Source organism: Hylobates moloch, unplaced genomic scaffold (assembly GCF_009828535.3).
Source record: "Hylobates moloch isolate HMO894 unplaced genomic scaffold, HMol_V3 SCAFFOLD_18, whole genome shotgun sequence".
Classification (NCBI taxonomy): Eukaryota; Metazoa; Chordata; class Mammalia; order Primates; family Hylobatidae; genus Hylobates; species Hylobates moloch.
Genome location: NW_026652293.1, coordinates 59,174,865 through 59,297,683, shown reverse-complemented (window position 1 = coordinate 59,297,683; position 122,819 = coordinate 59,174,865). Strand labels below are relative to the sequence as shown.

The 122,819-nt window shown below is 41.6% G+C and overlaps 2 protein-coding genes, 1 long non-coding RNA gene and 1 other non-coding gene across 5 annotated transcripts; 1 reads left to right on the top strand and 3 right to left on the bottom strand.

The window, feature by feature from the left end:
* The first annotated feature begins 4,679 nt into the window (after window positions 1–4,679).
* LIN9 (lin-9 DREAM MuvB core complex component) lies at window positions 4,680–97,476 on the top strand. The gene is made up of 15 exons (XM_032137023.2): window positions 4,680–5,196; window positions 13,418–13,450; window positions 16,834–16,928; window positions 18,697–18,801; window positions 27,162–27,295; window positions 28,504–28,629; window positions 36,820–36,977; window positions 46,442–46,575; window positions 48,168–48,287; window positions 63,699–63,779; window positions 87,856–87,981; window positions 93,419–93,598; window positions 93,749–93,846; window positions 94,329–95,980; window positions 96,437–97,476. The coding sequence occupies exons 1-14, from the start codon at window positions 4,716–4,718 to the stop codon at window positions 94,432–94,434; spliced, it is 1,977 nt and encodes a 658-aa protein (XP_031992914.1). The 5' UTR covers window positions 4,680–4,715; the 3' UTR covers window positions 94,435–95,980; window positions 96,437–97,476.
* On the bottom strand, window positions 9,942–10,043 carry LOC116458175 (small nucleolar RNA U13). Its single transcript, XR_004245239.1, has one exon. It is a non-coding gene; the product is annotated as a small nucleolar RNA U13 (small nucleolar RNA).
* Window positions 97,477–99,663: 2,187 nt separating the features above from the next.
* MIXL1 (Mix paired-like homeobox) lies at window positions 99,664–103,305 on the bottom strand. 2 transcript variants are annotated; one of them, XM_032136770.2, is made up of 2 exons: window positions 102,895–103,305; window positions 99,664–101,487 (listed from the first exon to the last, which is right to left on the bottom strand). In XM_032136770.2, the coding sequence occupies exons 1-2, from the start codon at window positions 103,285–103,287 to the stop codon at window positions 101,182–101,184; spliced, it is 699 nt and encodes a 232-aa protein (XP_031992661.1). In that variant the 5' UTR covers window positions 103,288–103,305; the 3' UTR covers window positions 99,664–101,181. The 2 variants fall into 2 exon arrangements, with proteins under 2 accessions (XP_031992661.1, XP_031992660.1); XM_032136769.2 differs by having other exon boundaries at window positions 99,664–101,511; window positions 102,895–103,287.
* Window positions 103,306–104,479: 1,174 nt separating this feature from the next.
* LOC131381810 (uncharacterized) lies at window positions 104,480–108,135 on the bottom strand. The gene is made up of 2 exons (XR_009210755.1): window positions 108,041–108,135; window positions 104,480–105,462 (listed from the first exon to the last, which is right to left on the bottom strand). It is a non-coding gene; the product is annotated as an uncharacterized LOC131381810 (long non-coding RNA).
* Between the last annotated feature and the right edge of the window lie 14,684 nt (window positions 108,136–122,819).

Below are 122,819 nucleotides of genomic sequence, written 5' to 3'. Positions count from 1 at the left end.
GTCTTTTTAAACATAGCTAACCCAGTGGGTGTGAATTGGTATCTCATTGTGGTTTTGATTTGTAGCTCCCTAATAATAATGATCTTGAACAGCCTTTTGTGTGCTTATTGACTTATCTACTGTGGAGAAATGTCTATTCAGATCCTTTGCACATGTTTGAATTGGGTTGTCTTTTTATTATCAAGTTATAAGAGTTTTAAATGTGTTTAAATGTTTTGGATACAAGTACTTTATCAGATATAAGATTTGCAAATATTTTCTCCCATTCTAAGGGTTGTCTTTTCACTTTGATAGTGCCCTTTGAAACACACACATTTTTAATTTTGATGAGGTCCAATTTATACTTTCTTTGGTTGATTGTGCTTTTGTGTCATAGCTGAGAAACTGTTGCTTAATCTAAGGTCATGAAGATTTACACCTATGTTTTCTTTTAGGAATTTTTATGGTTTAGCTTTTACATTTAGATCTTTGGTTCATTATGAGTTTCACGTTTGTATTGTATATGATTTTTTAAAAAGCTTTGTCATAGTTTTCATTAGAGTAGTGTAACATACTAAACTCCACTAAACTTGGATGTTATCCATAATATCTAGCACATGTAGATAATTTTATCTTTTATTATCTCAATTTTATGGACATGCATCCTCACATTGTGATCTAGGTAGGGCAGTGTAGTTGTATTCATTCCCCAAATGGGAAAGATGAAGGCAGAAAGGTTCAATGACTTGTCCAAGATCATGGTGCTCACAAGAGGTAAAGCAAGGCTTAGAACCCATGTCTTCTGCTCTCACTCCTCATGCCTGTTTCCACTGCTCTGAACATGTTCAGGGAGAGGATTCTGAAGGGAATTACCAGGATGGCTATTGGGCACATTTTTGAGAATATTTATGTTGTAAAAGAGGGATTCTCATCAAGGAAGGATACCAACAGTCACTGGAGATCTTGATAGGCACTTAATTTATAATAGTAATTTAATCTTCATAATAACCCTTCAAGAAAGGCAGAAGAAAACTAAAAACTACTACTGAGAGTAATTTGTTCAAGAATACACACAAGGGAAGTAGGTGAACTGCAATTTGAACCTAGATCCTGGGGCCATCAGTACTCCTGGTGTACTTGGATGCTGGAAGAGGAAATGCTGAGTGTGGAGTCCTACCAGCAACATAACTTAAAAATATATATACGTATAGGCTGGAGAGTCTTTTTACCTCATTATGGCTGAGATACTCAAGCAAGGCAAGCTGAATTGTCTTTGTTTTTTCATTGCTAACTCAAATTCCCAACTTTATCAAAAGTATTTATAAAAACATTCACACACATACTATACACACACACACTTTTTTTTTTTTTTTTTTTTGAGACGGAGTCTCACTCTGTTACCCAGGCGGGAGTGCAGTGGTGTGATCTCAGCTCACTGCAATCTCCACCTCCGGGGTTCAAGCAATTCTCCGGCCTCAGCCTTCCAAGTAGCTTGAATTACAGGCGCAAGCCACCACGCCTGGCTAATTTTGTATTTTAGTAGAGACTGGGTTTCACCATGTTGGTCAGGCTGGTCTCAAACCCCTGATCTCAGGTGCTCAGGCGATCCACCTGCCTCAGCCTCCCAAAGTGCTGGGATTACAGCAGTAATGTACAGTGTGAGCCACTGCACCAGGCCCCCAACACACACATTTTATCTTTAGTCATTGCAACTGTTTTCACAAAAATAATCCAACCCAATAATTGATAAATAGGCCACAGGACTAGAAATGGTCAAACCTGATATTTCTGAAATGTGGCCATGTTTATTTTTCTTATGGTATTTTAAAAATTTTTTAGAATTTTTGTGGGTACGTAGTAAGTGGATATATTTATGAGGTACATGAGATGTTTCTTATAGTGTATTTTTATTTAGGTTTTTCATTACTTAATGACCTTATCCATACTGTGGTTTGTATTTTTAAAAAAGCAAACACCACACACAGTCATGTCATTTTAAATTGGAATAAGTGATTGCAGGAAATTTAATATGCCTGTGTTGCATGTTGCTATGGTTTGAATGATGGTATTCCCTCCAAAATTCAGTTGTAACATAATCCCCAATGCAACAGTATTAAGCAATGTAGCCTCTGGGAGGTGATTAAGTCATGAGGGTTCTGCTCTCGTGAATGGGGTTAGTAGCCTTATGAAAGGGCTCAAGGCTGAAGGAGGTGTTCTCTTGCCTTTCTGTCCCTTCTACCATGTAAGGACACAGTATGCATCCCCTCCAGAGGATGGAGCAATGAGCCACCATCTTGGAAACAGAGAGCTGCCGTCACCAGACAACAACGTTGGCACCTTGATCTTGGACTTCCCAGCGTTTGAAACTGTGAGAAATAAATTCTTGTTGTCGGCTGGGCACGGTGGCTCATGCCTGTAATCCCAACACTTTGGGAGGCTGAGGCCAGTAGATCACTTAAGATCAGGAGTTCAAGACTAGCCTGGCCAACCTAGTAAAACCTGTCTCTACTAAGAATACAAAAATTAGCCAGGAGTGGTGGCAGGCACCTGTAATCCCAGCTACTCTGGAGGCAGAGGCAGGAGAATCACTTGAACCCAGGAGGCAGAGGTTGCAGTGAGCCGAGATCACACCCTTGTACTCCAGTGTGGGTGACAAGAGCAAAACTCCGTCTCAAAAAAAAAAAAAAATTCTTGTTGTCTGTAAATTACCCAGTCTCAGATGTTTTGTTATGGCAGCACAAATGGACAAAGACATACGTGTAATCCTCCCATCACAGAGGGAGTCACTGAGGCACCAAAAAGTGGGCTAGATTCCTGATTCTAGCACTTGCTTTCCATTGTCTTTGGACAAATTACCAGGTTGTTGGGAGAATCAAGTAAGCCAATCATTGTAAAATCTGTCATAAATATTCAATAACGAAACTTATTGAAGAGGTAGGTGTGCCTTGGCTTCGATCACACAGCTAAGCGCTAGATCTGGGGCTAGGATACAGCTTCAGGCTTTGGATTTATGAGAAGAGTCACTTAGAGTTTTTGTTTAAAATGCAGATTATCACGGAAGGGCCTAAAAACATTGATTTAAACAGTAGTTGTGTTGTTGAGTGTACATGAAAACTGCCTCAGAAAAAAACCAGGTTTGCCTTGGTCTAATGACACCTTGACCATCATGACATTCACAAAGCTTTTGCTTCTCCCACTCTGATAACCTCTCATGCTTCTTTAATTTCTATTCTTTCATTCTTAAAGGGCTGACCTTTCCTTGATCTCATCTCCAAATTGATACTGAAGTGCAAGCTGCTGAAGCCCCCCCCCAGGTGCTGACAACAAGGACCAGTGTTTTAATCTTCTTAGGGAGCAGATCAGAGTGTGTTTAGAAGGCAAAGGAGAGGTTAAGCTAGCTCTGAAGGAAGGATTACTTTGTAAAATTGAACTTTCACCCTCCCTGCTCTCCCTCCTACCTTAGCATGGCAGCACCCAGCTACCCAAGGCACAAAGCTGGCATCAACAATGAGACTTCCTTCTCCTCACACCCAGTGACTCACCCAATCCTTTATTTTCCACCTCTTGAAAGGTGGAGTGCATGCTGCCACCTCTCTCTAATACCGCCTATGCTGTGGTGATGGTGGTGGTAGTGGCTAATTGATGGGTGCTAGCAGCTAGCATAAGGTCCTTACATCTATCAAATCATTTAGCCCTCAAAACAACCCTGTTATTTGCATTTTACAGATAAGAAACTGAGGCACAGAGAATTCGGTTAAGAAACCAACGTGCCTGAGATTATACAACTAGCAGCCCATCTGGATTCTTCTCATCGAGGCCCTGGGGCTCCAGAGCCCACCCTCTGCACCTCTCTAGCTACCAGTGCAGGCATCTCTCTTCTGTCCTTTGCATGCCCCAAGTAAGCTTCTTCCTGACTGGTTTCTAGGCTCTCATCTTGTCCCCCACTAATCCATTTCCCATATTTTTGTTCTAAAACAAAAACAGAAACATGCCCCTCTTACACCCGACTTTTCCACTGCTCCAGTGGACTAAGCAAGTTCAACTCCTTAGCTTGGGCAGGCCTCTGTGTACCACTCTGTCATCTTAGTCTACCGCCTTTTAATTTTGTAGTTCCTGGAATTCACCCATGTTGTCTTTTGACTGCTTAACGGTCTCATTCCTTCAACTCCCATAAATTCCTGGAGAAAAGGATTGGAGCTCAATGACATTTGTTAAATGAATTTTTGAAAAGCAACAGTGTTTTATTACTGGAAAGTGTTACAGACAGATATTGTGAAATTTTTCCCTGGGCTTCTTTCAATTTCGTTGAATTCTCGTCCAGTATTCTCGTAACATTTGGATCAGGTACTTTATCACCTTGTAGTGTCACTGTTCCTTTCTGTATCCTCTCGAAGCCCCCTGTTACTCGTTTTCTAATTCTCTTCCAGCCCACTGCACGATCTAGTGTCGAATGGATGAAACAGCTAAGCAGAACAGTTCTTTAGCTGTCGGCCTAAATGACCAACTTCATGACCTCTCAAGGTCTCGCTCCCCGGCTGCACGCAGCTCAGCTTCCAACATTCAGGAAAGGCGTGCCCGGATCGCCAGGGGCCGCTGGGACCGAGTCCCGGACGTGGCGACGCGCAGGGGGCTGCTGCGGTTGGCGCTCTCGGGAAAAGTGAGGGGACGGAGGCGCCCGAGCAACGTGGGTTTCGGGAACTGTGAATATTTCACTTTGCGTAGAGCCCCCTCGGTCAATGAGGCCCAGAATCGAGGGCTTCTTTCCCCCTGCCGGGGCCTCCCTCCCGTTCTCCACTCGGAACAAACAGCCTGCAGTTCCCGCAGCTGCAGCGCGGGCCGCGGAACATGCGCCGGGAGCGGGGCCCGGGCGGGACTCCGGGGCTGGTGCTGCTCCCCCCGCGCTCTGGCGCCGGGCCTCGCCGCGCGGCCTCCTTCCTCCTTTCCTCCCGCCCGGCTCGGCCGGAGGCGACGGCAGAGGGGCGAGGCGCGGCCCCCCCTCGGCGGCACCTCCTCCTCGGGCAGGCGCGGGCGGAGCCGGGCCCGCCTCAACCAGCCGCGGCGGGAGCAGCGCAGCGCGGCGCCGCGGGCAGCGAGCTCCGCATTCGAACCTCCCTCGCAAAGACAGTCTCCGCCCCACAATGCACCGCGGCGGGCAGCCTTTGAAAAAGCGGCGCGGCTCGTTCAAGATGGCGGAGCTCGACCAGTTGCCTGACGAGAGTGAGTAGCACCTCAAAGCACCCCCCCTTTTCCCGCCTGCCGCCTGCCCAGCGGCTGCACCGGCCGGGACGGACGGCCGTGCCCTCCGCTGGGCAGGTGGGCTGACTGCCAGCCCCACCGTGGTCCCTTAGTCTTCCCACTCCTGTGTTGCCGCCGCGTCGCCGCCTTTGTTATGGTGTCTGTGTGTTGGTTTCTGGGGTTGTGTGAGCGCCAGGGCCGGAAACCGAGAGCCCGGGAGTCCAGCCTGTGCCAGGCGGAGGCGGTGGCTGCTCCCCTGGCCCGACTCCGGCCCCCAGCCGAGGTTGGGGGAAGAGCGGCCCCCGGGCGCGGGGGCTGTCCTCGCCGCCTGCACCACTCGCCCGGCGCCGAGAGACGCCCGCCGGGGTTATGTAACTCGCCTGTCCCGGGGCCGGGGGAGGGCTCGGGCTGGGCACAGGGTGGTCCACCGCCCCTTCTTCTTGCCCCAGCCTCTGATCTTGTCCTGTCACAGCTCCTGCCTCTACGGGCACTTGTGATCTTCACTGTCCTCCCCACCCCCCCACCGGTGTGTCCACCCCTGGAAGTGTTTCCGTGTCAGAGGGTTGGCCCCTTCCCCTGGGACCACAGGTGGCTGTGGACCTTTCCTGAGATCATCCAGCCCGGATACTCAGTGTTCAGGTAGACCCCGTCCCGCAGACTTTATTCTGTATGTGTCTTAAGAGCCATAAAGGCACCTTTATGCATGGATGTGACCAACACAGCGTACATGTGCAGTACCCTGCCTGACACCCACCCTAGGGCATTGCCTCACCTAACCATGTTTACTCACCCTGACATCTAAGACATGTATGCTCACTTGTGTTGAGTAAGTAAAAGCACCAATTCCGTAGTTTAAGGGCAGTGGAACTTAATTTTGTAATTTACAATATTGCATAAATTATATGAAAAGGCAAATATGTTCGTTAATTACAAAAAAGTCCTGAATCCACATTCACTATTCAGTTTATACATATCTGTGAAAGGCTCGATTACTATTGAATCTATCTATGCACAAGGCAAATGGACTTAAAAATGAGAACTCAACATACTACTGATTCCATTTTCTTTGTGAGGTCATGTATTCTTAATAAGTTATAAAGTTAAAATAAAAATTCAAGTTGCCAAGCTGGTGAAAAGTCGTATTAAGAGGGTCTGCGTTTTAAATTTGATAGAGAGCAGCACTAAGTCCCCAAGGAACTTTGTCCATGACGGAACTGTTCTCTTTTGTGATGTCCAGTAGGGTAGCCAAGCTACTAGCCATGTGTGGCCATGGAACATTTCAAATGTGGCTAGAGTGATGGAGGAACTGAATTTTGAATTTTATTTAATTTTAATTTACATAGTCACATGTAGCTAGTAGTCACTGTATTGGGTAGGGCACAGCTATTGACCAGTCATGAGTTGTATTGTTTATTTGTAGAATACAACTGATTGTGATTTATTTATTTATTTATTTATTTATTTTGAGACGGAGTTTCACTCTTATTGCCCAGGCTGGGGTGCAATGGTACTATCTCAGCTCACTGCAACCTCTGCCTCCCGGGTTCAAGTGATTTCTCCTACCTCAGCCTCCGGAGTAGCTGGGGTTACAGGCATGTGCCACCACGCCTGCCTAATTTTTTTGTATTTTTAGTAGAGACGGGGTTTCTCCATGTTGGTCAGGCTGGTCTCGAACTCCCGACCTCAGGTGATCCACTCACCTCGGCCTCCCAAAGTGCTGGGATTACAGGCGTGAGCCACCGCAGCTGGCCTTGATTGTGACTTAGAATGCTCCCAAATGAGTGTGGACCTACGAAGCACAGTGTACTTGTCATCCGAAAATGTTTTTCATTATCCTTGGCATCTTTATCATAAACATGCCTTATCACCTCTTGGATGTCACAATCACTAGATCTACTGTTTTGGTTACTGTAGTCATTCTGTTGTAATGAGAGGCGTTTTAAGTGGCTTTCTTACAACTGCCGTTAGGAATATTTGCTTCATATCATCCAACATTTATTGAGAATTTACTGTGGTTCTTTGTAGGGACTCGGCATTTATATTAGGGTTCAAATTCCAGCTCCACTTTCAAATTATATAACCTTATCATTTATATTACTTTGTGACATCTCTTGTACATTGGTGTGTATTTGTGAAGCATATGTCTTGTTTAGCCAGACTTCAGCTTTGTTGAAACCAGGGATTTTCTTTCTTTCTTTGTCATACAGTGCCACAAATCAAGTATACATAAATACTTAATTTATATGGAATTAATGCAAAGTAACAGGTATTATTAATGAAACTAGAGCAGGGTCTTGAAAAGGAAAAGCGATTTCAATTTGATACTGGAAATAATAGGATGTTTTTTGGCCACATTTAGTCAAGGAGGCTAGCTAATATATTATTCAGGAGTCGATATAACATCAATAATGAAAGCTACCATTTATTGAGTATTTACTATGAAACAGATGCCATGCAAAGGATATTATATGTATTTGCTCATTTAATCTTCATTTCAGTTGATGTAAGTACTCACTTTTTATATAAGGAAACTAAGGCTATCTTCAGCCCAGATCTTTCCTGAGCTCCCTTTCTTGATATCTCTTGCCTGTTTCACATTTCTTCTTAGATGCTTCAAAGGCCCCTCAAACTGCACGGGTTTAAAATCCACCTCAGTCCTACCCCAGGACAGATACTTCTAGTGATTCTGTGGATTCAGCTGGCAGGGCAGAAACCTAGAGATTTTCTTTGGCACTTCCCTCTCTTTCTTTTCTTTTCTTTTCTTTTTTTTGAGACAGAGTCTTGCTGTGTCACCTAGGCTGGAGTGCAGTGTGTGATCTCAGCTCACTGCAGCCTCCGCCTCCCGGGTTCAAGCGATTCTCTTGCCTCAGCCTCCTGAGTAGCTGGGTTTACAGGCGCCTGCCACCACACCTGGCTAATTTTTGTATTTTTAGTAGAGGCGGGGTTTCACCATGTTGGCTAGGCTGGTCTCAAACTCCTGACCTCAGGTGATCCACCCGCCTCAGCCTCCCAAAGTGCTGGGATTGCAGGCATGAGCCACCGCACACCCAGCCACTTTCCTCTCTTTCACTTCCCATATTTAAGCCTTTACTAAGTCTGTAAATTTTACCTTCTAAATATCTATCAATTCTACCCATTTCTTACCATCACCGTAGCCCAAACTGTCGCCATTTCTTCTCTTTACCAATTACCTCGGCCTCTCATTAATTCAGCCCGCTTCCCACAAACACACAGCGAGAGGGATCCTTTCAAAATGAATGTATGTCATCCTCCTGTTACAAACCCTTTAGTAGCTATAAGACCCTTTGTGGTCTGGCTGCTCCCTACCTCTCAGCTTTATGTTGTACCACTTGTCCCCTCATTCTATCCCTTGGGGTAAATTGGACCTTTTTCATTCGCTATACTCACCAGTCTCCCCTTTTCTCCAGGGTCTTTGCACATGCTGTTCTGTCAACCTGGAATGCTACCCCCCCCACACCCCCCTTACTTTCAGTTAACTTCTAATTATCTTTTAGATCCCAATTTATGCTTCTTCAGAGAGCCATTTCCCATCCTCCCTGACTAAATTATGTCTTCTTTAAATCTGTTTTTTGTTTTTTAAATAGTCTGTTGTGTAGACTGGAGTGCAGAGGCATGATCATGGCTCACTGCAGCCTTGATCTTCTGGGCTAAGGAGATCCTCCGGCATCAGTCTCCCCAGTAGCTGGGACCACAGGCATGTACCACCATGCTCAACTAAGGTTTTTTTTTTTTTTTTTTTTCCTATTTTTTGTAGAGACGAGGTCTCCCTATGTAGCTCAGGCTGATCTCAAACTCCTGGCCTCAAGCGATCCTCCTGCCTTAGCCTTCCAAAGTGCTGGGATTACAGGCTTCAGCCACCATGCAGGGCCTATCTTCTTTATTTTTTTTAAAGATGGAGTCTTGCTCTGTCACCCAGGCTGGAGTGCAGCGGTGCAATCTTGGCTCACTGCAACCTCTGCCTCTAGAGTTCAAGCAATTCTCCTGCCTCAGCCTCCTGAGTAGCTGTGATTACAGGTGTGTGCCAACAAGCCCGGCTAATTTTTGTATTTTTAGTAGAACCCGGCTGGTCTCGAACTCCTGACCTCAAGTCATTTAGCCCCCTCAAAGTGCTGGGATTACAGGTGTGAGCCACTGTGCCAGGCCAGGGCCCATATTCTTTAAATCTTTTTGTATTACTATGTAACTTCCTAGTGGTAGCTATTACAGTTGCAGTTTTGTATTTGTTTATGTGATTGGTTAGTAGCCCCATCAGAGTAGGTACTGTTTCTGTCTTCCTAATTGCATTCCCAGTTCCATGCATAACACCTGGCTTACCTCTGCCCTTTCATACCATTCTTCCCTATGCAAGCACAGTCACCCCTCCTCCCTTCTTAGGACTTCACCTGTTTCTTCTGCCCAGACTCATTGCTTTGATTTCCTGCTCTCTCACAGCTAGTTTTTTAGATGTTACCTCCTCAGAGAAACCGTCTGTACTCAAAAGTAAGGTAGCTAGTACTTAAGAGTAATTCCCCCATCCCCACTATTATCACCCTGTTTATTTCCTTTATCATGAGCTATAATTATTATGTACATGATATATATATATATATCTCTTTCCACTAGAGTTTAAGCTTCCTGAGAGCAGAGGCTTTGTTTGTCTTGTTCTTTGGGGTAACCCTCGCCCCTAACAGTGCTTATGGTAGGCATTCAATAAAATTTTTTTTCCACATCAGATGGGTCATGTGCTGACTTTTCACAAAGTTTGAGAGAGACACATCTCGCATATGAATATGAAAACCCAATCATCATGCCTATGAACTACGAAGGGTAGAATCTTTGGATTAATGAACACCTCATTAGAGCAAGATTCTACTTTAATCAGATTTGCCTGACTGAAAAATCCATGTTCTTAACCTATTATTTTTTGATTGCTCAAAATAATACTAACAGCATTATATCAAAATTAACTGTGTAATATATGCATTGTTCTATGCACTTTTACATGTATTAACTCATTTAATCCTCATTTTACACATGAAGAAACAATAGCACAGAGAGGCAAAGTAACTTGCTTAAGGTAACATGCAAGAAAGTGTCAGGACCAAGATTCAAACATAGCTAATCTCAATCTAGAACCTATTTTCTTGACCACTATGCCATCCTGCATCTAGAAAAAGGAAAAAAGGACCGGTTGCGGTGGCTCACGCCTGTAATCCCAGCACTTTGGGAGGCCGAGCCGGGTGGATCACCTGAGGTCAGGAGTTCGAGACCAGCCTGGCCAACATGGTGAAATCCTGTCTCTACTAAAAATACAAAAATTAGCTGTGTATGGTGGCATGCACCTGTAATCCTAGCTACCTGGAAGGCTGATGCGGGGAGAATTGCTTGAACCCGGGAGGTGGAGGTTGCAGTGAGCTGAGATTGTACCACCGTACTCCAACCTGGGTGACAGAGTGAGACTCCATCTCAAAAAAAAAAAAAAAAGAAAAGAGAAAGAAAACGAAAAAGAAAAAAAGAAAAAAAAGGTTGAAGGTGATTGGTCAGAATCCCCAAGATACGGTTCCTGCATTCATGGAGCAGGAGTGGATATTCTTATGGCCTATACCTCTTCCTTCAGATCTCTTCTTAAGCATCACCTTTCATAGAAGCTCATCATGAACACCTTATATACAAATAGTTTTCCTTCCCCCCATCCCCACCGTGCATATTCTTCTTATTCTGCTTTATTTTTTCCAGTGTGCTTATCATGACTCGATAGCTGTTTTTGTTTGTCTCCCATCACTAGAATGTACATTCCATGAGAGCAGGGACTTTGACAATTTTGCTTGCTGTTGTATTCTCATTGCCTAGAGCAGGTAGGGACTGCCATGCCGTCAGCACTCTACATATTCAGTGAGTGGTTACTACTTTTTCTCAAATGCACTACATATCTCTTGGTACACAGATGTGTGTATTGTCTACTATTGCTGCTTTACAGTTGTGTTGCATTGTTTGAGACTTTTTAGCAAGATTTTTTGTCATTCACCTCCATGACTTTACTGCCTTTTGTCATTAAGCTTCATTTGCCATGCAGAAGCTTTTATGGTGTCCTGTTAACTATTCTTCACATCTAGGCAAGAGAGTAGAGTGAAAGTAAGTGTCTTTTTTTTTTTTTTTTTTTTTTTGAGACAGAGTCTCGCTGTCGCCCAGGCTGGAGTGCAGTGGCGCTATCTTGGCTCATTGTAGGCTCCGCCCCCCCGGGGTTCACGCCATTCTCCTGCCTCAGCCTCCCGAGTAGCTGGGACTACAGGCACCCGCCATCTCTTCCAGCTAATTTTTTTTTTTTTTTGTATTTTTAGTAGAGACGGGGTTTCACTGTTTAGCCAGGATGGTCTCGATCTCCTGACCTTGTGATCCGCCCACCTCGGCCTCCCAAAGTGCTGGGATTACAGGTGTGAGCCACCGCGCCCGGCCGAAAGTAAGTGTCTTTAATGCTGATAGGTGTCTGTTTCACAAGTCTCTTATACAGGCCTGTGGAGGAAAAAGTCAGTTGAGGTTTAGTGATCAGAGATGCGTAGTGTTTAAGGATCTGAGATGAAGTGTTTCATAACTGCCATACTTTATCTGTTGCTTCTCATTTTAAGTCTGTTATCCATTTATATGAGATGTAAATCATGGCTGCTTTTGTTAAATAGCAAGGAGGATTAATCTGTCCTCTCTGATTTTTGTTCCTAGTTCATGTTCTTTTTTATTTAATCCCCTGAGATCATCCTTAATTATTATTTTTCAGATGACTTGGACTTTGCAATGTATACATCCAATTCTGAGATTTTTAAATTTAGTGCTTTCTCACTCTCAAAAAGCTTCTTTCTCTATTGATTTTTTTTTGACATGGAGTCTCACTCTGTCGCCCAGGCTGGATGGAGTGCAGTGGCGTGATCTCTGCTCACTGCAAGCTCCGCCTCGCGAGTTCACACCATTCTCCCACCTCAGCCTCCCGAGTAGCTGGGACTACAGGTGTTCGCCACCACACCCAGTTAATTTTTTGTATTTTTAGTAGAGATGGGTTTTCACCATGTTAGCCAGGTGGTCTTGATCTCCTGACCTTGTGATCTACCCACCTTGGCCTCTCAAAGTGCTGGGATTACAGGCGTGAGCCACCGCGCCCGGCCTCTCTATTGATTTTTCTACTTTCCCTACCCATAGATCCTATCATTCATTCACACCAGAACCTGTAGCCTGATGTTTCTCAACGTGGGTTACCTGCAACAGAATCCCCTGTTGTTTATTAATAATATAGATTCAGTCTAGATTCTGCATGTATGAGGAGCTTCCTTGTTATTCTAATGTCTTTTTTATGTTTTTGAGGCAGAGTCTTACTCTGTCTGTCAGGCTGAAGTGCAGTGGCATGGTCACAGCTCACTGCTGCCTCAACCTCCCAGGCTCCAGCAGGCCTCTCACATCAGCCCCCTGAGTAGCTGAGACTGGAGGCACGTGCCCCCATACCCAGTGAATTAAAAAAAATTTTTGAGAGACAGGATCTCCCTATGTTGCCCAGGCTGGTCTCAGACTCCTGGCCTCAAGCTATCCTTCCCACCTTGGCCTTCCAAAGCACTGGGATTACAGGTGTCAGCCATCACACCTGGCCTCTAATGTACACTGGAGTTTGTTTTATCCAGTGGACCCCTCCAACTTTATTCTAGCCCCTCTTGGACGTTCTGTATTCCCTTTTCCAGCTTAGATCTTGAAGTATTGCATATACCTGCATTCTAGACTTTCAAGGGACTTATTGCTTGCTCTGACAGTCCCTGAATCATTTCCATTGTTTGTTTTTTCCACTCCATTACTACATCAGTCTTTGCCTCAATAGATGTCGGTTCCCTTTCTCTTTTCTTCCAGCACCACAGCACGCCTGGATGAGGATCCAAAATTACGTCTGTCCCCACTCTTCCTCTTTCTTCTCTTTCTTCACTTTCTTCTCCTGGAATGGTCTCCAGTTCTCACAACGTCAGCAAGACTCTCATATGTCTCTCTCCAGTTCTTTCTTTATCTGAGTTCTGGTTTATAGTTTGAATTGTTGCTAGATATTTCTAATTGCACATTCTACCGTCTCTTCAAACTCAACATTACTAAAACTAAATGGATCACTTTTACCCCCAAACCAAGGTCTTTTTCTCTCTTTGGTTATGAAATAATTATTGATTTGTTTTATTTTTAATTGCAGGCTCTTCAGCAAAAGCCCTTGTCAGTTTAAAAGGTAAGAAGTATAGCATTTTTAGGTATACCATAGCTAAAAGTCTAATTCATTAAATTAATTTGGATATAGTATTTACCTTTTCCTTCTAAGTTATGATGCATTATAGCTTTTCAGTATTGGTTTTTACTGATAACCTTAAATTAATATGCTTTTATAGGAGAATTGATCCTCAGTTGTTAGAAATTATTTTTAAAATTTTCTAAAATTATTGATTAAAAACCTTTCTAATTAAACATTCCATAAATATTTAGATTAAAAGCATTTGTTAAACAACTGTGCTGAGCTATATGTTAGCATAATTATTTGTTTGTTTGTTTTTGAGACAGTCTGTCTCTGTTGCCCAGGCTGGAGTACAGCGGTGCAATCTTGGCTCACTGCAACCTCTGCCTCCCAGGCTCAAGCGATTCTCCTGCCTCAGCCCCCTGAGTAGCTGGGATTACAGGCATGTGCCACCATGCCTGGCTAATTTTTGTATTTTTAGTAGAGAGGGGATTTCACCATGTTGGCCAAGCTGGCCTCAAACTCCTGGGCTCAAGTGATCTGCCCACCTTGGCCTCCCAAAGTGCTGGGATTACAGGCGTGAGCCACTGTGCCCAGCAGATTTTTTGTTTATTTATTTTTTGAGACAGGGTCTTGCTCTGTCGCACAGGCTAGAGTGTGGTGACGTGATTACAGTTCACTGCAGCCTCGACCTCCTGGGCTTAAGTGATCCTCTTGCCTCAGTCTCCCATGTAGCTGGGACCACAGGCACATGCCACCATGCCCAGCTAATTTCTTTGTTTTTTGTAGAGAGGAGGCCTCACTTTGTTGCCCAGGCTGGTCTCGAACTCCTGGGCTCAAGGGATCCTGCTGCCTCATCTTTGCAAAGTGCTGAGATTACAGGCATGAGCCGCCACACCTGGCCCGTAATAGCTTATTTTTAAGAGTCTTGCTTTCACTGGGCACGGTGGCTCACGCCTGTAATCCGGGCACTTTGGGAGGCTGAGGCAAGAGGACCACTTGAGCTCAGGAGTTTGAGATCAGCCTGGCTAACATGGTGAAACCCCATCTCTACTAAAAATACAAAATTAGCCAGGAGTGGTGGTGGGCACCTATAATCCTAGCTGCTTGAGAGGCTGAGGCAGGAGAATTGTTTGAACCTGGGAGGCAGAGATTGCCGTAAGCCGAGATCGGGCCACCACACTCCAGTCTGGGAGTCTGGGTGACAGAGTAAGACTCTGTCTCAAATTTAAAAAAAAAAAGAACTTGCTTTCTAAGTAATAATGCCCTGCAATAAAAATAAAAGAATGATAGTACTTTTCTCATTCTAAGAAAAAGTTTGACATGTTCCTTGGTCTCACTATTTCTTTAGACTATTTCATTAGACTAACCTTTTTAACATAGTTTCTTTAAAATTTTACCCCTTGATTAAGATTCTGGTAGGTCAATAAATTTGGAACCAAGCTAAATATTCTTAAAGGTTCATTAGTACTTTTAGTCTTTAAAGCTACTATATTGTGCTTTGGATTGGTGATTTACCAAATTAAATCCTTCTAGCTTGAGAAGACCATTTGTCTTCCAGAACACCCCAGTTTGTTTGCCTAGCAGGATCAACTCCATCCCATCTCTGTTCTTTTGTGATTCTTAAAAATTATTCCATTATTCTTTTTCTCCCAATATTAAGCTCATTTCTCTCCCCCACCCCCCCCTTTTTTTTTTTTGAGACTGAGTCTCGCTTTGCCGCCCAGGCTGGAGTGCAGTGGCACAATATCTTGGCTCACTGCAACCTCTGCCTCCTGGGTCAAGTGATTCTTGTGCCTCAGCCTCCTGAGTAGCTGGGACTGCAGGCATGCATCACCACACCTGGCTCATTTTTGTATTTTTAATAGAGATGGGTTTTCATCATGTTGGCCAGGCTGGTCTTGAACTCCTGACCTCAGGTGATCCTCCCACTTTGGCCTCCCAGTGTGCTGGGATTACAAGTGTGAGCCACTGCACCCGGCACTCATTCGTCTTGATAAATCATTTATATAAGTAATGTACATTTCTTATGGAAGAAATGAGAAAATGCTGATGAGCCACTAGAAGAAAATAAAAATAACCAGCTTGTATATTCATCCCAGTTCTCTATGCCTCTATATAAACATCTTTTTTACAAAAATTAAACTTACCCCTCTTTATTTTCACAATATGTCTAATCATTATAATATGTGTAATCATAGTATGTCTATTCGATAGAATTTTTTTCTGGTTGTGTACAACTCTGAAGACAATTCTCTGAATTAAGGAAAACAGAAATAACCACGCTGATTTACTTTTTCTTTTTTTGTGAGGGGACAGAGACTCGCTATGTTTCCCAGACTGAAGTGCAGTGGTGCTATCTCGGCTTGCTTCAACCCTGGCTCACTTCGACCCTGGCTCACTTCAACCTTCGCCTCCCAGGTTCCAGCGATTCTCTGCCTCAGCCTCCTGAATAGCTGGGACCACAGGTGCGCGCCACCATGCCCGGCTAATTTTTGTATTTTTTGTAGAGGTGGCATTTCACCATGTTGGGCAGGTTGGTCTCGAACTCATGGCCTGAAATGATCCACCCGCCTCGGCCTCCCAAAGTCCTGGAATTATAGGCATGAGCCATTGCACCTGGCCTAATTTCCTTTTTATATGTCAAGTGATTCACGTATTAAAGCAGAAAACATTTAGAAATGTGCTCTAAATACAGGCTGGCGTGGTGGCTCATGCCTGTAATCTCAACACTTCGAGACGCTGAGGCAGGTAGGTCACCTGAAGTTTGAGACCAGCCTGGCCAACATGGAGAAACCTTGTCTCTACTAAAAATACAAAAATTAGCTAGGCATGTTGGCACACACCTGTAATCCCACTACTGGGGAGGCTGAGGCAGGAGAACCACTTTAACCTGGGAGGCAGAGGTTGCAGTGAGCCAAGATTGTGCCACTGCACTCCAGCCTGGGCGATGGAGCAAGTACTCTGTCTCACACACAAAGAAAAAGTAAAAAAAGAAATGTGCTCTAAATTCAAGGTTAGAAAAGGCTTTTTCCATTTTTGATTCCCCTGCTTTCAGAATTGTACCAAAAGTTATGAGATAGTTCTTGGCAAGTTGGAATGGAGAAATTATTAAAAATCCAAAAAGAAAGAAAAAGAAGCACATGTTTCAGTATGGACATTTAATACTTTCAAGATGCATTGCCTTATCAAATTATTTAGAGTTTGACAGAAAAATACAGAAGAGCTTTTTCATTTATAATAACCTAAAATTATATAGTCAGTATATTTTTCCATATTGGTAAATATTTTAGATATATGGCTGTTATGAAAAAGGCAGTATTCGTGGTATGAAATCCTTTGAACTAAGCCAAAATTTTATTAGTATTAATTATTTATTACAGAGGGAAGCTTATCTAACACGTGGAATGAAAAGTACAGTTCTTTACAGAAAACACCTGTTTGGAAAGGCAGGAATACAAGCCCTGCTGTGGAAATGGTAAGGAGTGAGTTTTTCTTACATTTTAGAATAATTCTATCTAAGTTGTCTGTATTATTGTCATGTGTAAATTCTTGCAGCACAGTAAAAAATTTACAAATTTTTTTCCCAACCTCAAGTGTCATTAAGCACTGTTTGATCTTATTTAGGTAAATTAATCTGTACCCAGTGATAATCTGGTCATCAGTAAGCATTTGTTCAGTAATTGTGTAATAGTTTCTTTAAATAGGAAAAACAAGCTACAACTTATACTTTTATTAGATATGCAAAAAATTTTACATGGCTTTGGTACCTGCAAAAATATATATGTGTGGTAAGGTATTAAAATCTTTTATAGCCAAAAAGAAAAAAAAAGAAATTGTGTAGCTCAAAGGTAAGTGCATTTAGAGGTGGGAAGTAGAGATGAGCATATAATTGACATGACTAACAATTTTAGGAATCCTCTTTCTCTCCTGCCCTACCAGGTAGCCAGGAGGTTTTAAGGGTCTGTCATGTAACAATCCTGGAGTTGGGATAGACAGCAGCAGTCACAGTAGCCTGGGCAGCTGACCACAGTGAATGTGAGGGGCTTTCCTCACTGTCAATTCCATCATCTTCATTCCCTTCCTCTTCTCTGCTTGTGGTCATGGAAGGGGGGCAGTGTAGAATGGAATTCCTGTCAGGGCTATAGAGTATCAAGACTCTGAGTGGGTTTAATTTCTTTTTGTTTTTCTTTTTTTGAGATGAGGTCTCGCTCTCGCCCAGGCTGGTCAGGAACTCCCAGGCTCAAGCGATCCTCACTGCTCAGCCTCTCGAGTAGCTGGGACTACAGGTGTGTGCCACCATGTCCAGCTAATTAAAAAAATTTTTTTTTTGTAGAGATGGGGTCTCCTTGTGTTGCCCAGGCTGGTTTCCAGCTCCTGGGCTCAAGTGATCCTCCTGCCTCGGCCTTCCAAAGTGCTGGGATTATAGGCATGAGCCACTGTGCCCAGCCAGAGTGGGTTTAATTTCAAGGGTTCATAGACCCGAGTGGATGTTGCCCATATGTTGTTAGCCCTCTGCACCTGTTTCTCTTCCAAATAGCCATGAGGGGTGGGAGAAGGCTTTGAAAAGGATGTAGGTCTTATTGGGATATTATTTCTTTTTCTCTCTATTAATGAAACCTCTGAACCTAGGGTGAACTGTAAAGTCTTTCCTATTACAGACCCTTAAGTGTATGATGTACTTTTGGTACTGAAACAATTTTAGTTCTATGGGTAATTATCAGATATCTATCATATGTATCTTGTATTCTTATTTACAAATGAAAATTCGGTTAACAATTTTTGACAGCAGATCTAGTATAATAGTATACACATTTAGGCTTACTCTTCTAGAGTGATTTAGAATCTTTGGCCCAGCCCAGCCCTGTGCAGCAGACATATCATGTCACACACCCAATTGGTATTAACCCAAGCACCAACATAATTGGAACTGGAATTTCCGGAACTTATTTTCCTATCATCACTGTCCAAGGCTGCCAGTGTACTAAGGAGACTTGGGGTTCAAGTTTTACTTTATTCATCAGCTAGGTATTTCATTCATAAGCAACTTGCGTAAATACATCTTACTGCTTTCTAAATCTGAGATTATTTATATTTGGCTTTGTGTGCTTTGTGTTGCCCATACTTTATCCTTCCATACTGCTGATAATCCAGAGTTAGCTCAGTTTTCCAAGTATAGAATTGTATTTTGGAACAAAAATGGGAGGGTTCAGCTTTTTCATTAAATGAAAACATTTCTATCATAGCCTTTCAGAAATTCAAAACGAAGTCGACTTTTTTCTGATGAAGATGATAGGCAAATAAATACAAGGTCACCTAAAAGAAACCAGAGGGTTGCAATGGTTCCACAGGTATGTGTGTGCTAAAATTTTGTTTCATTGGAAAGGAAGTAAGCAAATGCTCAACCTAATAAAGTTTATATTTCTGTTACATTTTGAGTAACAAATTCTTTTCTTTAAATTCGTACTGCTACTCTGGTCCTGTTTTAGTTACCTGGAAAACGTTATTTTTTTTTTATCAACTTTAAAACAGGATAGAAAGCCAGTCATTAGTCCTAAAAATGCACACTTTTCTTTTAAGCATGGAAAATAGTGGAAGAATTTGGCAACATGGAATCAATTTCTAGGTTTGCACAGAAATAAGAGGGAAGAAATGTTTTACTTGATCACCAAAAGTACATTGAAGACTTCCTTTATCCAAGAGAGGAAAAAAAAAATATATATATATATATATATACATATATATATAGATATAGATATAGATATGTATATATATATATATGTTGAGATGGAGTCTCACTCTGTCACCGAGGCTGGAGTACAGTGGCATGATCTCTGCTTACTGCTACCTTTGCCTCCCGGGTTCAAGCGATTCTCCTGCCTCAGCCTCCCGAGTAGCTGGGATTACAGGCTCACACCACCACGCCCAGCTGATTTTTATATTTTAGTAGAGACAGGGTTTCACCATGTTGGCCAGGCTGGTCTTGAACTCCTGACCTCAAGTGATCTGCCCACTTCGGCCTTCCAAAGTGCTGGGATTACAGTCGTGAGCCACTGCACCCTGCTGAGAGGAAGATATTTAGCATGAAATCATATCTCCTTATTTAATTTTGGCATTTAAAAACTCATAGTGGGCTGGGAACGGTGGCTCATGAGTATAATTACAGCACTTTGGGAAGCCAAAGTGAGTGCATCCTTTGAGGCCAGGAGTTCGAAACCAGCCTGGCCAACATGGCGAAACGCTGTCTGTACTAAACATACAAAAAAACTAACTAGCGTGGTGGCACACGCCTGTAATCTCAGCTACTTGAGAGGCTGAGGCATGAGAATCGTTTGAAACCAGGAGGCTGAGGTTGCAGTGAGCCAAGATCATGCCACTGCACTCCAGCCTGGGCAACAGAGCAAGACTCTGTCTCAAAAAAAAAAAAAAAAATGACATGTAAAAATCAAAGGAATGAAAATTGGATAGGGAAATATTAACTTTAAGGGTAATATAGGCCGGGCACGGTGGCTCACGCTTGTAATCCCAGCACTTTGGGAGGCCGAGGCGGGCGGATCACGAGGTCAGGAGGTCGAGACCACGGTGAAACCCCATCTCTACTAAAAATACAAAGAAATTAGCCGGGCGTGGTGGCGGGCGCCTGTAGTCCCAGCTACTCGGAGAGGCTGAGGCAGGAGAATGGCGTGAACCCGGGAGGCGGAGCTAGCAGTGAGCCGAGATTGCGCCACTGCACTCCAGCCTGGGCGACATAGCGAGACTCCGTCTCAAAAAAAAAAAAAAGGGTAATGTAATTTTTGTCTTATCCAATTTATAACTTCTGATATAATCATTCCCTATTTCTCTTTCATTATTTTCCAAAGTCTTATAAAACAAGATTTTCTAGTATAATGGATGGTAGAGGTGATATTCTCAACCAAGAATTTAGCATTAGGTTTTTTTTTTTTTTGAGACAGAATTTTGCTTTTGTTGCCCAGTTGGAGTGCAGTGGTGTGATCTCAGCTCACTGCACCCTCCACCTCCTGGGTTCAAGCGATTCTCCTGCCTTAAGCCTCCCGAGTAGCTGGGATTACAGGCATGTGCCACCACGCCTGGCTAATTTTGTATTTTTAGTAGAGACGAGGTTTCTCCATGTTGATCAGGCTGATCTTGAACTCCCGACCTCAGGTGATCCGCCCACCTCGGCCTCCCAAAGTGCTGGGATTACAGGCGTGAGCCACTGCTCCCAGCCAGGTTTTTTTTTTTTTTTTTTTGGACTGCATTGGCATGATCTCGGCTCACTGCAATCTCTGCCTCCCATAACTGAAGTGATTCTTGTCCCTCAGCCTCTTGAGTAGCTGGGAGACTATAGGCATGCACCACCACACCTGGCTAATTTTTGTATTTTCAGTAGAGACAGGGTTTTGCCACATTGGCCAGGCTGGTCTCAAACTCCTGACCTCAAGCGATCCACTCACCTCAGCCTCCTAAACTGCTAGGATTACAGGCGTGAGCCACCACACCCGACCCAAGGATTTAGCATTAAAGAAATTAAAAGCATGACCAGCAATCTACCCTACCAATAAAAACTCTTAAATGCCTTATGATAATTTTAAACAGGAAAATATATTCATGTTCTGTAGAATGAACAAAAATGTATCTTGAACTTCAAAAAAAAGTTGTCAAGGACAGGTGCACATAAGCATCTAATAATTTGATCTTGTAATCCCAGCACTTTGGGAGGCCAAGGCAGGCAGATCGCTTGATGTCAAGAGTTTGAGACCGGTCTGGCCAACATGGCAAAATGCCATCTCTACAGTAAATACAAAAATTAGTTGGGCGTGGTGGCACACACCTGTCATCCCAGCTACTCACTTGAACCTGGGGGGCAGAGGTTGCAGTGAGCCGAGATCACAGCTGTACACTCCAGCAAGGGTGACAGAACAACAGTCTGTCTCAAAAAATAAATTAACTAAAATTTAAAAATAATAATAATTTGATCTTGTTGAAACTAAAATGCAATGTGCATTTCTTAGCTAAGTTAGCTGTTGTATACAAGGTTGAATGAACAAGAAATAGTTAAATAACAATTTTGTTAGCTAGACTTTGGAATAGTTATGTTACTAGGATAATCTAGATGATTCACAAACATACATAAAACTGATTTTTATGACTGTGACGCTGTCCTGTCGCAACTCTATCCACTGCCTTCCTTCCTGAGCACATCACTCCTTCTGGGACTATTTTACAGAGCCCTTTTTAGCAATACAGGTAATTCTGAGCAATACAGAACAAATATAATGTAGGATAAACATGATATGAGACTTCTTCAAATATGTGAAAAGTTTTTATATCCTCTAAGTTTTCTCTTTAGTAGTTGTAGCATCTCTAGTTCTTTCCATCTTCATTTACCTGACATGGCTTGTTCCCTTACCCTCCTTAGTCGTATCTTCTAAATCTCTTGCATTTTGTCTATATGTTTATTTAAAGAACATCACCCAGAGCTGAAAAATTATGAAAACTAACTTTTACTAATTACTTATGTGTTGAGTCCTGTTCTAAGCACTTCATAGATATTACTTTGATTTAATCTTCAACAACTCCTATGAGATAGGTTACTGTTACATTATTTCCCACTTTGTAGATAAGAAAACAGACACAGATAAGTATCTTGCCCAAGAACTCAAAGCTAGGAAGTAAAGGCTAGTAACAGTCAGGCAGCCTGTCGCCAGAGTCCTACTTTAAAAAGAAAAAAAACGAGCTTTGTTGAGATAGACTTTACATATACAAATCATATATTTAAAGCATGCAGTTTGGCTGGGCAGTGGCTCATTTTGAGAGGCCAAAGTGGGAGGATCACTTGAGCTCAGGAGTTTGAGACCAGCTTGGGCAACAGAGTGAGACCCTGTCTCTACAAAAAAATTTTTTTAAAAAATTAGCCAGGCATGGTGGTGGGCACCTGTGGTACCAGCTGCTTGGGAGGTCAAAGTGGGAGGATCACTTCAGCCCAGGAGATTGAGGCTGTAGTGAGCTATGATCAGACCACTGCAGTCCAGCCTGGGCAATAGAACAGAGACCCTGTCAGTTTTAATAATTTATGTTTCTGGTCTGGTGCAGTGGTGCCCGCCTGTGGCACTTTGGGAGGCTAAGGCAGGTGGATGGCTTAAGCTCAGGAGTTCCAGACTGGCCTGGGCAACATGGCGAAACCCCATCTCTACCAAAAATACAAAAATTAGCTGGGTGTGGTGGCACACGCCTGTAGTCCCAGCTACTCAGGAGGCTGAGACAGGAGAATCACTTGAATCTGGGAGGTGGAAGCTGCAGTGAGCCAAAATTGCGCCACTACACTCCAGCCTGGGTGACAGAGTGAGACCCTGTTTCAATCAATCAATAAAAGATTCCCTCTAAAAATTTGAATCTATTTTCCCATACCCAACAGGCGAGTCCTTAATATAGTTTTATATTCGATGAGCTGCTAATATCCTATATACCCTATTTAAAAATCTGGGTCAATAATGTAGTAGAAAGAACACTTTTTGTGATAAGAATATTTTATAGTAATTTGGTTATTTATGCTAAACATCTCCTCACTTATAAATTTTTTCTTTTTTCTTCTTTTTACATTTAAATTTTTTTTTTCTCCTGAGAATGGTCACTGAGGGAAAACAAAGAAAAGCAAAGTTATTTTTCTAAATGCAGTGTGATATCCTGAATTGGTTTCTGGAACAGAAAAAGGACGTTAGTGAAAAAACTGGTAAAATCCAAATAAAGCCTGTAGTTTAGTTAATAGTATTGCACTAGTTTTGACAAATATACCAAAATTACTATAAGATATTAAGGTTAGGGAAAGCTAGGTGGAGGGCATGTGGGAGTATGTACTATCTTTGCAACTTGCCTGTAAATCTACAACTTTTCCAGAATACAACGTTTATAATAAAAATTTTAAAATTTTGACCCTAACTCACCATCCCAATATGTACTTCCCTCACACAGTGGTAGCCACTATAGTTTGATTATCCTTTTGAGACCTTTTAAATATACTTTTAATGTATTCATAGAAAATATATAATGTTGTTAAACGTATGTATATTTTTTCTTTTTCTAAATGTATGTATTCTAAAAATTACGTTTGTAGTATCATTTTCATGGTATTGTGCCATGTGTCATTCTGTAATTTTTTCACTGTCTTTTTTTGAGATCTGGCCATGTTGATTGATTGAGATAGATAGATCGGATTCAATGTTTCATTTCTTTTTACTGTTGAATAGTATTCAATTTTATATCGTTATTTATAAATTCTCCCATTTGGGAGCATTTAAATTGTTTGTAAATTTTTACTTTGACAAATAGTGCTGCAGTGAACATCCTGAGCATGTTTATATAAATTTGCAAGTTTTCTTCTAGGACAGATGCCTAAGATGTGGAATTCCTGGATCGTAGAATATGTGCATTTAAAGTTTTTAAAGCAGTACCAAGTACTCTCCAAATAAATTGAATTGGGACTGTGCACAGTGACTCACACCTGTAATAGCAGCACTTCGGGAGCCCGAGGTGGGCGGATCACCTGAGGTCAGGAGTTCAAGACCAGCCTGGCCAACATGGCGAAACCCCATCTCTACTAAAAATAGAAAAATTAGCCAGGTGTGGTGGCATGTGCCTGTAGTCCCAGCTACTCGGGAGGCTGAGGCACGAGAATAGGTGGAACGTGGGAGGCGAAGGCTGCAGTGAGCCGCGATCGTGTCAGTATGTTGCAGCCTAGGTGACAGAGCAAGAAAAAAATAAAAAAAAAAAGGAAAGAAATTGTACTGGTTTATATATATTAGAGTTCCTATTTTCCAAATGCCTCCAACTCAGTACAGAACCAAGCATCTACATTTTTGCTAATCTGATACATAGAAATAGCCTCGGCTGGGCACGGTGGCTCACGCCTGTGATCCCAGCACTTTGGGAGGCCGAGGTGGACGGATCATGAGGTCAGGAGATCAAGACCATCCTGGCTAACAGGATGAAACCCCGTCTCTATGAAAAATACAAAAAATTAGCCGGGCATGGTGGCGGGCGCCTGTAGTCCCAGCTACTCGGGAGGCTGAGACAGGAGAATGGCATGAACCCGGGAAGCAGAGCTTGCAGTGAGCCAAGATCATGCCACTGCGCTCCAGCCTGGGCAACAGAGCAAGACTCTGTCTCAAAAAAAAGAAATAGCCTCTCACTTGTTTTAGTTGGCATTTTATATAAGAGCAAAGTTGAGACACTTCATATGTTTAAAAATGATTTCTTTCCTTTTCTGTAAACTGTTTATGCCTTTTTCCCATTTTTCTATTGGATTGTGGGTCATTTTGTTACTAGTTTATAAGAATTTTGTATATATTAAAAATATTGGCCCTTTGTTTATAATGGCTGTAATTTTTTTTAGAGTTTATAGTTTGTCTTTTGACTTTGTTTCTGTATTTTTTAACATAGGGGATTTTAAAATATTTTAAGGGTCAAATGTAACTTTCTTACCTTTTAATGACTTCTTGAGTTTGTCATGCTCAGAAAGACCTTTTCTACACTAAAATGTATCGTTTTAGAATTCTCTCATATTTCTCATTTCATTTTTTTGGTTTAAATCTTCAGTACATCTGGAATTTATGTTGCAGTAAGGGATGAAGTAAGATTGCAACCTAGCTTTCCCCCCCCCCCCCCCCACCCCGGAGGGCTACTTAGTTATCCTAGTAACATTTATTGGGTAATCCATCTTTTTAAACATTGATTTAAAATGCTGCCTTCATCAAAGCGAAATTCGTATAAGTATTTGGGATTACTTCTAGGCTTTCTATTTCTGCGTCTAGCATATCTCTATATGTGCTAGTATCAAATTATTTTGGCTGGGCATGGCAGCTTATACTTGTAATCCTAGTTCTTTGGGAGGCTGAGGCAGGAAGATCGCTTGAGCCCAGGAGTTTGGGACCAACCTGGTAACATAGTGAGAGCCCGTCTCCACAAAAAATACATAAATTAGCCCAGTGTGGTAGCACATGCCTGCGGTCCCAGCTACTTGGGAGGTTCAGGTGGGAGGATGGCTTGAGCCCAGGAGGTCAAGGCTGTAGTGAGCAATGTTTGCACCACTGCACTTCAGCCTAAGTGACAGAGAGAGACCCTTTCTCAAAAGAACAAACAAAACCAAAACACACACACACACACACACACAATTGGTTTAACATGACTTTATACTGTGTTTTAATGCCTGGTAAGATATTATCACATATTCTTTTTTTAAGATTTTTTTCCTTTTCTTTTTTTTTTGACACGGAGTCTCACTCTGTCGCCCAGGCTGGAGTGCAGTGGTGCGATCTCTGCTCTCTGCAACCTCCGCCTCCCAGGTTCAAGCTATTCTTCTGCCTCAGCCTCCCGAGTAGCTGGGATTAGAGGCACAGCCACCACGCCCGGCTAATTTTTGTATTTTTAGTAGAGATGGGGTTTCACTATATTGGCCAGGCTGTCTCAAACTCCTGACCTTGTGATCCGCCCGCCTTGGCCTCCCAAAGTACTGAGATCACAGGCATGAGCCACTGTGCCCAGCCTAAGATTTTTTCCTAAATATTTTTGTGCATTTATTTTTCCATGTAGACTTTAGAATCAACTTGACTAGGAAAAAAAAATCCTGTTGGCATTTTGACTGGGATTGGACTAATATTATAAATTAATTTATGGGAAATGATATCTATAGGTAACATTGAGACTACCTAAGAACTGATTGTAGTTCCACTTAGTTAAGTTCTTAGTATTCCACAGTAGACTTAAACATTTTTTTCCATATCAGTCTTGCATGTTTCTTAAGTATATTCCTACGTATTTAATAGTTTCTTGTTTATGTCCATTTTTTTGCTGTTATAAACGGGATATAAACTCTTATGGCCTGTCCAGTTATTATTTACATATAGTGATTTTTTTGAATTGTGGTTTTTGTATATCAACTTTGTATTTACCCGTTTCATTAAATTTTCTTATTGTTTTTAATTGTTACAGTTGATTTTCTTGAGTTTTCACCTACAAGGAAATGGTAGTTTTATCTTCTTTCTAAATTTTATTTTTCTTACCTGATTGGCCAACTCCTTCAAAACAGTGTTATGAAATAGCGGTGATAGTTGAAATCTTTGTCATACTAGGTTAGTGGTGGTAGTTGACATATTTGTCGTTCTCATCGTCTTTTAATATTATGATACTGGTTTTTGGGTTGGAGTGGGGAGAAATGTTTTATTAGGTTAAAAAAGTATACATCTAAGCTGGGCGCTGTGGCTCACACCTGTATTCCCAGCACTTTGGGAAGCTGAGGCAGGCGGATTACCTGAGGTCAGGAGTTCGAGACCAGCCTGGCCAACATGGTGAAACCCCGTCTCTACTAAAAATACAAAAATTAGCTGGGTGTGGTGGCACGCACCTATAGTCCCAGCTACTTGGGAGGCTGAGGCAAGAGAATAGCTTGAACCCAGGAGGCAGACGTTGCAGTGAGCCGAGATTGTGCCACTGCATTCCAGCCTGGGCAACAGAGCAAGACTGCCAAAAAAAAAAAAAAAAAGCAATAATCAAAAATAATCAGAGTGTTTAAAACAGCAACAAAATTCCACATTGAATATCGGTGAATCTTTTTGAGTACTTAAACATAATTTACCTTTTGCAAATTTATTCAGGGTTATAAATGTTCATTTTTACTTAATGGAGCCATAAATTAATCTCTCTTTTTTTTATCATATAGAAATTTACAGCAACAATGTCAACACCAGATAAGAAAGCTTCACAGAAGATTGGTTTTCGATTACGTAATCTGCTCAAGCTTCCTAAAGCACATAAATGGTGTATATACGAGTGGTTCTATTCGAATATAGATAAGTATGTATCATGGCTTATATTATGAATATTACTTGAATCAGAAATTTAAGTTTTTCAAGTGTTTTAAGCTACAACATTTTCTATAGGTCTATTTTGATCTTATTTTTCCCTGAATTCATTTTTCTATTCCACATTCCAGTTGGATCTATTCTATTTGTCATAGTTTTCTTCCCCGTTATCCTTTTTGGGGAAGAAAACTGTACATCTTTGTGAAGAATTGTTTAGAGTATAATTTCTGTGTTATAATTCTTAAAGACTATGGAGTAGAGATACCTTAAAACACCATTATTTGCAATGAATGAGATTCATTTTACAATTGAAATGTTAAGTGCTGGTATAATCATAGAGAAACCATTACCAATGGTAAAAATGACTTCAGATTTTTAGGAGGGTAGTCTTTCTAGTTTGGATATGGTACTTTAAGCACGTTAGGTATACACATATGCTTAAGTATGACATAGTATGAGATTTGGCTGAAATACAATTATTCAACAATGGAATTTACTGAAGAAAAGTCCTTACTTATAATCCTTCCTCATATGCCAGTCATTGCTGCTTGCTCTGCTGGATATTTATATTTACTTCCCTTCTCTGTTTTCTATACCAATTGCCTACTCTGGAGCTTGTGAATCTCATGAGTGTTCATATTTGAGCCCAAGGTATTTATGTATCATTGCCAACACTGGTTCCTGGTTTCCCAGACCCATGAATAGAATTGTTTTATTTTTGTCCATAGGCCTAAGAGAGTTTTCAGGGTGTCTCAGTGTGATCTGAGTTCTTCTGGGATCCCCCAAGCTAATCTAACCCTCTGGAGTCCTCCAGTGTCCCAAGACTGGTTTAATTCCAAAGAGGACTCCTTGGTGATGGTATTCCTTTGGGACAAAGATACCTTGTATCTAACTTGGTTTATCTTCACCTGATATAAGGCCAGGGCCAGGATAGCCTCCCAAAGGATATACCTGTATAAGAGATTGAATAAAAATCAGTGTCTCTTGGAATCACAACACAAATAATATTTCCTGAGCAATTTTTACACGACATTAGATGTTTCACAAATGCCAAGGATTTAGTTTTAGCACTTTGAATTTGTGCCAGTTTATATATATATATATGGGGTAGAAGTGAAAGTTTAGCATTTTATGATTTTATGTGTTTTAAGAAAGTAACACATTGTATGTAACCATTAAAATACTATTTCTGTTTTACAGACCGCTTTTTGAAGGTGATAATGACTTCTGTGTATGTCTAAAGGAATCTTTTCCTAATTTGAAAACAAGAAAGTTAACAAGAGTAGAATGGGGAAAAATTAGGCGGCTTATGGGAAAACCACGGAGGTAAAAATAATGTTTTTGTTTTTGTTTAAAATAAAATCAAGCCAGGAGCAGTGCATGTACTTATAATCCCAGTTACTTGGAAGGCTAAGATGGGGTATTTGCTTAAGGCCAGGGGTTCAGGGCTGTAGTATGCTGTGATTACACCTGTGAATAGTCACTGCACTCTAGCCTGGGCAACACAGTGAGACCATTCCTCTAAAAAAGAATTAAAAAATAAAATCAATAAATAATAGTTGTTAGTATCATTACTACATTGATTTTTTTAATCTTTAAAATGACTAGTACCAAAACATAACTTTTCAGAATAATTGATTATATGTTAAATATATCCTGCTAACCAACTTTAATGTAGGTGCTGTTTATACATTTGCATCTTTTAATTAAATGCACAATTTCATTTTTGTTGGAATCACAGGATTTGAACATAATTTTTTAGTTTTACATTACCTATGTCCCTCTGTGTTCCAAAAAATATTTAAGACTGTCCTAAAAAGTATTTAAGGATGCCATAAAGTTCTGTGTACATTTTTGTTCTCTTTTGTGAAATCCTTTACGATCTCAGGAGCCTTCCCAGAAGTGCCTATTTTACTTTATATAAAAGTAGAAAACAAATTAATCTATCTAATATGTTACTTCCTGAGAATTGCTCTTCATGTGAAATGATTTTTTCTTTTCCAGTGTTATCCTGGTAACACATTAGAAAACCTTAGCCGGGCGCGGTGGCTCACGCCTGTAATCCCAGCACTTTGGGAGGCCGAGGCGGGCGGATCATGAGGTCAGGAGATCGAGACCATCCTGGCTAACTCGGTGAAACCCCGTCTCTACTAAAAATACAAAAAATTAGCCGGGCGTGATGGCGGCGCCTGTAGTCCCAGCTACTCGGGAGGCTGAGGCAGGAGAATGGCGTGAACCCGGGAGGCAGAGCTTGCAGTGAGCCGAGATCGCGCCACTGCACTCCAGCCTGGGTGACAGAGCGAGACTCCGTCTCAAAAAAAAAAAAAAAAAAGAAAACCTTATATTACTTTTGAGTGAAAATTGGAAATCCGTTCGAAGAAGAATTAGATCATTAGTTCAGACATTATGTCTGTCTGCCTGGTAAAAAGTATGTGCAAGACTTTTTCATTTTAAATGGTGGGAAAGTTCAAGGAAGGTCTGTAAATATAAAGTGATTTGGACAAATAGAAATGGAATTTAGATTTGATGATTTCTTTAGATGGTGATGAAATACAAAGAGAACTTTTAATTAAACTGCCAATTTTTTTTGTATTAAAAGATGACCTTGATGATGTTTTTAATATTTCTTATAATAACAAAATTAAAATTTGGTATGTTATTTAGTGTGTTTCATACTCATAATTTATGGCCTTTGGTAATTATAGTAGCCATTTGGTGACTTTTTGCTATCATTTTGCGTGTTTGAGCAAATTGAGTTACACTATTTCTAATTATTGTCCATCAGAGTGGGATATTGGTCACTATTTACTGTTTTGTCATAATTCTGTAGTTTGAGTGTTGTAATATTTCTCTTGTTAATTATCTTCTATTCTCTTAACATTATTTAACCTTATAGTCCTTTAATTCATCAAGGTTAATTAATAGTTGAAGTCTTTTTTCAATAAAATATGTAGTTTTTCTTTCTTTGAGGAAGTCCAGGTATAATACAAATCATTGATACAATAAACCTTAAAATATCTTAATTTTAAAAATCAATTGGTGAAACTCCATCCAGTTGGAAGACAAAAAGGAAGAAACAAAGAAAGATAAACTACCAGGAAGGAACTTAAGAGGAAATATGCAAGATACATATGAACAAATGTTAAGACATACAGGATCTTGGAAAAGAAGACTCAACATCTTAAATTAGTCTATAAGTTAAAATCAGTCCCAATAAAAATATTAACAGGCCTTTTTTGTTGTTGTTGTTGAGACAGAGTCTTGCTCTTTCACCCAGGCTGGAGTGCAGTGGCGTGATCTCAGCTCACTGCAGCCTCCGCCTTCTGGGTTCAAGTGATTCTCCTGCCTCAGCCTCCTGAGTAGCTGGGGTTATAGGTGCTCGCCACCTCGCCCAGCTAACTTTTGTATTTTTAGTAGAGACAAGGTTTTGCCATGTTGGCCAGGCTGGTTTTGAACTCCTGACCTCAGGTGATCCACCCGCCTCAGCCTCCCAAAGTGCTAGGATTACAGGTGTGAGCCACTACACCTGGCCTCTTTTTTTAATTAGATGAATTAATTCTAAAATTCACATTTAAGAGGGGAGAAATCAAGCAGGAAAATTCTGAAAAAGCAAGGTAATGAAGAGAGACTCCATTTTAAAGAGCACTTTAAAATAGATTATAAAGGCCGGGCGTGGTGGCTCACGCCTGTAATCCCAGCTCTCAGGGAGGCAAGAGGCGGGAGGATAGCTTGAGCCCAGGAGTTTGAGACCTGTCTGGGCAATATAGCGAGACCCCGTTCTCCCGAAAAAGAAAAAAAATAAAATAAAATAAAATAAAATAGATTATAAAGTGATCATAATTAAAGCAGAGTGGTAGTGGTGCATAAATAGAAAAATGAATGAAAAGAGAAAATCCAGATACAGTCACAGATGTCTATGGGAATTTAGTATAATAGTTGGAATGGTTGACTCTCAAGTACATGGTGAAGAAGAGGATGGATTGTTTAATGGAAACCGAGACTACTGTTTAGTAGTCTATAGAAAAAAACAAGTTGTTCTCATGCCTTACAACTAGGAAATACTTCAAAAGGATTGAAGATTTAAATATTTTTTTAAATGAAAGAATAAAACCACAAGAGGAAAACAGGAGAGTTTTACTTAATCTTGAATTGGAAAAAGCCTTTTTCTCTCTCTCTCTTTTTTTTTTTTTTTTTTGAGATGGGAGTCTTGCTGTGTCACCCAGGCTGGCGTATGGTTGTGCAATCTCGGCTCACTGCAACCTCTGCCTCCTAAACTCCTACCTCAGCCTCCTGAGTAGAGTAGCTGGGACTACAGGTGCCCGCCACCACACCTGGCTAACTTTTATATTTTTAGTAGAGACGGGGTTTTGCCATGTTGGTCAGGCTGGTCTCAAACATCTGACCTCAGGCAATCTGCCTGCCCCGGCCTCCCAGAGTGCTGGGATTATGGGTATGAGCTACCACGCCTGGCCTGGAAAAGCAGGCTTTAAACTTAGGAGCCATAAAAGAAAACATTAATAAATTTGACTATACAAAAATAAGAACATTTTACATGGCCAAAAACAAAAGCCTGTAAACAGAGTTGAAAAATAGTACAGAAGTATCCATCACATCTTATTACAGAGAACTAATTCCCTACTATATAAAGAACTCCTATCAATAAGAAAATGTCAGGTAACGCATAATAAAAATGATTATAAATAGATGATTCAGGCTAGGTGTGGTGGCTCACACCTGTAATCCCAGCATTTTGGAAGGCTGAGGCAGGAGGATCGCTTGAGCTCAGGAACTTAAGACCAGCCTGGGCACCGTGGTGAGACCCCATCTCCACCAAAAAATAAAAATAAAAAATAAAAAATTCAAAAATTACCCAGGCATGGTGGCATCCACCTGTAGTCCCAGCTACTCGGGAGGCTGAGGTGGAAGGATCGCTTGAGCTCTGGATGTTGAGGCTGCAGTAAGCCATGATCACGCCACTGCACTCCAGCCTGGGCAACAGAACAAGACCCTGCCTCAAAAATAATAAAATAAAATTAGCCAGTTGGGTGACACATGACTGTGATCCTAGCTACTCACTAGGCCAAGGTGGGAGGATCACTTGAACCCAGGACTTTGAGACTGCAGTGAGCTGTGATTGCCCCATTGCACTCCAGCCTGGGCAACAAAGGGAGACCCTGTCCGTTTAAAAGCAAGAACAACAACAGGTAATTGATAGGAAAGGAAAAAGAAATGGCTCTTGTAAACATGAAAAAAATTCCATTTTACTCATAATGGGAAATGAAAATTTAAAGTATGCTGAGATACAGTTTTTTTTTTGTTTGTTTTGTTTTGTTTTTTGAGACAGTCTCACTCTGTTGCCCAGGCTGGAGTGCAGTGGCACGATCTTGGCTCACTGCAACCTTTGCCTCCCAGGTTCAAGTGATTCTCCTGCCTCAGGCTCCTGAGTAGCTGGGATTACAGGCGCCTGCCACCACGCCTGGCTAATTTTTGTATTTTTATTTTTGTATTTTTAGTAGAGATGGGGTTTCACCCTGTTGGCCAGGTTGGTCTTGAACTCCTGACCTCAGGTGATCTGCCCGCCTCGGCCTTCCAAAGTGCTGGGATCACAGGCGTGAGCCACCACGCCCGGCCGAGATACTGCTTTTAACTATCAGATGGGCAGAGTTCATAAAGGTTTTAATGTGTTGGGTTAGTAATGGCATGGTTAGTCACTCATACGTATTACTGGTGAGAGATTAATTTTATATAATCTCTGTGGAGGACAATTTGGTAATATCTATAACATTTACAAATTTCCATTCCCTTGATGTAGCACTTTCAAGACTGTACAACACAGAGCTACTTGCACACAGATGAAATTACATGTACAAAGGTATTTATTGCAGTATTGTTTGTAGTAGCAGAAGATTAGCAACAGCCTAAAAGTCCATAAATGGGGGAATGATTATAGTATGGCACTCCATATAATAGAAAACCCTGAAACCATTTAACATAAAACAAAAACAGAAGATGGTTTCTATGTACTAATATGGAAATGATTGCTATGCTGTGTCAAGAAAGTAAAATACACAACTGCATATTGTAGCTATTTGAGAAAAATAGAGGAACATATGCATTTTTTTTATTGTATATGTCTAAGGTGTCAACAAAGGATCTTTAAGAAAAGTATAATGGCCGGGCGCCAGTGGCTAACACCTATAGTCCCAGCACTTTGGGAGGCCAGGGCAGGTGAATCATGAGGTCAGGAGTTCGAGAGCAGCCTGGTCAATATGGTGAAACCCCGTCTCTGCTAAAAACACAAAAATTAGCCGGGCATGGTGGCATATACCTGTAGTCCCAGCTACTCAGGAGGCTGAGGCAGGAGAATTGCTTGAGCCTGGGTAGTGGAGGTTGCAGTGAGCCGAGATCACACCACTGCACTCCACCCTGGGCAACAGAGCAAGACTCCATCTCAAAAAAAAAAAAATTGTCAGCTATAGGGAAATAGCATGGGTCCTGGGTTCTTATGTCAAGAAGACTTTTTTTGGTGTATTTTTTAAATTGATACATAATAGTTGTACATATTTTGGGAGTACATGTATACAGTGTGTAATGATCAAATCAGGGTAATTGGGATATCCATTACCTCAAACATTTTTCTTTGTGTTGGGAACATTATAATTTTTCTCTTCTAACTATGTGGAAATAGTCAATAAAAAAGTAAAAGAAAAATAAAAACAAAAAAGAAATAATAAATTATTAACTATAATTTTCGTACTATACTGTCAAATACTAGAACTTATTCCTTCTATCTCACTGTATTTTTGTACCCCTTAGCTAACTTCTCTTCATCCTCCCCTCCCTTTTCCCTTCCCAGCCTCTGGTAACCACCATTCTATTAATAATTTCTACCTCCATGAGATCCACATTTTTAGTTTCCATGTATGAATGAGAACATCTGATACTTGTTTTTCTGTGCCTGGCTTATTACGCTTAGCATAATGACTTCCAATATCATCTATGTTGCTGCAAATGACAGGATTTCATTATATTTTGTGGCTGAATAAGATTCCATTGTGCATATATACCATATTTTAAAATTCCATTCATCTGTTGATGGACGTTTAGGGTGATTCCATATCTTGGCTATTGTAAATAGTGCTACAATAAACATGGGAGTACAGATATCTCTTTGATATACTGATTTCCTTTTTTTGAATGTACACCTAACCACGGGATTGCTGGATTTTTAGTTTTTTGAGAAACCTCCATACTAATTTCGATAATGGTTATATACCAGGAAGATTTCTAAAAGATGTTGTTTACACCAGAAGCAAGTCTGTTTTTTTTTTTGTTTATCTGTTTGTTTTTGAGCCGGAGTCTCGCTCTGTTGCCAGGCTGGAGTACGGTGGCGTGATTATTTCGGCTCACTGCAATCTCCGTCTCCCAGGTTCAAGCGATTCTCCTGCCTCAGCCTCCCAAGTAGCTGGGATTACAGGCACACACCTCCACGCCTAGCTAATTTTTGTGGTTTTGGTAGAGATGGGTTTCACCATATTGGCCAGGATGGTCTTGATCTCCTGACCTCATGATCCGCCCGCCTCGGCCTCCCAAAGTGCTGGGATTACAGGTGTGAGCCACTGCGCCTGGCCGCAAGTCTGTTTTTATGATACTACTTAGCTTACTAGTAACTCATTATCCTTTGCTTTATCTTCTCATAATCTTCCTGTATATACTGCTCGAATCAATATTCAACAAGTTCAGAAATCATACAAAAAAATCGTTATTATCAGCTAAGATCTTTCTGTGTATTTCCAGTCCTTATTCATCATTGCTTACAACAATTCACTTTATACATTGCTGGTCTTTATATCCTTTTTTCTCATTGTTTTTATTTAGTTTTTGAGACAACTTAAATGACAATAGAGCTCATAATGTACCTTTGAAAGTGAAAGCCATAAATAACATGGCGTGAAAGTGATGTTTAAATACTTTGCTTCATCCTTGGATTTGAAAATGGAAGGAAAATAGGCTCTAGAAATAAGAGGGAATTCAGCATTTATACTTTTAAGGCAGAAAGTATGATTAAAAGTTTACATAGTAGGAGGTCTCATCTTTAACTGCTATATTGGTGTGTTTACTGGGTCACAGAGAAAATGTCATGTTCTTTTGGGTAGAATATTGAAATTGAACTTGGTCCCTATGAGATCTGGATTCCAGGCACAATTTTGTCAAAGGATGGTGAAAAAATTATTTTGCTTTGTAGGAAGGAATAACCTGCAAAATCTTTGAGTCTTTCAAGGTCCTGTTTTTTAAAAAATGAAAGGTAATTTACTGTGAAAAGGAACAGTTCCTTTTTCTTTCCTTTTCTTTTTTTTTTGTTTTTGTTTTTGAGACTGGGTCTTGCTTTGTTGCCCAGGCTGGAGTGGTGCAATCTCGGCTCACTGCAACTTCTGTCTCCCAGGCTCAAACAATCCTCCCACCTCAGCCTCCCAAGTAGCTGGGACTACAGGCTCATTCCACCACACCCAGTTTTTTTTTTTTGTTTTTTTGTTTTTTTGTTTTTCTGTTTTTTTGGCAGAGATGGGGTTTCACCATGTTGCCCAGGCTGGTCTCAAACTCCTGAGCTCAGGCAATCCATCCGCCTCAGCCTCCCAAAGTGCTGAGATTACAAGTATGAGCCACTTTTCCCAGCTCTTTTTTTTTTCTTTCTTTTTTTGAAACAGTCTCCCTCTGTTGTGCAGGCTGGAGTGCAGTGGTACAATCACAGCTCAGCTCATTGCAGCCTCAACTTACTGGGCTCAAATGATCCTCCGGCCTCAGCCTCCCAAGTAGCTGGTTGCACACCATTATGCCTAGCTAATTTTTTTATTTTTAGTAGCAACAAAGTCTCACTATGTTGCCCATGCTGGTCTCAGACTCCTGGGCTCAAGCAATTCTTCCACCTCAGACTACAAAGTGCCAGGATTAAAACATGAGCCACCATGCTTGGCCAAAAAGAAACAATTTTTTTTTTTTTTCCCCCCGAGAGGGAGTCTCACTCTGTTGCCCAGGCCAGAGCGTAGTGGCGCGATCTCGGCTCACTGCAAGCTCCGCCTCCCGGGTTCACGCCATTCTCCTGCCTCAGCCTGCCGAGTACCTGCGACTACAGGCGCCCACCGCCATGCCCGGCTAATTTTTTTTTTTTTTTTTTTTTTTATTTAGTAGAGATGGGGTTTCACCGTGTTAGCCAGGATGGTCTGGATTTCCTGACCTCAATATCCACCCGCCTCGGCCTCCCCAAGTGCTGAGATTACAGGCGTGAGCCACCGCGTCCGGCTGATTTTAAGTTTTTAATCTCAGCACTTGAGTCCAGGAGGTGGAGCCCAGAATCGCTTGAGCCGGAGGTGGAGGCTGTAGTGAGCCGAGATTGTGCCACTGCGCTCCAGCCTGGGCGACAGAGCCAGACCCTATCTCAAAAAAAAAAGAAAAAAAAAAGATTTTAAGTGTTTATATGGGGTAGTTATCAGTTTGTATGTTTTTTATAATTTATTCTAGATGTTCTTCTGCATTTTTTGAGGAAGAGAGATCAGCATTAAAACAGAAACGGCAGAAAATAAGGCTCTTACAACAAAGGAAAGTTGCAGATGTTTCGCAATTCAAAGATCTCCCAGATGAAATTCCTTTGCCTCTGGTTATTGGAACGAAAGTTACAGGTAAGTGAAAATAAGCTAATTACTCTTTTGACTTGTAATTTTTAATCAAGGTAATCTTTTTTGTTTCTTTGGTTCTTATTTTATTTCATTTTTAATTACCAAGAAATATTTACAGTAGACGTCGTTAACCCTCACCCTATCCCTATTCTTCAACTCTGAGCCTGGTTGATGCTCAGGGATGGAGTAGGTTCTGTAGTACACATCACTTGATCTTTTTTTCCTTAGTGACTTTGATTTTTCACTAGAATGTGTTTACACGTACACATGGAACAAAATTCCGAAGGTGTAAATAACCCAGATAATCTCCATTCGAGAAATGGCTTTTAAATTTAGAAAGCTTAAACTATAGCTCTGTGCAGTTTACTATAGAAGTTACTCTTTCTTCATGCATGAAATCTATTTTTTAAAGTAATTGGGAAAAAGTGTATTGGTTCAAAGTAACATCTACTACAATATAAACTAAAGCCAACTGCCACAAAGATGAAATTTAATAATCTATTGGAGTAAGTATAGCTATGTATTATTTTACAGTTTGTTTTTTTGGTTTTTTTTTTCTTTTTGAGACTGAGTCTCCGTCTGTCACCTAGGCTGGAGTACACCTAGGTTGGATCTTGGCTCACTGTGGCCTCGACCTCCCAGGCTCAAGCAATCCTCCTGCCTCGGTCTCCCAAAGTGCAGGATTACAGGCATGAATCACCACACCTGGCCGTAAATTTTTTAAATTTTAAATTATTCTATATTTTCCTTCTACATTACTTGTTTTCCTTTTCTAACTAGTCTTGTCTGGTTAGTTAACAAATACCGTTGTTCTCGTGGACTTTGGGTCTAGAAATAGTCCATTTCTAATGATTGAATAAAACTAAATTATTCACTAGTCTGCTCAACATTTTATAGGGGTGTAAATTTTGTCCATTTTATAGATGTGATTCTGTGTACTCATGGAGAGAAAGTGCAAAATCTCAGGTTTCGGTTAATCCTTAATTACTTGGTGAAGGCAAATTACAATATATGTAATACAAGAAATAAGGTGTGTTAAGTGGATAGAATAGGCTAGTAATTGTACTGAGTAATTGTAATTGTACTTCAACCATTGAAAAATGGTTGGAGTAATTCGAAAATAGTTTTTGGAGGGAAGGGAACCTGGAGTTACATAGTTCTATCATTTTTCCTGGCTATAAAAGTGGTACTTGTTTCCATTATATTGTAAAAATGATTAAGAGGAAAGGTAGAAAATAGAGAAGAGACTGAATCATGCATATGAAATGCAAACACAGTTTATCTAGGAGAGACTAGATTTGGTAATAAATAAGTGTATATTGACAACTCACTGTGTAATCAACAGATTATAGATGATGTGATCTCTGTCTTAACAAAACTAGTCTGGAAGTAGAGGTGGAAATGGGATGAGATGGGTAGACAGCATATTTGAAAAATGTTTAGTTGTAAAAACTCCATATAAGTAACTACAGCAATAAAGTCTAGTGTAAGTAGTAATGCTGACATACTGATTTTTGCCAGAGAAATGCTGACATGAAGAGTGACTCTCAGACTCATTAGGAAATCCTTAGAAATACATTGTTTTAGAATTTTAAGGACTGGTGATATTATTTGACAAGACTGAAAATCTTAGATAGTGTTTCTATATAAGTACTCTTGTTACAGTGGAGAATAGGTTAGACAGGCTATAGCAAAATGTGAGAAAACTACTAGAGCTGTTTTGTGTGTTGTGTTTTTTATTTTTGTTTTTGGTTTTTGAGACAAAGTCTTGCTCTGTTGCCCAGGCTGGAGTGCAGTGGTGTGATCTCGGCTCACTACAACCTCCACCTCTAGGGTTCAAGCAATTCTCCTGCCTCAGCCTCCTGAGTAACTGGGATTACCGGCACCCGCCACCACGCCTGGCTAATTTTTGTAATTTTTTTAGTAGAGATGAGATTTCACCAAGTTGGCCAGGCTGGTTGGTCTCAAACTCCCAGCCTCAAGTGATCTTCTGTCCACCTCAGCCTCCCAAAGTGTTGGGATTACAGGCGTAAGCCACTGCACCCAGCCTAGAGCTATTTTTTTTTTTTTTTTTCTGAGACGGAGTCTTGCTCTGTCACCAGGCTGGAGTGCAGTGGCTCAATCTTGGCTCACTGCAACCTCCGCCTCCCACGTTCAAGCGATTCTCCTGCCTCAGCCTCCCAAGTAGCTGGGACTGCAGGCGCGTGCCACCACACCCAACATATTTTGTATTTTTAGTAGAGATGGGGTTTCACCATATTGGTCAGGCTGGTCTCGAACTCCTGACCTCGTAATCCGCCCGCTTCGGCCTCCCAAAGTGCTGGGATTACAGGTGTGAGCCACCGCACCTGGCCTAGCCTAGAGCTTTTTTAAAGCAATGTTTTACATTTTCTCTTTGGGCTAGTGCAGGGGTCAGCAAACTTACGGCCTGTAGGCCAAATCTAGGCTGCCACCTATTTATGCATAGTTTGTGAGCTAAGAATACTTTTTGTATTTGTAAGTGCTTGAAAAATATCAGAAGAATAATGATATGTTGTGACTTATGGAAATTATATCAGATTCACAGGGCCTCCTTAAGGAGTAAACATGCTCTAAATAAGTTTATAACTGAAACAGACCAGCCCCTACAAAATATAAAAGCAAGTGTGACAGGATCAAAAAAATCTGCTGGTAAATTTTTTTGTCTACAAGAAAAATATTCAATACCCTGTGTAGCATACAATAAAAAATTGCTGTACTTGTGGGAAAAAAAAAAGACTATTCCATAGTCAATAAAAAAGCCATCAATAGAGACAGACTCTGAGATGACTCAGATGTTGGGATTAGCAGACAGTGACTTCAAAATAGCTATCATCAGACATGTTCATGAACTTAAATGTAAATATAAATATAATGAACAGAGGAAATCTGAGTGAATAAATGGACATTTTTTCAGATAAAATGAATTTAGAACTGAAAAGTATAATATTTGAAAAGAAAAACTTCTGAATGAGCTTAAAAGCAAATTGGAAACACTAAAAGAATGGGTCGGTGAACTTGAGTATGTATCAGTAGAAATCATCCAAGTATGAAAACAGGTAGGAAAAAAATGAAAAAAAAAATAGACCCTCAGATCCCTCAGACAATATTAAGCAAGATAACATATGCGTGACTGTAGTCCCCATAAAGACAGGAGAGAGGCATTGGCACATAAAAAATATTAGACAAAACAAAAGCTGAAATTTTTCCAAAAGTATAGATCTAAGGTACTCTGAACCCCAAGCAGGATACCCACATATACACAAAACCCATCATTAGGCACAATACAGAAAATCTTCAGAGAAACTCTTAAAAGCAGTCACAGAAAAACAGCATATTATGTAAGAGGAGCACTGATATGGATGGCAGCCCACTTCATATCAGAAAAAATGCTAGAAGTAATGCCAAAAAAGTTCTCCAGACTGAAAGGAACTTTTTTACATTATATGATACCATATGTAAACTGGAATCTACAGAAAGGACCATAGAGCACCAGAAATGAATAAATGAATGAAATGAAATTATTGTGTTGCCAAGTTCTTAACTTTTATGTAAGAACACACAGTATTAATTTAGTAGAAAGTAATGTTAAGACCAGGCGTAGTGGCTCACGCCTGTAATCTCAGCATTTTGGGAGGCCAAGGCAAGTGGATCACTTGAGGCCAGGAGTTGCAGCCTGACCAACATGGGGAAACCCTGTCTCTACTAAAAATACAAAAATTAGCTGGGAATAGTGATGTACGCCTGTAATCCTAGCTACTTGGGAGGCTGAGGCATGAGAACCACTTGAACCCAGGAGGCAGAGGTTGTAGTGAGCCGAGATTGCACCACTGCACTCCAGCCTGGGTGACAGAGTGAGACTCCGTCTCAAAAAAAAAAAAAAAAAAAAAAGAAAATGTTGAGAGGGAGCATCATCATAGTTCCTAGCCCATTGTGGCTCAAAAACTTTAGTATGCATCAGAATCACCTGGAGGGCTTGATAAAACATGTTGCTGGGCTCTACCTCTGAGTTTCTGATTCAGAAGTTCTGGGATAGGGCCTGGGAATTTGCATGTCTAACAAGTTTCAAAGTAATGCTGCTGGTTTGGGAACTACCTTTTTTTTTTTTTTTAAACAAAAAACAAATGCAAAGAGGTATAGCTAAAAAGTCAAAAGAGAATTTGATTTTTTAAATATTGAATTTGGCCAGGTGCAGTGGCTCATGCCTATAATCCCAGCACTTTGGGAGACTGAGGCAAGCCCCTCACTTGAGCCCAGGAGTTTGAGATTAGCCTGGCAACATGGTGAAACCCTGTTTCTACAAAAAATACAAAAATTGGTCAGGTGTGGTGGTGTGCTCCTGTGGTTCCAGTTCCTTGGAAGGCTGAGGTGGGAGGATTACCTTAGTCTCAACTGCAGTGAGCAGTGATTATACCACAGCACTCCAGCCTGGACAGAGTGAGACCTTGTCTCAAAAAAAAAAAAATTATCTAATTAAAAAAAAAAGATGGCACCAAGGAAGGGACAGGGAACAACAACAAAAAACCCAAATGGGATAAATAGAAAATAGCAAGGTGGTAGACTTAAGTCTGGCCATCCTATTGTTATATTAAATGCCAATGAACTATAAACACTTCTGCCAAGCACACTGGCTCACACCTGTAATCCCAGCACTTTGGGGAGGCCAAAGCAGGAGGATCACTTAAGCCCAGGAGTTTGAGACTAGCCTGGGCTACATAGTGTGTTGGGGTGATCAGACCCAACACCAGGTTGTGGGGGCGATGAAGTCCAGCTGAATCAAAGGATTGAGAAAAAGTTTGAGAAAGAAAGTGGGACCAGGGGCCCATCGCAATTGTGGAGGCTGTGAAGGCCCCAAGCTCTGGGACCCCACGCTATTTATTGGTAATCCAACAAAGAAACAGGTGGTGAGAATGTGGGGGTCAAAAAGGTAGGCGCATGATCTACAGCTGTGACGGCTTAGCATTTATATAGAACATGTTCTGCTACTTGAGATGATGGGAATACAATCAATCTAGGAGCCTAGGAGGGCTAGAAGCAAGGAGCCAGCAAGTCTAGACACATTCCAGGGGACGTTATGTCAGACATGCAAGCCCTGCCTCAGCTTTTTCCCAACATAGTGTGACTCTGTCTCTACAAAAATAAAAAAAATAAAAAAATTAAAAAATTTAAAAAAAAGGTCAAGCATGGTAGTGGGCACCTGTAGTCCCAGCTACTCAGGAGGCTGAGATGAGAGGATTGCTTGAGCACAGGAGTTCAAGGCTACAGTGAGCTATGATCATGCCACTGCACTCCAGTTTGGGTGACACAGCTAGACTCTATCTCAAAAAAAAAAAAAATAAAAAGCCACTTCAATTAAAAAGTAATGATTGGCTGGGCGTGGTGGCTCACGCCTGTATTCCCAGCACTTTGGGAGGCCGAGGCAGGCAGATCACTTGAGGTCAGGAGTTCGAGACCAGCCTGTCCAACATGGTGAAACCACATCTCCACTAAAAATACAAAACTAGCCGGGCGTGGTGGCACGCGCCTGTAATCCCAGCTACTCAGGAGGCTGAGGCAGGAGAATCACTTGAACCTGGGAGGCAGAAGTTGCAGCGAGCCAAGATCGCACCCACTGCACTCTGCACTCTAGTCTATGCGACAGTGAGGTTCTGTCTCAAAAAAAAAAAAAAAAGTTAAGATTATAAGACCAGATTAAAAAAAAGTAAGACTCATCTATATGCTGTCTTCAAGAGTTATACTTAAATATAAAATCTTAGACGGGTTGAAAGCAAAAAGATGAAAAAGATATGCAGTGCAAATAGTAACTGTAAGAAAGCTAAAGTGGCTATTTTAACATTAGAGAAAAATAGGTATCAAGACAGTATTGTCAGAGAGAAGTATTTCATAATGATAAAAATGGCCAGTTCAGAAAGATATACCAATCCTAATATTATGTATGTATATTACTATATACCTAACAATAGAGCTTCAAAATACATGAAAGCAACAGTTGAGATAACTAAAGAAAGAAATAGACAAATCCACAATCATAGTTGTAGATTTTAACACCTCACTTCCAGTAATTAATAGGTAGAAGAAGCCAAAAAATGTCAATACACATATAGAGGATCTCAACAACACTATCAATCATCTTGATCTAAATAATATTTTTAGAACAGTACACTCAACTGCAGAATATATATTATTTACATATGCAAATAGCTTGTTTATCAACATTACCATATACTGGCCCATTAAAAAAAGTCAATAAATTTCGAAAGATTGAAATCATACAGAGAATTTCTCTGACCACAATAGAATTTAATTAAACATATTCCTTCTTTAGAAAATATTTTAGTAAACAAAGAGTAGTAGATTATTCCTCAAAAACAAGAGCAAAAAGAATAAAAACGTCACTCTATTAGGGATCTTGCTGTAGGAACAAAGAATCTGGCAGGTAAAAAGTGACTGGACTTTGTGATTGTCATATACAGAGTTAGAAGCACAAGAGTTTTGACAGATGCACTGGGTATTCAAAGTAATGGAAAATTTGAATAGTAGAGAAGTTTGGAAAAATGTCTAGACATGATACTTTAGCTATAGTATATAGAAAGTTGTTTGAGATGTGATACTTAAGCCACAGTTGTTTACCCCTGGAGAAATGAGAGTGTTAAGAAAGATATTAAAATCATTGATTTGTTAGGAAATTGTAAGAATCTGAACTATCCTAAAAGTAATCTTCGTAAAATGAACAATAATTCCAGGTTATCTGGGATTTTCTGTAGGTTATCTAAAGAAGTAAATGGAAAAGAAATAAAAAAGATTTTATTTATCAAATAAATTTTTCAAAAAATAGAAATGAAGAAAATAGGAAAAAAGTACGTACATACACAAACTTTTTTTTTTTTTTTGAGACAGAGTCTTGCTGTGTCTTCCAGGCTGGAGTGCAGTGCTGCTATCTTGGCTCACTGCAATCTCTACCTCTTGGGCTCAAGCAGTCCTCCCACCTCAGCCTCCAGGGACTACAGGCACATGCCACCATGCCTGGCTAATTTTTTTGTATGTTTTTGTAGAGATAGAGTTTCACCATGTTGCACAGACTGGTCTTGAACTCCTGAGCTCCAGCGATCTACCCTCTTGGGCCTCCCAAAGTGAGCCACTGCGCCCAGCCTCCTTTAATTCTTTGAACATATTTATAACAGCTGCTTTTTTAAGTCTTTGCCAAATTTATTATCTCTGTCAATTTCTTATTGTACTTTTCTTGATTAAGAGCCATGCTTTCCTACTTCTTTACATGTCTAGTAATTTTTGGTGGAAAACTTGATATTTCAGATAATATATTGTAGCAACTATGTATTCTAATTTTTTGGAGAGTTGTTGGATTTGCTTTAATAACTTGGCTATGCAAATACTGATGTCTCTGCTTCATTTTTTTATTCTTATATTTATTATTATTATTATTATTAAACTTGGTTTCCAAAGAGTTGCCTGTGTCTGCATATAATTTAGTGGTCAGGGCTGGGTGCGATGGCTCATGCCTGTAATCCCAACACTTTGGGAGTCTGAGGTGGGCGGATCACCTGATGTCAGGAGTTTGTGACCAGCCTGGCCAGCATGTGAAACCCTGTCTCTACTAAAAGTACAAAAAAAAATTAGCTGGGTGTGGTGGCAGGCACTAGTAATCCCAGCTACTCAGGAAGCTGAGGCAGGAAAATCACTTGAACCCGGGAGGCAGAGGTTGCAGTGAGCTGAGATGGTCCCACTGCATTCCATCCTGGGCAACAGAGCAAGACTCCCATCTCAAAATAATAATAATAATTTAGTGGTCACCTAATGATTTGAACAGAGGTTATGCTCAAACATCTTGATTGGGAAAAGCCTCACATTGATTTATATATGAGTTGGGGAATGTATATACAAAGTTGCTGCTAGTTTTCAAGTCATCCTTAGCTTTTACTTTTTGCCAGATTCTTGGATCTTCCCCGTCCATTTGCATAGTAACCCAGTTAGCCAGGGATGGTAGAGAGCTTATTTCTGCCCCTTTTTGGCTCTCTAGTTTCCAGGATCTCCCTGTTAAATTTCTGGCTGTCTTCCATGACCAACCAAAATTCTGTCTGGTTTTCGTGACCAACCCTGAACTAATAAAACCATTCTCATCAACCACTTTGATGGTAGTAGTGGGTGTGTGAATAACCTCGTGCAAAAAGGCCACTGAGTCCCCTGCCCTAACCTGAAGCTCTAGCACTTCAACAATAGACGTTTCTTGTTTTCTGCATTTGATCCATTTCCAGGATCTGTCAGAAACTGAGAGAGATTTTAGTCCTCTACAGTTGTGTTTTTATCAATTGATCCTTTTATTTTAAACAGTCTTGCATTGTGTATTTCTGTGTTCTATTAAAATGTTGTGTATTATACTTTTTGGTTAGTATGAAATGTATTACTTTGCCCAGTTTAAAGCCATCAATGCTGTTGTTCTTAAATTTTATACTCATGCTGGATGTTTGTTTGGATTTCTCTGATGTTATTTTAGGCTGGACTTAAATAATAGTGACACAGAGTTCATCTGTGTCATCAGTTCCAAGACTACTAGTTTTGGTGATTCACTAGAAAGACTCAGAGTACTCAGCACATGTACTCATGGGTAAGATTTGTTACAGTGAAGGACACAAAACAAAACTGGCAAAAGAATAAGGTGCCTGGGGCAAAATCCAGAGGAAACCATGTGCAAGTTTTCAAAAGTCCTCTCCCAATAGAGACATGCAAGACTTTTAATTCCCCCAGAAACAAGTTGTCACAATGCTTATAAGTGTTGTCTACCAGGGAAGCTCATTAGAGACTCAGTGACCAGAGTTTCTACTGGGGGCTGAGTATGTAGGCATCTTTTGCCTAGTACGTACTAAAATTCCTCTTCCAGAGGGAAAGCAGGTGTCCAGCATTAACCACATCGTGTGCACAATCTAGACACAGTAAACCACCATTATTAATTAGGGAACAGTGGGAACACTTCCAAAATCCAAGTTCCCGGATACCAGACAAAGGCCAACCTTGCAAGGAGGTTTTCCTAAGTATAGCAGCGTCAGGCCTGCAGTATTAACTTCTTTAATTATTTTCTACACAACATCTTTGTCTTTTTTTTTTAAATTGAACTACTCCTGGTGCTTCACTCATGAGTACAATGACCAAAGTTCTTTTGTTTTTTTGCAGTTAAATGATTTAAAATATTTTTCTCTTAATTTGGGAGTAATATAATTTTATTCATATATGAAATTAGGGATCATCATTTATAGTTTTGGTTTTTGTTTCAAAAAATCTTTGTTGTTTCTCTAAGCCAAAAATAAAGTGTGTGCTTGTTTTGAAACTCTGATAGACAAAATACTGTACTATGACTTAAATTACATGCTTGGAACAGTTTTATATTTGACTATTCTTTGTATCTCCCACACATCATAATGCCTTTGTTCTTTTCTCAGCACGATTACGTGGTGTTCATGATGGTTTGTTCACTGGACAAATAGATGCTGTGGATACTCTTAATGCTACTTACAGAGTAACTTTTGATAGGACAGGGCTTGGAACCCATACCATCCCTGACTATGAAGTTCTCGTAAGTAGTATTTCATAATACATTTGTGTTTTATGCCTGTTAAATGTGTTATATAGAGTTTTTTTGGAAATCGTATTTTATGATAGAATCAAGACTTTGGCTCACAGAGGAAGAGATCCTTAGGGGACCCCAGCCCTATCTGCTGAATACCTGGTTCGGATCTATACTTAAGTCTTCCATTTTCCAGGAACTAGAATTTCTCTGTTGGACCTTAACGACACAGCACTTTAGTATAACCAAACTGATGAGTCCTGACTAACCTTGGAGAAGAAGCTACATAACATTTTCATTGCAGCTGTTAAGTTAAAGTATAGTCCTCTTGCAAAATTGTTTTTAAAGTATGAAGTAACATCTTGTACTTATTTGTTCTCCTGTTTTATCTTCAGAGGTATGCAGGGTGGGTGTTAATTACCTTTGCTTTTGCATGATGATACTTAGACATAAGTACAATTGCGTAATTTATTCAAGGCTCTAGATCTGGTTTCCGATTAGGCTGAGACTAGAATTGAGATCTTTTTTTTTTTTTTTTTTTTGAGACGGAGTCTTGCTCTGTCGCCCAGGCTGGAGTGCAGTGGTGTGATCTCGGCTCACTGCAACCTCTGCCTAGAATATACATACATACATACATATATACATACATGTATGTATGTATGTATGTCTTTGTAAATATATTTCCTAAAAGAAATATATATATGTATCTCCTTAGTGCAGAAATACAATATTGCTTGATATCTCTTTGCAATAGGAGAGAAAGAAAATTAGAACTAAATGTAGAACAGAGTACATTACTCTTAAGTTTTTACATTAAAGGATGAAAGCTTTAAACTCTCCTTTCAAAAAAAGTAAATTGGCTGGGCGTAGTTGCTCACGCCTATAATCCCAGCACTTTGGCAAGCCGAGGCAAGTGGATCACCTGAGGTCAGGAGTTTGAGACCAGCCTGGCTAACATGGTGAAACCCTGTTTCTACTAAAAATACAAAAAGTTAGCCGGGCATGGTGGCGCGCACCTGTAATCCCAGCTACTTGGGAGGCTGAGGTAGGAGAATCGCTTGAACCTGGGAGATGGAGGCTGCAGTGAGCCGAGATCGCGCCATTGCACTCCAGTTTGGTCAACAAGAGTGAAACTCGGTCTCAAACAAAAAAAAAGTAAATTGCTTCTCTGTTTCATTAATTTAACTGTTTTTATGAGATCACCCAAATATTTCTCCCTGGCTAAATAAGAGTTGATTTTTAATTGTAGGGTATATTCAGACAGCCTAAATGCAGATAACCAAAGGTGGCCATAGAAAACTTTAATATTAATCTTTGATTCTCTGAACTATTTTGACCCCCCTTTTTTTTATTTCTTTTTTTATTCTAGAAGTTCATCCTTTTGGCGGCAAAGTAGTGTTTTCATACTCTGTTTTAAGTTCTGGCCTTTTATCTGTATAGACTAATATGCTACTCTATAAATAATTAAATATATAAGTAATGAATTCTATATGAATCATAGAATATGCATGAATATATATCTCAAGCTGAAATACAATGATTATAAAGCTTAAATGATTGGTAAATTTCTTTAAGTTTTGTGAATTATTCTGTTTTCTCAGAGTAATGAACCTCATGAGACAATGCCAATTGCTGCCTTTGGACAAAAACAGCGGCCTTCTCGATTTTTTATGACCCCACCACGGTTACATTATACTCCTCCTCTCCAGTCACCAATTATAGTAAGTATATTTTAGAAATATCAATAATTTAATTGATTATTATGAAGGTGAACTAGGTTCTTAAGAAATACACATCTATTACAACAACTTCAAAGTATGCACACTATTTTGAATTGAAAATATTAAATAAAATAAATAGTTGCTTCATCTCCAGAAATATTTTCCTTTTTATTGGATTTTAATATAATATTAATTATAACAGAATTTTCTCTTTTTCTAAAAATAAGATACTTCCTGGCTGGGCGCAGTGGCTCACACCTGTAATCCCAGCACTTTGGGAGGCCGAGGCAGGCGGATCACGAGGTCAGGAGTTCGAGACCAGCCTGACCAACATGGTGAAACGCCGTCTCTGCTAAAAATACAAAAATTAGCTGGGCGTGGTGGCGCGTGCCTGTAATCCCAGCTGCTCCTGAGGCAGGAGAATTGCTTGAACCTGGGAGTCGGAGATTGCAGTGAGCCGAGATCACACGTGGCAACAGAGCGAGACTCTGTCTAAAAAAAAGATAAAAATAAAAAAAATAAGATACTTCCTCTGAATAGTCAATGATTAAATAATTCCTTTTTATTCCCATAGGATAATGATCCTTTATTAGGACAGTCGCCGTGGAGAAGTAAAATTTCTGGCTCTGACACTGAAACATTAGGTGGTTTTCCAGTAGAATTTCTTATCCAAGTGGTAAGAATTGTTCTGAATATCTTGGCTGTTTGTTTAAAAACTCAATGCCTTTTATGTTATTAAAGTTGAAAATTTTTCTAGGGCCGTGTAGGTTTATCACCGTGTAGGTTTTAAGAGCTGCTATTTCCAACAAAGCCTGAAAATAAAAGTTATAAAAACCAAAAAAGACTTAAAGATCTTTCTTCTTGAGCTTTGTCTTGTGTCTGAGTTCTTATTATTCTGCTATTTTAAGGGCTCAAACATTCTTGCATATGTTCTGTGAAATTCTGAATGTTTGGCTGTTAATAACTTGGGTAACTATGAAGGCTTTTATTTAGTAACCTCAGCATATTCTGCCATCATCAGTCAGTTCAACAGTTATGATGTCCTGGCTGGCTTATATGGTTAGAAGAAATTTTATTTCTTTTCAGACACTAGAAACAGGTATTCACTTGCTAAGTACTTAGTGATTAGACACTAAGAAATCTAAGCCTAAACTGAAATAAGTGTAGAAGTATTATATCGGAAAATTTTCCTTATAGCTGGACTCCTAAAAATGTAGTGAGTTTGAAAATTAGATTAAATAAATTTTTTAGTTTGAATCATAGTCTAATAATGTTTCATTTCCTTTTTGGAAAATGAAAACTACTTTGGCTTGGGATAGATATGATCTTTATTTTCATTTATTTATTTATTTATTCATTTTGAGACTGAGTCTTGCTCTGTTGCCCAGGCTGGAGTGCAGTGGGTCAATCTCGGCTCACTGCAACCTCCACCTCCCGGATTCAAGCTTTTCTCCTGCTTCAGCCTCCTGAGTAGCTGGGATTACAGGCATGCACCACTATGCCCAGCTAATTTTTTTTGTAATTTTAATAGAGATGGGGTTTCACTGTGCTGGCCAGGCTGGTCTCCAATTCCTAACTTCAAGTGATCCTCCCACCTTGGCCTCCCAAAGTGCTGGGATTACAGGCATGAGCTACCGCACCTGGCCAATACGATCTTTATAAATAAAAATGTTTATAACATAATCCATGAAAATATTCACAGTGTTCTTTTGCAGTTGATGTTATTTTGAGGAAAAGTCTTGTCAGTTGTATGTCTGTATATAGCATTCTGTGTTCCTCAATCACATTTTTAAATTTAATATTTATTTATTTATTTATTTAATTTGAGACAGAGTCTCCCTCTGCCTCCCAGGCTGGAGTGTGGTGGCACGATCTCAGCTCACTGTAGCCTCTACCTCCCGGGTTCCAGTGGAATCACCTCAGCCTCCCAAGTAGCTGGGATTACAGGCGCACGCCACCACACCCAGCTAATTTTTTGTATTTTTAGTAGAAACGGGGTTTCACCATGTTGGCCAGGCTGGTCTCGAACTCCTGACCTCACGTGATCCGCCCTCGGCCTCCCAAAGTGCTGGGATTACAGGCATGAGCCACTGCGCCTGGTCTATTTATTTATTTTTTTTTTTGAGACAAAATCTCGCTCTGTTGTCCAGCTGGAGTACAGTGGTGCCATTATGGCTCACTGCAGCCTTAACCTCCAGTCTCAGGCAGTCCTCCCACCTCAGCCTCCCAAGTAGCTGAGACTGCAGGCATGTACCACCCCTCCCAGCTAATATATTTTTTATTAGTTTTGTAGAGATGGAGTCTATGTTACCTAGGCTGGTCTTGAACTCCTGGGCTCAAGTGATCCTCCCACCTTGGCTTTCCAAAGTGCTAAGATTACAGGCTTTAGTCACCATGCCCAGCCAATGATATATTGTTAGTTATCCTTGCAATATAAAATTTCTTTTTTTTTTTTTTTTTTTTTTTTTTTTAAGAGCAAAGACTTATTCTTTTCACAAAGAAGACACTTGTTTTTAATTCTTTCTTTTAAATAGTAGAAGTAAAAACAAAGCTAATATGTTATATTTGAACAGGTGTGTGTGTGACTTTGAGAGAGATCAATAAACAAAGGGAGCCAGAAGCTAAGTATTACTACACTATGTCTAAATAGTGATATTTTTATCCATCCTTGTTATATTTGATTTTTAATTCAATACACTTTATTTTTTTAGACCAGTTTTAGGTTCATAGCAAAATTGAGAAGACGATACAGATATTTCCCATATACTTCCTGACCCCACACCTGTGTAGTCTCCCCATATTATCTCCCACCAGATGGCACATTTGTTACAGTCAGTGAACTTTCTTTTTTTTTTTTTTTTTTTTTTTTTTTTTAGGGGGTCTCGCTCTTTTCCCCCCGCTGGGGGGCGGGGGCCCCACCTCCGCCCCCCCACAGCCCCCTTTTTCTTTTTTTTTTTTTTTTTTGAGATGGAGTCTCGCTCTGTCGCCCAGGCTGGAGTGCAGTGGTGCAATCTCGGCTCACTGCAAGCTCCGCCTCCCGGGTTCACGCCATTCTCCTGCCTCAGCCTCTCCGAGTAGCTGGGACTACAGGCGCCCGCCACCACGCCCGGCTAATTTTTTTTTGTATTTTTAGTAGAGACGGGGTTTCACCATGGTCTCGATCTCCTGACCTCGTGATCCGCCCGCCTCGGCCTCCCAAAGTGCTGGGATTACAAGCGTGAGCCACCGCGCCCGGCCCAGTCAGTGAACTTTCATTAACACATCATTTCACCTAAAGACCATAGTTCACATTAAGGTATTTAAGGATGTGGAACATTTTAAGAGTTTTGACAAGTGTATAATATCATGTATCCACCATTATGTATCATATAGAGTAGTTTTGCTGCCCTAAAAATCTTCTGTGTTCCACCTTTTTATCTCTTCCCCTGAGCCCCTGGAAATCACTGATCTTTTTACTGTTTCCATAGTTTTATTTTTTGCAGGCTGTCATATATTTGAAGTCATACAGTATATAGCCTTTTTATATTGGTTTCTTTCACTTACTAGTATACATTTAAGTTTCTTTCATGTCTTTTTGTGGCTTGATAGCTCATTTCTTTTTAGCATTGAATAATATTACATTGTCGGGATGTACCACAGTTTATTTACTCATTGACAAACTGAAAGACATCTTGGTTGCTTTCAAATTTTGGCAATTATGAATAAAGGTGCCATAAACATCTGTGTGCAGGTTTTTGTGTAGCTGTAAGTTTTCAGCTCCTTTGGGTAAATACCAAGGAGTATAATTGCTGGATCATATGGTAAGAGTATGCTTTAGTTATATAAGAAACCGACAAGCTGTGTTCTAAAGTGGCTGCACCATTTTGCATTCCCAGCAGCAGTGAATGGGATTTTCTGTTGCTCCATATCCTCGTCAGCATTTGGTGTTGTCAGTGTTCTGGATTTTGGCCATTCTAATAGGTTTATTGTGGTATCTTATTATTTAAATTTGCATTTCCCTGATGACATATACATTTCCTCATTGAGCATCTTTTCATATGCTTATCTGCCACCTGTATATCTTCTTTGGTGAGGTGTCTGTTAAGGTCTTTGGCTCATTTTTTAATCCAGTTGTTTGTTTTCTTATTATCGGGTTTTAAGAGTTCTTTGTATATTTTGGAAAGCAGTTCCTTATCAGATGTATATTTTACAAATATTTTCTCCCAGTCTGTGGCTTGTCTTTTCATTCTCTTTACAATGTCTTTAACCAAACAGAAGTTTTTAATGTTAGTGAAGTTCAGCTCATCATTTCATTCTTACATGGATCATGCCTTTGGTGTCATATCTAAAGTGTTGTCACAAAACCAAAGTCATCTAGATTTTTTTTCCTGTGTTACTTTCTAGGAGTTTTACAGTTTTGGATTTTACATCTATGTTTGTGATTCCCTTTGTGAAAGGTGTAAGGTTTTTGTCTAGATTCATTTTTTGTTTGTTTGTTTGTGGATGTCCAGTTGTTGCAGCACCATTTGTTGAAGACTGACTTTTCTCCATTGTTGCCCATTTGTTGGGCAACTGCCTTTGCCCATTTGTTGAAGATAATTGACTATGTGGATTTATTTCTGGGCTCTCTATTCTGTTCCATTGATCTATTTTATTTTATTCTTTGCCACTACCACACTGTCTTGATTACTGTAGGTTTATAGTATGTTTTGAAGTTGACTAGTGTCAGTCCTTCAACTTTGTTCTTCTACTTCAATATTGTGTTGGCTATAGTAGATCTTTTGCCTTTCAATATAGACTTTAGAATCATTTTGTCAATATCCATAAAACAACTTGCTGGGATTTTGACTTATATTGCATTGAATTTATAGATCAAGTTGAGAAGAACTGGTATCTTGGCAGTGTTGTGTCTTCTTATCCATGAACATGAAATATCTCTTATTTATTTAGTTCTTTGATTTCTTTTATCAGAGTTTTGCTCACATAGGTCTTGTACATATTTGTTGGATTTATACTTAAGTATTCCATTTTGGAGGGTGTTAAGGTAAATGATACTGTGTTTTTAATCTCACATCATAATTGGTTATTGTTTGACAAAGCAATTGACTTTTGTATGTTAACTTTGTATCCTGCAACTTTGCTGTAGTCACTTACTAGTTCCAGGGATTTTTTTTTTTGTCAATTATTTCAGATTGTCTACGTAGACGGTCATGTCACCTGCTTAAAACAGATAGTTGTTTTTTTTCCTTCCCAATTCTACCTTTTATTTCTCTTTCTTGTCTTATTGCATTAGCTAGGACTTCCAGTATGATGTTGAAAAGAGTGATAAGAGAGGACATCGTTGCCTTGTTCCTGATCTTGGTGGGAAAACTTCTAGTTTCTCACCATTAAGTATGATATTAGACATGGGGTTTTTTTGTAGATTTTTTTTTTTATCAGGCTGGGGACATTGTCTATTCCTAGTTTACTGAGAGTTTTTATCATGAATGAGTGTTGAATTTTGTCAAATACTTTGCCTCTATCAATCTGATCATATTTTTCTTCTTTAGCCTATTGATGTGATGGATTATATTAATTAATTTTCAAACATTGAATCAGCCTTGCATACTTCAGGTAGATCTCACTTGGGGCTGGGCGCAGTGGCTCACGCCTGTAATCCCAGCACTTTGGGAGGCTGAGGCAGGTGGATCACAAGGTCAGGAGATAGAGACCATCCTGGCTAACATGGTGAAATCCCGTCTCTACTAAAAATACAAAAAAATTAGCCAGGCGTGGTGGTGGGTGCCTGTGGTCCCAGTTACTCGGAAGGCCGAGACAGGAGACTGGCATGAACCCGGGAGGCGGAGCTTGCAGTGAGCAGAGTTCACGCCACTGCACTCCAGCGTGGGTGACAGAGCAAGACTCTGTCTCAAAAAAAAAAAAAAAAAACTCACTTGGCTGTGATCTTAAATCCTTTTATACATCATTGGATTCAATTTGCTAATATTTTATTGAGGATTTTTGCATCTGTGTTTGTGAGAGATACTGATCTATAGTTTTTTTCTTTTCATGTTTGGACAGGGGATCTGTGTTGCCCAGGCTGGGCGCAGACTCCTGGGTTCAAGTGATCCTCCCACTTCAGCCTCCCAGTAGCTAGGACTATGAGTACATTCCATTGTGCCTGGCTTATAGTTTTCTTTCACAGTGTCTTTGTCAGATTTTGGTATTAAGGTAATGCTAACCTTGGAGAATGAGTTAGGAAGTATTTCCTCTGCTTCTATCCTCTAAAACATAGCAGAGGTTGGGTATAATTTCTTCCTCAAATGTTTAGTAGAATTCCTTAGTGAACCCATCTGGGCCTGATGCTATCTGTTTTGGAAGGTTAATTATTGAGTCAATTTATTTAATAGATATAAGCCTATTCAGAGCCTTCCATTTTTTTCTTGTGTGAGTTTTAGAAATTTCAAGGAGTTTATCTTTTTAAAGTCCATAGGATCTGTAGTGATGCCCCTTTTTCATTTCTGAAATTAATAATTTGTGTCCTCTCTCTTTTTTCTTAGCCTAGCTAGAGGCTTATCGGTATCATTGATCTTTTTAAAGAACCAGCTTTTGGTTTTGTTGATTTTTTTCTATTAATTTCCTGTTTCCAATTTTATTGATTTCTGCTCTAGTTTATATTATTCTGCTTACTTTGTATTTAATTTGCTATTTTTTTTTTTTTTTAGTTTCCTAAGGTGGAAGCTTAAATTACTGATTTTAGGTCTTCTTTACTAATATATGCATTCGATACTACAAGTTTCCCACTAAGCACTGCTTTGGCCGCATCACACAAATTTTGACAAGTTGTCTTTTTATTTTTATCTAGTTCAGAATATTTTTTCATTTCTTCTTTTAGATTGCTTTTTTGACTCATGTATTATTTAGACATATCTTCAGATTTTATAGCTTTCTTTGTTATTGATTTCTAGTAGAAGTTCATTGTGGTGTAAGAGCATACATTGTATGATTTCTATTCTTTTAATTTTGTTAAGGTATGTTTTGTGGCCCAGAATGAGATCTTCATGAATTTTCTATATGACCTTGAGTAGAAAGTATATTCTGCGGTTGTTGGATGAAGTAGTCTATAGATACCAATTATATCCAGTTAATTGATAGTATTGTTGAGTTTATGTCCTTGCTGATTTTCTGCCCATTGGATCTGTTCATTTCTGATAGAGGGGTATCAAAATCTCCAACTATAATGGTGGATTGATCTAGTTGTCAATAGTTAATCATTTTGCCTCATGTTTTGATGTTCTGTTATTAAGCACATAAATATTAAGTATTGTTGGCTGGGTGCGGTGGCTCACCCCTGTAATCCCAGCCCTTTGGGAAGCTTAGGTGGGCAGATCACTTGAGGTCAGGAGTTCGAGACCAGCCTGGCCAACGTGGTGAAACCCCGTCTCTACTAAAAATACAAAATTAGCCAGGTGTGGTGGCAGACACCTGTAATCCCAGCTACTTGGGAGGCTGAGACAGGAGAATTGCTTGAACCCAGGAGGCGTGAGCTGACTGATGTTGCACCACTGCACTCCGGCCTGGGTGACAGAGCAAGACTTCCTCTCAAAAAAAAAAAAAAATTATTATGTCTTCTTGGAACATTGACCCCTTTCTCATTATGTAATGCCTTTTTTTTTTTTTTTGAGATAGAGTCTTGCTCTGTCACCCTTGGCTGGAGTGCAGTGCCGTGATCTGGGCTCACTGCAAGCTCCGCCTCCCAGGTTCACGCCATTCTCCTGCCTCAGTCTCCCGAGTAGCTGGGACTGCAGGCACCCGCCACCACGCCCAGCTAATTTTTTTGTATTTTTATTAGAGACAGGGTTTCACCATGTTAGCCAGGATGGTCTTTATCTCCTGACCTTGTGATCCACCCGCCTCAGCCTCCCAAAGTGCTGGGATTACAGGTGTGAGCCACCGCGCCCAGCCATAATGTCCCTTTTTATTCCTGACACCTTTTCTTGCTCTGGAGTCAGCTTTGTCTGAAAGTGATATAACTGCTCCTGCTTTCTTTTGATTAGTGTTAGCATGGCATATTCTTATATTCTTTATCCATTTACTTTTTTTTTTTTTTTTTTGAGACAAAGTCTTGCTCTGTCGCCCAGGCAGCCTCTGCCTCCTGGGTTCAAATGATTCTCATGCCTCAGCCTCCCGAGTAGCTACGATTACATGCGTGCTCCACCACATCTGGCTAATATTTGTATTTTTAGTAGAGACAGGTTTTCACCATGTTGGCCAGGCTGGTCTGGAACTCCTGACCACAAGAAATCTGCCTGCGTCAGCCTCCCAAAGTGCTGGAATTATAAGTGTCAGCCACCGAGACTAGCTATGTTTTTGTTTTTTTTGTTTTTGGTTTTTTTTTGAGAACAGGGTCTCCCTCTGTAGCCTAGGCTGGAGTGCGGTGGCTCACTACAGCCTCAACCTCCTGGGCTTAAGCAATCCTCCCACCTCAGCCTCCCAAGTAGCTGGGACTACAGGCACAAGACACCACGCCTGCTAATTTTTGTATTTTTTGTATAGACATGGGGTGTCAGTGTACCCCAGGCTGGTCTTGAACTCCTTGGCTCAAGCAATGGGATCCACCTCGGCCTCCCAAAGTACTGGGATTATAGGCGTGAGCCACCACACCTGGCCTTCATCCATTTACTTTTAATCTGTGTCTTTATGTTTAAAGTAGATTTCAAAGTGATTATTGATATAGTTGGATTATCATATAGTAATAAATATCATATTTATTACTATGTTCTATTTATTGCTCATATTCTTTATTTCTGTTTTTATATTCCACTCTTTTTTTGCATTTTATGGTTTACGTAATTCTATTTTTCTCTGCTTTCTTAGCATATAGATTATACTTTTTTTCTTTTAGCTTTCTTTAATGGTTGCCCTAGAATTTACATCATATACTTTTACAACTAATCCATATCCACTTTCAAATAACACTGTACAGCTTCATGGGTAGTACCAGTACCTGATAATAACAAAATAATCCTAATTCATCCCTTCTTTCCTTTGTATCATTGCTGTCATTATTTTATTTATACCTAAGCATGCATAAGCATATATACACATAATCATATATAATCAAATATGCTGTTGCTGTTATTATTTTGAACAAACTGTTATCTGTTGGAACAATTAGGAATAAGGAAAATAAAAGTTTGTATTTTACCTTCAACATATTCTTTCTTTGATACACTTCCTTTATTTATATCTGAGTTTCTGACATGTATCATTTTCTTTTTCTTTAAAGAACATCATTTAACATTTCTGGCTGGGTGTGGTGGCTCACGCCTGTGATCCTAGCACTTTGGGAGGCTGAGGTGGGTAGATCACTGAGGTCAGGAGTTCGAGACCAGCCTGGCCAACATGGTGAAACCCCGTCTCTACTAAAAATACAAAAATTAGCCGGGCGTGGTGGTGCTTATAGTCCCAGCTACTTGGGAGGCTGAGGCACGAGAATCGCTTCGACCTCGGAGGTGGAGGTTGTAGGGAGCCAAAATCTCTCCGTTGCACTCCAGCCTGGGCAACAGAGCAAAATTCTATCTCAAAAAAAAAAAAAAAAGAAAAAATCATTTCTTATAAGGCAGTCCTACTGGTGACAGATTTTCTCAAGTTTTTTTCTCTGAGAAAGTATTTTTCTTTCACTTAAAAAAAATTTTATTTTATTGGCTGGGCACAGTGGCTCATGCCTGTAATCTCAGTACTTTGGGAGGCCAGGCGGGCGGATCACAAGATCCAGACCATCTTGGCTAACATGGTGAAACCCCGTCTCTACTAAAAATACAAAAAATTAGCCGGGCGTGGTGGCGGGCGCCTGTAGTCCCAGCTACTCGGGAGGCTGAGGCAGGAGACTGGCATGAACCTGGGAGGCGGAGCTTACAGTGAGCCATGATCGTACCACTGCACTCCAGCCTGGGTGACAGAGCGAGACTCTGTCTCAAAAAAAAAAAAAAAATTATTTATTTTATTTATTATTGTAGAGATAAGCTCTAGCTGTGTTTCTCAGGCTGCTCCACAACTCCTGGGCTTAAGCAGTCCTCCCTCTTGGCCTTCCAAAGTGCTGAGATTACAGGCGTGAGCTATGATGCCCAGTCCTGTTTTACTTTTGAACGATAATTTCATAGGGTGCAGAGGTTTAGATTGCCAGATTTTTTTTTCCCAACACAGGATATTTCACTCCAGTCTCCTCTTGCTTGCCTGGTTTCTAAGAAGTCAGATGAAATTCTTATCTTTGCTCCTCTATCGGTGAAGTGTTTTCTTTCAGGATTTTTTTTTCCTGTTTTTTAGTATGTAGAGATGGAGTTTTGCCATGTTGCCCAGGCTGGTCTCGAACTGCTAGGGTCAAGCAGTCTGCCCGCCTCAGCCTCCCAAAGTGCTGGGATTAGAGGTGTGAGCCACCATAGCCGGACCAGAATTTTTCTTTATCCTGGATTTTCTGTAGTTTTAATATGATATGTGTAAATCTAGAGGTTTTTGTGGTGTTTTTTCTGCTTGGTATTCTCTGAGATTCTTAGATCTTTGGTTTGGTATTTGACATTAAATTGGGGAAATTCTCATTCGTTATATTTCAGATAGTTCTTCCTTTTTTTCTCTCTTTGCTCTCCTTCTTGTATTTCCATTAATGCATAAGTTATACCTTTTGTAGTTGTCCCACAATCCTTGGACATTCTGTGCTGATTTTTTCAGTCTTTGTTCTCTTTGTTTTTTAGTTTTGGAAGTTCCTATTAATATATCCTCTTCTGAGATAACTGTTGTGGCAGAAAAAAAAAGAAAAATAAATAATATATCCTCAAGCTTTAGAAATTTTCATCTCTCTGCTTGCATTGCCCATCTGTTCTTGCATGCTATTTTATCCATTAGAGGCCTTAGCTTATTACTCATAGTTCTTTCAAATTTCAACATCCCTGCCATATCTAAGGCTGGTTTTTATGCTTGCTTTGTCTCTTCAAACTATGTTTTTTGCCTCCTGGCATACCTTGTACTTTTTTCTTAATTGCCAAACATGATGTACTATGTAAAAGGAACTGTGTCAGCCTGAGCCTCTGGACTGTGAACTTCACAAATGCACCTCAGTTTTTCCTCCTCTTAGGTGGTACAGGGTGGCTAGAGTGGGCTGGGGTTGGGTTTTTCTCTTCCCCCAGGTCAGTTAGCCTCTGATAAAACCCTAGCATGTTAGCTTCTGGTTAAATAGTTTTTCCTGAGGGCAGGCCTTGCTAAGAACAGAATGCTCTATCTTAATTCAAAATTGTTAGTTTTCCTTCCCCTTGCAGGAAGCAAGAGGGGGTATTTCTGCAGTATTCACTACGAACCAGATTAAGCCCCTGGAAGTAAAACTCACCAAGTATGCTTTTCAAAAAACCCTCCTAACTGGGTCCCGTAGAGTAAATGCTTAATTTAAGGTCAGACTTTCCCACACCTACCACATAAATTACAGTTCAGTTTTTCCTACCCCAGCACTGGTTCCTAGAGGTTTTTGCTCATGGGTTTCTGCTCCAGTAATTGTGATTCTACATATTTGCCTTTCATTCTTTCCAATTTTGTGGACAGTTTGCCTTGGCCCTCAATTTTCTTAGAGATCTAAGAAGTGTTGTTGTTGTTTTTTTTTTTTTTTTGAGATGGAGGCTTGCTCTGTCGCCTGGGCAAGAGTGTAGTGGCACGATCTCAGCTCACTGCAAGCTCCACCTCCCGGGTTCATGCCATTCTTCTGCCTCAGCGTCCCGAGTAGCTGGGACTACAGGCGCCCGCCACTACGCCCAGCTATTTGTTGTATTTTTAGTAGAGACGGGGTTTCACCGTGTTAGCCAGGATGGTCTTGATCTCCTGACCTCGTGATCCACCCGTCTCAGCCTCCCAAAGTGCTAGGATTACAGGCGTGAGCCACCGCGCCCGGCCAAGTGTCATTGATTTTTTTAAGTATGTTCAGCTTTTTACCTGGTGTTAGGATGGAGTAGCACCTTCCAAGCTTCTTATATCCCAGACTGTAAACTGAAAGTCTGTGTATTTGATTTTAGTTCTTAATTTAAAATTTATAATCTATATGTAAAGCCTAGTTAAAATACTACTTCCACTATTATTTTAAGATATTTAAGAGGTAAAAATAAAAGTTATTTTATGTCCTTACCTTTTATATTATGTGAGGTTTTATAAAACTCTCAGTTTTGCTCTTAAGTGAAGTTGATATTTTGATTTTTTTGCTGTTCCAAATGTATTTTTTCTTATGACAAAATAAACATTAAAAATGTTTCGCCGCCAGGCACAGCGGCTCACACCTGCAATCCCAGCACTTTGGGTGGCCAAGCTGGGAGGACTGGAAGTCTAGGAGTTGAAGACAAGCCTGGGCAACATAGACAAGGATTGAGTCTAGGAGTTGAAGACAAGCCTGGGCAACATAGTGAGACCCCATCTGTACAAAAAATACAAAAATTAGCCAGGTGTAGTGGTACGTCCCTGTAGTCCCAACTGCTTGGGAGTCTGAGGTGGGAAGATCACTTGAGCCCAGGAGGTTGAGGCTGCATTGAGCCATGATCATGCTACTGCACTCAGCCTGGGTAGCTATAAGCTACCACACCCGGCCTTATTATTTCTTTCTTTCTTTCTTTTCTTTTTTGAAACAGAATCTTACTCTGTTGCCCAGGCTGGAGTGCAGTGGCGTGATCTCAGCTCATTGCAGACTCCGCTTCCTGGGTTCATGCGATTCTCCTGCCTCAGCCTCCTGAGAAGCTGGGATTACAGGCACCTGCCATCACGCTGGCTAAATTTTGTATTTTTAGTAGAGATGGGGTTTCACCATGTTGGCCAGGTTGGTCTCAAACTCCTGACCTCAGGTGATCCACCCACCTTGGCCTCCCAAAGTGCTGGGATTACAGGCGTGAGCCACTGCGCCTGGCCCTTATTATTTATTTCTAAGAGATAACCCTTTTTTTGGCCAGGCATGGTGGCTTATGCCTGTATGTAATCCCAGCACTTTGGGAGGCTGAGGCTAATGGATCACCTGAGGTCAGGAAGTTCAAGACCAGCCTGGCCAACATGGTAAAACCTCATCTTTACTAAAAATACAAAAATTATCCACGCGTGGTGGTGCGAGCCTGTAGTCCCAGCTACTCGGAAGCCTGAGACATGAGGATTGCTTGAACCTGGGAGGTGAAGCCAAGATCATGCAGCTGTGTTCTAGCCTGGGTGACAGAGCAAGATTCCGTCTCCAAAAAAAAAGAGAGATAAATTTTTTTTTCTTTCTTTCTCTCTCTTTTTTTTTTTTTTTTTTTGAGACAGGGTTTCAGTCATATTGTCACCCAGGCTGAGTGTAGTGGCATGATCACAGATCACTGCAGCCTCAAACCCCAGGGCTCAAGCAATCCTCCCACATAAGCCTCCTGAGTAGTTGGGACTACAGGTGGGTGCCACCACACCTGGCTAATTTTTTACTTTTTCATAGAGACGGGGTCTTGCTGTGTTGCCCAGGCTGATCTCAAACTCCGGGACTCAAGTGACCCTCCCACCTCTGCCTCCCAAAGTCCTGGGATTATAGGTGTGAGCCACTGTGCCCAGCTGGGATTTGTTTTTTGAGAGGGTGTTTCACTCTTGTCCCCCAGGCTGGAGTTCAGTGGCGCCATCTTGCTCACTGCAACCTCTGCCTCCCAGGTTCAAGCGATTCTCCTGCCTCAGCCTCCGGAGTAGCTGGAACTACAGGTGTCCACCACCACGCACTGCTAATTTTTGTATTTTTAGTAGAGATGGGGTTTTACCATGTTGGCCAGGTTGGTCTCAAACTCCTGACCTCAGGTGATCCACCCGCCTCCCAAAGTGCTGGGATTATAGGCGTGAGCTACCACACCTGGCCTAGATTTCTTTTTTTTAAGAAACAACTATGATATCATTATTACATCTATAAAAATTTAAATGTCAATATCAAATATCCAGTTGGTATTCAGATCTTTCAGTTGTTTTTTAAATGTTGAGTGCCTTTTTTCTCCATGCAACTTATTGAAGAAACTGGATTATTTATCCATACAGTCTCCCACAGTCTTGATTTTTTGACTAAATCCTTGTGGGATTATTTAACCTGTTCTTTGTATCTTGTGTAAATTGAAAATTATTTCTAGAGGTTTGAGTGGATTTAGGTTTTTTGGTTGGCTGATTATTTGTTATTATGTGACTACTTTTACAGATGGTTTTGTGTTCTTTTGATAGGAGGCCCTTTATTTATTTATTTATTTATTTATTTATTTATTATGAGATGTGTTCTTGCTCTGTTGCCCAGGCTGGAGTGCAGTGGCATGATTTCGGCCCACTGCATCGTCCACCTACCTGGCTCAAGAAGTTCTCCCACCTCAGCCTCCTGAGTAACTGGGACTACAGATGCAAGCCACCAAACCCAGCTAATTTTATTTATTTTTTGTGGAGATGAGATCTCAAACTCCTGGACTCATGATCCCAGCTACTTGGGAAGCTGAGGCTGGTCACAAACTCTTGGGCTCAAGTGATCTTCCCGCCTTGGCCTCCCGAAGTACTGGGATTACAGATGTGAGCCACTGCATCTCTGACCTAATTATTTTTTAATGTTAGCTGCCATCGATTATCAATGCTTAGATCCATTCATTCAATAAGATTTCAGAACTGCTCTCACTCTGTCATTTCTTCTTCCTAAGTATCATTGTAAACTCATGGATTTTAACATTTGGCTTTAGTTCATTACAGTTATTGTTCTTACTGGTCTACAAATTGCCCTATTTTGGACCAGTGAAAGCTTCTTCAGATTGACTCCTTAGTCCTTTTGACATGTTCTAGTTACAATGGATTTTTAAAATAATATTTGCTTGTCAGTTTAATCAGATATATAAAATAGAGTGCTATGAGGCTAAGTGTGGTGACTCATGTCTGTAATCCCAGCACTTTGGGAGGCCAAGGTGGGCAGATCACTTGAGGTCAGGAGTTCAAGACCAGCCTGGCCAGCATGGTGAAACCCCGTCTCTACTAAAAATACAAAAATGGCTGGGTGCCCTGGCTCACGCCTGCAATCCCAGCACTTTGGGAGGCCAAGGTGAGTGGATCATCTGAGGTCAGGAGTTCAAGGCCAGCCTGGCCAACATGGCAAAACCCCATCTCTACTAAAGATACAAAAATTAGTCGGGCATGGTGGCAGGTGCCTGTAATCCCAGCCACTCGGGAGGTTGAGGCAGGAGAATTGCTTGAGCCTGGGAGGCGGAGGTTGCAGTGAGCCAAGATCACGCCATTACACTGCAGCCTGGGCAGTAGAGCAAGACTCCATCTCCAAAAAAAAAAAAACAATGCTATGCTATATATATATGTTGAAACACTAAAATCTATTGCTGAAATATCTTACTAAAAAATTGGAAATTTAATGTCTAACCAATATACCTAAATGCCTGTTTATTCTAAAATATTTCTTCTTTGTAGACCAGATTATCAAAAATTCTCATGATTAAAAAGGAACATATCAAGAAATTAAGGGAAATGAACACAGAAGCAGAAAAATTGGTAAGAATTTGTTTCTCTTTTTTTTTTTCTTCATTTGTTTGTCTAATTTTAAAATGGTGAGACCATCATCTATATCTAATGATTTAAAAATATCTATGGGAGGAAACCTTCAGATAAATATTATTTTTAAATCCTCATTTGCATGAGGTCCACACCTGTAGTCCACCTTCTTGGGAGGCTGAAGCAAAAGGATTGCTTGAGTCTAGAGTCAGAGACTGCAGTGAGCTATAGATTCTACCACTACAGTCTAGCCTGGGTGATAGCGGGACCCTATCTCAGTAAATGAATGAATACAAGAATAAAATACATACATACATACATACATACATACATACATACATACATACAAAAGTAAATCTTCATTGCTGTCACTATCTCTTGTTACACAGAACATATGCTAAGTAAACTGGAAATGCATTGCCCCAGACCTCATTATGCTATTGGCTGTACAGTTGAATAGGATTAATGGGTATATTAGGTTCTTTCAACAGTTTGCATGAGTCTAGAATTGCTCAGACAGATACCTGTGACCAAGGAAGTTGTAATGGCAGGTTATAAAAAATGTTTCAGAATAAGTAAATCAGGAAATATCTATGTTGTCATCTTTGGGTTATCTTGACAACGCTTATATCCTAATTTATTAATCTAATGAGTTCAAAAAATGAGAGCCAATTTTATTCATAAGATAATTACCAGAAGTCTTTATTTTTTTTCTGAGACGGAGTTTTGCTCATCACCCAGGCTGGAGTGCAATGGTGCAATCTTGGCTCACTGCAACCTCCGCCTCCCGGGTTCAAGTGATTCGCCTGCCTCAGCCTCCCAAGTAGCTAGGATTACAGGCACACACCACCACGACCAGCTAATTTTTTGTATTTTTAGTAGAGACGGGGTTTCGCCATGTTGGCCAGGCTGATCTGGAACTCCTGACCTCAGGTGATCCACCCACCTCAGGATTACAGGTGTGAGCCACGGCACCCGGCCAGCCACAGCACCCAGCCCAGAGTTTTTTAAAAAGCTGTTTATGTAGACACTATTCACTAAGAAAGTCTTTGAATTGTAATGAAATTCACATCTTGCTTAAGGATATGTAGGATGGCAAATAGGTTTTATCTCGTACTATCTCCAGTTTATTGAAAATGACTGTATAGAAGTCTGAAAGGGAGGGCTCAGTGACTGTGCTCGGGGGCAAAGTGCTGTGACTGATGATCAGTGTCTGTCATAAGTGCAGGAATGGGAGTAGTAGCACTGGGAATCTCTGGAATGAAAAGTTGTAAGCATATAGGTGTGGATACAGTTGGGTATCTACAGCTGCAAAAGTAGATACCTAAGTGAATAAAGAACAATCCTCTTTTAGGATTATAGAATTTTTTTTATCTGAAAATTACTGAATTTTTAAGACCAAAAATGTCAGGTGATTTCAGTGTAACATCATACTGCTCTCTTTAGCAGTACAGGTGTTAAAACTTGGGTTTATTTCCCAGTTTAACTCATTTAAGCATAATATGAAATTAGTATTATCAGATACACAAGCCATCCGAAAATGAAAAGGATTAGCTATAGCATATTGCCATTACATATCTTAAACATAGAAATGTATGTGCGTGCTTCTTTCCTACTGGACTCTAATTCTTGGTTTCCATCAGTTCCACTTCTGCCCTTTATATTCTATGCGTTTTCAGTGCTCCTCCACCCCCACTTATGTTTTTCTCTGGTCACTTTATCATCTCTTCTATCTTTATGTATAAATGAATTATTTCCCTTTAATATCACTAGTTAGGACTGTTTTATTCTAAGTTCCATGCTTTAAAGCACTGGGCTTGCCTTTGCCCAGTTAATCTTACCTGCTTTCAAATAGAGACCTATTTCGGGTTGTTTTGCAAACCAAGGAGATGCAGCCTTCAGTGTAAAATGAATTTGTATTCCCAGAGACCGTTTTGATGTTGGCTTGGCTTCTTAGCATATGAGAACTCTGTAGAAGTAATCTAGTTGGCTTGATATGTTTGATTATTTGTTTTATTTATGTAAAAATAGTTTCCCTATAAAAATTCAAATATTATGAAATGATTTAATGAGTCAAACTGTAGTTCTTTATAATGCCTTCTCCATAAATAGTATTAAGTTAGCATATGTTATAAATATGTTTATTTATATGTTTACCATATGGATTTCTTTTTCTGTGCATATACTAAAAATTATTTTCATACAAAATGGAATTAAATTATGATATATTGGCTTATCTTTTAAAATGATTGTATTGTACCATAATTTAAACAACTTCCTGTTAACAGATATTTGAGTTATTTCCATCATTTTATTAATATAGTGCTAATATTTTTGTGCATTTGTTTGTGTCTATCTGTAGGATAAATTTTAGAAAGTAAAATGAAAGATTTAATGAAACAGTTTAAAGATGGTAGGCTGAACATATTTTTTCATATCCTTTATAATTGCACATAGAATATGAAGTACAAAAAGAAGTAAACAGAAAAAATGAAGCAGTCTGCTTAACAATGTCTATGAGATTTTGAAATTTTTTCTGGCATGTTTTTAGATGAAACAGAAACCTTGGCTACAAGAGGCCCTAGATCCAGAGTTGGCAAATATGATGAAGTGCAGAAGTGAGATTAGTATTTTAAAAGGCAATTAATTCAAGGTCTTTCTCCTTGTTCCCCTTCTTCATCTCAGTGACAGAACTCAAACGTGGCATTTACTCAAGTTAAAAGGAGAGAAAGAAGCACTTCTCTAAAGAATTTGAATGTACTATTTGGGGAAAGTTAAGGTTTTTTTCTGCTTTTGGTAAGAGTAGACTAGGTAATTTGGATTAACCTTCCTGCTGTGAATAACTGTTTCCTCTGGAATAAAATATTAAAATAACCTGCTTGAAGAACACTGGAGCATTAATAAGGCATTAAGGAGGCCGGGCGCAGTGGCTCATACCTGTAATCCCAGCACTTTGGGGGAGGCCGAGGCAGGTGGATCACTTGAGGTCACGAGTTCAAGACAAGCCTGGCCAACCAACATGGCAAAACCCTGTCTCTACTGAAAATAAAAAAATTAGCTGGGTGTGATAGCATACACCTGTAATCCCAGCTACTTGGTAGGCTGAGGCAGGAGAGTCGCTTGAACCCACAAAGAGACGTTGCAGTGAGCCAAGATCGTGCCACTGTACTCTAGCCTGGGCAACAGAGCGAGACTCTGTCTCGAAAAAAAAAAAGAAAGAAAATAAACAACAACAAGGCATTAAGGAATTATAGGATCTGAGAAAAGAAGGAAAGAAGTAAGGGGGAACCTGATGTTCAGGGTTGCTTTTTCCTTGGGGGCTTCTGCAAGTTCCAGAAAAGGTAGCTGAGAAGCTAAGTGGCATTCTTGAAAGGCTTAAATGGGTTGGAGGCCAAAATTAGAGTCCAGAGACCCACCAAGGGTTGGGGGAAGTTGGCAAACTTTAAGTCCTCTTTGGAGGACTATAGCATTTTTATAGGCCTCAAATTATTTCTATAAATTTTTATATATAGTATCTAAAACTCAATTTAAATTCAAGAGACAATAGGAGACACAATAACCCTAAGCCAAAAAGAAAATCAACTGTAGACAGTAGGCAGACTCCAGACAATGGAGTTTTTAGAAATATATTTTAAATGTTTAATTTGTTAAAAGAGATGAGACAAAATTGAGAATTTTAGAAGAGAACTGGAAACAACAATAAAAAAGACCAAATGAAAACTATAAACTCTAGCAGTCAAAATTAAGAACTCGGTGGATACAACCACAGCAGATTAGAAACAGCTGAAGAGAGAGCTAGTAATTTAAAATAGATCAGAAGAAAATATCCCGAATGAAACATGAAGATAAAAATGAGTGGAAAAGCTGGGCGCGGTGGCTCAAGCCTGTAATCCCAGCACTTTGGGAGGCTGAGGCGGGCGGATCACGAGGTCAGGAGATCGAGACCATCCTGGCTAACACGGTGAAACCCCGTCTCTACTAAAAACACAAAAAATTAGCCGGGCGTGTTGGCGGGCGCCTGTATTCCCAGCTACTCGGGAGGCTGAGACAGGAGAATGGCGTGAACCCAGGAGGTGGAGGTTGCGGTGAGCCGAGATCGCGCCACTGCACTCCAGCCTGGGGGACAGAGAAAGACTCCGTCTCAAAAAAAAAAAAAAAAAGAGTGGAAAATATAGAAGAGACGATAAATAGGGAATACAGTGAGGAAGGTCTAATGTGTAATGGAACAGCAGAGGGAGAAAGAAAGAATGGGACAAAAGCAGTATTTTAAAAGATAATGACTAAAGGCATTCCAAAACCATCAAAAGGCAACAAGCCACAGATAAATTCCTATCAACCCCAACAAGGTAAGTAAAATGATAGTGACTTTTAGACACATTATCTTCTTCTTTTTTTTTTTTTTTTGACAGTCTTGCTCTGTCACCCAGGCTGGAGTGCAGTGGCGCAATCTTGGCTCACTGCAAGCTCCGCCTCCCAGATTCACGCCATTCTCCTGCCTTAGCCTCCCAAGTAGCTGGGACTACTGGCGCCCGCCACCACGCCCGGCTGATTTTTTATATATATTTTTTTAGTAGAGACGGGGTTTCACCAGGTGCCAGGATGGTCTCGATCTCCTGACCTCGTGAGATCAGGAGACCTTGTGGATGCCTCGGCCTCCCAAAGTGCTGGGATTACAGGCGTGAGCCACTGCGCCCGGCCTAAACACATTATCTTAAAACTGCTGAAACTAAACTCAAAGTGAAAAAATATTAGAGTACCCAGGGCAGGATGGGAGTGGGGAGTATGTACAAACGAGCAGCCAACAGTTTGTCTGAGAGCTACCATCTCCACAGAAACAATAGAAGACAGAAGATAATGGAATGACATCTTCACAGGGCTGAAACAAAATAACTACCAACCTAGATTTCCATAACCAGTGAAAATGCCTTCAAGGATAAACTTAATACAAGGACAGTTGTAGACAAATTTATGGACTTTCTTACCAGAATACCTACATTAAAGGAAATACTAAAGTTTTTGTTTAAGCAGAAGAAAAAACTTGAAGTTTGTAAAAGAAACATGAAGATTCAGGGAATGAAGAAGCAACAAAAAGGGTAAATATGTGGATTAATCTAAGTGACACATTAAATAATTTTTGTGGCACTTAAAGTATAGAGAGAATTAAAATACACTACATTGTCTGTTGGTCAGGGTAGGGGTGTATATACATATAGGCCTAGATAAATCAAAGGTGGATGACATTTTAATCTCTAAGGAACCTATTAAAATAATAGTAAAAGGTGAATATTTATCACGCTAATTAGGCGGAAGTAGGTGGGAAATGGAACAATAAAAATGTTTAATTGGGACTGGGTATAATGGCTCATGTCATTGGATTGCTTGAGGCCAGGAGTTTGAGACTAGCCTGGCCAACATAGCCAAACCCCGTTTCTACTAAAAATACAAAAATTAGCCAGGCGTGATGGCACACGCCTATAATCCCAGCTACGCAGGAGGCTGAGGCAGGAGAATCACTTGAACCCAGGAAGCAGAGGTTGCAGTGAGAGCCAAGACCACACCACTGCACTCCAGCCTGGGCAACAGAGCAAGACTGAGTCTCAAAAAAAAAAAAAATTGTTTTTTAGAAAAATTAGCCAGGCATGGTATAGTTCCAGCTACTCAGGAGACTGATGGGGGAGGATTGCTAGAGCCCAGAAGTTTGAGGCCGTGGTGAGCTAGGATGGTACCACTGAACTCCAGTCTGGGTGACAGTGAGATCCTATTTCTTGGGGGAAAAAAAAAAAATGACGAGTATGTGACTGGCAGAACTAAGAAACTTTGACAAAACACTGTATTGGTGAGGATATGGACAAGTAGGCATTCTTACACATAAATTAGTACATCTTTTATGAAGGGTGTACAGGGTCTCAGAAAATGATACCCCAAAATGAAGGCCTCAGAAGCAGCTCTCTCTGACCTTTTTCTGCCCACCTATCTTTGATCTCTCATTTTCTTCTGAGGCTAACCATAGAAACCAGAATCCCTCTTCCCCAGAGCAGGTCATAGAAACCAGAACTCCTTTTCCCAGAAGCCAGCCTTATATAAAACCTGAGAATATTACTCCAGCTTGCCCGTCACCTTTCTGTGTAAAAATTAGTCATAAAGAAATGATTTGACCTACTTTGACTATAGGTCATAAGACCCCCATTCCAGACAGGATTCTGCCTCATACCCGTAGAAAGGATTGCTGCAGAGACAGGCCAAGAGAAATCTAGACAGGCCTTACTGGATTTCCCTACTTTGTCTGTTAGCATTAGATCATACCCTGTTTGTCCAAACATATTTCTTTTTTGTTTTCTCTCTTTTTTTTTTGGAGACAAGAGTCTTACTCTGTTGCCTAGGCTGGAGTGCAGTGGTGCAACCTTGGCTCACTGCAACCTCCGCCTCCTGGGCTCAAGCAATTCTTATGCCTCAGCCTCCTGTGTCCAATCATATTTCTATACCACTGTCCATATGCTTTGTGAACCTAAGCACAAAAAATGACAGTTTATTTTGTATTCTTCATTCTGAAGACTCTGGCGTCACATAAAATTATAACCAAATAAATGTGTATGCCTTTTTTCCTATTAATCTCTCTTTTGTCAGTGATTTTCAGTGAGCCTTCGGAGGGTAAAGGGGAGGTCCCTCTGGCCTCTACAGGTGCTTGGGCAATACCTATGAAGATTTAAAATGCTCAAGTCCTTTGATTTAGCAGTTGCACTCCTGGAAACGTCTACACTTATGTTTGCCTTTGTCCAAAATGACTGCATGTTCATTGCAGCATGTTTGCAAGATCTGAAGGTTAGAAACAACCTGAATGTTCATCAAGAAGTAGCTAGTTTGGGAGATTAAGGTAGGAAGATTGCCTGGGGCCAGGAGTTCAAGACCAGCCTGGGCAACATAGTGAGACCCTGTCTCTACAAAAATGTTTAGGAAGTTAGCCAAGCACAGTTCTGGATGCCTGTAGTCCCAGCTACTCAGGAGACCGAAGCAGGAGGATTGCCAGAGTTTGAGGCTGCAGTGAGCTATGATCATACCACTGCACTCCAGCTTGAGCAATAGAGCAAGATCCTATCTCTAAAAACAATAATAATAATATTTTTTTGGCTGGGTGCTGTGGCTTACGCATGTAATCCCAGCTTTGGGAGGCTGAGGTGGGTGGGTCACAAGGTCAGGCATTCAAGACCAGCCTGGCCAACATGGTGAAACCCCGTCTCTACTAAAAATACAAAAATTAGCCAGGCGTGGTGGCACGCACCTGTAACCCCAGCTACTCAGGAGGCTGAGGCAGGAGAATTGCTTGAACCCGGGAGGCAGAGGTTGCAGTGAGCCAAGCTGGAACCTGGGAGGCAGAGGTTGCAGTGAGCCAAGATCATGCCACTGCACTTCAGCTTGGGTGACAAAGCGAGACTCTGTCTCAAAAAAACAGAATATTTTTTAAAATAAATTTTAAAAATAATAATAAGGAACTGGTTAAATGTGTAATATATTTATACAGTGTAACACTCTGTAATAGGGGAGCTCACTTGAACAAACCAAGATTTCAAGTGAGAAGATAAAAGTGCTGAACATGTTTATGATATATTCCCATTTGTTTGGAAAAAGAAGGGTGGATTCAGGAGGAAATATATGCCTTTTTTGTTGTGTGTAAATAGACTGTCTCTGGAAAGATGCTTAAGAAATGGGTAATATTGATTACTTCTAAAGAGAAGAGAATAAGTGGCATTAGGGGGAGACCTAACTTTTGAATTTTAAACCATGCAAATTTATTTTGTATTCCAAAAAAATTAAAATTATGTTCGAGAGAAGATTAAGAAGAAAAGGTTGAGCTGTCTCAGAACATACGATTGAAAGCCAGAGATGGAAAATCTGAGAGAAAAATTAAGAAACAGAGAGTACCAATTCAACTGTCCAACATTCAGCCAATAGGGTGCCCAGAAATGGAGCAGAGAAAATGGGAGAGGAGTTATCAAAACAATGATACAAGAAAATTTCCCAAAGCTGAAGAAGAAAGTGACCTAACTCACTGTTTACTCTTAATGTTGACTCAGTAGCTTTCCTTCATTAATCCTACTTTTACTCTCAGAAACAATAACATGTAGCAGAATAAGTCTGCTACATCTTCTGTGTGGTAACTATCAAGATATTTGGAGAATACGATGGGAGGTTTCAAGATGACTGACTATAGGCATTTTTGTACTCAACTCCTCCACTAAGAAGCAAAATAGTAAGTAGATAATCACACTTCAAATAGATCATCCAAAAGAGAATACTGGAATTCAACAGAAAAGTGACAGGAAATATTTAAAGCAAGGAAGAAGAGAGTGAGACAGCCTAGCAGTCTGAGAGCCAAGAGAGACTCCCCAGTACAGGGAAAGGGTAAATGAGAGACCCTCAGAAGTCCTCATTCCCGCTGTCAGCTCCTGCAATCCTAGCCAGAAGAGAGCCCCTTGACTCTCATGGGTCCTGCAACTAACACAGAGCTGTCGGGATCTTGTGCAACAGCACTGCTCCAGAGAGGAAGCTTGCACTGCATCTCACATGCTCCCTGAGACCTAAGCAGCTACAACAAGGTGCCATTTTAGAGCCCAGCCCCAACAGACTGTGCACTGTCCCAGAACCTAGTGGCACCAGAGCTGAGATGCAAGAGAAGTATGGCTGCTACCCCCAGGGTTTAGGTGCATTTGACCATGGGCTACTGCACCAGGGGCTGAAGCACAAGTGAGTCACTGGCTATGGCAGCAGGGGCTGAGGTGCAAGCGGCATGCATGTTCTGCACCCCCTGGCCTAGGCTGCGCACCATTGAAGGCAGTGCCACCCTCCCTAGTGTGGCAGGGCAGCTCCCCACCCAAGCATTCCACTGGTGGCCTGAGGGATTGCCCCACCGCTGCCTGCCACTGGTTGCACCTGCCCTTACCATCAGGGAGCCTGAGAACAAGTCTGCTCGGCCCAGCTTTGGTCCCCCTGCCCCTTGTGCCAGAGTACACAGTCCAGCAGCCAGGCTATTGCCCGGCCCAGTATACCACCACTTGTACCTGAACACTCCTCCCAGGGGCCTGAGTTTGGGCCTACCCCCCAGCCGGTACCACCACAGCTGGCACCTAGCTGTATATGCCACCTGCACACCTGGAGACTGGCCCATCCAGCCCATCACAGCCACTGCCAACACCAGCACATACTGGATCCTTGGGGACCTAGATCATCTTGCCACTGTCATTGTCACTGTTCATGTGACACTGGCTGCCTCAGGGCCCAAAATTCTGCCCACCCACTCAGCCCACTGCTGCTACTACCTTACCAACATCCAAGTAAGCCACCTGGAACCACAAGAATTGGTGTGCCTGGACCTGTTAACATTAGTGCCAGCATACGCCACCTTGGAATCCAAGGACAGGCATGCTTAGCCCACCACTGCCACCACTGGGGCCCAAAGGCCGACCTACCTGGCATCCCAGTCCTCAGCAAAACTTCACCAGAGCGTCCACAAATAACTCTACCCTGAGCTACTGAGGAAACCATAGATACCATTAATGCTGTTTACAGTCAAAGAAATACAAAGACTACACTGCTGCATGCATCCAAAATCAAGTCAAAGTATCCCACCCAACCAATACCATAGATACATATTCAGGAAGAAGTCCTCCCCTACAAAAGCAATTTCAGCCAGGTGCAGTGGCTCATGCCTGTAATCCCAGCAGTTTGGGAGGCCAAGGCAGGAGGATTGCCTGAGGCCAAGAGTTTAATACCGGCCTAAGTAACACAGTGAGACCCCGTCTCTATAAAAATGATTTTTTTTTCTTTTGAGACAGAGTTTCACTCTTCTTGCCTAGGCTGGAGTGCAATGGCATGATCTTGGCTCACCGCAACCTCTGCCTCCCGGGTTCAAGCAATTCTCCTGCCTCAGCCTCCCAAGTAGCTGGGATTACAGGCATGCACCACCACTCCTGGCTAATTTTGTATTTTTTTAGTAGAGACAGGGTTTCTCCATGTTGGTGAGGCAGGTCTCGAACTCCCAACTTCAGGCAATTCATCCGCCTCAGCCTCCCAAAATGCTGGGATTACAGTTGCGAACCACCGTGCCTGGCCCATAAAAATGATTTTTTAAAAATTAGCCAAGGACGGTGGTGCATGCCTGTAGTCCTAGCTACTTGGGAGGCTGAGGTGGGAGGATCACTCAAGCCCAGGAGTTTGGGCTGCAGTGAGCTGTGATTGTGCCCATGCACTCCAGCCTCGGTAATAGAGATAGATTCCAACTCTAAAAGAAAAAGAAAAAATCAAAAAACTTGGAAGAAGTAACTATTATACCCAGATGCACAGATATCAACTTAAGGACAAGAAACATTTAAAAACAAGGAAATATGACACCTCCAAAGGAACACAATAATTCTCCAGCAACAGATTCCAATCAAAAAGACATTCTTGAAATCCTGGAAAAAATTCAAATTACTGATTCTAAAGAAGCTCAGTGAGAGAGAAGAGAATTCTGAAAAACAATACAAAGAAACTAGAAAATAGTTCAGGATGTGAATGATAAATTCACCATAAAGATACACTTTTTAAGAACCAAATTCTGGAACTGAAGTGTTCATTGAATGAAATACAAAATATATTAGAAAGCTTCGCCAGGTGCGGTGGCTCACGCCTGTAATCCCAACATTTTGAGAGGCCGAGGTGGGCAGATCACGAGGTCAAGAGATTGAGACCATCCTAGTCAACATGATGAAACCCCATCTCTATTTAAAAAATACAAAAATTAGCTGGGCATGGTGGCATGCACCTGTAGTCCCAGCTGCTCGGGAGGCTGAGGCAGGAGAATCACTTGAACCCGGGAGGCAGAGGTTGCAGTGAGCAGAGATCGCACCACTGCACTCCAGCCTGGCGACAGAGCGAGACTCCGTCTCAAAAAAAAAAAAAAAAAAAAAAAAGCTTGAACAAGAGACTAGATCCAGCAGAAAAAAGAATCTCAGAACTTGAAGACAGGTCTTTTGAAATAAGCTATTCAGGCTAAAGGAAAAAAAGAACAAATAAGTGAACAAAACCTTCATGACATATGGGACACCATAAAGTGACCAAATATTCAAATTATTAGGGTCCCAGAAGGTGAAGAGAGAACAAGAGGATTAGGAAACCTATTTAATGAAATAATAGATGAAAACGTCCCAAGTCTAGCAATAGATTTACACATCCAGATACAGGAAGCTCTGAGATCCCCAAATAGATACAATCAAAAAGGACTTCTTCACATCACATTATAGTCACACTGACTAAAGTCAGAGACGAGGGAATTCCAAAAATAGCAAGATAAAAGCATCTAGTTACCTATAAAGAATCCCCGTCAGACTAAGAGTAGATTACTCAGCAGAAACCTTACAGGCCTGGAGAGAATGGGATGATATATTTAGAGTGCTGAAAGAAACTAATGCTTCTTAAATGAAGGAGAAGTAACGCCTTTCCCAGACAAGCAAATGCTGAGGGAATTCATCACCACTAGACTGACCGTACAAGAAATGCTCAAGAGCATCCTAAACCTGGAAGTGTTTACCATCATGAAAACACATGGAAATATAAAACACTGGTAAAGCAAGCACACAAATGAGGTAGAGAAAGTACTCAAATGGTACCACTACAGAAAACAACCAAACCAAAATGACAATAAGAGAAGAAATAAAGAATATATAAAACAACCAGCAAACAACAATATGATAGGAACAAAAACACACAAATCAATAACCTTAAATGTAAATGGATTTAATTCTCTACTTATATAGACTGGCTGAATGTATTCAAAACAAACATGACCCAAGTATATGCTGCTTATAAGAAATGCACTTTATCTGTATAGATACATATAGATTGAAAGTAAAGGGATGAAAAAAGATATTCCATGTAAATGGAAACCAGAAGTGAGCAGGAGTAGCTACACTTAATATCAGATAAAACAAACTTTAAGTCAATAACAGTTTTTTTTTTGTTTTTTTTTTTTTTTGAGACGGAGTCTCGCTCTTTCACCCAGGCTGGAGTGCAGTGGCGCGATCTCAGCTCACTGCAAGCTCTCCGCCTCCCGGGTTCACGCCATTCTCCTGCCTCAGCCTCTCCGAGTAGCTGGGACTACAGGCACCCGCCACCACGCCCAGCCAATAACAGTTTTTTTTAAAATATAAGGTCATTATATAACAATGATAAAGGGATCAATCCAGCCAGAGTATATAACAATTCTAAATATATGTGCACCCAACATTGTAGCACCCAGATTCACAGAGCACATATTACTAGATCTAAAAAGAGAGCTATTTCATGATGGGGAAAGAGAAAATAATACTACTAATAAAAGACTCCAGTGCAATAATAGTGGGGAACTTCAGCACCCTACTCAGCATTAAACAGATCATCTAGACAGAAAATTAATGAGAAATACTGGATTTTGACCAGGAGCGGTGGCTCACGCCTGTAATCCCAGCACTTTGGGAGGCCAAGGTGGTTAGATCATGAGGTCAGGAGTTCGAGACTAGCCTGGCCAATATGGTGAAACCCTGTCTCTACTAAAAATACAAAAAAAAATTAGCTGGGCATGGTGGCGCATGCCTGTAGTCCCACCTGCTCAGGAGGCTGAGGCAGGAGAATCACTTGAACCCAGGAGGCAGAGATTGCAGTGAGCCAAGATCGCGCCACTACATTCCAGCCTGGGTGACAGAGCAAGACTCTGTCTCAAAAAAAAAAAAAAAAAAATTTTGGATTTAAACTGGACTTTAGACCATATGGATCTAACAGGCATTTACAGAACATTTTATCCAACAACTATAGAGTACACATTCTTCTCAGCACATGGAATATTCTCCAGGATAGACCCTATGTTAAGGCACAAAACAAATCTCAACAAATTTTTAAAAAATCAAAATCATATCCAGTGTCTTCTGAGACCACTATAGAATAAAACTAGAAAACAATACTGAGAGGAACTTTGGAAACTATACAAATACGTGGAAGTTAAGCAACATGCTCCTGAACAACCATTAAGTCATGAAGAAATTATGATGGAAATTTTTTTTTAAATCTTAAAATGGTAATACAACATACTAATACCTGTGGAATACAGCAAAATCAATACTCAGAGGGAAGTTTATAGCAATAAATGCCTATATCCAAAAAGTAGAAATTTCCAGTAGACAATCTAACAATGCACCTCAGGGAACTAGAAAAGCAAGAACAAGCCAAACCCAAAATTATCAGAAGGAAAAACAATAAAGATCAGAGCAGGACTAAACAAAATAGAGACTAAACAAAATAATACAGAGGATCAATTAAAAGTTGGTTCTTTGAAAAAATAAAATTTATAAACTACTAACTATACTAGCCAAGAAAAGAACTAAATCAAATCAGAAATGAAAAAAAGACATTGCAACTGGTACTACTGAGAGACCGAATATCATCAGAGACTGTTATGAACAACTATATGCTAACAAACTGGAAAACCTAGAGAGAATGGATAAAGTCCTGGACACAAACAGGCTATCAAGATTAAATCAAAAGGAAACAGAAAACCTCAACAGACCACTAACAATTTGTGAGATTGAGGCAGTAATAAAAATAGCCCCCCCAACAAAGAAAAGCCCAGGACCACATGGATTCAGGCCAAATTCTACCAGATATATAAAGAACTAATACCAGTCATCCTTAAGCTATTCCAAAATATTGGAGAGGAGAGGAGAGAATTCTCCCCAACTCATTCTACAAGGCCAGCATTACCTGATACGAAAACCAGATACAGACACAGCTAAAAAAACTAGTCCATTGTCACTCATGAACATAGACTCAAAAATCCTTAAGAAAATACTAGCAAACTGAATTCAACAGCACATAACAAAGATAGTACACCACTATCAAGAGGGATCTATACTACGGATCCAAGGATGATTTAACATAAGTAAATCAATAAACATGTACATCACATCAACAGAATGAAGGACAAAAACCACGTGATTATCCCAATAGATGCAGAAAAAGCATTTGATAAAATCTAACATCCCTTTATGTTAAAAAAAAAAAAACAAAAAACTGTCAGCAAACTAGGCATAGAAGGAACATACCCCAAAATAATAAAAGCCATAGATAACAAACCCATAGCTAACATCATACTGAATGGGGAAAAGTTGAAAGCCTTTCCTCTAAGAACTGGAACCTACTTTTACCACTCTTATTCAACAAACTAATGGAAGTCATAGCCAGAGCAATCAGGCAAAGGAAAGAAAGAAAAGCCATTGAAATTGGAAAAGAGGAAGTCAAATTGTCCCTCTTTGCAGATGACATGATCTTATATTTTGTAAAACCATAAGACTGCACCAAAAAAGTCTTAGAGCTGATAAGCAAATTCAGTAAAGTTGCTGGATACAAAAATCAACATACAAAAATCAGTAGCATTTTCTACACACCAATAACGAAGTAGCCAAAATATCAAGACGGTAATCTCATTTACAGTAGCTACAAAGAAATTTTTTTTTTTTTGAGACAGAGTTTCATTTTTGTTGCCCAGGCTGCTGGAGTGCAATGGCATGATCTCCGCTCACTGCAACCTCTGCCTCCTGGGTTTAAGCGATTCTCCTGCCTCAGCCTCCCGAGTAGCTATGATTACAGGTATGCGCCACCATGCCTGGCTAATTTTTGTATTTTTACTAGAAACGGGGTTTCTCGATGTTGGTCAGGCAAGTCTCAAACTCTTGACCTCAGGTGATCGGCCCACCTCAGCCTCCTGAAGTGCTGGGATTACAGGCGTGAGCCACCGCTCCCGGCCAGAAAATGAAATACTTAGGAATCTGTTTAACCAAGGAGGTGAAAGATCTTTACAAGGAAATGCACTGATGAAATAAATTGAAGAGGACACAAACAAATGGAAAGACATCTCAAGGTCACAGATTGGAAGAATTAATATCATTAAAATGACCATAACACAAATAAATGGAAAGACTTCTCATGCTCACGGATTGGAAGACTATCATTAAAATGACCATAGTGCCCAAAGCAATATACAGATTCCATGAAATCCCTATCAAAATACCAATGTTATTTTTTCAGAAATAGAAAAAACAATCCTAAAATTCATATTGAAACAAGAGCCAGATTAGCCAAATCAATTCTGAGCAAAAAGAACAAATCCAGAAACATCACACTGTCTGACTTCAAATTATATTACAAGGTTATAGTAACCAAAACAGCATGATATTGGTATGAAAATAGACACATAGGCCAACGGAAGAGAGTAGAGAACACAGAAATCTACTTATGTTTAGCCAACTGATTTTTGACAGAGGTGCCAAGAACATACATATGCTGAGAAAAAGACACCCTCTTCAATAAATGGTGCTGGGAAAATTAGAAATCCATATGAAGGGCCGGGCACCATGGCTCACGCTTGTAATCCCAGCACTTTGGGAGGCCGAGGCGGGCGGATCACGAGGTCAGGAGATCGAGACCACGGTGAAACCCCATCTCTACTAAAAAATACAAAAAATTAGCTGGGCATGGTGGCGGGTGCCTGTAGTCCCAGCTACTCGGAGAGGCTGAGGCAGGAGAATGGCGTGAACCCGGGAGGCGGAGCTTGCAGTGAACCGAGATTGCGCCACTGCGCTCCAGCCTGGGCGACAGAGCAAGACTCCGTCTCAAAAAAAAAAAAAAAAAAATCCATATGAAGAAGAATGAAACTGGATCCCTATCTCATCATATGCAAAACTCAAGATGGATTAAAGGCTTAAACAAAAGATCTGAAGCTATAAACATAATAGAAGAGAACATAAGGAAAACCCTTCAGGACATTGGTTCAGGCAAAGATTTTAGGACTAAGACCTCAAAAGCACTGTCAACTAAAATAAAAATAGACAAATGGTTGTATTTCAAACTAAAAAATCTGCACATTAAAGAAAACAGAGTGAAGAGACAGCCAGTTGAATGGGAGAAAGTATTTTTTTTTTTTGAGGTGGAGTCTCGCTCTTGCGCCCAAGCTGGAGTGCAGTGGCGCTGTCTCGGCTCACTGCAAGCTCCGCCTCCCGGGTTCACGCCATTCTCCTGCCTCAGCCTCCTGAGTAGCTGGGACTACAGGCGCCCGCCACCGCACCCGGCTAATTTTTTGTATTTTTAGTAGAGACGCGGTTCTACTATGTTAGCCAGGATGGTCTTGATCTCCTGACCTCCTGATCCGCCCGCCTTGGCCTCTCAAAGTGCTGGGATTACAGGCGTGAACCACCACGCCCGGCCTGAAAGTATTTATAAACTATTCATGCAACAAGGGACTGATATCCAGAATATACAAGTAAAATAACTCAACAATAAAAGTAATAGTAATTCCATTAAAAAGTGAGCAAAGGACATGAATAGACAGTTCTCAAAAGAAGACATACAGATAGCCAACAAGTATATGAAAAAATGCTCAACATCACTCATCATCAGGAAAATGCAAATCAAAGCCACCATGAGATATCATCCTACCCCAGTTAGGATGGCTGTTATTAAAAAGGCAAAAAATAACAGATGCTGGCAAGGATGTGGAGGAAAGGGACCTCTTATACACTGTTGGTGGGAATGCAAATTAGTACATCCACTATGTACAACATATGGAGATTTCTCAAACAACTAAAAACAGAACCACCATATGATCCAGCAGTCCCACTACTGGGTGTCAATCCAAAGGAAAACAAAATCGGTATATCAAAGGGATGCCTGTGTTCACATGTTTATAATAGCACTATTTACAATAGCAAAGATAGGCAATCAGCCTAAGTGTCTATCAATGGATAAATGGATAAAGAAATAGAATACTATTCCACCATAAGAAATAATGAAATCCTGTCATTTGCAGCAACCTGGATGAAACTGGAGGTCATTATTTTAAGTGCAATAACCCAGGTAAAGAAAGACAAATACCTCATATTCTTACTCATGTGGGAGCTAAAAAAAAAAAAAAAAACCTGAACTCATGGGGATGGAGAGTAGAGTGATAGAAACCAGAGGGTGTGAGGAGGAAATGAAGAGAGGTTGTTGAATGGGTTCAAACAGAATAAGTAAGTTCTAATGTTTGATAGCAGACCAGAGTGACTATAGTTAGCAAAAATATATATTTCAAAATAGAGAGGCTTTTAAATATTTTAGTCATATAGAGATAATAATGGTATTACCTTAAGTATTTACATACATAGATTGTGTAATGATCAAGTCAGAGTATTTTGGGTAATACTACCCCTCCCAGCCTCTGTTATCTATCATTCTACTCTCCATCTCCATGAATTCATGTTTTTTTTAGCTCCCACATGAGTAAGAATATGAGGTATTTGCCTTTCAGATTGGGATTATCTTTTCAAATGGGAATTGGGGGTTACCGAAGACATAGGGTAACATAAATTATAACTAAGCATTTGATCAAGCCTCTTCCTAGGGATACATGTATACTTTTGCAGACTCAGAACTAGTTAAAATCAAAATTATTAAATACTCAGTATCTCCTACAGAGAATTTTTTTCGAAGGTGTTAGAGTCTCTCCATCTTTTGTGTTCAGTATTTTAATGAATCGCTTAAAAATGTACAAAGGGTTTTCATATACAGTATACATAAAAATGTACAAAATAGCTGGGCATGGTGGCTCATGCCTGTAATCCCAGCACTTTGGGAGGCTGAGGTGAGCAGATCACTTGAGGTTAGGAGTTCGAGACCAGCCTGGCCAACATGGGGAAACCCCGTCTCTACTAAAAATACAAAAATTAGCGAGGCGTGGTGGCACATGCCTGTAATCCTAGCTACTTGGGAGGCTGAAGCAGAAGAATCACTTGAACCCAGGAGGCGGAGGTTGCAGTGAGCTGAGATCATGCCACTGCACTCCAGCCTGGGTGACAGAGTGAGATTCCATCTCACAAAAAAAAAAAAAAAAGTACAGAGTTGAGAGATAGCTAACATGTTACAAAATAGAGTGATGTGACTAATGGACCATGAAAAAACTCTAAAACAAAATGGATATACAGATATATACTCCCCTTCAAAATTATCATCTGGTTATATCTCCAACTTTATTGTTAATAGTATTAAGGTACATTGCAAGGTCCCTTGTTTCTCAAGGTAATACCCAAATATTCTGACTTGATCATTACACAATCTGTGCATGTAAAACAAAAGAAAAAAGTAAATTATTTGAAGACAACCTACATTTCTACCATCTTCTATTCTTATTCAGACTAAATATTACTAGTCTTCCCATCAGATTTGTAAATGTTTCAAATAAAGCGTTAGTGAACGGGTGAAGAAGTGAGCATGTTTATACACTCTAGGTGGGAATATAAGTTAATTGAAGTCTTTTTGGAAGGCAGCTTGGCCATACTGATGGGCCAGAAATTTTACTTCTAGAGTATCATTCCGAAGATGCGCATACAAGGATGTTCATGACAGCATTGTTGTAATAGCAAAAGATTATAAATGGTTAAATGAATATCTGTAGAGGACTAGTCAAATAAATCCATACCCTTGATCATGAACTGCTAAATCTGGTATTTTCCATCTTGGCCCTTATAAGCTCATATTTTTACAGACTGTTTGCCTTCAACATGAACCTGTAAGCCACACAAGAAAATCTTTCATTAATTTGTGATCATACCTGGTTTTTTATCAGAATGTATTAGTTATTTCTAATGGCTCAAATGCCTCACCTTATTCATACAGGCCTAATTGAATGTCATATTTTTGACTTGTTTTTATTTTATTTATTTATTTTTTTTGAGATGGAGTCTCGCTTTGTCACCCAAGCTGGGTGGAGAGGCACAATCTCGGCTCACTGCAACCTCTGCCTCCCAGGTTCAAGCGATTCTCCTGCCTCAGCCTCCCAAGTAGTTGGGATTACAGGCATGTGCCACCGTGCCCAGCTAATTTTTTATATTTTTGGTAGAGATGGGGTTTCACCGTGTTGACCAGGCTAGTCTTTAACTCCTGGCCTCAAGTGATCTACCCTCCTTGACCTCCAAAAGTAATTTTTAGGCCAGGCACGGTGGCTCATGCCTGTAATCCCAGAACTTTGGGAGGCTGAGGCGGGTGGATCACTTGAGGCCAGGAGTTCGAGATCGGCCTGGCCAACATGGTGAAACCCTACCTCTAGTAAAAATACAAAAATTAGCCCGGCACAGTAGCCCGCATCTGTAATCCCAGCTATTTGGGAGGCTGAGGCAGGAGAATCACTTGAACCTTGGAGGTAGAGGTTGCAGTAAGCCGAGATTGTGCCACTGCACTCCAGCCTGGGCGACAGAGCAAGACTCCATCTCAAAAAATAATAATAATTTTTAATTGTATGTGTGTATGTGTAAAATGAATGTACTTTTCTTTAAAAAATTACCGTTCTTGAGTTTGATGTGTGTTTTTCTTTCTTTGTATTTGTTTTTTAATGTATAAATACCTATAGAATATATACTATTGGGTTTTTTTGAAGAGGGAACTTTTTTTTTTTTTTGAGACGGAGTCTTGCTCTGTTGCCCACGCTGGAGTGCAGTGGTATAATCTTGGCTTACTGCAACCTCCACCTCCTGGGTTCAAGCAATTCTCCTGCCTCAGCCTCCCAAGTAGCTGGGATTACAGACACGCACCACCACGCCCAGCTAATTTTGTGTATTTTTAGTAGAGACGGGGTTTCACCATGTTGGCCAGGCTGGTCTCGAACTCCTGACCTCAAATGATCTGCCCGCCTTGGCCTCCCAAAGTGCAGGGATTACAGGCCTGAGCCACCATGCCCGGCCAAGGGCAGACATTTTTAAATAAATTTTATACTATGTAATGTTCTGCTTTTCACTGTATAGTATCAGTAAATATAGATCACTCTCTTCAATCCTAGTGTTAGAAGATCTTTAAATTGTTAGCAATCTGATAGGTGAAATATAAATCTCATTGTTTTATTTTGTATTTCTAAGGCTACTAGTGGAATTAAGCATCTTTTTGCATTTTAATTGGCTATTTATACTAACCAAATTATTTGTTTCTCATGTTACCATAGTACAGAAAATTTAAATTTTGATGTAGCCAAATACAGTTGACCCTCAAACAACGTGGGGGTTAGGGGTGCAACCCCTGCCAGCAGTCAAAAATCCTCATACAGCTTTTGATTCCCCTAAAACTTGACTACTAATAGCCTACTGTTGACCAGGAGCTTTACTGATAACCTAAATAGTAGATGAACACTTACCATGTATATGCATTATATACTGTATCCTTACATAAAGTAAGCTAGAGAAAAGGAAATGTTATTAAGAAAATCATAAGGTAAAGAAAACATATTCATTAAGCAGGAGTAGATAATAAAGGTTTTCATCCTTGTCATCTTCACATTGAGTAGGCTGAGGAGGAGGAGGAAGTGGAGGGGTTGGTTTTGCTGTCTCAGGGGTGGCAGAGGCAGAAGAGGTAGAGGAGATGGAAGGAGAGGCAGGAGAAGCAGGCACACTGGTGTAACTTTTGAAAAAGTCTGCGTCTATACGATCTGGTGGGCTATTACAAAAATTAATTTTAAAAATTCTGCATGTAAATAATGTAAGTGGACCTGCACCATTCAAACCTGTGTTGTCTGAGGGTCAGCTCTGTATCAGCCTGTTCCTTTTTCTGGTTTTTGTAACTTGTTTAAAATAGCTTCTTTACCTCTTATTCATAAACATATTCTCCTGTCTTCTCATGATACTTTTATAGTTTCTTTAAATATTTAGACCTTCAGTACATCCTAAAATTTTGTGAATGATTTGAGTATAGAAAGCTAACTTTTTTCCTCAAATAGATAATTGTTCCAGTTTATTAATAGTTCATCCTTTCCCACTGATTTGAAAGGCCAGCTTTACTATATACAAAATTTCCAAACATTAATATACATATATTCGTACACACACAAGCATATGTGCCAGGCATACATATACATATGTGTTGGAATTTAGTATAAAGACTGGCCACCATTCTCTCCCATTGGTGTATTTGTCTCCCATGTCAATACCATACTGTTTGATAACTACCAGTACAAGTCCCTCCATTTGTCTTTCTCTTTCAAAATTGATTTGGTCATTCTTATACATTTATGCTTCTACATTAACCCTTCATTATGTAGATGTTTAAGAAGATAAGGGAAATTTTTTCCATCATTGGGAGATATTCAAAAAGATAAAGACTTTGAGAACAGCTTCAAAAAAGGGGGCTCAAAAAATATTTTTAGAAGTTGGAGATATAACCAGGTGATAATTTCAACGGGAAGTATATATCTGTTTAGTTTTGGAGTTTTTTTTATGGTTCATTAGTTACATCACCCCCCCCCCTTTTTTTTTTTTTTTTTTGAGACAGAGTCTGTCTCTCTCACCCAGGCTGGAGTGCAGTGGTGCGATCTCGGCTCACTGCAAGCTCCGCCTCCCGGTTTCACGCCATTCTCCTGCCTCAGCCTCCCGAGTAGCTGGGACTACAGGCACCTGCCACCACGCCTGGCTAATTTTTTGTGTTTTTAGTAGAGATGGGGTTTCACCATGTTAGCCAGGATGGTCTCGATCTCCTGATCTTGTGATCTGCCCGCCTCAGCCTCCCAAAGTGCTGGGATTACAGGTGTGAGCCACTGCGCCCGGCCTATATCACCCCATTTTGTAATGCATTAGCCATCTCCCAATTTCATACATTTTGACGTATACTGTATATGTAAACCCTTTGTACATCTTTAATTCATTAAAATGTTGAACACAAAAGATGAAGATAGAGACTTTTGACACCCTCAAATTTGCTGTAAGAGATACAGAGCTTTTAATGATTTTGATTTTGATTAACTAGTTCTGAGTCTGCAAAAGTATACACTTATCCCCGAGAAGAGGCTTGATCAAATACTTAGTTATAATTTACGTTACACTATGTCCTCAGTAACCCCCAATTCCCAACAAGGAAATGAAATTAAATTCAGCATGTCCTGCATTATCCCTGCATTCTTATTGAAAATCTTTTGGATGATCCAATGGTTTTAACTTCACAAAAACTGAGGTTTACGAAGAGGAAGGAATTCAGGAAGCACCAATGGTAAACTAAAAGTAGGATGTCCTGGATATGATTCCAGGCCTATGTGGAAATTATCCCTTCCCTACTCCCACTGTGGCATTCCCTCCCCTCTTTCTCTTTTACTGCTTCAGATCCATAGTAGCAGAAGAATTCTAACTGATGCAAACTGGCTTCAGATCCCACAAGGTTACCACTTACTGGCTGTGGTACATGGGCCTCATATGTAAAATGGAGACAATAAGCAATAATATCTTTCTCATGGGGTTATTGTGAGGATTCAATGAAATCCTTTAAAAACACTTAGAACATTAGCCAGGCATAGTGGCACATGCCTGTAGTCCAAGCTACTTGGGAGGCTGAGACAGGAGGATCCCTTGAGTCCAGGAGTTTGAGGCTGCACTGAGTTATGATCATGCCACTGCAGTCCTGCCTGGGCAACAGAGTGAGACCCTGTCTCTAAAAAACAAAACAGGTCCGGCGCGGTGGCTCACGTCTGTAATCCCAGCACTTAGGGAGGCCAAGGCAGGCGGATCACTTGAGGTCAGGAGTTCGAGACCAGCCTGGCCAACATGGTGAAACCCCATCTCCACTAAAAATACAAAAATTAGCCAGGTGTGGTGGCATGCACCTGTAGTCCCACCTACTTAAGAGGCTGAGGCAGAAGGATTGCTTGAGCTGAGGAGGCAGAGGTTGTAGTGAGCAGAGATCACATCGTTGCACTCCAGCCTGGGTGACAGGAGTGAAACCCTGTCTCAAAAAAAAAAAAACTTAGAACAAGCTGGGTGTGGTGGCACATGCTATAGTCACAGCTACTTGGGAGGCTGAGGCAGGAGGATTGCTTCAGGCCAGGAGTTTGAGTCTAGCCTGGGCAACATAGCAAGACGCCATCCCAAAAACAACAACAAAGCCACTCTTAGTGTATGGCACATTAGTCAGCTGTATTTAGTACATCTGTTGTCATCATTAAGTAATCAGCACATCATTAATAGTGTGTGCTGTTAAGTTGTTTAACTTTTCTGGGCCCCAGTTTTCTCCTCTGTAAAATGGTATGGCTTAACTAGATGACCTCTGAGGTTTCTGTTAACTCAGTCTATAATTCTGTGATTTGGAACCTATATAAGTAGTTCCTCCCTAGGTCTAGGAAAGTTTTCTTTCCCTACCTATACTCATTAGAAGGAGCGATTTTGCTCCCTTAGTACATAACAACATGCTTTCTCAGAAACCCTCTGAAAAAAGAAATGTGGTTAAATTTTCCTTGACTAGAGAGGTTTCATTGCCAGCATTTTTAGCAGGAATGAAATGGAGAGTATAATTTATTGGAAGTACTGTGAAGAGAGGGAAGGAAATGGCATCAAAGTCCATTAACACTTGTTGGTAAGGAGCATATATGGAATGATGACACAATAAAAAGTTAATATCCATTGAGCATCTTCTATGTGGGAAGCACTGTGCTAGCATGTATTATTTAATCTTTGCAACAACCCCACTAGATAGATAGTCTTATAATCCCCATTTTGCAGTTGAACATGAGGCACAGAGAGATTAAAGAACTTCCTTAACATCACACAGCTAAATGGTGATAGAGGTGGAATTTGAACATATATAATCTGATTCTAATACCCACGCTCTTAAACCGTTATGCTATACTGAATTGATTCCAGGTACAGCATCAATGGGTTTAAATAACTAGAATGCTTCAAATGAGGACATAATGGTTTAACAACTAACAATCCCATGAAAAAGTTGAAAGACGAATATAACGAACATTGCATACACGTTTATCAATTAACATTTTGCTCCGTTTAATTTATCTCTATAGAAGATCTCCTTTTCAAAAAAGCAAATGGCAGACATCATGATGCTCCAGTGAACAAGGACAGTCTCCTAAATAACAATGCCATTATCACAGACAAGAACTATAACAATTAAAACAGACAAATTTAATGACCTTTAGTTTGCTTTTTAGATAAGTCAAATCTCCTTTTAGATCATTGAAATTGCATTGCTAAAAAACTCTTACCAAGATCTGATTTTTTTCTCTTCTCAGAAATCATATTCCATGCCCATCAGCATTGAATTTCAGCGGAGATATGCAACAATTGTTCTGGAGCTTGAACAGCTGAACAAGGACCTAAACAAAGTTTTGCATAAAGTTCAACAGTATTGCTATGAAGTAAGTGATATGTATAGATTTCCCTCCATATTTGTATTTGAAGCTTAATCCTTTTACTTTCACACTTTAGAAAATCCATACCAAGCCAATATCTTCATGAAGTCCTTTTGCAGAACTGTATTATATAAAGTTTCTTACTCCTCCCAGCATCAGTGTTAAAGAGTGCTTTATACACAGAAAGCTATCAATTCTGAGTTTTTTGGTTCAAGATACAAATGATAAGGCCCTCCAAAAAAATATGGAAAAATCCAGAAAACTAATTACTCTTAATTCCACTACCCCAGAGACCAAATTTTGTTGTTGTCGTTGTTTTTTCTTCATTTTTTTTTCCTTTGAGACAGGGTCTAGCTCTGTTGACTAGGCTGGAGTACAGTGGTGCAATCTTGCAATCTTGGCGAACTACAGCCTCAACTTCCCAGGCTCAAGCTATCCCCCAACCTCAGCCTCCCGAGTAGCTGGAACCACAAGTGCACAATATGCCCAGTTTATTTTTTACAGAGATGAAGTCTCGCTATGTTGCTCAGGCTGGTCTCAAACTCATGGGCTCAAGCGATCCTCCTACCTTGGCCTTCCAAAATACTGAGATATAGGCATGAGCCACTGTGCCCAGCCCCAAAGACCAAATTTTGCTTTATTTCTCCTTAGTCTTTTTTGGTTTCTTTTTTTTTTTTTTTTTTTTTAAACAATACATGCTTTTTCTCATACAATTCTGATCATGCTGGCTATACAATTTTGTTGCTTTCTTTTTTAAACCTTAAATTAGCATTAGAACTATGAATTCTTGAATTTCAAATACATAGGTAACAGGGTTATTTGTTTAATTTTCATTCACATGTGATTATATGAGAGTGGTTCAAAAGTTTCATCCAAAATTTGAGTTTCCTACTACAGAGTAAGAATTAAAATGATTCAGGTGAGTTTAAAATGCTCCTGCATTTGCATACTTTGAGGTTGTGTGTTTCCAGGAAAGCCACCTCTATTTGTGATATCAGATTCTTTTTTTTTTTTGAGATGGAGTCTTACTCTGTTGCCAGGCTGGAGTGCAATGGCACAATCTCGGCTCACTGGAACCTCTGCCTCCCAGGTTCAAGCGATTCTCCTGCCTCAGCCTCCTGGGTAGCTGGGACTACAGCTGTGTACCATCATCCACCATGCCTGGCTAATTTTTTTGTATTTTTAGTAGAGATGGGGTTTCACCATATTATAGGCCAGGCTGGTCTCGAACTCCTGACCTCAAGTGATCCGCCCTCCTCGGCCTCCCAAAGTGCTGGGATTAGAGACGTGAGCCACTGTGCCTGGCTGTGATATCAGATTTTTTTATTTTTATTTATTTTGTTTTTGAGACGGAGTTTCGCCCTTGTTGCCCAGGCTGGAGTGCAGTGGTGTCATCTCGGCCCACTGCAACGTCTGCCTCCCGGGTTCAAGTGATTCTCCTGCCTCAGCCTCCCGAGTAGGTGGGATTACAGGCATGCATTACCACGCCCAGCTAATTTTGTATTTTTAATAGAGACAGGGTTTCTCCATGTTGGTGAGGCTGGTCTCAAACTCCCAACCTCAGGTGATCCGCCTGCCTGAGACTCCCAAAGTGCTGGGATTACAGGCGTGAGTCACCGCGCCCAGCAATATCAAATTTTTAAACAGTTGGCTTATTTTCCTGATAGTTGTCAGTCACCCACATAATAATATGCATTGTATTAGTAAATAGATTTTCTCCCCTGGACTAGCAACTATTCACAAGACATGCAGACTATGCAGTCCAGGATGACACATAACAAAGCTGATGGTACATGCAGAAACGGGTTGCTCATCAATCTTTTTGTAGTACCCAAGGCCATTTGTGATAGGCTCCTTTCCTAATGAAGTAAAGTGATTTAATCTTCTCAAAGCTCTTATGGAACTACAATATAGATTTTAAAATAAGAACATATCAGAGAGAACACCATGACTAAGCAATTCTACTTCTCAATATATATCAAAAAGATACATCAACATGTATTTACCAAAATACATATACTAGAATATTCATAGCATCACTGTTCATTATAGCCAGAAATCACAAACTACCCAAATACCCATCAGTACTACAATCGACTGATAAACATGGTATAATTACACAATGGAAATGCTACCCAGCAATGAGAATGAATGAACTCAACTACAACTCAGCGCCATGGATGGATCTCACAAATACAATGGTTGAACAAATGAAGTCAGACAAGCCGGGTGCGGTGGCTCACGCCTGTAATCCCAGCACTTTGGGAGGCCGAGGCGGGCGGATCACGAGGTCAGGAGATCAAGACCATCCTGGCTAATACAGTGAAACCCCGTCTCTACTAAAAATACAAAAAAAATTAGCCGGGCATGGTGGCGGGTGCCTGTAGTCCCAGCTACTCGGGAGGCTGAGGCAGGAGAATGGCGTGAACCTGGGAGGCGGAGCTTGCAGAGAGCCGAGATCGCGCCACAGCACTCCAGCCTGGGCAACAGAGCGAGACTCCATCTCAAGAAAAAAAAATAAAAATAAATAAATAAATAAAGTCAGACACGAGAATATATAATGTATGTTTACATTTTTATAAAGCTCAAAAGCTAACCTCTGATGCTAGAAGTCCGGATGGTGGTTACCCTGAGGGAGGTGGTACTAGAAGAAGGCATTATCAGGGGGTCTGGGGCATTGGTAATATTCTGGTTCTTAATCTAGTTGCTGACTTCTCAGGCATGTTTGATTTGTGAAAACTCATTAACCTGTACTTCACGATTTGTGTACTTTTATGTATTTATGCTTCAATTTAAATTTTAGAAAAGTATTAGAGGATACAGTTATTCATTGAAGCATTGTTGGTAATTATAAAATATTAGAAATAAACACAAATGCCTACACATAGGGAACTGACTGTGGTACATCCACACAATTGAATACTATGCTGCTGTAAGAGAGGAAGCTCTCTATTTACTGATATGGAGTGATTTCCAGGGTATGTTATTAGATGCAAAAGGCAAATTCAAAAATACACATACATATTCCAAAGTATATTACCTTTGGAGTAGGAAATAAGTGGAAATACAATATATATGTATCAGCTTAATTTTTCAAAAGGAAACAGAAAGGATACATTAGAAACTAATTTGGGAATGGGGTAGGAGTTGGTGAGTAAGAAGGAATGACATTTTTCTGAGTGTTTGTTTCCCCAACAAATACAAGTAAATGCAAACAGAAATAAACGAACCTAACTATATTTCAAAGGAGTGACATAAGCTTACTGAAGGGGATAAAAACTGATTCAGATAGCTTGAACATAGCATAGGTTGAGCATCCCAAGTCTGAAATTCTCCAAAGTCCAAATTTTTTTGAGGGCCAAAGTGAAACTCAAAGAAAATGCTCACTGGAGCAGTTCGGATTTTGGAGTTTTGTATTTGGGATTCTCAACCAGTAAGTATAATGCAAATATTCTAAAATTTAAAAAAATCCTAAATCCAAAACACTTCTGGTCCCAAGCATTTTGGATAAGGGATACTCAACTTGTATTTTGACTGTATACCTTTAGTCTGAACCAAAATTTAAACATTGAACTCTAGTTAGTAGAATTTTTTCTCTTGGTGGCATGCATAACAGTCCTGAAACTCTTTTTTTTTTTTTTTTTTTTGAGACGGATTTTCGCTCTTGTCCACCAGGCTGGAGTACAGTGGCGCAATCTCGGTTCACTGCAACCTCCGCCTCCCAGGTTCAAGTGATTCTCCTGCCTCAACCTCCCCAGTAGCTATGATTACAGGCATGTACCACCATGCCCAGCTAATTTTTATATTTTTAGTAGAGACATGTTGGCCAGGCTGGTCTTGAACTCCTGACCTCAGGTGATCCACCCACCTCGGCCTCCCAAAGTACTGGGATTACAGGCATGAGCCACCACGTCCGGCAGCAGTTCTGAAACTCCTACTGTGTACTCTAGGACTGAGCAAAGAAGCAAATAAGTATATTGAACCTGGGAGGCAGAGGTTGCAGTGAGCTGAGATCACACCACTGCACTCTAGCCTGGGCAACAGAGTGAGACTGTCTCAAAAAAAAAATTTTTTTTTGAGGATAACGTGAGCCAGGTTTCTCACTGTTGAAGAAGGCAGTTATGAAGAGGGGGAAGACTAGAGTGAACCCTGTGGCATTAGATGGGAATAGGGGAAATCAGTATGAATTCATGGTTTATTTTATATTTATGCTATAGGTATAAGTGAGTGTATATGTCTGCTGGGAGAGCCAAAAGCAATGACACCCTAATAGCAAAGAACACACTAGACCCAGATCTTGGTCTCTTAACTCTGTTCTCCAATTTAAAAAAGCAGGACTCCTTGAAAAAGAGACTGATTCCAGACCTGGGGCAGAGAAAGAAGATGAGCCTGGCCCACCTTATTATGCTAAGGAAGTAAAATGTGCCCCCAAATTATGGAGACGTGTCAAAAAGAGCCAGCTTGACAGGGTCCTCACTGGCCAAATCTGGGACAATTTGAGCTTCATAATAAATAAATATAGTAAGAGATTATAACCCATAGAATAAAATCATATCAGTATGGGTTCATACTGATACTAATTCATTTTTAAGGGAAACTACTTTGTAGTAAAATGCCAACGAATACAGAAGCAGTGTTAAGAGTGAGAAAAACACCATTTTGCAACCATCATAGTAATAATTGATAAAGACAAGAATCATCAACAGATGCTAAAATTGGTAGGTAAAAGTTTGATGACAAATAGGATGTTTACATAGCCTCAAAGTATCTCTTCACAACTACTTAGTACTTACAAAAAGGAAATCCTTTACTGTAGGGAAATCTGGCAGACACTTAACTTACCACTTGATCAAAGAGAACATCACCAGTAATGGGACAGGTCAACATCACGTGCCTTCTAATAAAGATGCCAGAGAACTCAGCACCACGTTTGTAGTGTTTCTGCCCAAAAATGCATAACTTCAGTCTAATCATAAGGAAGCAGACAAACCCACATTGGGGGATATTACACAAAATAATTGGCTCATACTCTTCAAAAATACCGAGGAATTACAAACTGGAGTGATTAGAGGTAATGAGGCACAGTGTTTGCAACTTATTCTTAAATTAGTAATGGGAAGAATTATACATTCACAGAGATCAAATGGCAGATCAAATGTAGTAAAACATAAACCGTGAATCTGAGTAAATGTTATCAAGAGTTCTTTGTTTTATTCTTTTAACTTTTTTTAGAAGTTTGAAATTATATCAAAATTAAAAGTTACAAAAAATAAAAAATAAATCAGAAACTATTAAAGGAAAAAAACTTCTAAGGTAAGAGTACCACTTTAGTTTTAAATGCTAGTTTTATAAAAATTAAAATCTGAAAAGAGGGCACAAACACATACAGAAATAATCATGGCTTCTCGAACATGCGTCTCATGCTTCAATCATCTGTATTCAGCTTGCTCCAGACCAGGGGCTCCAGCCTGCAGATCAGCCAACAGATATGAGACGCAGGTGTGAGGAAGAAGCACAGGAAATTGTTCGGCATGCAAATTCCTCAACAGGACAGCCCTGTGTTGAAAATGAAAATCTGACAGACTTAATTTCCAGGCTTACAGCTATTTTGTTACAAATTAAGGTAAATCTTAGAGAAAATATTTTCTTAACTTGACACAAAACGACCCATGCTAATTTGTTGCCAAGAAATTAATTCATTGATTATATCAGGTATTTTTTGACTATATTTGAGCTATAATGCAATTAAATTTTGAAATTTTTTTCCCTTTAGTGTCTAGCAGAAGGAGGAGACCTGAATTCCTTTGAATTCAAATCACTTACAGACTCATTAAATGATATCAAGAGTACAATAGATGCTTCTAATATCAGGTAATTCATTAGGTACACTCTAATCATTTTAATGTGAAGTTCATAGTGATTTTCAGTCCAAGTTTTAAGAATTATGCATATTTGTGAAGTACTCATATATTATTATCCATTAAATATATTTTTCACTTACATCCAGCCTATTGACAGAATAGAAATTTCACATGGATTTTGTATATAAAGAAATCAGGAGATATATTTAGGTTTGGGGTCAGCACGGAGGTTGAGCTTAGAAGTAGACCTTCCCCAGTCAGTGAGAGACTCATCTTCTCCTTCCAGCCCCCCGTGGCTCCTTTGCTTCTTTAGAGCATATTTGTTCAACTACTACTGAAGTAGAATTATGGCTAATATATTAGAGGAGATTTATTCCTTCCCTAAGATTTATCATAGCTGTTTCCTAACTAAAATTCAGCTCTTCCTTTTTTAAAAAATTTTTTCTTAATTTTTTGAAATAAAGTAGTTAACCATGTTTCTTCTTTCTTTAGTTGCTTTCAGAATAATGTAGAAATCCATGTTGCACATATTCAGAGTGGCCTGAGCCAGATGGGAAACTTACATGCCTTTGCAGCAAATAACACCAACAGAGACTGAGTAAAGATTTCATTATTCCAACTGCACGGGACATTGTTTTTGAGAAGTTCTTTTCCTTTATATAGGCTTCCAACACCAAATAACCTAACTGCTGGAAAACAAGGGAAATTTAAATCTCCAAATAAGGCATTTTAATAGACTGTACTGCTTCTTAAACCAGCATTGCTGACCAGCATTATATTTATTTTTCTTTTATTATTCAGATGCAGTAGCATTGCTTATGTTACATATGTTTATATTCACAAATATTTTTAAACTGAAATATCTGAACATAATATAATTTCGTGGAAGAATACATTGACCATTTTTTTTAATGTGCATGAATTCACCACAACACATGCAGACAACTGCTGCAATGGAGAGTATGAAGAAACCTGGTCTTTTTATTCATGTCGGTGGCAGTGTGGAAATTCCATCCAGAAAATGACAACTCCACTTGATTTAGTTGATCACCATCTCAGTCTTCAAAAGATAACATCATGAGGTGTGGGAAGTCCTAGTTTTAAGGAAACCACTGAAATATAAATGGGAAATGTGGACTTTACAAGTATATGTTATATATACTTGCAATGTGACATGGTTCTGTAGATCGTTTTATAATAATAAATATTTTAATTTATCATAACTTATATTAAAGAAACCTTTGTTGTTTGTTGAAAGAAAATGAAGGAACAGGAAAAAAAAGGTGCAAAATGCTAAATTTCTGAAAATGGATTTGGCATGTCTTCCCATCAGTTCAGGTCAAAAGTGCATTGTTATGAGATTTATTAAAAAAAAAAATGATAACACACTATTTTCATATTTTTTTTGTTTATTTGCACAACTTTTAAACCAGATTACTGGTTAAAATCCAACAGTACACAATTTATAAAGTAAAAAGATTTTATAAGGAAAACAAATATAATAACCAGTGCTGTGAAATGCAGAAGAAAGGCTTGTTTTGGTTGTTTTTCTTTTTTAGGAAAACCCTGCCTAAAATGTTAATCTTGTAAAAAGTATGTATTTGGAATTTTCTTCGTTTTAATAGAATATTATAAAGTCAAAATATAAATTTTTTTCAAATTTGGAGTTTAAGATATAGCTGTAGAGGTGGTTTTAATTCCTTTAGATGTCTCATAAAATGAGACTTTTTATATGTTAATGTATAATAAAACTGAAACAAGATTATTTTCCATTTGAAATTTTTGTATAGTTTAAAAAGGCTTCCGTATTCTTTGTTGGTATTGTGCCACTGCAGAACTTTAGTGCAGAGTTTATATTTAGCTAAACTGTTATGTTAATTAAGAAATGCATAAATCTTCTATTCTTAATATTTGTAATTCTAAATAAATTCATCTATGAAAATTATTTTCTATATTTTCATTTAATTCAAGTCAATATGCATTCCTTCTGTTTAAAAAGTTTTGAAGAATTGTAATTTCCATTAAGTTATATTTTTAGGGGAAACAGTACAGATTACCGAGTCTCTCTGAAGTACCATACCATACCATCCAGTGATATGGATTTTATTTATTACCATACCATCCAGTGGTACGGTATTAAGCAGGTAAGTTATTTGGCCTGGTATAGACCTAGTGAAAGGTTGATTTTAATATATTCTGCCTAGAATTGGGTATTTTGTGCATTTTTTCTTTTACATTTCTTTTTTTTTTTTCTCTGTCACTCAGGCTGGAGTGCAGTGGTGCAATCTCGGCTCACTGCAATCTCTAGGTCTTGGGTTCAAGGGATTCTCCCGCCTCCTGAGTAGCTGGGATTACAGGCACGCACCACCACGCCTGGCTAATTTTTGTATTTTTAGTAGAAACAGAGTTTCACCATATTGGTCAGGCTGGTCTCGAACTCCCGACCTCAAGTGATCCACCTGCCTCAGCCTCCCAAAGTGCTGGGATTACAGGTGTGAGCCACCACACCCGGCCTGTCTTACATTTCTTAAGGCTTACTTGTCACACTTAAATAGTACCTCATTTTACACATATTTAATTGAGCATTGTTTGTCTTTCAGTGCCTTCGTGTGTTGACAGCAGGGACTGTGCTGAAGAATACAGTTGAATTTTATTTCTGTTTAGGGAGGAAGAAATCTATATTTCAAAGTAGTCATGTTGGGTCAGCCGTACATTGATTTGAATGATATGCCACTGCTTAACACACTTTTGGAGCTCTAAAGAAAGCTATCAAAGCCAGATTGAGCAAACATGCAAGCACATACATGGCTTTTATTTATATAGATTTGGTTCTGAGTTACTTTAAGCTAGTTCTAAAAGTCACATTCACTCGTAACCATTGAGAATCTACAAAAATATTTGCCCATTAGCATTTTTGAATCAATGCACCGCTCTCCATCTTCATTATCACCACTACTTGCAGCCCAGCTGCCATCATCACTGGCCTGGAACACTGCAGTTGTCTCCTAACATCTCCCAGCATCTACTCAGTCCTCTTCAAATGCAGTCAGAGGGATCATCTTAAAATGCAGAATGGATCATGTTATCCCTCTGTCTATAAATGCTTTTAAAGTCCTCATTTGGCTTTCAGGACAAATTCAAAACTCTTTTACAAGACCTATAAAGCCATGCATGATCTGGCCCCCCCACTTCTTTATCTGCTCATTACTTCACAGGGTCTTTGCACATACAGTACCTACGTTCCCTCTCCTCTCCTTGTAACTCTTGATCATCTTCCAGATCTCACCTTCAGCATCACTTGTTCAAGGAAGCTTTCCTTAACCACAGCACATCTCCTATTACAATGTCTCTAGATCATATATCTCTCCTTCCAGCACTTGGCACATTTGCAATTTAATATTAATATTTCTTGGAGATCTTTTGTCTCCCTACTGGCCTCTGCTCCATGAGGGGAGGGACTGTTTCTGTTTTTGTTCACTATTTATTTCCAGGTCCTGGTAAAGTGCCTGTTCATGGGCAACAAATAAATATTTGTGTAATGAGTGGGCAAATAAAAGCTCTAAGCAACATTAATGTCATCAGAATAAGAGTATGGTCTTCCATGATGATTTCTTTGAAAGATGAGACAGTAATGACTGGCATGTAGAAATTCTGATTTGGGGATTGCTTTTAAACCTATCACATTATTTTATCATTAGTTCTGACTAACAAGACCAGTGCAATATAGGAGGCGCTGTATGGTGGTAGACTAATGGGTGGGCTGAGTTTGAGTCCTGGCCGTGCCATTTATAAGCTGTATAATTGTGAGCCACTACTTAGATTCAGTTTCTTGATCTTTAAAGTAGGAAGATTAGTCCCTGTCTTACATGGTAGGTGTGAGGATAAAATAGATAATGTCTGTAACACATTTAGCAGTTAGGGCCTCTTAGAGTTTGAGAGAGCTGCAGGCTACTTCTTAGAGGCTCCCACAATTTAAAATGTGACAACAAGATTTACATATTTATAGATTTTTACAGTTGTTCGCTGGGGAAACAACATGAGACAATATAAAAGCAATAATAAAATAATTACCAGATTTTTTCGTAAGTGCGATTCTTAGTGGACCATAATTTAAAATGTTATGTCTTTCAGTTTTGTGGATGTGTTTGTAGTATCTCATTTGGCCATGTCACAAGTTTAAATGTAAAGAAAGCTCTGTGATTGTGAGACCTCCTGAGCACCTCCAGGATGGGCCCTGAGCAGTGTTAATAACTAATGTTTATCAGCTCATTTTTGGTTTCAAACAGCTTTCAAAGAATTAAGAAGTACACTTTGCTGCTAAGGCCTCAACTATGTTCTCTTAGCGGCTTTTTGTTGGGGGAATGGCAGGGACAAGGTCTCACTCTGTCACTCAGGCTGAGTGCAGTGGCATGCTCATAGGTCACTGCAGCCTTGAACTCCTGAACTCAGGCAGTCCTCCTACATCAGCCTCCTGAGTAGCTGGGACCACAGGCACATGTCACCATGCCTGACTTTTTTTTTTTTTTTTTTTTTTTGAGACAGAGTCTGTCACCCAGGCTGGAGTGCAGTGGCCCAATCTCAGCTCACTGCAACCTCCGCCTCCCGGGTTCAAGCAATTCTCCTGCTTCAGTCTCCTGAGTAGCTGGGACTATAGGCACCTGCCACCATGCCTGGCTAATTTTTGTATTTTTAGTAGAGACAGGGTTTCACCATGTTGGCCAGGCTGGTCTTGAACTCCTGACCTCAAGTGATCTGCCCGCCTCAGCCGCCCAAAGTCCTGGGATTACAGCGTGAGCCACTGTGCCTGGCATTTTTTTTTTTTTTTTTTAGAGACAGGGTCTTGCTATGTTGTCCAGACTGGTCTCAAACTCCTGGGGTCAGGCAAACCTCCCACTTCAGCCTCCCAGACTGCTGGAATTATAGGCATGAGCTACTGTGCCCAACCTCCTGATTGATTGCTTGCTTGCTTTTTTCCTCAACTCCTAAGTGCTTGGAAACTCTTGGTTGGTTTTTGTTGTTTTTGTTTTTTGAGATGGATTCTTGCTCTGTTGCCCAGGCTGGAGTGCAGTGGCATGATCTTGGCTCACTGCAACCTCCACCTCCCAGGTTCAAGCAGTTCTGCTGCCTCCACCTTCCGAGTAGCTGGGATTACAGGCATGTGCCACCATGCCCAGCTAATTTTTGTATGTGGTGGTGTTTTTTGACATAGTCTTGCTCTGTTGCCCAGCTGTTGGTTGCTTTAAGTGGTGGATTTGCTACCCTGAAAAGTAAAGGCCAGGCGCGGTGGCTCACACCTGTAATCCCAGCACTTTGGGAGGCCAAGGCAGGCAGATCACCTGAGGTCAGGAGCTCGAGACCAGCCTGGCCAACATGGTGAAACCCTGTCTCTACTAAAAATACAAAATTAGCTGGGCGTGGTGATGGGCGCCTGTAATCCCACTACTCAGGAGGCTGAGGCAGGAGAATCGCTTGAACCGGGAGGCAGAGGTTGCAGTGAGCCAAGATCATGCCACTACACTCCAGCCTGGGTGACAGAGCAAAACTCCATCTCAAAAAAAAAAAAAAAAAAAGAAAAGTACAAACCACTTGAATAACATCTCTGAAAATTAAGGCATCTGGCGTGTATAATCTCATGCTCTTCTAGTAACCATCAAGACATGATGTCCTGGCCCTAGCTAGCTGTGGCATCCCATGAGCCTACTTTAAAGCACAGTTTACAAAGAAACCTCACCTGTGGTTGCCTCATACACAGACCATTTCCTTTGACTTTAAAGGAGTTTGAAGACTCTCAAAATATCAAAATATTTTAATTGATCTTAGACCGACTTAGAAACAGTTATTTACATAAATTTAGAATTATAAATTGCAAAGAGAAATTTCCCAAAACCAAAATACTCATAAAATATGATTAAACATTCAAGCAAAAATATGTTTTAACCAAATTAAATTTCTCAGCTCAGTGGCCTGCTGATATAATATTGATTACTGGCTAAAAACTGCATTTGCAGAAGTCTTTAGAAATGTCTTTCATGGCCACATAGTATGTACTGAGCAATTGTGGAGTGAAGCACTGTACTAGGAGTTATCTAAAAGAATTCATTTAAATAGAAATTACATTGAAACATTTGTGAAAGACATTTAATAATCCACAAAAGTTGCACAGGAAGTACAATAACAAGTGCTAAGGGTAATGGAGTGATCGAAGTAACAGGTGCAAAATCAGGATTACTTAAGAGAAAATTTCAGACTTCAGAAGGCAGGCGGGGAGTCCTCGAGTGTTTTGAAAGCGAAAGGTATGAATTTGGTTCAAAACTGAAAGGAGTGACTTTAAGACCAAAGCATATATTGTGGATAGTTGACCTTCAGATTTGCATAGCTATCCTGCAGGCTAAGGATGACATCAGTTATCTGGGAGGGTAACTGAAAGCTTTTTATAATTTGGTAGCAACTGGAGGCTACCACAGAACCATAGAGTAATTTTTTTTTTTTTTTTTTTGAGAGTCTCCCTCTGTCTCCCAGGCTGAAGTGCAGTGGTGTGATCTTAGATCACTGTAACCTCCACCTCCTAGGCTCAAGTGATTCTCCTGAGTAGCTGGGACTACAGGCTCCCGCCACCGTGCCCAGCTAAGTTTTATATTTTTAAAAGAAATGGGGTTTCACAATATTGGCCAGGCTGGTCTTGAACTCCTGACTTCAGGTGATCCACCCACTCGGCCTCCCAAAGTGCTGAGATTACAGGAGTGAGCCACTGCACCTGGCCTACAGAGGGTAATTTTTTTTTAAGTATTGAGAAGCTAGAGGCAAGGGGCCTGTCGAAATAATCTGCATGCAGAGTCATTGGAGCTATGATTGAACGTGAAGATGACAGGCCCAATTTTAAAAAGTAATAAACCTAGGATGAGGGTTGAAGAGACGGGGTAGAGTGAGTTTAAGATTATAAGCCTTGGAGGGACCAGGAGAAAATGGCAGCTGTCAAGCACAAGGGGAAACCGAGTCAAGCTGAGGCATTCTTGTGAAGAAAATAATGAGTTCTGAACAACCAGTCCAAAAACTAAAAACAGGCCTGGCAAGAAGGCATAGGGATGCAGACCAGTGGAATGTGCAGGCTTGGAGAGAACACAGGTAAAAACGAATGCCGGAACTCTGGGGTGGGAGTGTGGGCTTAAAACATCATTGACAAAGTGGCGGCCTATCTTCAAATGTGAGAGGTGCTGTCAAAACCATCATCAAGGTTAACAAGGACATGTCCTTAGCATGGAAGTCAGAAAGGACAGTATGCTGATGTGTCTCTCCCAGGCTGTCAGTCATGGCTCCTCAGAGCTTATCCCGAATTCTCCCAGAATCCTCAAAAGTTACCAAAGGCAGAAAAGATGTGTTCCTCCCATGAGTCCAGCTTTGAACCAATGTCTTCAGAGAGAGGGGAACAGGTTTCAAAATTCTGACCTTGGGAGCTAGAGTCAGAGATGCCCCCTCCAACCCCGTTTGGATCGGGCAGGCAGTTCACATCTACCTCAACAGGCAGCTGGGGCTTCAGACATTTCGTTTCAGTTCCAGGAGCACAGTGGTTGAGGATAATCTCCGGCCTAGCCAAAGGTTGGAAGGATTTCCCACTCTGACGCCGAGACTTGGCACGCCTGTTCTGGAACCATACCTGGAAGAGGGGAGAAAATAAAAGCTGCTTTTGGTTGGAGTTTTTTATGCTAACATGTTCACAATTCATACTAGTAAGTTCCAGTTTAACATCTGGCTTCCCCTCCAGAGCCTTGTCTTCAGAAAGCACTTGGGTTGACGGTTAGAAGTTCAGAGCACCTGGCTTTCCTTGCCTCCCCATTCCCAGATGGAAACATTGGAATAATGCCTAGTTCTATCTATTCTTTAGTTAGAGAAATTTTCATGAAAAATGGGGTCACAAAAATGGAAGCACTTAGAATTCTTAGAAAAAAACTGCATTAAATTATGAAGAAAACCTGTTTTTGAAGGTCTGCACTCCCTTGTCAAACTAATCAAGGAGGTATTTTGCTCATGCCAGCTGTTGAGACTGACAGCTGTATGACCGCCAGGGGTGCAGAGAAAACAAGTCCACTCTCCCAGTGTTTAAATGAGGATTGCTACTTAAAACTGCGCTTGGACACCGACCAAGGGGCTACAGACAGACAAAAAGGCAGGCTTCTCCCTACCAACTCTAAGATTCTGATCTAAATTACTTTAGATAATAAACACGGCCGGGCGCGGTGGCTCACACCTGTAATCCCAGCACTTTGGGAGACTGAGGCGGGTGGATCACCTGAGGTCAGGAGTTCGAAACCAGCCTGACCAACATGGTGAAACCCCATCTCTACTAAAAATACAAAAATTAGCTGGGCGTGGTGGCTGGCGCCTGTAATCTCAGCTACTCGGGAGGCTGAGGCAGCAGAATCGCTTGAACCTGGGAGGCGGAGGTTGCAGTGAGCCCAGATCGCGCCACTGCACTCCAGCCTGGGCAACAAGAGTAAAATAAATAATAAATAAATAAATAAACACACCTTGCACTAGATCTTTCAAACTGACAACAAGCTCCAGGTGCTTTTCGCTTTACCTCAATTCGCTACATCCTTTCAAATCTAATCCCAGAACGTCACACTTGCCAAGAAAGTAGCATGGGGGTAACTTGGCGAGCCAGCCTTCCCCGCTCTCAGCTACCATTCTCACACTTAAAGCCAGAGGAAAACCCCAACTGCCCCCTCATCTGTGTCTTCTTCCTGGATAAAGAAAAAGTGTAAAACTTCTTATCTTCCTGCTGGGAATTACTTTCTGGCCATTTCAGGGGACCGGCTAGCCTCTTAGGAGCCCTTATTATATTTAATAATGAGAGTTAGAAATCGTTCAGTGCAGGCCTAAATTATTTCACACAAGCCTCACAACCACCCTGTGCAGCAGGTGCTGATATCACCCCCTATTTCAGTCTAGTACACAGGGCCTCAGGGGAAGCACCGTGCCTGCAACGTCCCGGGTGTGGCCTCAGGTTGACCCCGCAGCGCCTCCGCTCCAGCGCGCACCTGCGAACGCAGCGGGCCCTCACCTGGATCCTGGACTCGGGGAGCAGGGTGAGCGCGGCCAGGCGCTCGCGCAAGTGGATGTCGGGGTACCGGGTCCGGCGGAAGACGAGCTCCAGCAGCTGCAGCTGTTCGGCGCTGAAAGACGTGCGCTTGCGGCGCTGCGACGCCGACGGGGCGGCCGCGCCTTTGGGGGGCGCAGGCGAGCCCAGGCTGGCGGGGGGCGGCGGGGCCGGCCCCGGGTCCCGGCCGAGGCAGCCCGCAAAGGTCGCTGGGCCGGGGCCCGCGGGCGGCGCGGGGAGCAGGGCTGACGCAGGGGTCGGGGGCGGCAGGAGCGCCCCGCCGGCGTGGGGTGCCCGGTACACTGGGAACGCAGCGCCCTCGGCGAACTGGAGCGCACGGGACTCGGCTGCGGCCATCGCTCCGGAGCCCAGCGCGCCGCCCGGAGGGGCGCGGGCCGCACTTATACCCTCCCGGGCCGGGGGCGGGGAAGGCGGGGCGGCGCGATCAAAGGTGGGCGCGGGGAGACCCGTGTCTCCTCCGGGTGCGAGCCCGCCCTGGCCCCGCCAGACGCCGGGGAATAATCGCTTCCGCCGGCCGCGGGATGCAGGAGGGAGGCGTGAACTTGGGTCCCGGCCCCCTGCGTGTCCTTCTCCGCCCACACGACCCTCCGGCGCAATCCACATCCCCGAAGGACGATTTGCCCAGGAGGGGCAGCCCGGAGGGGCCCGGGTGCGCAGGCCGCAGGCGACAGAACTCTCTTCTCCGGGTCAAATCCCCGCTAAGAGCGGCGGAAGGACCTTTGCCTGGCCTGTGCCTTACATGGCCCGGGCCTTGCGCCTTGTCCTAGTCCCGTCTGTCCTCATCAAAGCTATTTATTTACCACCCCTGCTATGTGCTAGACCCTGTACCAGGTTGGTCAAACAGCCCGGCCCCTGTCTTCTGCAAGACTCCCTAACACATCCTGAATCCAAGGGGGGAGGAGGGTGAAGATAAAGGGATCCAGGGGGCAGCACATTCCTCCTGATTAAATGGGTAGGGGGGGTGGGGGGCTCTGGCTGGAATGTCCATGGGCCCACTAATAAAGATACCCTAGATAGGGCGGGGTTGGCAACGTGCCCCATTAGCAGAGGAGACGGCGCAGTTTGGCCTTTGTGGAGATACTCAACAATGCCCAAGACTGTCTATTGGATGGGAGGAGATGAAAGCCACCTCATGAAGTTTCCACGCGCCCTGAATCATCATTCTTTCCTCTGCCACTTGGGGCTCTGAAAGCTCCCATTTTTTCTACTTTGTGCTATGGTTATGGTTTCTCTATCTGCTTCCCCTGCTAGATTATAAAGTCTTAGCAAGCCGGAACCCACCTCTCCCTTTCTGAGTTTATTGAGTGTCTACTTTGTACACCTATTCTGCGTGAGGTGCGGTGCTAGGCCCTTACTGAATGTCTGTCAAATTGGATGTCACTGAGCTCTCCTTATTGAAAGAGAAACCCATGATCCATTATGGCAACTGCCCCACCACAATGCAAGAACTCAAGAGAGGAACACAGAGGCCCAGGTCTTTTTGCTCACAGCACCTGAGCGCTGATTTCATCAGGATCACTCACTGTGGCCGACTCAAAGGGAGATCTTTATTGGGAGGATCTTTCAGGCACAGTCCCCGTCCTGTCTCTGCATTCTGGAAGGTCAATAGACAGTCCCAGAAGAGCTTGGATCTTTTTATCCTGGGTGGACATTCCAGGTGGCAAAGCGGAAAGTATTCTTGGAGCTGCTGCAGAGAATTCTGGGCTTGATTCTCTCCTGGCTGTGGTAAGGGGTGGGGTTGGCAGGGACTGTGTCCTGTGCAGCCCCTGAGGCCCTCTGGGCAGCTGATATACTTACCGCCTGCTCTTCCATCTTCCTTCCACCCCTGTTCCTTTCTTTCCCCTTCTTCTCTTCCTCTTTTATTCCTTTGCGAGGTCATTGAGGTTTTCATGCTGGGAGCAGGAGTTCAGGAATATTTCTCTATGCTCATTCATTCATTATTTCAAAAAAACATGTGTGAAGTGTCACTGTGCCAGGCTGGGTTTTGTGTGTGTTATTCCTATTCCAACTTCACAGATCAGGAGATATGCCACAATCTACACAGAGGCCCAAATAACTCTAAAGCCAGTGTGCCAAGCTGACCTCCAGGCATGACTCCCGTGGTTACATGGAGCTCCTCTGTCTCCCTCAGGAGGACGGTGAAGCCCAGCCCCACCCCAGTCTCGGGTTGTCATCTTTCAGGCACATTAGGTTCCTCAGGTTCCTGTTTGCAGGCTGCAGTGATGGATGCATTACTGTATGTAGCTACAGGGACCAGGAGGCCAGCCCCAGGAGGACACTGGAGGTTTGCTCGCTGCTGGCCGCCAGCTGAAGCTTAAGAGCCAGAGATGGCTTGAGCAGCCCAGAAACTCTGCCCAGGAGCTGGGCATCATAGGAATTCTCCAGCCCACCATGTGGAAATCCACTGCCTTCCCCTGGGTCCTCTGTCCAGGCCTCAGTCCTCTGCTGCCATCTGCTCACTTGTGAGGGGACCCAGAGCCTGCCCGTTTTGACATAGCCAGGAACATGGACCTGCGGAGACAAATGGAGCACCTGCTCATCACGGAAGCAGGCAGTAGTTTAGTGAAGCATAAACATATAGGTAAAGCAATCTAAACTCATGAGAAGAAATCCCAGCATTCAGGCCAGGCTCAGTGGCTTGCACCTCTAATCCTAGCACTCTGGGAAGCCGAGGTGGCCAAATCACCTGAGGTCAGGAGTTTGAGACCAGGCTAGCCAACATGGCGAAAACCCGTCTCTACAAAAAAATACAAAAATTAGCCAGGCATTGTGGCACACACGTGTAATCCCAACTACTTGGGAGGCTGAGGCAGGAGGATCACTTGAACCTTGGAGGCAAAGGTTGCAGTGAGCCGAGATTGTGCCACTGCACTCCATCCTGGGCAATGGAACAAGACTCCGTCTCAAAAGAAAAAAAAAAGAAAGAAAAAAAAGAAATTCCAGCATTCACTTTGTGGTTTGATAATCCTCCAAACTGACTAAACAGGCATTATTCTCTTATAAATGTTTTCCTGGGAGTTTGTGTTAGATCATAATCTCCAATAAGTGAAATAAGATTTCAGCCTTTCCCATTCTCTCCTCCTTTTGCTTTAAATGAAGTTCTTATGGAGTGTGCTTATATATGTCTAAAAAACAATCTCCACAAGGATACAGTGGAAAGTCAGGGTTGGAATCAGTTAAAGGATTATGATACTACAAGTTTTTTTTTTTTTTGAGATGGAGTCTCACTGTCTCCCAGGCTGGAGTGCAGTGGCACGCTCTTGGCTCACTGCCAAGCTTTGCCTCCAGGGTTCATGCCATTCTCCTGCCTCAGCCTCCTGAGTAGCTGGGATTGCAGGTGCCCACCACCATGCCCAGCTAATTTTTTGTATTTTTTACTAGAGACAGGGTTTCACCGTGTTAGCCAGGATGGTCTCGATCTCCTGACCTGATACTACAAGTGTCTTTAACATTGTCATTTGACTTAAACCTCATGTACTAATAGTTATTTTCTAACTAAATGAACACATAACTCACTTGGTTTTCTAACCATACAACTTCTTCTTCTGTAGAAGTTTTCTGACACTCTGTGGGATGTGGTATTGACTTAGCGTGTGTCACATATCTTGCATAAAGTCATACTGGACAAGGGTTGGAAAGGGAGACTTTTATACCCTTCAGGACTGCTTTATTATTTTTTAATCATACGCATGTATTATTGCTATAAGTACATTTTCAAACCCTAGTTTTTGATGACTAAATGTAAGTGGTATTCTGGTCTGGATCCTGGAAAAGAAAAAAGACACTAACGGGAAAATTAGTAAAATCTGAATTTAAAAAAAAAAGTAATTCTACAAAACTAAAGCAGAGGATGCAGTTTAATACATCTGGAAAGAGAAATTACTTTTCAGCCGGTGCACCATGGCTCATGCCTATAATCCCAGCACTTTGGGAGGCCGAGGTGGGCGGATCACCTGAGGTCAGAAGTTCCAGACCAGCCTGGCCAACATGGTGAAACCCCGTCTCTACTGAAAATACAAAATTAGCCGGGCGTGGTGGCGCGTGCCTGTAATTTCAGCTACTCGGGAGGCTGAGGCAGAAGAATCACTTGAACCCAGGTGGTAGAGGTTGCAGTGAGCCAAGATTGTGCCATTGCACAGCAGCCTGGGCAACAAGAGTGAAACTCTGTCTCAGAAAAAAAAAAGTTAATTCCCCGGCATCTCCAAAACAGCCAACATCCGTTGGCCAGGTGCAGTGGCTCATGCCTGTAATCCCAGCACTTTGGGAGGCTGAGGCAGGCGGATCACGAGGTCAGGAGATCGAGACCATCCTGGCTAACACGGTGAAACCCCGTCTCTACTAAAAATACAAAAAAAAAAAAAAAAATTAGCCAGGCGTGGTGGTGGGCACCTGTAGTCCCAGCTACTCAGGAGGCTGAGGCAGGAGAATGGCGTGAACCTCGGAGGTGGAGCTTGCAGTGAGCTGAGATCGCGCCACTGCACTCCAGCCTGGGTGACAGAGCAAGACTCCGTCTCAAAAAAAAAAAAAAAAATTATTAGCCGGGCGTGGTGACACATGCCTGTAATCCCAGCTACTCAGGAGGCTGAGGCAGGAGAATCGCTTGAACCTGGGAGGCAGAGGTTGCAGTGAGCCGAGATCACGCCACTGCACTCCAGCCTGGGTGACTGAGACTCCATCTCAAAAAAGAAAAAGAAAAAGAAAAAGGAAAAAGAAAATACTTCTCTATGCGAGTGGATTTCCCATTTCACTTGGGATCTTCATTGACTAGGGTTGGAAAGATAGAAGCCATATTGAGTTTCTACAAAAGCACTTGAAATTAAAATGATTTGCTACTTCTCTTTTCTTTGACAGACACTTACAAATGTATAAGTGGTTTTCACTACATCCAAGTTCTAGATTCCTGACTCAGTTACCCTGCTGCAGGCCTACAATGGATAGGTATATCACATATCCATTTGCTAATTCTTCTATATTCATTTTTTCAATAGGAAAATGGGAAGAGCCCTATCCTTGGCAATATAATTTTTAAAATAATTATTGCAAGTTATTTTCCCAAAACAGATACCCTGTGATATATAAAGCTCCATACTTTTTTTCTACAGAAGCACATCAGTTGACCAGCTCCAGCATAGCAAACTTAAGTTCAGGGTTAGCTGAAGATGGCAATCACTGAGATTAGGATCTGGATTCCTCCCTCTTCGGCACCTGGGCGAGCTCACCACTTGATTTGCTGAGAGATTTTGGCCATTATTTACATTTAGTCTGTCAGTAACTTGAAATAGACACAAGGGAAGGCAAGGTGAAACAGAAGACAATCCTCAAAGATGCTTCCTGTATAATGGGGGAAGACCAGTAAATACAAGAAGCAGTAGGGAAAAAACAAACAAACATGATTATCTGGATCCAGGGCCGGCTCTACAGCCGCCCAGGCTGGGCAGGATGGGGCCACTCGGGGTCACTGTCCCATTCTGCATCCTCAACATTTCCCACCACGGTTCCTGTCACTGAATCACCCAAATATCACAGAGGCCTGTCTTTCCTCCCCAAGTGCTAAGTACTCTCTTCCCCGGGCTCTCTTTGTTGTTCAAGTCAGGCCCTCCACTGCCTAAGACCGGGCCGAGAGCCTGGGTATTTATTAAAGGGAAAACCAGGAAAAGACAGCCGAGGGGAGTCGATGGCTCTGCTTCCACCCTGAGATCTGCAGCGCTGTTTGCCCCTTTGATCTGGCCTCACTTTGATTTCCTCTCCTCTGGCTGCCCGGGCCTCCACAATTCCTTAAGTTTATTTCAGAACCAGTGGGTACAACAGACTGAAAGACAACACCCCCCAAAAGGTATTAATGTGCCAGCAAAGTGATTAAATTCCCTCGTTAAGAAGCCTTTTTTGTTGTTGATTTGGCACCATATACATTCAAAAACCAAGCACACAATAGATGCTGAACCCAACGTGTATTTTAAAATAGTGATTCCTTTTCTTCCTCCCACTATTTTTGTCTGAAGCCTCTTTTCACACAGAGGAGTCTTTTGCAACCCCAATCCACACAGTTAACCAATAAAGTTAAAATAACATTTCAACCTCAGAGAACAGGATCCAGAAGTTTTCCAAACTTATGTCTGCATACTTGAAACAAAGAACTGAAACAACTAGCAGAATATTCTCAAACCTGACATTTGACTGATATTCCTTTCTTCAGTGTACGCACTGAGCACTTGAAATGGGGCTACTGTGACTGAAGAACTGAATTTTTTGGCCGGGTGTGGTGGCTCACGCTTGTAATCCCAGCACTTTGGGAGGCTGAGGCGGGCGGATCACGAGGTCAGGCGATCGAGACCACGGTAAAACCCCGTCTACTAAAAATACAAAAAAAAAAAAAAATTAGCCGGCCGTGGTGGCGGACGCCTGTAGTCCCAGCTACTCGGAGAGGCTGAGGCAGAAGAATGGCGTGAACCCGGGAGGCAGAGCTTGCAGTGGGCCAAGATTGCGCCACTGCACTCCAGCCTGGGTGACAGGGCAAGACTCCATCTCAAAAAAACAAAAAAAAACAAAAAAAAACTGAATTTTTCATTTCATTTTAGCAGATTTGAATTTACCCATAGGTGGCTAGTAGCTTCCATATCTACCAGCACAGCTCTAAACAGTCATCCAGCAAATCACCCTTTTTTGATAATTTTATTTTATGTACTTTTTTGGAGACAGGGTCTTGCTCTGTCACCCAGGCTGGAGTGCAGTGGATCACAGCTCACTGCAGCCTCTACCTCCTCAGGCTCAGGTGATTCTCCCACCTCAGCCTCCCAAATAGCTGGGACTACAAGTGCGCACCACTATGCCCAGCTAATTTTTGTATTTTTTGTAGAGATGAGGGTTTCTCCATGTTGCTCAGACTGGTCTGAAACTTCTGGGTTCAAGCGACCCACCCACCTTAGCCTCCCAAAGTGCTGGGATTATAGGTGTGAGCCACCATGCCCGGCTCTGATAACTTTTTATGTGTATATACAGAGAGATATCCAGTTGGTACAAAATAATACACTAGACTTGAATTCTAGACTCTCATTTTTATTGTTTAATCACAACTCTGGATCATCAAAGTGGTTATTTTATTTTATTATTTTATTTTATTGAGACAGAGTCTCACTCTGTCACCCAGGTGGGAATGCAGTGGCATGATCTCGGCTCACTGCAACCTCTGCCTCCCAGGTTCAAGCAATTCTCCTGCCTCAGCCTCCCAAGTAGCTGGGATTACAGACGTGTGCTACCCCGCCCAGCTAATTTTTGTATTTTTAGTAGAGATGGGGTTTCACTATGTTGGCCAGGCTGGTCTTGAACTCCTGACCTCAGGTGATCCGCCCATCTCAGCCTCACAAAGTGCTGGGATTATAGGCGTTACCCACCGCGCCCAGCCTGTTACTTCATTTTATACCCAACAGACTCCTATAGATTTGGCAAAAAGCGTGTTAAATATTATTGTAATTAGTCGGGTATGGTGGTGCACACCTATAGTCCCAGCTACTCAGGAGGCTGAGGTGGGAAGATTGCTTGAGCCCAGGAGGAGTTTGAAGCTGCAGTGAGCTATAATTACACCACTGCACTCCAGCCTGGACACCAGAGCAAGACCCTGTCTTTAAAAAACAAAAACACATTACTGTAGCATTCATAAATTATCTTTCTTCAAAAGTGACAATTTGAGGTCACTTGCTGGCTAAAGAATTATGATACTACTAAGGAATAATAATACAAGTTTCTTTAACATTGTCATTTGACTTAAACCTCATTTAATTCTTTTCTAACCACACAGTGAAACTCTGCTGTCATTCACTGACTCTGTGGAATATGACATGATATTGAATTCGTGTGTATCATATACCTTGCATGAAGTCATACTGGACAAGGACAAGTAAAGAGAGAGGCATTAGGAGAACACAGAATCTGCCAATATTTGTCTTTTCTGCTCCCATATACTTTATTTTTTAAATTTTTATTTATTTATTTTTTGAGACGGAGTTTTGCTCTTGTCGCCCAGACTCAAGTGCAATGGCACAATCTCGGGTCACTGCAACCTCTACCTCCCAGGTTCAGGCAATTCTCCTGCCTCAGCCTCCTGAGTAGCTGGAATTACAGGTGCGCACCACCATGCCCAGCTATTTTTGTTGTCTTTTTAGTAGAGACAGGGTTTTGCCATGTTGGCCAGGCTGGTCTCAAACACCTGACCTCAAGTGATCTGCCCGCCTCAGCCTCCAGTGTTTTGGGATTACAGGCGTGAGCCACTGCACCCTGCCCCAAATAATTTATTAAAGTGTTAGCAGACACCCAGAGTAACCTAAGATCAATTCTGGACTCTGTCCCAGCCTGCACGCATTGAGTGTGTATTTCTCAAACATTGTCTCTTTGGATTGCCTGTAGTCGCTGGAAGACATTCTGCAGGTAACATGCCACTCTGTTATCTAATCAAACACAGATTCTTGGAGGATCTGAGATATAAGAAGACACTTTCAAATAGATCCTCATTCATTTCAATGTGCACTAGGAAGATGTGGTTAGAAATCAACAGTTCTACTCTCTCAGGTGATTGGGCATTTAGCCTTCATAGTAACCTGAACCTTCTGTACTCACTTAGATGGAAGAGGAAATAACTTTGACCTCTTCTTTTACATTGAACTCACATGCTCCAAGCACCAACTCGTGTCAGGCCAGGCCCCAAGTTGCAGTACGTAAGAAGAATCTCTTCTGTTTAGCAGCCTGGCTGCTTGCGTGAGTGGCTGGCCTGCACTGAGGAAGCCCATCTGGCTCAGCCAACTCATCCCTCTCGGTAATCTCCCTTAGACCTACACTCAGCTCATTCCCATATATTGCCCAAAATCTGCATTCACTTTGGGTTTATCACTTGTACAAATAGTGCCAAAGAGAGCCATGTTTATAACGTGGTTGCCCATTGTGCGATCATTGAAAGCAATTAGCACTCAGACTCTGGTCTCTCCATACCATTTCCCACTAAAAGAAAAAAACACTCCACTGAGAAATGGCTCATTCTAGGCCTGGGACAAAAAATACACAAGCCTGGGCCGGATGCAGTGGCTCATGCCTGTAATCCCAGCACTTTGGGAGGCCAAAGCGGGCTGATCGCTTGAGGTCAGGAGTTCGAGACCAGCCTGGCCAACATGGCAAAATCCTGTCTCTACCAAAAATACAAAAATTAGCTGGGCATGGTGGCGCGCACCTATAGTCCCAGCTACTTGGGAGGCTAAGGCAGGAGAATTGCTTGAACCCAGGAGGCAGAGGTTACAGTGAGCTGAGATTGCACCACTGCACTCCAGCCTGGGTGTCAGAGTGAGAATCTGCCTCAAAAAAAAAAAAAGAAACAAAAACAAAAACAAAGAAAACACCACAGGCCTGGAATAGTCATAGCTGAAAACAAGAAAACTGTAACAATCTACCAAGGTAGCAAACACTCTCAATAAATAATTTGAAGAGGCTCCCACTAGCCAAACATAGGACAGTGTGAGCATCAATAAGAAAAATAATAGCAGTAGACTGAAACACATTAAATGTGTTAAAATCCATTATTTTGTGATGATCCTGGGGAAAAAAACTGATCCCCTTGGAAGGTTCTAGGGAACCAACGCTTAATTCTGCAAACTGGTAAGCCAAGAGAAGGGGGCAAGCATTTGTCCTGCCTTTTCTTATTACTGCAACACAAGGTAAACAGACTGCTGATGAAGAAAAGTTCCTCCTTATGGAAGTATTCTGCTAGTAAATGAAGAAGGGATGCTAGAGTTAGAATAGCCCCATTTTGCAACCTCTGATGAAATAATGGGCCTAAGCAATGACCTTCGTGGCTACTGATAACTACTTCCCTGTAGAAATACACACTTCCACCTATGAATCATTCTTGCCAAAATATAAAACCATAATCGAATCCAGCATTGGAACTCACTGCCCATTCAAAAGAACTGCAGGGAGCAAGAACTCGCCCCACATCACTACAGGAAGACAATCAACAAAAACCAGACTGCTGCAGGTCTACAGGATAAACAGCCAGCTGCTTCATCAGATAATCAAAGCAATTGCAAAAGAGAGAGATAGAAAAAGAAATAACCTATAGATTCAAAGAGACCTAAAAGACATATGAACCAAATGCAATGATTGGATCCTGATTGAAGCAAACTATCTGTAAATATTTATTTCTAGGAAAAGTTGGGACATTTAAGCATTAGATGTGAGATAATGGAATTGTAGTTAATTTTCTTTTAGTTTATATGGTGATTTTGGGGTCATATTTTTAAAAGCCTCCTCGTCTTTTAGAGATATATGCAGAAATTTTGGCAGATGAAATAATAAAATGTCTGGGATTTGCTTCAAAATAATCTAGTTTGAGGCTAAGGGAAGGAGAGGGAAATAGAAAAGAAGCAAGGTTGGTGGCTGGAAACTGGTAACAGTTGAAGCTAGGTCATCAGGATTCATTCTACGACTCTTTCTACTTTTGTGTATATTTGAGATTTTCCAGAATAAAAAGCTTAAAAAAAAAAAAGCGTCTTTGAGAGAGGTAGAAGATAGTGAGCATGAGAACAAAAGTACCATTTTGGGAAGGCAAGGTCTTCTGGTCTGAGGCAGCTCTCGTTTTGTGAACCCAGAGGAGACACAGTCCCTCCCTGTGGAGCCGGGGGCTGGAGGAGTGCAGTGCTGGATGTGAGCATGACTTTTCTGGGGAATCCGCCCCAGGGCAGGCTGCACAAGCCACAGCCACCAAGCCCTAGTTCCTACACCCCGCACAGAACACCTGGCTGTGCTCAGTGTCTGGAGTATATGGGCTTGGTGGAGAGGTAGGGGCAGGTTTGAGTGTGGGAAGGAGGCTTTCTGGATGAAGGGGGCCAGGGCCGAGCCTGAAAGGAAGCAGGGTTTAGGTAGGTCGTGAGAAGGACCCTGGGAGCAGAGGTGTGAACAAAAGTACAAATGCAGAATGTGCCAGGCCTGCAGAGAGCCAGCAGAGCAGGCAGGCTGGGGCCCAGGCTTGGAAGACCGCACTCTACCCCCAGTACAGGCATGAGGCTGTGGGGCATGGACTCAGGACCAGCGGCCCCAGAGGAAGATCTGGGACACACAGATGAGGAAAATCAAGGGGGATGCTTTTCCTTCCACCAACAAACCTTTAGCCGGGAGGCCCATCTCCTCTCCCCTGTTGTCCTGTGCAAGTTTCTGGGGCCTCTAGGTTGAGTTCTGGATGTCTCCAGGAATTTTTTCTTATCTGTTAAATTTACTCCAAATGAGGCGCTGGAGGCTGTATCAGCACAGGTGGCAAGATGGCCACACAGTGGATCAACTTACAATTGTTCATTTAGAAGTCTAGGAGAAGGGACTCCCCTAACCACAGCCCCTAACAGTGACCCTCAGTGAGGCATCAGAAACACACCCACCATTGGGCCCCACAGAGGGTGCATCCTTTCTGGTAGCTCTAGCAGGGATGGGGTGCACAGGCCCAGGCCTCACCTTGGGGAAGCAGCTGGGGGTAGGGGTCCCACTCTGGAAGGCCACTCCCACCTCCTGCACACTCAGTCCTGGGTTCCTGGGCTGGAGGCACAGACTGGGGCAAGCAGGTACTTGTCTGGGCAGTGCTGAGCCCAGGAGCCCAGCCTGGGAAATTTCCAGTTGGGTGGACCACTCTTGGTCCACTGCAGCAGGAGAACCTGCTTTAAATTCTCCACATTGCCGGCTGGGCGCGGTGGCTCACGCCTGTAATCCTAGCACTTTGGGAGGCCGAGACGGGCGGATCATGAGGTCAGGAGATCGAGATCATCCTGGCTAACACGGTGAAAGCTAACATGGTGAAAGCTAACACGGTGAAACTCCGTCTCCACTAAAAATACAAAAAAAAAAATTAGCCGGGCGTGGTGGCTGGCGCCTGTAGTCCCAGCTATTCGGGAGCCTGAGGCAGGAGAATGGCGTGAACGCGAGAGGCGGAGCTTGCAGTGAGCCGAGATCGCGCCACTGCACTCCAGCCTGGGCGACAGAGCGAGACTCCGCCTCAAAAAAATAATAAATAAATAAATTATCCGCATTGCCTCCTGCAGGCCTAACGGAGGATTTGCCAGGCGCTGCCCAGCCTGGAAATCCCTGAGTGGCTCTCAGAGGCACCAAAGACAGGCCTTTTATGTATGATTTCATAGATGTGGCCTTTCCTCCCTGCACCCCATGGGGTGGAGGATGACCCAGGCGGAGGGAACGGGCTCAAGAGGCACCAGGTTGTTGGAATGACAACAACGTGGACCAAATCCAGGGCCTAGCCATCTGGCCCTGCTTTAGGCCATCCTTCCACACCTCGCAAACCCCACTCTCCACTCCCTGTTCCTTCTCTAGCCTAAGACGGTTCCTCCTCCTGCTGCAAGTCCCACCCACCCACCTTGCTGCACAGCTAGTTCAAGTCCTCCTTCCCTTGGAAACCACAGGTTTCTCTGCCCAGAGCTGCCCACATCACAGTTTCTCTGTTAATTATGTGCTGTTCTCTATCAGCTTATGCTAGTCTTGTTTTTTGTAAAGTTTTCTATTATTATATATATAATGTATATATGTTATATAATAGTATAATTTTTTATATATTATATGCTAGGCTAGGCTTGGTGGCTCACACCTGTGATCCCACACTTTGGGAGGCTGAGGCAAGAGGATCGCTTGAGCCCAGGAGTTCAAGACCGCCTGGGCAACAAGGGGAGACCCTATCTCTACAAAGAACAAAGTATTCTATGCTTACTACAGAGAAATCAAACATAAACCATAAAAAAAAAAAACCCATAAATAAATCTTTCTGGGGGCAGCCACTATCAACCCTTTCAAATAAAGCCTTCTCTGTGTGTGTATATACATATGTAAATTTATGTAAATTTCATGTATAGTTTTTATGTAAACTAATCTTGTTCCCCTAGGCAGAATATAATTTCTTTGAGGGCACAAATATTTGGTATTACTGTGTCTGCTGTACACCTAGGATGCTACAAAATCTGTAATAATCTCTGCCTTGACCAGGGCCAGGCCTGCTCAGTCTGGGGGTGGGAGAGGAACATAATTACATTTACTCCAGGAGGGCCTTGAGAGAGATCTGTCTTGAGCGAGGAACTTTCGGACAGCCTTTGTTTAGACTCGAAGATGTTTTGAAAGCCGTTAAGTCAGAAGATCAGGAATGTGAGCAGGCCTCTGCTTCCTAGAAAGAGAATGAGGCGTGGTGGAGAGCATGGTGTGAGGACAAGCTCGCATCTCTTACTTGGGGCTCCATGAGGCACCCAAAGTCTGAGGGGTGAAGGGGTGGAGCTAGCCAGGGCCTGGGGGAGGAAGGGCTGGTGGAGGCTGTTGGGCGAGCATCCATCTCAGACCCTAAAAGTAGTCTCCCTGGTTTAACCCCACAGCTTTTCCTCGCAGCAAGCGTCCATTCAGGCTTAATACTAAACTGTGGCTTGGTGTCATTCCACAGCCAGGACCCAGACAGGGACAGGCCCTCACACACAGCTCCGTCCATGTGACTCCCCCTTCCACCCACATGGCCATCAAAGTTCCTGACCTGAGCTAGGTAGATGGCTTGAGGTCTGTCCCACGTGGAAATGTGGGTGAGGACACCCTAAAAGAGCCCAGACCCCAAGACCAGGTCAAGGTCTTCTGCAGGGCACCGTCAGCCCTCCCATGGGTACTCTTCATCTCTGTGGACCGGGATTCCCTGTGTGATGGGCTGTCATCCCTGGGAGACTGTCGGAAGCCGGGTTTGCCTTGTTCACCACACTTCCAATTCCAGCCCAGATTGTGGTACTGGATAAAGCCCAATGAACACTTCAGAATAGAATAAATATGCAGGGGTGAAGGTGCCTCTGTTGCTGGCCTCCTATATGAGCTCTGACAGGTCCTGCCCTTGCTGGGTCAAGACTCTAACACTACAAATGGTGCAGGTTCTTGACTTTGTCTTTGCCCTATTTTTTATTTTAGTATTATTATTATTATTATTATTATTATTTTGAGATGGAGTCTTGCACTGTTGCCCAGGCTGGAGTGCAGTAGCATGATCTCAGCCTCCCAAGTAGCTGGGACTATAGGTACCTGCCACCACACCCAGCTAATTTTTGTATTTTTGGTAGAGACAGGGTTTTGTCATGTTGCCCAGGCTGGTCTTGAACCCCTAACCTCAGGTGATCCATCCGCCTCGGCCTCCCAAAGTGCTGGGATTACAGGCGTGAGCCACCATGCCCAGCTGTCTTCACTTTAGTTCCTCATCAGTTGCTGGCCCTCAGGCAAGTCCCTTAACCTCTCTGAGCATCGGTTTTCTCATCTGCAAAATGTGCCAGCAGTGAACACATTAGCTTACCTAGTTACTTTTTTTTTTTTTTTCTTTTTTTGAGACACTGTCTCACTCTGTTGCCCAGGCTGGAGTGCAGTGGTGCGATCATAGCTCACTGCAGGCTCCATCTCCTGGGTTCAAGCTATCCTCACACCTCAGCCTCCCAAGTAGCTAGGACTATAGGTGGTGCATGCCACCATGCCTGGTTAATTTTGAATTTTTTTTTTTTTTAATAGAGATGAGGTCTCACTGTACTGCCCAGGCTCGCCTCCAACTCCTGTCCTCAAGCGATCCTCCCAAGTGCTGGGATGACAAGTGTGAGCCACTGCGCCTGGCATATTTACATTTTTTAAGCTGTACAGCCCTACCCATACAAGCCAAAACCAACGTGTGCATAGTAATGAACGCATTACAAACCACTGCTTATGGAGTATCTTGGTGATTCTTCCTACACTAACATTAGGTGCTGATGTTATTGATGCTGCAGATTTCATGAGGTGGAGACACTCACTTTAGCTCGGTCGACAGCCCCTCCTGCCGTCCATGGCCTCCACCTGGCCAGGCCCCTGGCAGGCACTCACACTGCAGTCTGTCACATCTCACCACACAGCTCTGCAAAGTCAGTGTTTTTTCAGGTGTGCTCATCTTGGATCCCATCTGGTCTGCGAGCTCCTGGTGGGCAGGACTCCATGTTAATGGCAAAATCAGTGACCAGCTCAAATGGTGGTAGCTCAGGCAATGGCTGTAGGAAAAGCGGGAACCCCAACTCCTGAGGGGGCAGAGGCAAGGAACCCATTCAAGTTGCTGAGATTCAAGAGGATAAGGACAAGGACAAGGGACAGTGTCCACCCAAGAGCAACTGTCTGGTTTACTATCTCTTTCTGGAAGACTCAGCAGGGGTTCTTTCAGCCCCTACAGGTTTCTGTCAACTGATTTATCTCAAAAAGGAACCAGAGGGCAGAGCTGAAGATTTGCAGCTTTACAGCCTGGAGCAACTGTCAGCTTCTCCCAGAGCCTCAGTTTTGCCAGCAGTGAAATGGGGAAGTGGTCCTTGCCTGCTGCCTTCTTCCTGGGGGTTCTTTGATAGCTGAAACTTTTCACGGCACTTTCAAAGGCTCAGATGAAAGGCAGCCATGGGATGAAAGGGTCTTGGGGCCATATTAAGTTTCTCCTGGGTTTTTGAAGCCTTGGAGGAGCGGCAAGAGGAAGTGGTCAGCTGACAGGTAGTTGTGAAGCCCCCCAGAGGGTGATGCCGGTGGGGAATTAGCATGCCAATCAGTCACACCTAGGGCGCGAGGGGGGATGGGATGCAGGAGGAGAGCCCTTATCAGGAATGAGAATCTGTCATTTCCCTGAGGAGGGGACTTGTGACAACACGCTGAGGAAACTGGACCCAAGGGATGGAGGCCCGCAAGGCCATCTTGGTAACTTCAGGCGAGGCCTTTCCTCTCTGAGCCTCAGGTTCCAGATGTGTCAAAGGAGGAGATGGGGTGGTTCCCAAACTTAGCTGCATATCAGAATCTCCTGGGGACATTTTTAAAATTCGGACACCGGGCTGCACCCCAGATGGAAGAAATCTGGGTCTCTGGCGGGGGTGGGACCTCAATATTAGGAGTTTTTAAAGCTCCCTGGGTGATTCCAAAATGCGGCCTGATTCGAAGACTGGAAGAGAGGATTTTTAGAATTCTGTGACTCCATAATCATAGCTCACTTTCCTACCACATGAGCAGGCTCTGGGGGCTTTGGTAGGGGATCTGGAAATTTAACTGCTCTGTCTGAGTCTTTGGAACACCCTATGTGTACAGTATTCAAGTATTAACTTATTTTCAACCATTTCTCAATTGTACATCAGAAGGTAAAATATGGCAGAACTGAAATCAACCTATAATCTTTTCAGTACTCTTTTTGGTCAGGTTTTATTCTCCCCATTGGCCAATTTTTTTTTAAACTTAGAGTTGCAAGTAGATAATCTCATTAAATGATTTGGTATTTTTTTATCTCTTTTCTTTTCTCCTGGCGCTCTTTGGTAGAAACCTCAGTGAACAGTGAAATATGATCTGAAAGCCAGCAGCTGGGAGAGGGAAGCAGCACAAGGATTATCCACCAACCTCAAATCACCAGAAGGAGAAGGGTTTGGAAAGCCTGAGGCCTGGCTCCTCTCCCTCTCTCTGCCTCAGAGACTCCAATCAATTTTCCTCCTCCCTGTCCAGAGTGGACCCGGAAGAGCACCAGCTCCAGATTCTCACCAAGTCCCATGATGGGGCTCTGGACCTGTCCTGGGACCCTGGGTGCAGAGAGGGAACCTGCAGTGCCTGAGCGTCAAGGACACTCTGAGAACAGAGTTGTCATCACAGGAGAGGAAATGACTCGAGAGGAGATGACCATGCCTGGCTGCCCCTGTCTCTTAAAAAAATAAAATGGAATCATACAAGATGTGACCTTTTGTGCCTGGTTTCTTTCACTTAGTGTAGTGTTTCTGAGGTTCATCTAATGTTATTGCATGTATCAGAACTTCATTCCTTTTTATGGCTGAATAATATTCCATTGTATAGATACCACAATTTATTTTACAAATGAAGTTGCTGAGGCTTTGGGACAGGACCAAATAACTTACCCAAAACCTGGTTACCCAAGTTGTTTGGTGGCCAAGCCTGGACTCAAACCCAGGTCTGCCTGATACCACAGTCTAACCTCCTCACCACAGCAACCCTCCAAAGCTCCATCACTCACTTCTTCAACTCCAGCACATTCATAACCTCCCAACTTAGCAACACACAGTCTCGTGTCATTCCTGGAGCTGTGTTTGTGGATGGTTGGCTTCCTGAAGACAGGGCCATGACTCGCCCTTCTCTCCTCCCCTCAGCACACACTGAACACAGAAGAGGTGCACAGGGAATACGTATTGCTGGTCACTTGATCTCTCCACATCTGATCTGATAAACCAGCACCAACAGAGGATTGCCTGGGTGAATTACGGTACATCCATAAGACAGAATGCTGTGCAACTAGGCCGGGCGCGGTGGCTCACGCCTGTAATCCCAGCACTTTGGGAGGCCGAGACGGGCGGATCACGAGGTCAGGAGATCGAGACCATCCTGGCTAACACGGTGAAACCCCGTCTCTCCTAAAAATACAAAACATTAGCTGGGCATGGTGGCGGGCGCCTGTAGTCCCAGCTACTCGGGAGGCTGAGGCAGGAGAATGGCGTGAACCCGCGAGGCGGAGCTTGCAGTGAGCCGAGGTCGCGCCACTGCACTCCAGCCTGGGTGAAAGAGCGAGACTCCGTCTCAAAAAAAAACAAAAAAAACAAAAAAAAAACAAAAAAAAAACAAAAAAAAGAATGCTGTGCAACTATGCAACTATTAAAAATTGTGTTGTGGCCAAGCACAGTGGTCCACGCCTGTAATCCTAGCACTTTGGGAGGCTAGGTGGGCAGATTGCTCGTGGCCAGGAGTTCCAGACCAGTCTGGGCAACATGGAGAAACCCCATCTCTACAAAAAATACAAACACTTAGCCAGGCGTGGTGGCGGGCACCTGTAATCCCAGCTACTCCAGAGGCTGAGGCAGGAGAATTGCTTGAACCTGGCAGACGGAGGCTGCAGTGAGCTGAGATTGCAGCGCTGTACTCCAGCCTAGACAACAAGAGTGAAATTCCACCGCAAAAAAAAAAAACAAACAACAACAACAACAACAAAAACAAGTAACACTGAGTCATTTTTTTCTTTAACATGACCCAGCACAGCCACCTTCTGGGACATGGCCTCTCTGCCCTTTCCCGGGTGTGCCTGGGAGACTCCTGCCTGGGTGAGCTCATCAGGCCTGTGTGCTGTGCCCTCAACCACTCAAGGTTCCTGAGGGTGTCTCCTTGCTGGTAACTAAACTGGGGTGCATTGATTCAAAGGAAACCTAGACCCCAACAGAAAAAATCTGTGGCTCTAAATGTAATAGCATAGAAAGAGGTCCCTCAAGATGTTGTGAAATGGAAAAAGCAAAACTGCCCAACAGGATGTATACTAAAAGCACATCTATATGATTTTAAAAAGGATCTATTCTGTCTATACATGTATATGTTTGCATATGTATAGAAAAAAATATCAGGGAAGGACACATAAGAAGCTAAATTCTGGGACAGGCATGATGTCTCATGCCTGTAATCTCAACATCTTGGGAGGCCAAGGGGTGAGGATCCCTTGAGCCCAAGAGTTCAAGACCAGCCTAGGCAACATTGGGAAACCCTGTCTCTACAAAAAAAAATTTTTTTTTTATTAGCCAGGTGTGGTGGCACACTCCTGTAGTCCCAACTACTGGGGAGGCTGAGGCAGGAGGATTGCTTGAGCCTGGGAGGTTGAGGTGGCAGTGAGCCATGATTATGCCTGGGTGACAGAACAAGACCCTGCCTTGAAAAATAAATAAATAAATAAATAAATAAGTAGAAACTCAATCCTGGGAAGTGGGACTGGGAAGTTACGGTAGGGAAGAGGAATTTTACTTTTCACTCTTATACCCTTCAGTGCTGTGTTAATCTTTTATTTTTTTCCACAAATATCTATTATTTTGTGATAATTAAAAAGTAAATATATTATTAGAAAATAAGTTAATAAGAAATAAAAGATTTTTTTTTTTTTTGAGACGGAGTCTCGCTCTGTCACCCAGGCTGGAGTGTAGTGGCGTGATCTCGGCTCACTGCAACCTCTGCCTCCCAGGCTCAAGCGATCCTCTCACCTCAGCCTCTTGAGTAGCTGGAGCTACAGACATGAACCACCTTAGCTGGCTAATTTTTGTGTTTTTTTTTTTTTTTTTTTTTTGGTAAAGACGAGGTTTCACTATGTTGCCCAAGCTGGTTTCGAACTCCTGAGTTCAAGTGATCCTCCTTCCAACCTTCCAACATGCTGGGATTACAGGCGTGAGCCACCAAGCCTGACTGGATATTTCTTTATTAATTATTAATAGTAATCATTAATATTTATGTGATTATATTATTTGATTATAGTTGTAGAATATATTTATATTTTATATTTATTAAAATACATGATATATTAAAATATATTAAGTATAAAATATATTAAGTATAATTAATATTAAGGATTAATAAATAAATTACATAAGGAATAAAAATTATATAAGAAAATATTGCCTTATCCCCTGCCTGTCTGCCTTTTGACTGATGTGTGCTGTATGTACTATCAGCCTCTCACCTGTTCTGTACCCAATACAACAGCCACCATAATCCTGCTTCCCAGACAACTTAAAAAGTTGTTTTAGGCCGGGCGCGGTGGCTCAAACCTGTAATCCCAGCACTTTGGGAGGCCGAGGCGGGCGGATCACAAGGTCAGGAGATCGAGACCATCCTGGCTAACACGGTGAAACCCCGTCTCTACTAAAAATACAAAAAATTAGCCGGGTGTATTGGCGGGCACCTGTAGTCCCAGCTACTCAGGAGGCTGAGGCAGGAGAATGGCGTGAACCCAGGAGGCGGAGCTTGCAGTGAGCCGAGATCACACCACTGCACTCCAGCCTGGGGGATAGAGAAAGACTCCGTCTCAAAAAAAAAAAAAAAAAGAAGTT

Bases quoted from the DNA above. Each gene is read 5' to 3' on its own strand.
- LIN9 (XM_032137023.2), top strand. From the start codon at position 4,716: ATGAGGCCCAGAATCGAGGGCTTCTTTCCCCCTGCCGGGGCCTCCCTC. The intron at 87,982-93,418 runs GTAAGTGATATG...ATCTGTATTCAG, and splicing joins TTCAACAGTATTGCTATGAA to CTTGCTCCAGACCAGGGGCT. The intron at 93,599-93,748 runs GTAAATCTTAGA...TTTTCCCTTTAG, and splicing joins CTATTTTGTTACAAATTAAG to TGTCTAGCAGAAGGAGGAGA.
- MIXL1 (XM_032136769.2), bottom strand. From the start codon at position 103,287: ATGGCCGCAGCCGAGTCCCGTGCGCTCCAGTTCGCCGAGGGCGCTGCG. The intron at 101,512-102,894 runs GTGAGGGCCCGC...AACCAAAAGCAG, and splicing joins TCCCCGAGTCCAGGATCCAG to CTTTTATTTTCTCCCCTCTT.